General features: G+C 40.9%; 5 protein-coding genes across 8 annotated transcripts; 3 read left to right on the forward strand and 2 right to left on the reverse strand.

Moving 5' to 3' along the window:
- The first annotated feature begins 1,889 nt into the window (after window positions 1-1,889).
- On the forward strand, window positions 1,890-86,260 carry camk1da (calcium/calmodulin-dependent protein kinase 1Da). Its single transcript, XM_087830372.1, has 11 exons — window positions 1,890-2,222; window positions 43,021-43,152; window positions 50,153-50,227; window positions 64,740-64,878; window positions 65,257-65,383; window positions 68,219-68,294; window positions 75,011-75,123; window positions 75,684-75,762; window positions 75,900-75,987; window positions 76,514-76,775; window positions 78,655-86,260. Exons 1-11 carry the CDS (start codon window positions 2,122-2,124, stop codon window positions 78,777-78,779), a joined length of 1,317 nt encoding a protein of 438 aa, XP_087686498.1. The 5' UTR covers window positions 1,890-2,121; the 3' UTR covers window positions 78,780-86,260.
- A 13,683-nt stretch (window positions 86,261-99,943) lies between these two features.
- On the reverse strand, window positions 99,944-109,160 carry ccdc3a (coiled-coil domain containing 3a). Its single transcript, XM_006806485.3, has 3 exons — window positions 108,455-109,160; window positions 107,563-107,740; window positions 99,944-100,418 (listed from the first exon to the last, which is right to left on the reverse strand). The coding sequence occupies exons 1-3, from the start codon at window positions 108,991-108,993 to the stop codon at window positions 100,113-100,115; spliced, it is 1,023 nt and encodes a 340-aa protein (XP_006806548.2). The 5' UTR covers window positions 108,994-109,160; the 3' UTR covers window positions 99,944-100,112.
- Window positions 109,161-111,909: 2,749 nt separating this feature from the next.
- Window positions 111,910-118,793, forward strand: optn (optineurin). The gene is made up of 13 exons (XM_006806486.3): window positions 111,910-112,053; window positions 113,962-114,086; window positions 114,204-114,412; window positions 114,509-114,652; window positions 114,777-114,961; window positions 115,159-115,252; window positions 115,386-115,501; window positions 115,662-115,811; window positions 115,979-116,063; window positions 116,200-116,343; window positions 116,485-116,627; window positions 116,904-116,986; window positions 117,877-118,793. The coding sequence occupies exons 2-13, from the start codon at window positions 113,966-113,968 to the stop codon at window positions 117,987-117,989; spliced, it is 1,587 nt and encodes a 528-aa protein (XP_006806549.2). The 5' UTR covers window positions 111,910-112,053; window positions 113,962-113,965; the 3' UTR covers window positions 117,990-118,793.
- Window positions 118,794-119,289: 496 nt separating this feature from the next.
- mcm10 (minichromosome maintenance 10 replication initiation factor) lies at window positions 119,290-129,022 on the forward strand. 4 transcript variants are annotated; one of them, XM_087830490.1, is made up of 19 exons: window positions 120,203-120,222; window positions 120,409-120,472; window positions 121,889-121,940; window positions 122,024-122,296; window positions 122,385-122,600; window positions 122,779-122,919; window positions 123,026-123,233; window positions 123,328-123,493; window positions 123,883-124,050; window positions 124,614-124,730; window positions 124,804-125,006; window positions 125,359-125,453; window positions 125,731-125,844; window positions 125,980-126,450; window positions 126,740-126,864; window positions 127,581-127,694; window positions 127,796-127,941; window positions 128,682-128,724; window positions 128,816-129,022. In XM_087830490.1, exons 3-19 carry the CDS (start codon window positions 121,934-121,936, stop codon window positions 128,897-128,899), a joined length of 2,691 nt encoding a protein of 896 aa, XP_087686616.1. In that variant the 5' UTR covers window positions 120,203-120,222; window positions 120,409-120,472; window positions 121,889-121,933; the 3' UTR covers window positions 128,900-129,022. The 4 variants fall into 4 exon arrangements, with proteins under 4 accessions (XP_087686614.1, XP_087686617.1, XP_087686615.1 ...); XM_087830488.1 differs by lacking the exons at window positions 120,203-120,222; window positions 120,409-120,472 and adding an exon at window positions 119,290-119,490; XM_087830491.1 differs by lacking the exons at window positions 120,203-120,222; window positions 120,409-120,472 and adding an exon at window positions 119,290-119,490 and having other exon boundaries at window positions 122,782-122,919.
- Window positions 129,023-129,540: 518 nt separating this feature from the next.
- ucmaa (upper zone of growth plate and cartilage matrix associated a) lies at window positions 129,541-137,821 on the reverse strand. The gene is made up of 5 exons (XM_087830535.1): window positions 136,688-137,821; window positions 135,863-135,922; window positions 135,679-135,771; window positions 132,867-132,965; window positions 129,541-130,064 (listed from the first exon to the last, which is right to left on the reverse strand). The coding sequence occupies exons 1-5, from the start codon at window positions 136,743-136,745 to the stop codon at window positions 129,976-129,978; spliced, it is 399 nt and encodes a 132-aa protein (XP_087686661.1). The 5' UTR covers window positions 136,746-137,821; the 3' UTR covers window positions 129,541-129,975.
- Window positions 137,822-142,060: the final 4,239 nt, after the last annotated feature.

Here is a 142,060-nt window from a genome sequence, read left to right on the forward strand (position 1 = left end):
GCATTTCTTAGCTGCTAAAGAAATCCTTTCATCCATCCACACATTACATCAAGTCAGATGTCAAGTAGGATGGAAGCCGTACTGAGGGTGGGGGCTGGGAGTGGATCATTTAATACAAGCCATTTCAGAGTGTGAAATCGTTGGAGGGTTTGACATTAGAGGAAATATGTATATCAGCATCTCAGCCAGGCAAACGATTTCTGTACATGCGCACATGTCTGCATTTAAAATGTCAGTGTTCAAGCTGCAGGCAGTAAGTGGGCCCCATTCGTCTTCCTTGACCTTCATCTTCTTTTTTAACCATGGCTCTAACACCCACCTTCCCTCCCTTTGCAGCCGGGTAATCATCTTTCACCGGGGGAGGTCAGATTTGCTGACTCAGAGAAAAAGACTAGGATGAGGGGGGAGAGCGTGGGGGAGAGGAGTTTTCCTCGGATGCTGCTGAGGAAGAGCTGCAGTAGTTTGCAGCCGGAATACTCATGAGCAGCTGAAGCTGCAACACATTGTCCTCCACCCCCCCCCCCCCCCCCCCTCTCTCTCTATCTCCTTATAGTGCAAACATAACCTAGTGTGTGCGCGCGCGTGTATGTGCGCGTGTGTTGTGGGCAGTAACGCGGCCTGAGCTGACCTCAGCCCCTGCAGCTGTCAGAGCCCGGGGATCACCGCTCTTTCCGTCTGCAATCCAGGTGTTATGAGGACCACTGTAACTTAGGTGAGCACGCTGCTGCAGCTGGGCTCCCCGCTGATCCCTGGGCGCCCCGCTAAGCCACATGGACGCCTTTAGGGATCCCACATGGTGATGAATACATGATAGCTGTTGTCATAATGCTGGCGCATTGCGAATTTGCTGCTCAAAAGAAGTAGCAGGATGCAAGGAGCAGCAATCCACCGGCTCTCTTTAATGTCATAACACTCACTGCCAGCGTATGACTTGGACGCAGTTGTTAAATAAACAATGACAATCATAGAAGCAAAGAGGTGGATTTGAACACACTAGATATTTTGTGCAACAGTGGGAACCCCCCCCTCCTCGTCCCCCGACATGTTTTGATTGGGGGGGGGGGGGGGGGGTTCACCAATTAAAGGCGTTTATTAAAGACGTTTATCGAATTGCAGGTGGAAGCAGATTAGCCACCAAGTTAGAGATGCTTGACAAACGCGATGCCGGAAGTTGTGAGGCTCTGTCTTCAAAATAAAACAATTTTTTGGGGAAAAAAAAAATGAGTGACGTGAAATAAATCCCTCCAGATAGCGTATATGTGAAACTGTTGATAAAACATCTATCAAGAGTGAGACGTGATTAACCAGTTTGGTGAAAGTAAAGTATGAGTTTCCATTTTATTTGACTGTAAACCCAGGTTATTTAAATTATTGGTTAATTTCTTATCCAGTGAATGAAAAAACAAAAACAAAACGTCATTGGATAAGAAAATAAAAAATCTGGAAGAGTGTTTTTTTAGACTGATTAATTTATTTACTACTTCCCGCCCCCATTGATGAAAGTCCAGAAAATTAGTCTACTCGATTTATTTTATTGTGTTTTACAGGGTTTTTTTTTTTCATCTTTTTTTTCTTTGTACATACCATAAGCTAATGAAGTAATTCAGACTGATAGCGTCAGCAAATGATTTTCCCCGTTCTTAAATCCTATGCTTTGAGTTTACTGTTAGCCTAGGGATTCTGGGGCTGATTGAAGGCTGTATAATAGCTGTGGCAGTTGCAAGAAAAAATATTATTAATAATATTATTCCAGCTAAATATTGGCTTGTCAAGTAACATGCTCTTATTTTGAAAGACCGTGGCGGAGGCTCTTTTGTCTTTCGTCTACGTTTACGCAGCCACTATCCAGACGGGAGGAGGAGGCAGGAGGGGGAGCGGGTAAAGGGAGAGAGAGTGAGAGAGAGAAAGAGGAGGAGGAAGCGGGGACACGGTAACCTGCAGGAGGACTCACATGGTCCTGCAGCAGCGGATCCCAGACCATCAGGACTCTCAAACCCCTAACACTCTAGCCCACGTCTTCTTCCCCAACACCACCCCTCCTCCTGTAGTCTTATTTTATTTTCGCATCCTTGCTCCCGCAGCCCAGTGTTGGGGTCGGACTTGGCCCGGCAAAGCAGCGCCATGGCTCGGGAGAACGGAGACACCACCGGCAGAGGGGAAACGTGGAAAAAACAAGTCGACGACATTAAGAAGATTTTTGATTTTAAAGAAGTCCTTGGCACGTGAGTACACACGGTTTTTGTCTGAGTTCACCTCGTTGGTCTGAGTGATAGTCCAGTAATAGCCATCCGGGCTTGTGTCTGTCTACAAACGGGGCTGCTGGGAGAGTTTACGGTGACCTTACTGCGCTCGGGGGCAGCGTTCAAATGGACTTGAAATGTGCCTGAGTGCCGCTTTCTACATTCTTCTTCTGTGTCGCTATTACTGTAGTATTCCTGCGGATGCTTGTGGGAGCTCTGTGGTTGCTCAGCGGGGGGTTTTAATCACGTCAGTGGATTTCGTGCTGTGGCATCGCTGTGTAATAAAGCACCGAGTACTATTAATAATGACTTTATAGCAGCTGAATATTCCGCTTACACAAGATGTTCAGCTGTTTCAGTTTGTTAGGGATTACTTTTAGCTAGCGTGATAACTGTTTACACCAAATATTGAGAACTTTTAGCTAGCTTCACAATTCACAAATGTTATCTTTTCAGTCGTTTATATACCCACTTCGGCCTCTCGTCGTTAGTTCTGCCTGTCGACATATATTTTTAATCAGTGACATTACACTCATAAATGATTGTAGTGGTTTTAAATCAGGGCTTTGTGGTATCAGCACATCAAGTGAAGTACTTTCGTAATGTTTTGAAGGAGGCTTGCAGGGCTTTTGAGAGCTTTTTGAGTAGCTGTAATCAGTGTTGTTGCGCTCATCTTTGGCATCACATTGTCAGATTCCCATGGAAATGACTGTACACGTATTTCATTTATTCCATAACAAAACATGCAGAGACTTGAGGATTGTGTTAGAGTTGACAAAATCATTTGTAAAAAGGGTGTTTTTTATGCTATGGGTGGCTTTTTAATGGTATGGCATGGGTGCACTTGTCATTTTAGAGGTAGCGATGCATTTAAATATTGGCCAGTTATTAATATTGGCTGATGTCTGTTGATTTATCTGCTAAATACCTATACAGTCATCAGCCACTTTCTTAAGTACACATCTCTAATAACGAACGGGTAGAACCCCTGCTTCGCCTTCAGAACTACCTTAATTCTTAGTGGCAGAGATTCAACAAGGTGTTGGAAACATTCCTTACAGATTTTTGTCCATATTGACTTGACAGCATCGCGCAGTAGCTCCAGTTTTGTTGGCTTGCGCATTCATGATGTGAATTTCCTTGTTCAACCACATCCCAGTGGTGCTCTGTTGGGTTGAGGTCTGGTGACTGTTCTGATGTCTGATATACCTGTATTAGTGCTGTTCCTGCTGTTCATCATAATTAGCGTTGGTCCAGGTTCAACACTGCGGTCATGTTTTTTTCCTGCGTAGATATCAGTAGACAACCTTTAGCAACATCCAGGAACAGGATCCAGGATCCAGGAACAACACCAATATGGGGATGTAAGATACACCTGATGAGTCATGTTCAAGAAACCAGTTTGAGAGGATTTGTGCTTTATGACATGGAACATTACCCACTAGTAGATTGGTTCAATGTGATCTTAAAGGGGTGGACATGGTCAACGGCAATACTCGGACAGGCTGTGGCATATAAACAATGCTCACTTCCTACTGAGGTTCCCAAGAAAATATCCCCTACACCATTACACCACTGCCAGCAGGCTGAACTGTTGATAGACTCATCAGAGCAGGCCATGTTTTCCATACTCGTGTCAACCAGTCTTGGTGAGCCTGTGTGAACTGTAGCCTGACTTTCCCATTCCTAGTTGTCAGGACAGGTATCTGGCAGGGTCTTTGTGTTGTGCATTGAGAGATGCTTATTTGAGTTACCGTTGTCTTTCTATCAGCTCAAAGCAGCCTGGACATTGTCCTCTAACCTCAGGCATCAACCAGGGATTTCCATCCTGAGAACACCCGCTCACCACATCTTTTTTCTCTTTTTCAATCCATTCTCTGTAAACCTTAGAGTGCGTTGTGTGGGAAAATCCCAGATAATCAGCAGTTTCTGGAATACTCAAGACTAGCCCGTCTGGTTTGGCAGTAAGTGGTGGCTACTCGCCTTACTAAGGCACTTTGTGTTGGTTTTTCCTTGAATTTTGTGCATACAGATGTCTCTGATTTCCCTGCAAAGTAAGTACAGTAGTTATTGCTGTTGAATGGATTTACATTCGTTTAGTGTCTCCTTCTGTATTCTTGTTTGTTTTCCTGCTGGCTTTTCTGTTGTATGGGATGTTTACATAGGGGCTTCTACAGTGACTTAGGATTGCTGCGTTGTTTAAAGGTGACCTTAAGCTGTAGCCATGAAGGGGATTTTCTTGTGGATGACAGCGAGGCTTTAACAGACTGCAGGAATTTCATTCCCCTGGCAGCTGCAGCAACAGCAGTATCACCAATGCACTCGCAAGCTTTTTTCTACTTCAAATTAGACTCCTTCACACTTCCTCTCCTTGCTCCCTCTCCTCCTCATTTAAACAGCAACAGAAACACAGGTCCACGCCTCCCAAATCTCTTGACAGCCAGTCCCTGTGAGCATCTATCTGCCCTCTCTGGTTTCCTGCTGCGAGCAGTGAGCTGCGCCTGTTTGGACGGCAGCCTGGAGGGAGACAAACAGGGCGGACACAGATTGGGATTAACAGCAGACAGATTAGAAGAACTTCCCCTGAATAGGAAGGAAGTTCCGTCACGTTGTGTAATGATGCTAGACCGCTAGCTTGTCTGGTCTGCTTCTGCGCCAGAACAGCCACAAATTTTGAACCCGACATTAAACACAGAAACAGGTACACACAGAAACGCACAAGCTCAGGATGCAGGCTGGTACAGGACTCAGTGATCCGAGTCGGCCATGTTGCAGCCACACATTAACCAGGGCTGCTGCTGACGGGTCTTTGAACCTGATGCATCAGCAGAAAGGGGAATACAAATGTGTCTGTGTGTGTGGGATGAGGGAGTAATTTGTTAGGAGAGAAGGAAGAAGAAGAGGAAGATGAGAGGTGACTGGATGTGAAACAGATCCGTTTTGAGTGATGAAGCTGGGAGATCAGGGAAGAAAGCAGCAGACTGGAACAGCTCACAAAAAAATTCCTGTATTCCAGAGTGTGTTTGCTCATTGAGTTTCCAGGGTAACTTTTTTCTTCGGTACCAGCACGGTGTTCGGGTGTAGCAGCACGTTTATTTATTTATTTTTTGAGGAGGGCAGTTGAAAAAGGACTAGTCAGACTGTTGCTGCAGTGTTGAATGTGCTCTGCGTCAGCGTTTTGGAGCTGCATCTGCACCGACAGGATTTGATGTCACAGACCTGACACCGTCTCCTCATGCTGGATCATCCTTGATTCTTTTTGGGATAGTGTGTTTGTGTGCACTTAAACACCTCTTCTGTTCTGGGTCTTAATACCAATGTGTGACATATATTTTGTGTCCCCTAACACGGGATAAACCTCAGAAGGATTATCTTACGCTGGCAGCTGTGTGTGCGTTCGTGTTTATGTGTGTGTTTGGAGTCATGTACATAAAGCTCTCTTTGGTGTCTTATTACCCTCTCCTGGTGTGCATGCTCTGTGCGTCCCTGTCTCTCTGCTCAATAATTCAGCACTAACAGCAGTGTGTTCTTTGTGTGTACACGTGTGTGAGAGCCTCAGGTAGGCTGCATCTCTCAGCAGGAGGGATGATGATGAAGACGAACGGGACAAACTTTAAGCATCCGGGGTCTGTGGTCATATCCAGAGTTCCAAATATAATCTTCCCCACCCTGCGCCCTGAACCGTTTTTCCATTTCATAAATAAATGAGATAATGACGCAATTGAGAGCGACAAATGCGAACTGAGGAGGAAACGCTAAGGCTTGCAAACCAACAAACAGGAAAACTAGCTGTGATTTTATTGCTATATCGATTTAGTGCTTTGATATCTTTAATATAAATGTTAGTGTGGGGATGGCGTGTGAGCCAGAAGTACCTGAGGTTGGTGATATGCATAAACTGTAGGTTCCAGATCTTTAAGGCTATATGCAGGTTAAAGTGCCTTAAACCAGTCTTCTTTTTTATGGTTTGCAGGGTACTACTCCAATGGTTTCAAAAGTACCTCTAGTTCTATATAAGTCTATGGGAAGACATCATTGGGCCCCCATTCTTCTTCTTTTGCTCCCTTTAGGGGTCACTGGGACTCACCTTATCTCTTACCTCAGAAAAGACTCACCATGCAATTCCGGTTCTCTCCAGCACCTCAATTGGCTCCCTTGGAGGAGGTTCAGACATGTCCTCCCAGAAGGAGGACTAGGACAGACCCAGGATATGTTTAAAGATTCCACCTCTCATCTGGCTTGGAAGCACCTAGGTGTCCCGCTGCCAGAGGCAAAGGAGATGGCTGGGAAGAGAGAGGTCTTCTTTGATTAGACATCTATCCCCACAACCCAGACGTACATGAATAAATGGAGGAGATTAGAAGTGAATGATTTACTAAGTTGAGTTTTCAGTGATGCAGCTCGATCCTTCCATCCTTTTTCTTTCGCTTATCTATATCAGCGTCCTATCCAAGCTGCTACAGGGCATCAGGCAGAGTAGAGCCTGGACAGATCGATGCAGAGAGCCAGACAACCATTCACACTCACATTCACACCTAAGGTCAATTTAGAATCCCTGTTTAACCCAACTCCACTGACTGCATGTCTTTGGACTGTGGGAGGAAGCCGGAGTACCTGAAGAGAACAGGATGTGTTTGCGTGCAAACTTGATGTGAGTCAACAGCGCTTACCAACACATCACTGTGCCTTAGGCACACTCACAAACTAAAACAATAAGACAACCAGTGATTAACTTGGCCAAAAAGCCAATATATTCATCCAATCCTCCAGCATTTGTAAGGCAGTCAAATCTGAATACTGCTGCTCTCAACAACAGCATGCGCTTACCTGTGATGCTGCTCTGCTACATGTGCTGCAGAGTGCAAACAGTGAAGCTGCTCTGACTTAGAGACTGTGACAGCATCATCCATAAGCATTTTTCAGCAATGTGTTCAGTTAAAAAAGAAAAGTTCATATCTGCACATGTTGAACAACAAATACATGAAGATAGTCTAACAATACATTTTGTTGAGGTCTGCAAAAGTGTCACTGAGCACAGTGTATGCCAAACCTTTCATCAGCGCTGTGCTATGTGTGTGTGTACAGAGACTGAAAGTAAAGTGGTGGCCGTGATGGTGATGCATTGTGGGAACTTGACTGTCCCATCTAGGGCACGCTGCCCTTAATTGATGCTCTACTTCCCTGCGGTTGGCACCGTTCTCTACACTGTTTCTGGGACTTCACAGTCCACCCTCCCTTCATCTCTCCAACCTTTGAGATCTCTCTATAGCTCCTCTTTATGTCTGCAGCTCTGCTTTGCTTATCTCGATTGTGTAGCTTTGCTGTGCCAACATACACGATGTCGATTTGAAAGTTTCTTTTCTTCTTGTTATAAATAGCAGCTTAAAAATAGAACAAAAGATGATTGTTTGCTATGTGACAACTTCATTAGTGGACTGCAAGCCCACGCTTTTAACAGTGCGTGTATGCAAACATGCTTTTGTGTGTGTTTGTGTGTATGTGTGTGGGGGGTGTAGGTAGGTAACTTTGCACATATGTACGTGCACGTTGATTTTTTTTTTTTTTTCACAATCAGTTTGAGGCTTGAAAACTCACAGTGTGTCACCAGGCTTATCTGTGCATCTGTTCCGTTTTCTTTATTTCTGCCGTTGAGTCATTTTCTCAGGCTGGTAAACTGTGATTGGTTGTTAGTTGTTTATAATCTTGTAGTGTTTTGTTTAGTGTTTTGTTATATGGGATCCATGTGTTTTCCAGACCAGACCCAGCTGTGCGTCTGTTAGGGTTGCAGAGATGCTCAGACCTCCTTCTCCTTGGACACGATTTGTCCAGGTGTACCGGAGGGACATCGACATAGATAATAGAGCAGGGCGATATGACCAAAAGTATTTATCACGATATACATTAGAAAATTTGCGATAACGATATAACTGACGATATAATTGACACTAGACAAAATACTTTACAACTCCACAACTTTATTAGTGCAAAAAAATCCCCATCAATGTATTTTCACTTCAACAAGCAGCTGTTTTTTATGTGCATTAAAGCTATATAAATATGTAACAGTGCAAATTCCTTGCTGACAGTTTAGCTAAAAGGCATTTCCAGTGGAAATTGGCCGACATATCCTCAGCATAACCATGTATAATATCCACAAAACTTAAAAAGAGGTTATACACACACAATACGATAATATTATGTTGAAGCATAATAAGGCTCCTCCCTACGATAGCCGTAATGCTCCGACAATCCATCAAGCTCTGCGGCTTCGTAGCTTAGCAAAGTCGCACTAAAACATTTGACAGATTTTTGAGCGCCGTGTACATAAAATCGTTTCGAGGTCAGTAAACACAACCAGAATTCATACATAAGGCACACGGGATTATGAAGGGCACTGTCGATTTTCAGAAAAATCAAAGGATTGATTTTAAGTGTGCTGTATTTTCCAAACAACACGGTAATAACGACGGCCCGCTAGCATGCGCTACCAAAAATAGTGCTTTGTTGTGTATCTGATGGACGAAAGCTAAACCAGTTCCACACCACTGAAGTTTCAGCATTTTTACAAACCAATTCAGGTTCATCCGTTTCATTCAACGATCCACTTTCGCCCTTCTCCGTCGCCGCCATGATTTTTCCACCATGTGCGTATGAAAACAAAGGCACTGCACATGCGCGTTTTACCCATATTCTATCGCGATATTTCATTTTCTTATCGTTGCCATTATATTATACCGGTATTACCGTGAACGGTATGATATGTCCCAGCCCTAATAGATAGATAGCAGCTGAAGTCACCTTACGTTTGTATACACCACATAAAAACAATCATATGAAATAAGGCATAAAAGCACACAGTTTATCAATACTTTCACTCTCTTTGCATCTTAGGCATGATTTGGCCAGACCAACTGGGCTGGATATGTGCTGTGCAGATGCTATTAGTTCAAAGGAGGAAGCAAGTGGATGCCTCACATCGCTCGCAATATTATTTGCTTTGCTCAATATAGGGTCCTTATAAATGCTTTCTAAGCTTCGTAATACAGTGTTTTTCTAATTGCATTTGTGTGCGCCTCACAAATGTTGTTTCCAAGCCATCAAATAATACAGTGTCATACCTTTCCAATAAAAGAATATGTAAAGCCTTTTAGAATTCAACTTGTAGGATAAACATTTCCTCCAAAAAAACTTTTATTTTTCAGTCCAAGAGTCCTGTTTTAGTCTATGGTCAAGCGTAACTCCAGGATACTTGAATAAAGGTGGGATGATGGTTTCCTCTTAAAACCAACCAGCCTTTCCTTGGTCTTTACAATCAAGAAAAAACTTGCCCTTTTCCATTATTAAATAAAATGTCCCATCTGGCCCACCTTCCTGCTGTGAGGCGACAGTGCTAACACTGCACTGCTGAGCCACCCCCATGAATAAATCAGATTTGATTTTAAAAAGCTTCCAAAGGAGCTCACTGGAGAACAAAAGGAAATCTGGGCTGAAAGAAAGATTCATTTTTACAATTTATTTATTTTTAATAATTTTTTTTTTTAATAGTTCTGCCGGACCCCAGCAATTAACCTGGCGTTAACATGGTGGTGTCACTGTGAGGATTCCCAGCCTAAAACGCTGGATTTAAAGTCCCGTTAACATTTTTGTTTTTGTTGATTTGTTCACAGCACTTGAGAATCCTGTCATTACTGACCTAAATGTTGCCGGTGCTTGTTCTGGTTTGTTATGGATGAGTTGAGCATTTCCACAGGAATTAGCACTGAATAGCTGAAATCAGTTTGACATCTCAGCGCTGCTAAATTTGAGCTACAGCCTTGTAGCTTTTCCGCTCGCCAGCTGTCGAGACTCCTCATCACTAAATGCATTTGAGGCAAAACTGTTGGCGTGTCCATGTGTGTGTATGCATGTTTGCATGGGTGTGGAGGGGGGACACCTATCTGTCTGCACAGATTGACACGTGTTTCAGACCTCTGAGTATTAATGATCATAAACTTTAGTCCATTATCGGATCAGCGCTCTATTTCAAGCCTCACAGCAACCGCATCCAGCTTATAATGGCCCCGAGCTTGAAAGCCTGTTGTCCCTGTGCTGTTGTGACACTGCTCTGGTGAACAGCTGTGTGCACACTGGTGTCTTGCTGCTCATGTCTAAATACAGCCACCTATTCAAATAGATGAACAGTGCGGGGAAGTTCATGTAGGAACATCAGAGGAATGGCTGAAAGTCTTCAGCTTTTTTTTTTTTTAAAAAAGAAGAAATTCAGCCAATTTCTGTGCTGTAATACATGTTTTTGCTTTAGCAGCTGAAGGTTTGACATTAAAAACTATTCTTTATTGTAACCTTTCATTTCTTCACTCTGTTACTCTCTCATTTACGGCACGCACTACCATTTGTCGCACATTAAAAAATAAAATGTCAGATAAATTTGAGGCTTGGCATTACGTAGCAGAAACTTTTTTATATATATTTTACTGTGACTCCATTTTTTGGCACTTATGGAAAACAAAATCATGTTTCCCCATTACTTGTTAATTAATTAATTAATTAAATGTTAATTAATATTATATTAATTAAATGGCAGCCCTCAAAGATGCTGCACTGAATACATTTTCTTCAACAAGAAAAAAACGAAACCCTTCCCTCTGCATGATATCCAACATGAGATGTACGGAGATGACAGTCGGACAAAATTAACGCAGGTGGCGTCGAGAACTGGACGGTAATCTTTCGCTTTGTTTTTCCTGACTGGGGGATTTGGTTTCAGACCTGTTGCGCAATCCTAAAGAGTTCTGACAACAACATCTGCTGTTTGAGAGGGAAATCAGGGATACAGCCTGCTGGGGCACAAATGCTTGTTGTGATGAGATTAGCAGTTGGGGATGACCCCCAGCACCCTTGTTGTCATGATCAAGAAGGACAAGGAGTGCTGGGGGTCGGTAGACTTGCAGCGGCATGAGCAGTGTTACTGTTTTTCGTTGGCCTCTCGGAACGTCATTAAACATCACTCGAGTATGTTCGGCCACGTTTACAAATATGTGCGTGGAAAAGTTCTTAACCTGCATCCAACCCCAACCAACCCCCCCCCCCCTTACATGTGGGGTGCCTCAAGGATCTATCCGTGGTTCACTACTTCTTTCCCTTTACATGCTCCTATTAGGATATATTTTCAGAAAATATGGAATGTCATGTCACTGTTATGCCGATAATTCTCAAATCTACTTTTACACTTAAAAAGAATTCTATGGATTCCCTAAAAGTTTTGCTTGACTGCCTCGATGACATTAAATCATGGTTTGCATTACATTTTTTGAATGTTCAAAAAACTGAGATTGTACTGTTTGGACCTTCTGACCCTCGTTTTTCTTTTAGGGGTGACTTGGCCTTCTGGAAAATTGCAGTTTTTCATTTGAGAAACAAATAAATTCAATTATAAAAGCCAGCTTCTTCCAGCTCAGGGCCCTTGCAAGAATTAAAAACATTTTGTCATCTGCTGACTTCAACAAAGTGATTCATGCATTCATTTCATCCAGGCTTGACTACTGTAATAGTCTTTAGACCAGGCTCTGCTCTCTCGTCTTCAGCTAGTTCAGCATGCTGCAGCCTGACTCTTGACAGGCACTCGTAAACACGACCATATTTCTCCAGTCTTGGCTCGTTTACACTGGCTTCCAGTATGTTATAGAATTGATTTTAAGATTTTATTGCTTGTTTTTAAGTCTCTAAATGGATTAGCTCTGTCAGACCACTCTGAAATTTAAATAAAAATACTCCAATTAGAACTCCCAGGTCAGCTGATGAGTTGCTTCTAATTGTTCGTAGAAGCAGACTGAAACACAGAGGAGACCGAGCCTTTGCGATTGCTGTGCCCAAACTTTGGAACCTCTTTAAATTAGGATCTCTCCAACACTCGACATCTTTAAAACCCGTCTGAAAACACATCTTTACTAACTGGCTTTTAATTGTGACTCCGTTTTTGTTTTGTTCCTTGTGTGCATTTGCTCCACTTTTTACCTTTTTACTATGTACAGCACTTTCTTCAACTTGTGTTGTTTTTAAATGTGCTTATAAATAAATTGATTGACTGATATTTTAGTGAATCAGACTTTTCTCTGTATAAGGAAACACACTTACCTGGAGGTGGAGCAGAGAGCAAAGCTTGCATTGCTAAGGCGGAGAAAGTGCGACTAGAGAAACTTAAATAATTGTGTCTGAGACCTGAGGAGGAAGCCAGAGAAGTGGCAGCTTTCCGAAGTGTTCCCATCTGAGCGACAACTGTTTCAAATAAGTAAATGAATAAAAAGTTGCATTCGGGCTGAAATAATGGGGGTGCTAAACAGTGATGGGAACGCCGTTACTTTTTTCAGTAACGAGTAATCTAACTATTTACTATTCCTATCACTACAACGCTGTTACAGTTACTAACAAGAAAATGTGGTCCGTTACTATTTTTCAACAAACAGACGGTTAAGGCTGTGTTCAGTTTAAATGGCCTGTATTTGTAAAGCGCTTTACTAGTCCCTAAGGACCCCAAAGCGCTTTACATATCCAGTCATCCACCCATTCACACACTGGTGATGGCAGCTACATTGTAGCCACAGCCACCCTGCGGCGCACTGACAGAGGCTGCCGGACACTGGCGTCACCGGGCCCTCTGACCACCACCAGTAGGCGGTAGGTGAAGTGTCTTGCCCAAGGACACAACGACCGAGACTGTCCAAGCCGGAGCTCGAACCGGCAACCTTCCGATTACAAGGCGAACTCCCAACTCTTGAGCCACGATCGCCCACGTTTACCGCATCTTGTATCAGTTGCACGGAAGTAGCTGACTACGTAAGTAATCTGGACGCTACAGATTTAAGCAGCTGCGCGCGCTCCCGCAGACGGTAATCACGATCACTGTCTAGCACAACACCTGGAGCCAAGGGGGCAAAACAATCGCATGAGTGCTGCTGTTTGACTGAGGAAGAATAAAGTAGTCGTGGTAAGCCAATCACATGACCACTTAAAGACAAAGCAACAAGGTGATATATACCAGTTTTTAAATTGTGTTGATAGGCCACGTAAAACCAGAGTCGTGATAAACAATATATACGCGGCGTTTTTTCCTCAATAGTTTCGTCACGTTTACTGTCTAAGGACAGCGCTAGCAAGCACTCTGTGCTTATGAGCAAACACCCCCCCCCCCCCCAAAAAAAAACAGGGGAAGTTTTAGGAGTGACGGCGAGAGAGAGAGAGAGCAGAAAAAGAGAGAGAGCGAGTTTTGAGATGTGAGAGATTTGTGACGTTTAGCGTGTTTGCAGTGTGTAGTTAATGTGTTGTGTTGTGTGTCAGAACAATGAGGCGACTGCTGTCTCCAGGTAGAAACAGGAGTGATACACCTGCTGCTGTCAGACCTGCAGGTATCAGGCTGTGATGTTCTCCTTTATAGTGGACAGAAATTATTTTTTGGGGGGAGTGGCACAAATAATTTGTGTGGCATCTTACTGAATGCAGAACAGCTGATGGTTATGTAAATAGTTTGAAATGGTTATTTAAAAAATCAAGATAAAAGGTAAATGGATGCAAATAACTTTGTTGTTTGCAAAACTTGTGCACAGGATTTTAAAATTGACCATTTATATTTGCATTTAAAGTTATGAAATATGATCATTAAACATGTTTGTGGTTGTTACAGTAAAAAATATAACTTTCTACTCTGATTTTATATTTTTTGTCTGATTTTAGATCAATTGTGTTAATACAGTATGTCAAAATGAAAACATAACTGTAAATTCAGACACGTGAGGCTGTGCTGAAAAGAATGATACCAAACAAGGCAAAGTAAATAGTTTTTAAAGGTAAAATGTGGAGAAAATCAAAAGTAGTTACAAATTGCCAATTATACCCTGGACCCCAGAGGGTTAAATGTTTTTTTAAAGTAACGCAATAGTTACTTTTCAAGTAATTAATTACTTTTAGAATATTGTAACTCACTTACTTTTTTGAAGAAGCAACTAGTAACTATAATTAATTACTTTTTCAAAGTAACTTGCCCAACACTGGTGCTAAATATTGTTAAATAATAACTACCAGACCAAGATTATTACAGTTGGTAAAAACTAAAAATAGATGTGAAAAAAATTGTAACTAAAATAAATATCAAACCTAAATTTTTTTTAAAAAAACCCCAAAACTAAATGAAATGATTTTGTAAACGTGGAAAACTAACTAAAATAAAGGAAAAAATACATAAGAGATATCCGTAGTTATAGTTTATGTTAGTTTGGTAAGTTCTTGTTACAGCTTGCTTGATGAGGCATTGATGGATGTGTTTATTATGACTCGGGATGTCTGCAAGACTGTGAGTCACTGCTTTCAACAAGTTCTGTGTTTTTATTGTAACACCTGTACTAATTTCCTAAATCTTGCCTCTGACACATTTGACACAATTTTAAATCCAGACTCCAGATTTTCCAGCCCAGTTGGGATAATGCCACAAAAGATAAAATAATGTAAGGAATACAGGAATATGTTTAAATTAAATGGCCAACAACTTTACACTGGATGGATAGTCATTAATTTATTTCATATAAAGTATTTGTATTCATTCAGAACCTCAAGATTAAGCAGTAACACCTTAATATCAAAGAGGAAAAATACGCAAATATCTAATATTATATGTGTAAGACATGCTGTATATGTAACATTTAGGTACATGTTAGACTGAGGTCCAGTAATTAGTCCTCTTGGGTACATTCATGTTTGTACCTGTAGGGGCCGCTGTTTCTGAGAATGTTGCTCTGGTGGTCAAATGAGAAAGATGTGTTGAATCTTAGCAGTGGCAACGAGGCTTTTAGCAAAATAATGGACTAAACATGTAGTGAACAAGAATATTTTCAGTAGCTAGTTAAAGAAAAACAATGTCCTTGCAGAATAGTTTCATGCTGGAGGAAATTAGACCTTCTGACCTCAGCATGTCTTTAAAACCCTTGCAGCCTGCTAGCTAAGAAGCCTACACCATGTATGAGTCAAACTGAACTAGTCTCAAAGACCTGACAGTGAAACGAAATGCCATCATTCAGATTTGAAATGCTTCTGTGATTCACTCTGTCACTGAAACACAGCAGATGCAGTTTCCTGGATAAGTCAAAATGAAGTGCCTGTCAGTAAATGTCATGGTTACTCTCAGAGGAATGCTTTGATTGCTTTGTGCTGTTTTCTCTGTTGTAGTTTCACTCCAGGCTTCCATACCTGGCCTGTGTTTCCTGTTAGTGCCACTCAGAGGTAGCTGCCGCTTCTATAGAGCTGCCAAGCGCTCCCAGTTGGCAAACCATACTATTAATTAGCTTAAGAGTCACACTGTTCCGTAGTACACGCCGGGGCTTCAGTTCAATGCTTAATTCATTTTCATCTTCTCCCATAATTCCTTGCATTGCCGCAGAAGCACGTGATGGCCGAATGTAGTGAACGCCATAGCTTTCTGTCCAGTTCCCATCACACAAAGCTGCGTGGTGCATTTTTGAGTTGGATATCCACTAAGTAGATCACAGAGGGCCACTGAAGACTTTTATTCTTATGAAAGTGTTCCAAGCCATCCATTTTCTTAACCCCTTTTCCAGGTTAGGATTGAACCTATCCCAGATGACACTTCAGTAGTAAACGCTGATGTCTGTCATACCCACTGCTCTGACCAGGGTGGCAGCCTCTACCTGAACAGAAATCAAGTCAGAAAGCAACTTAGCATATTTCCCCTGAAGGCTTTATTGCTTCCATTAGAGCCAGGAAAAAAAATAAATGAAATGCTAGAGCGGAGGAGGAGGGGAAGGAAGAAGAGATAAGAAATGAGGAAATGAGGAATTGTAATGAAAAGCAATGAGGGAGGGGAATCGAAGCAAGTAGAAGCCTAAGGGGGTGGCCTCAGGGGCTCTGAGCGTTGTCCTCTTTCACTGCCAAAGAATAAGTAAGCTGGAGGTGATTTTTTTTCCCTGTCACCCTTTCACTCCTTCCACCATCTGCCAGTACTAGGAACAGAGCTTTTGATTTGAAAGTACAGCACTTGTCTTCCTGTTTTATTTTGTACAGCGATTCAGATCGGCCTTCCAGTCCAGCTCAGTGGCTCATTATGAACACAGAGTAGAAGCTAATGGAATCTTCACATTCACGATTGCCATCACAGTCTTAATTAATTAATGGTAAACTGCAGCAGCGTTAAAGGTTCGTCCCAGAAGCACCTGACAGGATGCAGTGCTTCGACTGAATAATAAAATGATCAATCAGGCTGTGTGCGCCAGTGCCTTTGTCCTCTACACAAACATAAAGATCTGTGCTTCCCTTATCTCTGGTCTGCTGCTGTGATAGCACTGAGCCGGAGAATAGATTGCCCTGCTAGGATTGATTTTTTTTAGGGCAGGAGGAGGGAAACTCCAAAAGAGGTCTGTTCCATTCAGTTCAGTGATGCACTCATGCGTAGTAATGTGTTCGGTTTTTTCCCGACCCTGGAAATCACCAGAGGATACCTTTGAATCATATTAGCAGGCGGCTATTGAAATCTTGTCTCTGGAATCAAGATTGGGCTTAATGGCAGCCATCAGTCCTAAAGAGTAGATGAAAGTACTCATCAGCTCCACATGTCATCACAGGAGTGTAATACAAGCTTAACAGGGAAGTTGTGCACAAGATACTACTGCTTTTGCTGCTTGTTGCTTCTATAAGGACATACACGCACATCCAGGCCAACAAAAGATTAGTTGTTATGCTGAAAAAGCCAACAATAAAAGAAGAGAACCAACAGGTCCAACAGGCAAGGCTTCAGGTTTGGTATCAGGGCTCTAGAGTGCGACCAATTTGGTCGCAAATGCGACTAAATTTTTCAGTGGTGTGACTAAAAAAAAAATTTGGTCGCAACTGTTCGGGTACCAAAAAAAAAAAAAATCTCTGCAACTCTCCGTGTGGTCAACAACAGACACACATTATGCCCCTATCGTGGACTAAACCAATCAGAGATAGTCAGGGGCGGGACCTCTCTGATTGGCCGTGGTCCAGTTGAAAGTGCAGGTGGAAGAGAGAGGTGAGTAGCTTGAATAAAGCGATATCAATTCATTAACGGATTCCACACAAAGACGTAAACACAGAGCGGACCCGATGCATCAGAATCAGCTTTGTCTTTCTCGGCTTTCTCACCCGACGGCCCGAACATGGACACGCTGTCGGAGCTTAGCGATTCTGATGCGTCGGGTCCGCTCTGTGTTTACGTCTTCTTTGCGCTGATTCTGAGCTGCAGGTTTTGTCTCCCTCCAACCAAAATTTGCAGAGCCAGCAGCAAAAGAAGCAGCAAACTAGCTTCACATTTGATCAATGTCGTCATGAATTCCCTCTGACTTTTGCTGTTTTGCGTCCACCACGATAAAAATCACACTTCATGCACAGCTCTCTCTCTCTCTGTACTTCAGGAACAGTTTCCCGTCTCAAATCTCTGTTTTCTGCATTATTCATTCGCTTATTACCCACCAGTCTACCGTTGTTTACAGCGCTGTCTTGTTCTTTTTTCACTTAAATGACCTCGGACAAGAAAGCCTAATTTCTGCTGTTCAATACTGAAGAAATTTAAACTTCTTAAAATTATGCAAAATTGCAGAATATTGCAGAATATTTTTAAGGTTATCTGCTATAAAAAGCCAGACCAGGAAAATCTCCTTCATGTTTTTCTGTGTTTTATTCTCAGTTACTTTCACACAAAGGCATCTGCTGTGATGTTCACAGTTCTGATGAAGTCTCACATGTATCAGTACTGATAAATGATCAGAATTATAATATTTCTGACTGTCTGAGGCTAAATTGAATCAAATCAGGACTTTGAGAACCAGAATCGAATGGATTATAGAAATTAGTGATTATACCCAGCCCTAGTGAGCAGCCTAGGCCCGACAGAAGTGGATGTAGCTGTGGGTAATGAGAAAAGATGAAAAGAACTATTGATAACTTTTTTGTTAAGTTAAGGTCTGATCTGTCTGAAATTCATAGCCAGTGCTCTGACACGGTGCCATCAATCTTTGAACGCTGAAAAAGCAGCAGTGTATCCAGGAAACACATTATATGCTGCAATAAATGCACTGCCCAAGTGTCCCCTCTCCCCACTGCCTTTCAGCAACAGACAGCAGCAAACAGGTCGTCAGAGGAGCCGAGATGATGATTAAGTTTAACATTTTCTACAATATTGACAAAGCAATTTAAGTACAAGTTTGTTAGTTAATAATTTAGAAATGAATATTGTCTGTATGGACTTCCCCCCCAAAGAAAGTGCACAAAACTGCGGTGTTAAGCGATGCGGTTGAAAAATTTGAGTGCGCCTAACTTTTGTGCCGGTACGCCTAAATTTTTAAAGTTTGGCGTACCGGTGCGGCCATGTCAAAAAGTTAGTCTAGAGCCCTGGGTATTGTTCCACTGTAATTGTGCGTAATATACCGGGATATTTATATCTTAGAGCTATTTTTGTTATATTTTGTAATATAACGTGTAATTTAATTAGTTAGTTACTGTTCTTACTATCTTCAAACAACTTCAGAATTTTGATTTTGATGATTCTGATTTACTATTTGTTGCACCCTTGCACAACCTTTTCTTGCACTGAGATTTTGGCAATTTAAATTCTGACCAAGAAGCACAGTAGCACGCACAGCATTTTGTTTTGAAAGCATATTTCCACAAATGCAGGTGATACCATTAAGCCTTTTCACCAGCTGAAGCATTGCCAGTGCCTTGGAGCACTCACGAGTCCCAGACACTGTCACCCCTACGTACACTACTACAGAAATTGAAACGACACAGTGATATCACGAATGCAACACCCTACTGTTTTGTAAAAGGCACAATGCCAGTAAGCACAGTTGAAAATGTCTGATTTAAGCGGCTGATTAAAGTAACTGACCCTCGTTACCGACTCCCTCGACATAAACATTTCCCTCAGTTACCCCCAGCTACCCAACAGCTGTGGCTTACTTCACTATCACATCGCATTTGAGGTCAATTTGCACATATGATCCATATAGAAGTCGACCCATATCCATATTTTGTATACATTTGAAGGTTTCTCTAATTTTTTTTTTTAGATTAGATAAAATAAAACTTTATTAATCCCCCTGGTGGGTTTCCACAGCTGAATAAACATCAAACAGAAAACTGATTAAACAGAAGTGTGAGACGGTCAAGAATTTACACCAGTGTCCTGTTATATTTTACATAGCAAGGAGCAGACAGCCGAGTTTATTAAACTCCACCGAGATAGCGGTGACGCTAATCAGAAGGCTAGACCCTCCAATTTCCCCAGCCGTTTACTTCCGGCCTACCCGACCTTCTGAGGACCCGGCCCACGTAGATCGCGAAGGCCGGGTCCTCAGGAGGATGCAGCCCATGAATTTGGACACGACCATGGATTCACTTAACTGGACCTCTTAAGTCTGTGAAGGTTCTCAGTCATCCAGGTCATCGTAGTCAAAGGAGCTTGCAAAGAAAAGCGTCTGGACTTCTTTAAGTTACTTGAAGACGTTTCACCTCTCATCCGAGAAGCTTCTTCAGTTCTAAGGTCAAATGGTGGAGAGTCCCAGATATAAACCTAGTGGGAGTATCCCCCCACAGAGGGACAAAAGGACCCCCTGATGATCCTCTAATCGCCTGAGCCAAGGTGTGAAACTGGACCCAGACCTCAGGAATTCGCATGATAAGGTGGGGCCAGGTTTCCCAATGAACTCACCCGAAACTCTGGCTGATTGGGACCCACACCCAGTTTCACACTGGGTGTGGGTCCCAATGAGAGGTGAAACGTCTTCAAGCAACTTAAAGAAGTCCAGACGCTTTTCTTTGCAAGCTCCTTTGACCTGGACCTCTTAACTTTGTTTATGGTGTTCGAGTATTTTAATGCTGTTAGCTGACAAACAGCATAGCTTGTTGTGTAGTTAATTGCAGTAGCAGTCTGTGTGTTTTTGTGAGTGAAACCCTAGTGCTAGCTAGCACTAATAAGCTTGTGTTTGTGTTTCTGCTGATGGAGCTCGGTAGTGGTACTGAAAACTTTGCACCCTTTTTTTTTTTGTTTTAATACAGTCATTAAATATTAAAAAACCACAATATCTTAATTTTTGCAGTTCTAAAATTAGGGCTTCAGTCCAAGTCCACAAACTGTCCATCTTTTATATACAGTTAAGTACTTTTTATTGCTTATTTCTTCCGCAGCTTTCTTTGGTTTACATGTTTAACTTATATAAAGGTAATCTCTACCTGTGAACATAATACACTTGAAACTTTGTGCAGTTTATCCTGGAATGCTCGTATTAGCTGCTCGGAAGCATTTCATAGTAGTTAAAATACATTTATATGGGACTAATTGTAATCAATGGACATTCTGAATTTTGTAGATAGTTTGTTTTTTCTTAACAACTTACTTGCTTCTCAACTCTTATTTCACCATAATAACCTTTCAGAACTTTATATATAGCAATTAGATGGCTCAGATTCGTTATAACATAACAAGATGTACCCAAATAATATTTGGCAGGCATGCAGTAGTGTTGCTGTGGTAACACTTAGCCGTTGCCCATCAGATTGTAAAAGATCGCTGCCATTAATGGAAGCAGCACCGCAGGAGCTTTGCTGCTGGCCAGAACACACTCTATCTTCTGGACAGGTAAATTAGGGCAGACCATAGGTGCACACACACACGCACGCACACACACACACAACACAAGAAAATAACACACAAAAGCACAAACACAGAAGGGGCAGACTCACTCTGATATACATGACTCAGGTCTTGAAAACACACCGTGCCAACAAAATGTCAACATATCACACACACACCAAATTTTAATCCTGTGGAATTTCTGTGGAAAACATAAAACATACCAAAACGAATACGCATACCCACACACACACATATTTAAATATTATTAAATGACTCACATACACATTGTGTTTTGGTAAGCGTTACACTTTACAGTGACACACACATACAGTACACACACACACACACAGTCATCTTCACCTTGGAGGCTTTTTCTGTATTATAGCAGACCTATTTTCACTGAGTCCCACTACTGCACGTAGATAAATGTGTGTGTGTGCATATGTGTGTGTATCTGTGGCTGTTTATCTTGCTCGACTTGGACCAGTTGCATTCATGTCGTCCTTGAGCAGAACACAATGTTGAATCTTGAAGTCTTAAAATGTCTCAAACTTCGAGAGAGAGAGATGTTGTGCAACAGCTGAAGCAAGCACAAGCCTTTATAGGTTTGAGTCCTTTATCTGAAAGCCACTTTGGGCCTGGGCTTACATGTACATTAAATGCAGTCAGCCCTCTTAAACCGACGCGTGCTTCATCATTTAATTAGCAGAAACTTTCTGAAATTAAAAACCCACTGGGATACAAACAGTATCGCAAGTGATGCCCACAGCAGTTCAAAATAATCAAAGAAAATGTTTGGATATTACCCCAATCAGTCTGGGAAAATGTTATTTGTCTCTCACATTAGGCTACGTTCACACTGCAGGCGAAAGAACATCAAATACGATTTCTTTTTATACCCATATCCGATCATGGTATGACAGTGTGAACGGCACAAATCCGATATTTTCAAATCCGATCTGGGTCACTTTCGTATGTGGTGCTGAATCCGATACATATCCGATGTTTCAGAAAGCGACTGCTGTTTGAACGGTCAAGTCGCATTAAATCCGTCTTTTACGTCACCGACACAAGACAGACGCCAATTATCAGCTCCGGAGAAGACATCGTGAACGCTTCCTGGCCATCCGGTGAAACTGCTGGGAAGACAACGTTGGAGAAACATGAACATTTTATTTGTACTGTATAATCTGCAGATTCTGACAGAAATCTGCAGCTATCCTTTGAAGCAGCGCTCCTCTAAAACAGCAATAAGGATCATTATTAGGTTATCTACATTATTATGTAAATAACAAAATAACTTAAAGCAAAATTGGGAAACGTAAAGTCTTTATATTAAGGGCCATCAGTCAAACAATACTGTTTGCTCTGGGTCTAAACAGAGCGCGTTGTGTGTGACATCTTCTTTTGCGCACGCGGCCGCTTTGAGCGTTCACACTAGAGCGTGTTTGCTGTCGCATTTTATTTGTAGTGTGAACGAGCAGACAAAAAAAATCGGATTTGATCAAAAAATCGGAATTGAGCATTAAGACCTGCAGTGTGAACGTAGCCTTAGAGTGCTGTGAATGCAGATCTGTATTCTCAGCATCTCGATGTAAACTAGACCAGAGGGGAGTGTTCAGATGCTTAAATATGTATAAATGAATCAGTGTGTTAACATGCAGTTGAAGCTCCAGTAAGTCCGAATTTGAAAAGTGATCGCCCTTCTCCCACAGCTCTTCCCTGACTCTTCCCACCGGACGAACAACCAATGCAGAAATGTCAAAAGCTTCTCAAAGTGGCTACTTGACTTCCAGTTAAAATCCCTAACTTGACGAATGTTCACAGTTATGGAACTCATCCGCTGGGATACTGGGCTGTGGGATGTGGCCACTTTAATTGACAGGTGCGCCAAAACAGGAAGCAAGGACTGTAAAAAAAATGTTGTTATATTTAAAAACAACACACACACCTTAACTTACTCCAATTCTTTATAACATCAACCATCTTTCTGTAACTCCTACTGTCAATGAATAAAAATTCTCAGTGTAAAGCTGAAGATATAAAAAGAGATGGTGCTAAAAATATTCGACATAAGTTTTAATTTATTAAAACAGCATCATTTGTGTTCAGCTGATAATATTATGGTTTGTTATATTTTTAAGTCACTGTATTGCCTGCTAGCTAGTAATCTGATTTACTGATTAGCTCACAAAACACGCATTTAACTTACTGGGAAAATTGTAATACACTTCTGCTGGTTGTGGAACTGGGCCTACAAATTGAGAATATTGGGTATATACACACAAATATACATACATGCATTATGATCATTATAATTGAAGAACTAAGGATCGTGCTCAGCAAACCTGCTGTCCTATAAAAACAAATGTTTTCTTTCTTCTATGTACAGTCTATCTTGCATATGCATTAAAAAAGATTCTTTACTCAGCATTTGAATTCGGAGTAAAGCAACTACCACATCTTCTTAAGTAGATTTGCACTTTATACTACTTAACACAGCACCACTTAGTCTCGTTGGCTCAGTGTATCATAATCCTGGGGCAGGAATTGTACATGAAAATACACTTAAAGGCGCCATTTTTGTTAACAAATAGGTTAAAGCACTAGGTTAAAATCTGGTTTCTGCACTGACCTTGTTTAATCATTATGGAAACTCTTTTTTTCCATTGTGAATTGGCAATGAAAGTAACGCAAGCTACGTCCCTGCTGTAAAACATCCATTTCTCGGTCATGTCCTCTACACTAAGCATGCTTCTAATCGGCTTTCACATAGACATAATGCCATTCCCCTCTTCCCCCCATGTTTCCTGTCTGTTTGTCAGCGACATCCTCCAATTAAGGCTAAATGAGAGGATTAATACCACTCAGCCTGCCGTTGTTAGCTTCATTTATTACAGAGACTGGAAAGGTACCAAAGGTAACCGATTCAACCTGGCAGCACCTTAAAACCAAACAGATGTCTCCTGCTTCACTCATCGAGCCTGCATCATTCTGGGCTGACATCATTTTTAGGTTGCATCATCCGGGAAGACTTCAGGCCTAATAAAGAGCCGGCATTTCATGCATTTCACTGATGTGACAGTTCATTCCACTGACTGCAACCCGGAGGCCGCCCTGAGCAACCTTCTGCTACCGATTACACTCTTCTTGTTGTGCTCGTGTGTGTGGGTAACTTGGGCGTTTGTGAAGTTAGCAGTGATTTACAATCTGTCGAACAGAGCCAGAATAAAGTTCACGCAGTAACTGTTATGCTGGAACGCAATCATGTTGACACCTGTTCTGCAGCGTGTGACTGTGTCTGGGTGTGACGGCAGTATAGTTTGCGTGCTTGTAAAATAATACGGCAGAGCTGCTCAAGAAGTGAATACATAGTTTATCCAGATTGAAAAGAACAAGTATGAGCATGTGTGTGTTAGTAATGGCAACTGTGCTGCCTATTAGGGGTGGGGGAAAAAATCGATACTGTGTAGTATGGTGATATTTTGTTTGCTAATAATGTATCGATACAGGGACAGCAGAAATCGATATTTTGTTACAAAAAAGGTTTTTGTGCTCTGACTTCAGAGCATGTTGATCCTTTTTCTGAGCAAGAATCCTGACATTCCTTCACTGTCCAAATGTGTTTAACTTGTTTTTGGCAGCAATAAACATGACAGTTTACTTATTTTAATTTAAGACATGTTTTATTTTAATTAAGTTTAAAACTTTTTTATTTAATGTAAAATTATATTTTGTCTTAATTTACTTTCAAATTCTTCAGTTGCTGAAGGGGCTGCATAGTTTTCATAAACTGCATAGTTCAGAATAGCTATAATTGTACCAGATGGTTGATTCAGTTAAGTTGGACTAGACCAGGGGTCGGCAACCTGCGGCTCCAGAGCCGCATGCGGCTCTTTAGTCCTTATACTGCGGCTCCGCGTGGTTTGGGAAAATAAATTAGTATTTAGCTAAAGTGTATTTTATTTGTGTTTAGTTCTTTTTTTTAACTTGTAGTTCTAAATTGGAAGATTATTGTGATATTGAAATATAAAAATAAAATTATATTCTATTATTTTTTCATCGCTCAAAATAAGAGTCACACTCGCGGAAGCCGGTGTACCCGCCGAAACGCCGTGCATTTATCGAGACTTTCAACCCCAGGTAGGCCAATTATGGATCTTCGGATCCACATTATGTCAGCAGCTATTCTCCACCGTGAACTATGTTAAAGACAAACACCGCTCACGCCTGACAGATGAAAGCTTACAGTCCTGCGTAAACTGACTTTGTACAGCCCCGATTAGCAGACGCTGTGCGCAGAGGTTCGGGACCATAAGTCTTATTGTAAACATATCACGGCAGACCGACGATGTTTGCATGAACACGCTTTTCAGCATCTCTTTATTGACCACTTTTCACACACGGTTGCTGTACGCATACAGCCGGCTATAGCTTTTCACCTCACAGCCCGACATACACCACCAACAACACAACAGCACAGATAGCGCAGACGTAAAGGCAGCGAGGCATGATTGCGGGTGTGGCTCAGGTGCGTCCGCCTCCCCTGCAGCGGCGCTGCAGACCACGCCCCGCCGCACGCATTAACCTGGTAAAATACATATTTAGGCAGAATTTTGCAAATATTTTTAATTTTTCAGCAGCATAGTGCTTTTTTACCAATTATTTTTTAAAAGTCAGGTCAAGGCTCCAACAGCCCAAAGGGTGGTGGCTGACAACAGTTTTTGTTTGCTACATGGATCATTTTAGTTCAGGTTGGTGTCTTTCCTTTTGTTATATTTCTTTAAGAGTTCAAAATGTGTTGATTACATAAATAAAATGTAATTTTCTCTGTAGCACTTCATGGATTTCATAAGCAACACAGCTTAGTTGTTCACACAAAGCATAAAGGTAAAAAACAATATATACAATGTTATCTTCATTTTAGATGTCAAAAAGTATTTGCGGCTCCCAGTGTTTTCTTTTGCGTGGAAACCGAGTCCAAATGGCTCTTTGGGTGTAAAAGGTTGCAGACCCCTGGACTAGACTGTAATACAAACCGTTCAGTTTGTCAACAATAAAACTGAAATGAGAGAAAGACTGAGTGTGAGACTTTGATATTAGAGAAAATGAATATTGATAAAGTTTACCTTTATGTACAGAATCTGAATATCGCAAAATATTTTAAAAAATTGCAATAATATCTTATCGTGCGTTAAGTATTGTGATAATAGCGTATCGTGGGATGTATGGTGATTCCCACCTCTACTGCCTATTATTGCTGACATAAAAGGAGCACCTTTAAATATTTACGGTAGGCTTGTTGATATTGATGCCATCATTAAACATCACACAAACGTACGTATCCATTGGTGACAAAGACTGACTTGTTAATGACTGTGTTACATGTCTATAAAACTAGACAGCCAATGAGAAGGCATTATTTCCTTTTTGTAATAACATTTTCATTCATAGTCTCCTTTACTATAAATGCACTTTTTAAGCTTTTTATTCAGGTAAAGCTCACTTTTACACTTCAAAATGCCACAATGTTGTCTGCAGAGGTTCCATTGTTTCATGATACAATGTACACAACGTATAATATGTGCACATATTAGAGACCTGTCCATTTGTTTAGAACTGTTGCGTTAATTAAGAAATCGTTTAGAGCAGCGGTCCCCAACCTTTTTTGCGCCACGGACCGGTTTATGCCCGACAATATTTTCACGGACCGGCCTTTAAGGTGTCGCGGATAAATACAACAAAATAAAACTAGTACCGGTACCGAAAAAAAGAAGATTTATTCATAACACACGTGAAAAGACCAAGGAAAACCAGGTTAACGATAGAAACGATAACAAAATAACGCTGAAAACTGATAAAAACCCTGAAAACCAGACATTTCACACCTGAGCCTCAACTCTCGCGGCCCGGTACCAAACGACTCACAGACCGAGGCCCGGGGGTTGGGGAACGCTGGTTTAGAGCGTAGTTAGATTAGATAACATAAGTCTAGGCGGTGACAGAGAGACTCCTGGGAGAACTAATCCTCCTCTATTAAACTCAAACAAGGTACATTCAGTGAATTGTCAGGCCGTGATGTACACCTGTCTGAACATGGTATCACTAGCCACCCACACACTTAGTAAATCATGTAATCACAATGAACTGTGACTGGAAGAGTGACTTCAGCTTAGGATAAATGAGATATAATAATAGTGTAGCACCTAAACAGTGACGTTTCCTCACAGTGTGTAATAGATCAACTCTAACCCTAAGCATCGTCTGTATATAAAAGATTTAACCATGTTGATAACCCCTGTGGTTTGCCCGTTCTTGGTGTTTTGCTGGAGCCAGAAGTGAACGTGTTTTTTTAGGGTGGAGTTATCAGCTAGCACTTGGTTAGCAAGTAACGTATACGTGGGGCTAAGGGAGCAATTTGAGAAGATTTAGTGTTGTATTCACTGATTGTGGTGCTATCCTCCCACTATTACGAAGAAGCACACACAAAACAGCAGATCTGAGAAAGGGAGGCGGTACAGAGGAGAGGAAGACAGAGACTCTGGGGGATACATTTTCATTTCCAACATGAAGACATAGTACATGTACTGAATATATACCAGCTGGAGCGCTCCTCATCATGACCTCATTTACCCTACTTTAATTAGTGGACATAAGCAGACATCGGCTGCACAGTTAAAATGGTTTAATATCATAATATGTTCTTGTTCTTGGTTCATTTTGAATTGCTGCAAGGAAAACTGCTTTTATATGGTTAAAAATGGATAATGAAACTGGTAGGCTAGACACATTACCAAGCTTATGGTTGTGTGATAAAACAATAAAATACATATCTGGACCAGGGAGTCCATAAATTGCTTCTCAGTCTTATTATTCATCATATACCTCGGTGAGGTAATGCCTGGCAGCAGCTGTTTTCTGTAGCCACCTGTCACTCAAATCAGCCGCACCCTTAATCTCACATAACTTAAGTCCTTAATACAGTTAAATCAGTGATGAGTCATATTGAAATTTTTGGGGTTGTCACGAAAGGGACAACTGAAAATGTCCTTTTCTCTGATGCAGTGAGCATCAAAACTGTTTATTCTACCAGGTTTTAAACATGATGTTCTAAAGAGGGACACCGACACAGCAATATAAAATCAATTGTCTTTTGCTGATAAAAAACAAAAACAGTAAAATGTAGGTCTTATCTTTGTTCTCATATCCCAGTCTATGGACTGGGTTAAAGTTGGGACATTTTTACAAAATGTAAGGTTGTATTAGTATGCACTCAGATACAAATGTTGGTGTGAATTACTTATGCTCCAATATGACCATTAAGGTGTGAATATATATATGTGAACACAGTATGCTTTGTAGTTTTGTATTTATAGTGTGCTGTGCTTTATGTAATTAAACGTTGTCAATCTTGTTTGTGCATTGTGGACAATAATACAACACGCTGTATTGTACTGGATTGATGTCAAACTGTCCCTTTTACATAAATCAATGAATAAAAAAATGCCCATTTTTTATCTTTAGCCCTTTCTGGCGTTGCAATTTTTTCAATATCCTCTCTCTCTGTCTCTCGCTCTCTCGGTCCCTCCATATGTCTCGCGCTCAGCATGCACCGACTGCGAGGCTCTGCTGTTCTGCTAGCAGTGTTTGTGTTGCCGTCACTGCAGTCAGCCTTGCACCTTTTTTTTTTTCCCACATGGACGCTTTTGTGGGCATTTTATTTTTGATTTGCATGTTTTTATCAAAGACTATCAAGTAATTCTGAAATGTTATCTTTAGGAATCATCACATTATAGGCAACAATAAAAACCAAAGCCACGGTCTTACATGTTTACAATATACCAGTAATTGCCGATAGTCCTTGGATCCAACCGTTAACACCACGACACACCCGACACACAACTACGCCCAGCATTATAGGGTTGATATGAAAACATAACAGAAGCTGAACGGAGGACTGTCCCTCTCATCTACTTGTAAACTTGTTCCTTGTAGCGAACATAAACAGGGTATTCCACTTCCACATGTCTTATTGGATTATCTAAAGTCCGCACACTTCCTCGCGCACGAGTCTCAAAGCTGTTTCCATGGTGATTAATGTAAACATAATGGGAGTGTCCTGACATCCCAGTAGTGGTCCAGGCTGTTTCCATGGTAAATCCATGCCTCAGTAGCTGAGTTAGAGAGCGCTTGTTCATTACTGTTTGTCTGTGTCTCTTTCCTGTGCAGTCCTTCCACATTTCCACTAAATTACACACATCTTATACTACTGTGTTGGTCTCTTATCTTCTACAAATTTAATTAATTTAATTAAGTTTTGTATCATGGATGTCATAATCAAACACTGACAGAATCAGCTTGTTAATAATATTCATGGATGTTATTCTGTTCATATTGGGGGTGGGGGGGTCATTAAGCAATAGAAGTTACAATAAAGTACATGTAGAATAGATTAACCGATGAACCGCTGTGAGCACTGACAGCATGTTGCATGGTGATGACTGTGATACTCATCTTCTTTGATCACTGTGCAGGCGTGTAAAGTCTTGCATGTCAGAGGGGGTGACATGGATCTGATTAAAATCTTGGCCCCGTACTGTGTCAGATTATACTCTTTCACATTCTAGATCCGTTTTGTTCAAAGTGTAAATGAAAAGAAAGAGACATGAAAGCAGAGACATATCAGCAGCTCATCTAAGCAGAAACCAGGGGTAAAAAAGCTGTTTCATGTACATGTTTCTGAATGCAATGAGGGAAAGTGATATTATTTTTGCTGTAGTTTGGTGGAAATCTTCATTGTTTTGCAGCAGATAGTTTCATTTCATATCACGTATTCCTTTGTCCAAATCAGCAAACATCAATTTAATTTGTTGGCTCAGCGCTTGTGTTTGTGCCATGCTAGCAGTTTGATACAACTGTATAGACAAAGAGCATCCCAGGGACATATATTTAAACTAAATACAGTTGCTACAGTTCTTTATGCTTTAGGGTCGAGTGATTTTGAGTACATGGCCAACACTCAAGTCTTCAGCTTCATCGAGCTCAGCAGCGTGCACATTTCCTGAGGGCAAGATGATTCAGATAAGTGCTTTTTATGCCTGGTAACCTTACCAGCCGCACATTTTGTAGTTAAAGTACCGCTAGCTTTCAAAACTAAAATGTACCACACCAAGTAGACCTCTTCCAAATGGACCTGGGAGAGTTTTGTGTTGTGCTAAATATTATTGAATTCAGGTGAGTAACGCTGGACTGGGTAGACTGATTCATTTGGTATTATGGCATTTAACAGCAGTTTCTCAGTTAAACTCCCAGCAGTCCAATGAGAGCCACAGGCGGACCGACAATTAGCCAATTAGAAAATGTGTGGATCTACTAATGTTGTGAGTTAATGTTGAGCATTGTTACACTGCGCTCTGCAACAGGGTAGTTTAAACGACTTGTTTGTTTGTTTTTGGCACACTCACGACATGGCTACTACACAGCAAATGGAGAAACACAATGAATATTTTGTATTTCACTTTGCTCCATTCTTAAGACCCAGAGATTCATACAAATAATATAGGAAAGCCGAATTACAACTCAGCAGGAACAGGAATCTCCATTTTGCTGCTCTGGAGATATCAATGATGTCATAAACCAGCTGAACCAGTGAGAAAAACGGGCTAGAGCAAAACTGGCCAGAGAGTGGCAAGACTCCAGACTCCACCCCACAGGGTTAGAGAAGATCTGCTCAACCCATCCTGGCTCAGAGGCTCAGAAAAACACAAAGCAGTGGTGTGCTATGACAACTGATCTGTTTTCATTAGCTGCTTGCTACAGATGCTGAGCTGAAGTAATCTCACAGGGTTCATGTGTTCCTGTGAATGTTGTCCTAATGTTTGTCCTACAGAGTGTTGGATGCATGATCCATCTGTTGGAGGTGGAGTAGAGTGAATTATTCACACCCAAATTGACAGTGGGTTGGATTTACCCTGTCGGGGCAACTTCTTGTATCTAAGGATGGATTTTGGTCTTAATTGCGCAGAAGACTGTACAGGCATTTTCTTTCAGTGCGCTCTCTGTGTCTTGTCTTCATCTTCTTCTGTCAGAGCCACAGTGAGAATACAGACTATAATTGGCACTTAATTGCTGCCGTGGCAACAGTGCTATTTAAGCCTACGTGCTCTGCAACAAAGCCATATAGCGCACACACACAAAACACAGGGAGGAAGACACATGGAAGGAGGTTCCTCAGCTCTCTTTCACTCCGAGTGTTTATGTCTTTAACATATGGTGACTAGTTAGGCTAGAGAAGTTTTGCTGAAAAAGCGTGTGCGTCTGCATGTGTCTGTTGTATTCACCTGACTTGTTTTTCTGCTCCATTTCATTTAGACAACAGTCATAATAAAATCCTCATCTATCACGCCTTACCTCCCGTTGCCATAGTGACTCAGATCAGCAGCCTTCTGCCTGTGGGTCAGAACCCCACACGAGGTCTTCTGATAAATTTGGTGGGATATTGCATGATGAAATGTTTGCACACTGTAATGCTGAAGTTACAGTTCTTTGTCTCGTTTGAATTTAAAACATAAAATAACTGATCAGCTAAGTTATATTGTGTAACTGTTCATGTCCAGTTTTTTTCCCTTTTGTATTGTTTATTGTATTTTTTATGCTCTCCTCCTAATGGCACAACCATATTAAAAATTAAAATATTGTTTCTGTTAGGCCAGAGGAGCAAAGCAGAAAAAATGTGTCCACGTCTTTTGGGAAATTTCTGGTTGAAACTGCTTCAGGCTTCGTGAGGTCTTTTTATTCCATTATTCATGCTGAGCCCTGATAGTCTGAGACAGAAGCTACACCATCACCAGTAAATGACAAATTGAACAGAGGACAACAGCAATATTAAAAAACTAAATAAATGAATAATCATCTGTGATGTAATTCCTTTGTCAATATTGTTGTAAAAAGAGTGACTTTAAATGTTCACATAAACTATCAATAGAAAAAAGTTAAATCTTGAATTCATTTCTGTTAAATTTCAAAACATATTGGGACATAAATTGTAAATGTACTGATTCTTATATAGCACTTTTCTACTCTCCCAGAGTACTCAAAGCGCTGTATACAACATGCCACATTCACCCAATCACACCCATTCTCACAAGCACTGACTCTGAGTGCTTTTCTAACTACATTCAAACACATTCACACTCTGATGGATGCATCGGAGAGCAACTTGGGGTTAGTATCTTGCCCAAGGATACTTGGCATGCAGACTGGAGGAGCCAGGGATCAAACCACCAACCTTCCGATCAGTAGGTGACCTGCTCTACCTCCTGAGCTACAACATATACGTATACAACCTAAAAACAGTTCAATCTGTTCTTAAAGCTATGGATAATATTCTAATGACAGTTTCCACCTAAGATGCTTCCAATTAATTAAATAGACAGTTACATTAGTTTAACATGACAAACTCATGATCAGAAGGAGACATAACTTACTGGAGGGTTATGTCTGGAAGGGCATCTGATGTTGAGAACCCTGTGAAGAAGAAAAGAAAGATAAAAGCAGCTGAAAGATGTTCTGAAATTGTCAAGTAAAGAACTACATTCCACAGTTTAATTCAGTTCTGTTTGATTTTCATAGCACCAAATCACAACAACAGTCAACTCGAGGTGTAAAGTGTAAGTTAAAGACTACAATAATACAGAGAAAAGCCCAGCAATCAGGTGGTCCCCTATGAGCAAGCACTTGGCGACAGTGGGAAGGAAAAACTCCCTTTTAAGAGGAAGAAACCTCCGGCAGAACCAAACTCAGGTTGGGACATCCATCTGGCACCAGCAGTCGAGGATGAGGCCGATACAAAGGAAGTGTCTCACTTTACGCTGACAGACACTTTACTCTTAAACTTTTCAAGCTACTGTAGCAGATATAGCAGCTGTTTAAAAACCAAGTAGTTGGGGCCTTTGTTGTTACATGTTGTTAGGGTGTTGTTAGGCACATCATCGAATTCATCTCTGAGGTGATTTCTCCAGATTCCAGATAAAGACTTTGCTCAGTGTGGAGCCCCCGGCTGCATTCACAGCCAGCATGTTTTTGTCTGAGCTCTGCAGATGCTATCTGAACTAGCTGTGAATGCAACTAAAAGCAACGCCAAGATTCTAAGAAGCAACAGAAAATAACAGAATGAGATTATTTTTGATGCTACAAGCATTGCCAAAATGAACATCCGCCAAATATCTGCTAACCCTGCTGAACGTCTCTACTACTTTCCAGAATAGTTTGACTGTGTCAGAGTTTGACACATAACAAAACCTTACACAGCAGATATATTTGCCGTTAAATAAATTTTATGCTGAAGACTTGCATTTGCATTAAGGCTTCATCGTTTTTTGCTCCTAGGGCTGAAGGGCCGATAAGTTTAGCCTATGGTGAGTCATTACACTACTCCACCTAGAATATTGGTCAGAATTTGCTACACAAAATGAACACGTAATGGGTCTTCACTCAAGTTGTGCTCAAGCTCAAAGTCAAGTAATACCTTATTGCTAATCAATGCAGTTCTGAAACAAAAGGCATTATATTCATTTGGATAGGCAAAGTATCCATGCCTGCTAGATTTATTGACCTGCCAGTCCCTTTGAGTGGTGAGCCAAAATACAGTGATATACAAACTTTCCCTTCCTTTGGATTGAAGTACTTCTGCCTAAATTAATGAAATACGACAAAACAAAGCCAACTGTCACTGTGTCAAACCCAAAGTGAGATCACATCCTGTTATTGCCCCTTCCCCATCCTCTTTCTCCTGGTTCATTGAACCTGCATAAACAGTGACAAAATCGTGAGGTGGAATCCCAGTGAGCCAGCAGTGAATTTTACTTCAGGTGAAATATTTACCTTGAACAGCGAAATGGCTTCTTTCCCAAACTCCACCAGTCCAGACGTCCTATGTGCCAACCACTTTTCATCGACCAGTTTCTCCTATTGTCTAATCTTTTTTATCCACTCTGGGTTTCCGTTGCTTCTTTTTCTCATTTGCATGTCATGAGCTTCCTCTATGTGGTAATCTTTTTTTTTCTTTTTTTTTGAATGGCCACCAAGACAATGAGACACAATTCAAGCAGATTACTTTGTATTCAAACCACATGCAAATAATGGTGCATGCGTTTGTGCTCTGCCGGTGATGACGTTAGTTTCGTGCCGTATAATTGTCCTTGTCCATGCTCTGTCATTATCAGGCCTTCTGTTATGTGTGTGTGTGTATTAGCCAATTCAGAGGCAACCACTTCTGCTTTGATTAAACTGCTAATTATTGATCGGGCAAGCACCGACCTCCAGAGCTGACATTATCCTGCTCTGTGTGTGTCTGTGTGTGTGTGTGTGAGAGAGACACACACACACACACAGAGACAGAGTAAGAGAGTATGAATGAGAGCTTACAGCTTCTTTCCCAGCTGCTTTTTGTTGTAACACTTCCTCTCGTTCAGCTCCACTTGTAATTTCTTGGATAAATGTTTATTGAGCGTGTAGTTTTCATTTTGACAAACAGGACTGCTCATGTTCAGGAGCATTTCGACTTCAGATAGAAGAAGAATAAAATCTGTAAAACTGAGATTGTATTCCAGAGATACAGCATTGATATAATAATGTAAAGAGGGAAGAGAAGCTTTGGAGCAATGAGGACTTCAGTGCAGGCAGAGGAGATATTGTCATGAGAAGAAGGTTGTGTTTTCCCCTAATCTCCGAGGGATGTGTTGACAGTTTTCACAAATGAATTCATTGTCACGAATTATCATTAGTGACATCTTAGATTGACAGAGTTGTTGCAAGTCTGCTGTACCTAACCTTGTTGAGAATCGTGCCAAATAAACCACAAAAAAAGCTGAGCTGTGTTGATCCCATCATTAGCTGTATTTATTTTATCAAATGCGAAGTTTATAACCACAATTCCAAGAAGTTAAAATGGTTTGTGAAATGTAAATAAAAAAGCATCCCAACTTTTTTGGATTTGGTGTTGTAGTTTTTTTTGGCTGGGGGGACAAAAACCCATTGGGTTTTTGAAGCTTTGACTTTTTGATACTTGACCAGACTAGTAAGGATGAGATCTGACTTAAAGCCCACAAACGTCTTGAAACTTGAGACCATAAACTCATCAGTGTGGGGGCAGCTGGGGGCCATTTTATGTATTTTTGGAGCCACAAAAGTCACCCCTACTGGTGATTAGAAAGAATGCAGGTCCAAGGATTGGATTTGCTTTTCAAACTCGGTAGCTACACCCATTTTTATACCCTCTGAGTAAAGAGCAGACAGTTAGTTAGAGCATGGGAAATGTTAAATGACTGAAGTTAGCAAAAACAACCGCCAGTCCCTCTGTGACCTGTAGTGACTCTACAGGGTAACTGAAAAGAATTTGGTTAACTTAGCCTTTTGCTTTGATCATGTCATCCATTTGTTTCACTGTCCCCTCCCTATCTGTGTAAATGTCATATGTTTTCAGTGGAGCTGGGTAGGGATGGGTATTGATAAGATTTTCACGATTCCGATTCCATTTTTCGATTCTGTTTAACGATTCGATTCTTTATCGATTCTCTTATCGATTATTTTTTTTTAAAGGAGAACACTAACGTCAATTAGCTTAGATCTTTGTTTTATATCTTCTCTTTGAACAGGATAGAAATTTAGGAGTAACATGGCCTTACAAACCCAACAGTGAGATCTTAACAGATCCAACCTACGGCTCTTCAATGGGGTGTCACAGGGTCCCCAGGAAAAAAAATTGTGAATATAAAATAAATATTCTTCTGTAGCAATTACACAAGAATATCCAATAATGTCCCTGCCTACAATTAAACACATTCACTTACCGAAAATCGGGGGCATCTGCTGTGGCAAATGGGTGCAAGCCTTTTACCACAAACTTAGTCACTGCTCGGTGACATTCGTCTATCCTGGCCTGAAAGGAGACGCTACCGGTAGACTGTAGCAAGAACTGCCAGCCAGACTCTGTCTGTCTGTCTCATCATGGTCACCTAAATGCACAGTAATGGCAGGTTTTGTAATAAGGCAGATCGCGCTAACATAATATGCACTGTTAGTTGATTATTTACCTGCCGTATTAACGGGAGAGGACGTGCAAACGTTACCGCTGCTGCTGGGTTGAGATTCACGAGTCCGGAGCGGAATTAAAAACACGACATTCATTTAAGGTTATCGCGTGTTTTGTGAGCAAATGCTTTTGCATATTCGTAGTGTTTCCTCCCTTAAATGAAATATCTACTTTGCAAGTATTGCAAGTTGCCCTGTTGTCATCCGTTCTCGTAAAGTATAACCAAACTTTTTAGCGTTTGAGCCGCCATGTTTCCTGCCAGGTAAATGACGCTCCGCAACGTGGTGACGTCATTCGGGGCGACTGGAATCGATAAGGGAATCGTTTGCAAAAATGGCAAACAATTCCAAGGAATTGAAACAGTGGGAACCGGTTCACAACAAGAACCGGTTTTCGATACCCATCCCTAGAGCTGGGTCAGCTCACCTTCCCAGACTGACAAAGCATTACACCCATAAACACACCGGATGATCTGATATCGTCGTGTTGGTGTTGTTCCCAGATCATCATGAAAATGTTGTTCCAGGTTCAACATTGCAAGTGACCAATCACATTATTGTGACGTTATTCTTTTGCGCACCAACCCATTCGTGCATTTATGAAATTCCAATGTTGCAAGGACAATATCAATTCTGCTTAGCGTTTATTAAAGGGTTAGGGTTAGGGTCAGGGTCCGTTGATCGGCGGACAAAGGTGGTTTCTCGCAGCTTAAGTACAGTTTTTTGTTTTGCGCCGGTTTTTCCCGAAGTCGCAAAAGTATGACATCACAACATTCTGATTGGTCACTTGCAATGTTGATCCTGGAACAACCTTTAGTATGATGATCTGGGAACAACACCAACACGAGGATATCAGATCGTGCTAAACACACCAGTACAGCAAACCTTTGCAGTGGACGTGGAAGGATTTCCTCAACAAAACATTGGAAACACAATCTAGGACATCCAATTGGTTCACAAGCTATAATGAGCCAACCATTCTTCTGAACATGCTGAACATTATACCTGCAAAGCAGCTACAATGATGAGCATCACCATTGTCAGCACATTCTCTGTTTCACTCAAACCCCAACCTGGTGTTGCTGGTTCATTGGAATCTGATCAGGTTTCCCTTGTAATAATAGTTTTCTTTCTCTGTGCATTATTGTTTTCATAATAGCTGAGAGAACAGCCTTAAAGAGACTGAAACCCAGACCTAATGTTTGCCAGCGCTGTTTCAGACATTTGAAACCATCGAAATTTTCCAACCCCGCTGCGGGACCTGGAAATAGTGTCCCCAACACCAAAAAGAAAGACACCAGTGGAAATGTGAGATCTGTTTATAGCAGTTTTACTTTTAGCAAAACATGGATGAATGTGACGACTGAACAACTTTAGATCAGTGTATTTTCAGCCTGACATTGACAAACACTGATGGCTCCTGTCAGTTTAAATGAGACACTCTTTCACCTTGTCAGCTTGTCCTAGCAGCCCCCCCCCCACCCACACACACACGCACATCTATCATACACTCTGTGTGTGTGGGTTAAGGTGCACATGTGTGCGCGTGAGACAGACTGTTTCCCTGTTGGATATGTGATCTAGTGGAGAAACATACCCATGCACACACCATTGCTGCCAATACATTTCCCGCTCAGTGCACTGAAGGAAGCAGGGGAGCTCGACTGACACAATTACACAAGTTCCTGAAGGAGGAAATGCAATCATTGTTGCCGCAGGTAACAGCAAACTGGGGACTACCTGCTAGTCAAGCCCTGGGATAAACAGATGTACAAACACAGCCCATCGTGTGAGCTCAGCTGCCAGATGTTAGACAGGTTCCCCTTCCTCCAGTCAACGAACCCCACAGGTCCCTTAGTGTGTGTTTGAATGAATTTAGGGTTGACGAAATGTGAAGTGGACCATGCTGATTTCCTGCTGTTGTTGGTAGTGGTGTGTGTGGAACTGCATGGAGCTACAGTGATGAGGACCATTCTGCCTCCAGTCACATTTTCAGCTCGCTCTTCTGACCTTTCTCCTGCAGTTCAGCTTAATTTTGATTTTGCAAAATAATCATCAAGAACAAATACAGCATGCACATGTGTTTCTGCCTGTAAAAACAAAATGTGATCATTCAACTGTTCACGTTAGTGTAGTAGGTTATCGGTTGCCATGAAAGTATTGATGGGTTATCAGTTTGGTTGATCTAGAAAGTGAGAGGAATAAAGATTTGGCTTTTCTGGCTTAGCTAGAAAAGAGAACAAATTTGCCACGGAGTGATAATAAAATGACTGTATATGAAAGAAGGCCACAGTGTTACCCATTGTTCATGAACTACCATTTTAAAACCTTAAATTTAGGAGTCTTGTTTCTTCAAGCAAGACATGACCAGATTTGGATCACAGAGTAGAAGTTGTTAGCTAGCTAAACAACCATGCTGGATGATTTACTATTATATAAAACGGGATCCTTACTCTTGCCACTGTAGCAACTGCATCAAATGGTTTGCATTCTCAAGAAATATGGCTGGGTTGTGATAAGGTTTATTTTTTATAATAATTTTATTTCATGATCATTTCAGTGTTTAATGTAATAAATACATAAATAAAGTTATAGAACTGTAGACTACAAAACTAAAACAATGAGAAAAGAGCAGTTTTGGGTGGTAGATCTCTGTTTCCATGACATATAAGTGTCCCCTTAATGACACAATCCTCTGATTCATTGTTACTATAAAAATGTTGAATACACAAGCTTTAATGGTTGGTAGCATTAGAAAGATTATCAGTGTGAGAGAAAATTAAAGGCAACAATTATCATAGAATGGGAGCACCTGGCTTGTTTAGCTGTTCTTTAATTCACGATTGTACAATGAAAATCATTTTACAACCTATAGTTTTGATGCGGCGAATGCGCTCTTGTTTATCTGTGATGATGTTTTTGATATTAGCCATTATTGTGGGATAATAACAAAGGAATGTTAAGTGCAGGTTAAGGCTCTTTCTCAAACAAGCCTGGCAGTGTGTGAGAGTGGCCTTAACAGTGTATATATACGTGTCTCTTTGTGGTTTTATGCTGCACTGGATGTTCATTCATGTATAGCTCTCATTAAGGGTTGTGGATGAAAGGCTCTAAGCACTTCTGACTGAATGAAGCAACAATACAAACATCACGGCCTGCTTGTTTTTGTCTGGCTTTGACGTCACCGAAACCCACAATCGCCATTATCAGTGCAAGCAGGTCTCTCTTTTGTTCACATAGTCAACTGAGAATCGGTAGCCAGACAGATTTTTTATCACTGGGGCAACCAGAGGCATGATCAGTTGTTGCAGTAAAATATGTTCGAAGCATGAGATGACAGACAGAAAGGATGAGATAAGGGAGAGAGAGGAGGAGGAAGTACAAGTGAGAAGAAACATGATTCCCACTGAGAGGCACGAGAAAAAACACCAAGCCCCAGCGACTGCAGAAAGATGGTGACAAACCGTTTTTCTCTGCACTCAAGTTTGTGGCTGATGGACAGCTTGTTGAGTGCGCTTCGGGGAGCCCAAGGGATTTCTGTATGTTGCCACAAACATATTGATGCAGAAGGAAGCCCGTTCACAACATCCTCTTGCACTCTCAGTGATGCTTAAAACCCAGAAATACTCAGCAAAATACATATGGATTAAAAACGGGGATGCTGTAATAACGGTTTAATGTCGTTAATGTATGAAAACAAACCCAAGGTGGAAGTAATTTTTTAGCCATTGTAAAGATGAAGAAAAAATGCTTTTATCGTGAAAAGCCTCTTGAAAGGGCTGAGTTTTGATCCATGTAAACTTAAAAGCCCTTTAACATCAGCAAATTTGTGTAAATATTTTGTTCATTAATGCAGCCGTTTACATATTTCGTTTAGAATCCACATATATGTGTATATGTTGTCAATATAAACAATGGAAAGGTCAGAGGTCAAATGTGACATGATATTTTAAGTCTTTATATGGTACTTTCTATACATTGACAATACACACAGGAAGAATCAGAGTTTCTAAGACATGAGTTTTCAATTTTTGACTTATAAATCATTACGTACCTCGAGGACCTTGGTGGTTATTAGGGCTGGGTATCGTCACTGATTTCTAGAATCGATTCAATTCTGATTCACAAGGTCCCGAATTGATTCGATCCACGATTCGATTCGATTTGAATCGAGGAAATTTTGCCTCAGATAGTTAGAAATACTATAATTCTGATCACTTATCAGTACATATCTATAAAAAGAACCCTGACACTTGTGAGACTTTATCAAAGGTGTAAGCATCACAGCAGATTCCTTTGTGTCAGTCTAACTGAGGATAAAATACAGAAAAACATGAAGGCGGTTTTCCTGGTCTGGGTTTCTATAGCAGATGACCTTAAAATATTGTGCCGTCAAAAACGAAGTGAAGCAGAGCAAAGTTACAGAGAATTGATTAGAGACACAGCTAAGCATTTTGCAATTTTGCATAATTAAAAACACAACAAAAAATAAATATAATCAAAGATTCAGTGGCACCTGTTTAACTCACCTGATTCGATTCACTTGTTTAATAGCAGGAGGGGGGCGGGTGGAGGTTTGCCTTCTGTCATGTCAGTGGGGGGATTTCTCTGTGAATTTTACATTCCCGTGGCAGCTTGCTAGGTGCTTGCTGTCATGGTCCTGGGTGTTTCCCAGTGTTTTGTGTTTGAGTTCCTTTTCCTGATTATTGGTTATTCGTGGTTTTCTTCTCTTGATGTTATTTGTTGCTCTGGTTTCTAGTTTAAGTCACCGTCTTCCTTGTGTTCCATGTGTCATATTCTTTCTGTCTGTCTCTGAGTATCAAGTCCACGTCTTTGTGAATTGTCTCTTGTTTCCTGTTTTATTTTGATAGTCCCGGTCCTACATGCTGTGACTCTAGTTTTGCTTCCCTTTGTCTCGTTAGGTATAATTAAGCCCAGCTGTGTCTCCCTCCTGTTTCTCATTCCCTGATTGCGCCTGTGTGTATATAAGCCCTGTGTTTTCTCCTGCTTGTTACTGGTCCGTCTGTGGTTTCTCCATACATCTCGCTGTCCCCTAATGTTTCAGCAGTGTCTGCATCGTGGGTCCTTTATTGAATTCCACACGTCTGCCACCGCAGCCGTGACACTTGCTCAGATTTGGAGTTTAACTTTTCGCTGTAGAAAGAAGTTTAAGTGTACAGTGGACGCCAATGTTTTTGTCACTTTTTAAGGAATCAAACTCAAAGTAATGTCAGCACTTCCAAGCTTTTATCGCTGCATGGCCGTACTCTGTCCCACACTCCATATTAGCCATTGTTGATCAACACACATCTGTTGCTGCCACGGACGTCGCACACTCGTACGTCATTGTCATGAGACACTCTCACAAACAAAATCACGGTTTAGTAATACAGCGCGCTTACGGATAAGTAACAGTAATCTAATTACTTTTTTTGCAGTAGTAATCTCTTACTTTGCTCATTACTTGAAAAAAGATTCAGATTACAGTAAAGCATTACTTGTAACGCGTTACTGCCCATCTCTGATCATATTTACAAACAGAACGAGATCAGTCAGATTGCAACTCCCTAGGTAGGGCAAATGATATGTGATATATTACTCGATAGGGTTTCTTGTAAAAAACAAACAAACTGTAAAACTGTGATTGCTCTCCTGTCCAAGTTTGAGAAAAATACACATTGCGATCTACTCTTTCATTACTTTGTCATGAGTGCTCCTTCCTCAGTGTCAGGGCTAATTAGTAGTTAGGAATAAGTAATGAAGTCATGTTGTAAACTGCAGCAAAATAACTCAATAACAGCTTCTTTTGATACTTTGTCAAGGGCGCGAAAGGCTACACAGGGTCCTTTTTTTCATCAAGGAGGGGCTTTGAGGGGCCTTGCGGGGTTTCCGAGGCTTCATCTTACTTGGCACACGATTTGTTTGGGCAGCATGAAAGCATTAGATGGAACGTCGCAAACAAGCCAATGTTATATAAATTTAGGGCCTTGGATGCAAAGTTTTGCTAAGGCTCGATTTCGGAAGGGTAAAAGAAGTTGTGACTAGGGATCTTGCGCATGCTGATGTGGAATTTAAAGTTCAGATAAATAGCACGGATCATAAAGTGCCTTAAGAGAGCTTATCCTCTTAAATTCAATACAGTTGCGCTTTTAGAAGATTTCATAAAGTTCGGATTTGTGTCAGCTGCAGGTAGTCAGAATGTTGGACAGTAAGAGGAGGTTAGAGATGAGATAAAGACATGCATCCTTATCTCTTCTCTCCCCTTGTTTACTCTAATGCGCCGGTGAAGCTGAGGGCAGATTGACTCAGGAGTCAACACCCGGTTCAGGCAGATTAACTCGCAATAAGCTCATCTTCATTCATCACCCTGCTCGTCTTCGTGACTCACGCACACATGCACAAATGCGCACTTACACACACACACACACACACACACTCGTTCAAGGACTGGAAGATGGATCTGGATTGAATCCTCCAATTGGCTAATTCCAGTTTCATGACTATTACTGAGGATCGTCTGTGTGTATGAAATGAGACACAAAACTTTGAAATTATTTTTCAGTCGCTCTGAGCTAATAAAAAAATAAAATGCCAGTGCTCTCACGTTACACTTGGCAGATCCAATCTCATTGTAATTTTCTGCCTGTTAATTTCAGACTTTACCTGCTGCACATGGAATCTTAAAGGAAAACTAGCTAAATTCACTCATTTTTAAATCTTCTTTGCTTTTTTGTAAAGTACTGTTTTTATTGGATGGACACACAGTTTGCTCATTATTATCTAAAATAAAGCAGACAGAAGATTCCAAAATTGATTTCAAGTGGAAGTGCCAACTGGAGTATATTTTTGATAAACATTAAAACTTTGTCCTCAAATACGTAATCTATGTTTTTTCATGCTTGTCTTTGTAAGAGATACACAAGAAATATTCAGATACATTTTGTCTGACACTGAAATAATTGACCTTTTTTTTCAGTCTTTTATATATATTTAAATGTACAAGTCTGCTCGTGACTCACGTGAGTTTGCATGTGTTCACAGAGGGGCGTTTTCAGAGGTGGTCTTGGCCCAGGAGAAGCTGACCAGCCGTATGTTTGCAGTGAAATGCATCCCTAAGAAGGCTCTGAAGGGGAAGGAGAGCAGCATCGAGAATGAGATTGCCGTGCTGAGGAAGTGAGTGCTGTGACACGAGAACACAAACATAAGTCTACTAATTCCTGGTTACCGGGGCAACTGTGCATCTCTGATGCATCATACCCCATCAAGCCCCCCCCTCTCCCCCCCCAGGTCACGATCCACAGCCTGCCTACCCTAATAAAAACAATATTCAGGACTGAAAATTCTGTCAGTGTAGCAGCTGCAAAACATTAACGTCAAGAGTTAGGCTAAGAACACTGTTTGTTATACGGCGTTTCTTGTTGGTGTTTAAAGTACATGTTAGATTCAACTTGACTCTGTTACACAAAGAGCCGAACAAACACTTTTGTGCTTAAGTAACAGAATTTAGAATTTTGCTTAAAGGTCTGAATGAACAGCAAAGTCATTTAAGTAGCAAGTCTCTGCAATCAGCAGGAACATTGCCTCTGCCCAGATACTTGAGCAGTTATTTTGAAGTCATCAAATCGGTTTAAAATCACTTGAAATCTTTGTTGACTTTGCCCCAAAATAAGGTTTCAGTATTTTTATATATTTTCCCCCCATGCCAGTTATACAAATACACACAAAATGACGTGATAATGACGCTTTCAATCACTGATACAATATTATCACAATACTTCACTCACAAAATGATATTATTGTGAATTTTGCATTATACTTAGTATTGCGGTAACATATATTAAATAAAGTTATTTCTAAAAGACGCCATAAATGTTGACATAAGGCAAAGTCAGTCTGCAATTGAGTGGGGTCAAGTTGCCAATTGCATCCAGTCTGTTTCTGATATTACAGCAATTAATTAAAATAAATTGTTTAAAAACTTATGTGTATGTGTCTGCATGGACAGAAATTTTCATTTTACTATTACCTTGCGCTCAGCAGCCTTCCTGTTCTATCATCATCATCATTTATTTATATAGCACTTTAAAAACACACCTGTTAGACCAAAGTGCTGTAAAATACAAATATAAATATAATAATAGATAGCAGAAACCAGATATAGCAATAAAAGTAATAAAAATGTCAGTTACCCACAGAGTTAAAAGCCAGGGAATAAAAATAGGCTTTTAATAAGGACTTAAAAACTGGCACTGATGAAGCCTGTCTAATATGGAGAGGAAGGTTATTCCAAAGCATCGGCGCTGCAGCAGAGAACGCTCGGTCTCCTCTAAGTTTCAGTCGTGACTTTGGGACTGAAAGCAACAACTGCTCAGCTGACTGAAGGGAATGAATGGGGACTTGGGGCTTCAACAAGTCAGACAAATGAACAGGTGCCAGACCATTTAGAGATTTAAAAACCAATCAAAGGACTTTAAAACGGATCCAGCATTTTGCACTAGTTGCAAGCGTGCCTTGCCCAACCCCTATTAAAAGAGAATTGCAATAATCTAAACGTGAAGTAATAAAGGCATAAATAACACTTTCCAAGTCACTCTTGGAAAGAAAGGGCTTAACCTTCGTTAAACGTCTGAGGTGATAGAATGCTCATTTTACCACCCCGTTTACGTGGTCATCAAAGGTAAGTGCAGAATCAATTTTTACTCCGAGATTTGTGATCGAACTCTTTAGTTGGGAAGTTAAAAGCTGCAAGATCAACATCTGGAGCGAGAAAAAAACGATTTGGGCCAAATAAGATCGCTTCTGTCTTCCGATCATTAAAATTTAAAAAGTTTTTTGCCATCCATGCTTTAACATCACTAAGGCAGTCAAGCAGAGGTTGACTTGGGAGACTATCAGAATGACTAAAAGGTAAATAAAGCTGGCAGTCATCTGCATATAGATGGAATGACACTTTATGTTTTCGGAAAATCGCGCCAAGAGGCAAAAGGTACAGTGAAAACAATAATGGCCCAAGATGTCTGTGAAGGTTCTCAGTCATCCCCTATGTAGCCGGTGTATCAGAGAAACTCAGGAGAGTTTAAAGGACAAAGGACACTCTTTCGAGGATGCCAACGTTCACATTTTGGACAGAGAGGACAGATGGAAAGAGGAGTGAAAGAAGCCATCTATGTCCACTGTGGGCGACCATCTTTGAACAGAGGCGGTGGTTTACGACACCAACTGTCTGCCATCTATAATCCAGTTTTGAGATCCCTTCCCAGACGCCTTAACGCCCACTGACATCCCGGGCCATCTGACCTCAGGAAATCACATGATAGGGTGGGGCCAGGTTTCACAATGAGCTCATCCGAAACCCTGGCTGATTGTGACCAACACCCGCTTTCACACCTTGGCTCATGTGATTAGGTAGAGGATCATCAGGGGGTCCTTTGTCCCTCTTTGGGGGGACACTCCCACTGGGTTTAAATCTGGGATCTCTCAGTGACTCTCCACCATTTGACCCTTAGTACTGAAGAAGCTGCTCGGATGAGAGGTGAAACGTCTTCAAGCAACTCAAAGAAGTCCAGACGCTTTTCTTTCCAAGCTCCTTAGACCAATAATGGCCCAAGAATAGATCCCTGTGGCACACCCCAAAGCAGAGGGGCCACAGAGGCCGACCCCAACTTAACACAAAAGGTCCTATTTGAAAGATAGGACTTTAACCACAAAAGTGCCGAACCAGAAATTCCCACACGGTGCTGTAAGCGGGAGATCAGCAAATCGTGATCCACTGTGTCGAATGCAGCAGTCATGTCCAACAGGACCAGCACTGCATATTTACCATGGTCTGTCGCTATCAGAATGTCATTCATAACTTTTACGAGGGCTTTCTCCGTACCGTGAAATGGCTTATAGCCAGACTGAAAGATTTCCGACAATTGAGAGTCATTCAAATAGTCCATCAACTGAGTATAAACAATCCTTTCCAGAATCTTACTAAGAAAGGGAAGCTTAGAGATGGGTCTAAAATTTGATATGACTGAACTGTCTAAGCCTGGTTTCTTAAGTAAAGGATGTATGACTGCATGCTTAAACTCCTTACGTACTTGACCAGACAAAAGACTAGTATTAATAATAGTTCTATAGGAATATACCCAGAATACAACCAGTTGGCAGCTGTGGCCCTTCGAGCTCTGTTCATTGAAGACTTATTCAGACTCATTGCAGCTTGTTAGAGTATAGAAGTGCTTTATAAAAACCAGTCCATTTACTGTTGGAGTATAAAAGTGCTATAAAACAACCAGACCATTTATTATTAGAGTAAAAAGCACTATATAAAAACCAATCCATTTACCATTTATGGGAATTAGTTATACATGCACTGACCTCAGTGTTTAAAACTTACTGAGCATTCACTACAACAGTATATGTCAGAAAATGAGGAAAAGCACAAAAAGAAATTTGTGCTTCCCATTGCAAACTGTCAAAATAATCATTTCAAATGACATGGTTCTTTCAGCTGCTCACTTATTTCCCTAAGGGGTTGCTACAGAAGATGGATCCACATGCTGATTTAATACAGATTTTATAACGGATCCCCTTCCTAAAGCAACCCTCCTCGTCTGGGCTTGACACCAACACTAAGAGCATGCTGGTTTGTGACCGCCTTCGGCTGGCTTTGTTTCACCGCCTGGTCTGTTTCACCCTACAGACAAACAAGTGATCTCATAGTTACACAGAAAAATCAAAGTGCTGCAGCAATTATTATGCCATTAAATGCAATAACTTTGGTAATTTGGTTTCACTGTTAACATTAGAGAAAATGCAAATTGGATCCACGAGGCAGAGAGCAGACATCCATTTAGACAAATGAGTGTAATTTCAGTGCATGTTAGAGAGCATCAGTGAGCAGATTCTGTCTCAAGCAGCAGGGCAGAGACAACAATTTGGCTTTGGAGGGAAATCTGCTGGATCAGGTTATGGCAAGTTTCAGAGATTTTGGTGGCAGCAGACGGTGGAAAGAACTGTAAATCTGACCCCAAGCGCTAACAAAAGCATCATTTTGTTTTGTCAAATACTTATCTTCAGTAGCACAACTTTTCTTGCAAGCACCTCAGCGCATGAGCTTAGGCAAAATATGTCATTCACAGCAGCTTCTTTGAGTCCCACCTCTGAGTTTTTTTCCAGAGAAAACCACATGCACCATTTTACCTGCCATCAGACAGCTCAGACTTCTTAGCGTAGATCAACCGGTAAATGAACAGCCTTGCATATGCATCACAGACGACACACCAATCCATCTGTCATATTCGTGTCTCACATTTCAGTCTCCCCTAATTCATGAAAAAGACACTGAGATACCTAAAGTCTTCCACTTGTGACAGCAGCTTATTGCTGCCATAGAGTTGGCACTCCACCCTTCTCCAGCTGAGAATTATGGTCTCGGACTTTAAGGTGCCAATTCTCATTCTCTCTGCTTCACACACTTTGGCGAGCAGCCACAGAGCTGTATGTCTGATGAAGCGAACAGAATCACATCATCTACAAACAGCAAAGATGAGATCCTGAGACCACACTTGGCTATATCTAGAAATTCTGCCCATTGAAAGTTGTGAACATGAACAGAATCAATAACAAGCCCCAGCAGAGTCCACCACCCACAGGGGAGGGGATCCAACTTAAAGCCTTCAATATGAACCAAGCTCTCACTGGACCACATAGCCCATAGCAATGAGCCACGTACCCCATACTCCTGCTCAACAAGATCCCATGAGGGATGTAGTCAAATGCCTTCTCCAAGCCCGTGCTGATCTGGACAAAAAGCACAGATGCAATTATCTACTTAATTTTGTTTTAATCTCGTTTTTAAAAATATATTGATATATTTTAAAATATGTACAGATCTCACATCTCAAGGTGTCTTTTAACATCTGAATGAGCAATCTGGTCACCTGTCTCACTATCTTACTAACTCTGTTTTATAATCTGCTGTAAGATTCCTATATTTGCCTCTGATGCACGTCATGCTTTTTGCAGAAGAGAGATCAATTTCTTAGTGTCTATGTGCTAGGGATAGGGCACAATGCTTTGAAACTCACACTGCAGCAAACACAAACACACAAGCATGCAAACCTTGCTGTTCGTGACATTGCCAGAGAAAAATTAATTAATTAACGATCAAATGTTGAGTCTTTTGCACGTGTGGCAAACGTGGCTCTCACATCACCGTTGCGGGGATGTCGGCATGAAGGCGTGAGGAAGTGTTAATGTCGAAGAGGCCTGTGTCTGAATGACACAATCCTGTTATTTACCCAGTCTATGTGCAGCAGCAACAGGAGATACATGCAGGAGAAATCCGTGAATGAGAACAACTAACTGCCACACCAGGCATTTAATGCAAAAAGAGGGTTTTTCTGAATGCACTCCGGATCTGCTCTGCCATTACACTCAGGCTTTTCCTGTCAGCCGTTCATTATCCTTGACAGGGCACACACACACGCTCACACACACACACGCTCATGCACACATTACCCCTTTTCAACCAGTACTTGTATGAGCATGAGTCACGTCTCAGCTCTGTGATTCATACCTGCTGCCGCTGCGATCATACGGTCTTTAATAGGTGTTAGATGTTTACCTGCACACCTGCTGTGTGTGCCTCCGTGTGTATATGCCTGAGTTAGGCCAAGGGGGATTACCTCTGTTTACTGTGCAAAAGATGATTAACCTGCAACCACGCACACAAAATTAGTCGTGTTTCCACTAGGCACGGCATATTAGGATAACAAACAGACAGCTACACACTGACAAACACACAAACACACACGGAAGAAGGGAAACACCCCATCATGTTGCTGTAACCATGGAGAAATCAGCAGAGAAGCAAAAAAAATGAGCAGAAATTGTGATGAGAAAGTGTGAAGAGGTTTTGGTTGAAATAGATTGTTGGTTCGATTTTTGTGAAAAGTTTGTGCTGGCATCAGAGTAAAATAACTTTTTCTTGATTTTTGCAATGACAAAAGAATCTAAATTCAAGGTACAATTGCTATTTATTTTTCTGGAGTCGTGTACACCACAGTCTTCACTGGTTGCTGCGAGTATGGATGAGGCAGAGAAAACATGGTAGCTGCCTTGCTGGGATTAGTTAGGGTTGTGACAAACATGCACACTGTATAAAGTTAGATATAAATTGTTTAACGCCCTATAATTCAGTGTGATTCTTGTTGGTTTAATACCTTTTCAGTAAATCTCTTCAGTAAGGTCCAACCAAACCCCCTTTGCCTTCAGCTGTATTTTTTTCTGTACCTTAGTTAGTTAGTTAGTTAGTGGCAAATCGCAACTCAAGGCACCTCAAGGCACTTTATTTTGTAAGGTAAAGACCTTAAAGTCATACAAACAAAACCCCAACAATTTGACAACCTCCTGTGAGAAGGCACTTGGCAACAGTGGGAAGGAAAAACTCCCTTTTAACAGGAAAAAAACCTCAGACAGAACCAGGCTAAAGGAAGAGCAGCCATCTGCTGTAGCCGGTTGTGGATGAGGGGAGGAAAGAAGAAGAAATTAAGTAATTCCAGTTTTTAATACTTACAGCCAACTACATTTCAGAAGAAGACAAGAAAACACTTCGTGTTAAATGACTACAGGCCTTTGTTGGGATTGTAATATATAGAATTATGGCAGTACAAAAGGTAAAAGTGGGTCTAACCCTGTACTAGTAAGATGTAACTAATGGTTACCAGCATGTGTATGTTCATATTCAACATATATACACAATATATATTATCTATTATAGTATTTTGCAAGGATGTCAAAATCATCTTAATATATGAAAAATAAGTTTCAACAACTATTTAACATGACTAAAAGCTGAATTTTCTATAATCAGTACTGAGAAATCAGGAACTTTACTGTCATTTAATTGCCTTTCTATGACTTTATTACTTTGCGATAGTATAGATGGCATGTGGGAGGCTCATTAAAACTCATTGTTTAATTCAATCAGTAGCTTCAGAGCAGCTAAGAAATGGATCGTGAGGTGACACTTTTTTGTTGGTTGAGACATCAAGTGTTAACAATGTACAACTCAGAATATTAAGGTGCACAAAAGACAGTTGGAGCATTAATCTGGATTGTGACTGTGGGAGAAACTTTAAAAAAACAAATCTTTACTGATTGCTTTGTCTTTGTTTTGCAGGATCAAGCATGAGAACATTGTGGCACTGGAAGACATCTACGAGAGCCCCGACCACCTCTACTTGATTATGCAGCTGTGAGTCAATGTTCTTTTTCTTCTTCTGTTGTCGTCATTGTGTTTAGGACATTGTGTTCGACAATGTGACTGATGGGAACAGAGACCCCCAAATCACCCACATCTCCCTGGAAGACCATTTCATTTAGTGACTGCAAGCTCTGCTCTGTCACATAATGGGACTCGTCAGCCTGTAAAAGCTGTTGTGTAATATATTTGTGGGTGTGTTTGTGGGGGCGGGGCTGGGGTTTGTTATTTAATATTGTATTAGTAGGGTAGAAATTAAATAAAGAAGACATATTATTTCTTTAAGACAAAGCTGGTGCTACAAAAGTAATATCAAATTATAGAGGACATAAGCCATCCTATTGTGAAATTTTAGCCTACAAATGAGTACATTTTAAATATTAGTTATAGTTTATATGTTAAATCTTTCTCGAGTGGGTCAGATTTTATTCTGGCAGATATTTTTCTTATAGCGAGGGACAAGAATACAAATTCTTTGTTGTTCTGTTTTTGATTGTTATTAATAATAATTTAATGTTTCAGATGTCGGAGTGCGTATTTCTTATTTGCTTCTGACTTAAATTGTTGCTAATTTACAGAGTGTTTTCAAATTCTCACACTTTACCTCTCGTTCTTCTGTCCACCCACCCATCACATAGACGCACAAAAAACACACAAAGCCCACCAGTCCTCCCACATGCACGCACACACAGACACACGTACTCAAAGCCCACCACACCGCTATGAGGCTTCTATTACATCATCTGATGTACATCTCTGCTTTGATGGTCAGCGCTAGAGGAAAAGGTTCACCCACAGGTGTCCCACTAACCTCCTCTTCAAGGTTAGAGCTGCTTACATAAGGAGTTGGTTTGGAAGTTTGGCATTCGGGCTGGAAACAAATCAGTCAAGTTCAGGTGGAAGTCAGAGCCGTGGTTTACACAACAGTGGCTGTTTATTGCCGATGCCAGTGGATTATCTGCTCTACCGCATGTGTTTGGGTGGTTGTGTTTCTGTGCCAACTCGCGGCAATACAGGAAACGATTTTGAGGTCTTTAACTTATGAATGAGCTCATAAGTTAAAGCTAATATTTAACCTACCTATGACAGCTAGCAGATAATCCACTCACTTATTTGGTGGCAAGCCATTGTGTTTATGACATTTTGCACCCTGTTGGAATTCTTGGATAAAAAAGGCTCTCAAGGTGTTGATCCAGCCCGTTCTCACTCCCGAGGTGTAATATACTGACGATTTCAAGATAGGGGGTATTTTCTATTTCTAGATAGTAGATAGGGGGCAGGGTTTAATAAGAATATTTTCTTCTTCCTGCTCCTTTTCACACATGGTTGTAGTGTTTTTGATAGAAAGTGTGGTTTGTTTGATTTTTTTTGTACCAAGTGTGAAATAAATAAATAAATGAAATGAAATAAATGAAAATAAAAATGAAATTTCTCAAGTCCCGAGGCGTTTCTGAGGAACGCAAAAGGTGACCTTCCACGCTCTCATGCTACGCGCTGGGTGATGGATGACATCCAGTAGAATGACGCTCCCACGGTAATACACATTCCAGCCATGTATTCCAGCCCTAACCATAACCTTATCCCCAGCTTTAACCAGCACTTTAATGATGTTAGATAGTGTTTTTCAAAGCGATTTAAGTAAAACAAACTTACATGTGTAGATTCATTCCAAATGGTTCTCATGTTTCCTAATTTTTTTGATCTCGTAATATAGGGACGTGTTGGATGCCCGGAAACGTAATATCCCGACAATTTGTCACCTAGTGTAAAATGTTATGCTGTGGGAGTGAGACCGTGCAAATGTACCTCTATCAGCTTTCTCATAGTCAAAAAAAATTATTAGACGATCAATTAAACTAAGATTTGAGCATGAATGAGGTTATTTTGGCTGGACAATAAGCCTGGTTTTAAAAGAAAGAAATGTTAATATGTAGATTAAAGAAGAATTTGGATTAAATTCTGTCAAAGCCTCGTAGTATACTACAGATCCTATTACTGTGGACAACTGATAAATTGTCAGCAGTTTTACCAACTCTTTAATATGGGGCTAAGTGAACTTGGTGAGGTTACTGTGACATAGTTAAGTCAGACCTGATCTAGTAATGGAAGTTTGAACTGACATCAACGATATTTAATGGTATTTATGTTCAGCAGCAGGCAGAGTTGTACATACAACCTTGGCATTTTCCATCCAGGTCAAAACCATTTGTATGAGAATAATCCTGCACAGCAGCTATAGACGCTCATTATTAACCATCACATCCACATACTGCATATAACTCAATGTGTCATAGCAACTTGGGATGCAATTATTAATGCTAAGGGAGTAGTATGATATTTATTTATTACCCTGTACTGCTCTTGTTACCCTTAAACAGACTAATTTTAATACAGGTTCATTTTAAGAGCTGTCCCTTTTTAAAATAGCCTCGACTTACTAAGCTGCTTACAAATGGAATAAGCTCCAAAAAGTATGAAACTACCAGCCTTTTTTTAAAGTAAAACAGTTTTAGGTTTGCAGATCCTTCAGTCATTTATCTGTCAAGTTTGTCCCAAACATTTTCTCCTTGAAAAAAGATCTCAATTTTAATGGCTTTTTACAATCTTATTTTAAAAAAATGTTTTAAGAAATGCAACATTACATGTCTAAAAACAGATGTTAGAGACGTTGAAATGCAATATTGATATTACCATTACTAGCAAAAAGCTGCCCTACAGGTGGTTTTTGCTTTTTCTAGTTCTTCATTCTGTATTTATTCACAAGGGGAACAAAATTCCTTTGTGGATACAAATTTTGGTGACTGCTAAGTATAGGCAACGTACATTATGACATGTGAAACAAATGCAAACGGACCACATAGCATCAAATTTGATGAATACAAAAATCTAAAGAACTGGAATAATACATGATTTTTTAAAAACATATAAATGTGTGTGTCGATGTTCATGTAAAGTTTAGCTCAGATTGGCCCACCCAAAAAGAAGTTATGTACACGTACACACACACACACACACATAGATTGTTAAATAGTTCCATGCAATCATTATAGTTAGATTAATATTACCAGTAGTAGTAATAATAAGCTACAGCTAAAGCATTAAATCGCCATAAAGTCAGCACTCACTTAGTAATATTAGATTATGAAGTGTTTCAAATTAGCTAAATTAAGCTAAAAATGTAGAAGCAGAAACTTTACTTGTAGTGTACTAAGCAAAGATTCCTGTCAACATTGCTGTAAAATTTGTAAATTTGTTATCTACATTTGCTTAGTTACTTTTCCAAGGTTGTACCTAATCTCTAGGTCCGAGGTAGCTAAGATGCCAATGTGTTGATGGCAAGATAAATGGATGACTTTCCAGACATAACAAACACAGATTAACTACGTCTGGGCAGCGCTTTTTTCCTCCTCACTCCATTCTGATGACAAATTAAGAAACACAGTTTCCTTAAGCTTTTACGTCACTTAAAATCCGTCTGTTGGCCAGATTCCAGTCAAAGGTCTTAACTGTGGTTAAGCTGTTAACCTACAATCTTAACATTTTGATTAAATCTCCTGTTGTCATGGATAAACCAGTTAACAGAGCTGACTGCTGTTTGGTAAAGAAGCACGTTATTATCGCTGAGTGCTCTCACTTGGTCTAGCAGTGACTGTGGTTAAAGTTAAGGTTAAGAATCAAAGGCAAGATTTTTTTTCTACTTTGACTAACATAGGTTTCAAAATTCAGTAGTTCATTAACCAAAAGACGTTGGCTGTACCTGCTGTTTTATTTCTTTGAGAAAAAGAACAGTAACAAGAAAGACCGGTCTCTGATGTCTCCCTCTAACCCTCCATCCCTTTTCCTCTCCTCTTTCACACCATCTGCTTTTTTTTTTTATTTCATTGCTTTCCTTCTCTTTATATCTTCCTCCTGCTCACTATTTTTCCAGGTACAATCTGCTTGAACACAGGTCAGCTTCAAACATGGTTAAATGCTTAACCCTCTTTGAATATATAACAAATTGGACATATGGGTAACTTACATATTAATTTGCAAACAATATGTACATGTTTTATAGGAAGCCAAACAGACAGACTGAAACGGGTTGAAGGACTATTATCTCTTGTGTTTAGGAGATATTAATCTACCCTACAGTATAAGAGGCTCAAAATAAATAAATAAAATTGTTTCCTCACAAGGAAGTAATATTGAGTAATATTTTTGGTGTTGAAAAGAGATGGCATGAAGAAACTAACGAAGAAGCTGTCTTTGTTTTGTAATGAGCTTCCCAACCCCCCGACCGTGGTTCAGGGGGTTGGGAAGCGTATCTGTAACCGGAAGGTCACAGGTCGATCCCCGGGCTCTCTGTCCTGGTCGTTGTATCCTTGGTCAAGACACTTCACCCACCGCCTACTGGTGTTGACCAGAGGGGCCGATGGCGCGATATGGCAGCCTCGCCTCTGTCAGTCTGCCCCAGGGCAGCTGTAGCTACAACCGTAGCTGCCTCCACCAGTGTGTGAATGAATAGTGGCATTGTAAAGCGCTTTGGGTGCCTTGAAAAGCGCTATATAAATCCAATCCATTATTATTATACTATTGCAAGGGGTAGCACAGTGGCATGGCGGTTCTCAGAGCTAAAATTGCCCAAAATTGCCCATAGTTTGGATAGAAACAAAATGTGCCCAAAGTGATTATTTGTACATGTGCTGAACTAATTATTTCAGTGTGTCAGTTGTAGTTATGATGCCCAGATGTATTATGAATTTGTCATAATATAAAAGGCAATGTGAAAGGATCAAAAGCTAGAGTAGCTCAGAATCCTTTTTGATCTAGCATCAGCATTGCATGCTGTCCTTCTCCAAGCAAAACACAGAACTGCAGCTTCATCTCTGCATCTATTTTAACCCTGTGCAGCTGTGTCCAACTGTTCTTGTAAATGGTGACTGAAAAGCTGCGTTTTCCCAGAGCACCAACTCAACAGTGCTTCTGCAAAGTGAAGCTTGGCAATAGCTGCATTTCTACTGATCATTACAGTACTAATTAACCTCATTTGTATTCAGTGGTGTGCTGGTTTTCTTATTCAGTAATCAGAAACCACATTTACAAACAAGGATTTTTGCAGATTTCTCATGTAATTGCAGTATGGCAGATCAATGCAGTCTGACAGAATTTCCTTCATTCCTGTTCATCATAGCTTGTCTTACGTAACCTTGACCGCAGGGAGGCAATCAACCCATGCTGCTATGAAAATCGATGCAACCGAGTGCAATGTGGGCTTTATATTGATGCTGTTTGTGCTGTGAATTGCATATCAGTAAAAAATAAATAAATAAAAGAACTGGCTTTCAATGAATCCAAACAAAGTAGCACCTGGGATTCTTAATACTGTTTTCTATATTCCTTTGGAATAATAATAATAATAATGGATTGCATTTATATAGCGCTTTTCGAGACCCCTCAAAGCACTTTACAATTCCACTATTCATTCACTCTCACATTCACACACTGGTGAAGGCAGCTACAGTTGTAGCCACAGCTGCCCTGGGGCAGACTGACAGAGGCGAGGCTGCCATATCGCGCCATTGGCCCCTCTGGCCAACACCAGTAGGTGGTAGGTGAAGTGTCTTGCCCAAGGACACAACAACCGAGATTGTCCGAGCCGGGGCTCGAACCGGCAACCTTCCGATTACAAGAGGAACACTCTTGAGCCACGATCGCCCCAGGAATAGCATCATCTTTTTCAATTTCTTCTATTGAGCTTGTGGGAAGCTTGTAATCAGCAGGACTCGACAGAAGCAGACAACTTTTTTTGTCAGTATTCATCATTTTAAGCCTTTGTTTGTTGTGGATTGTCCACTGACAGTTGGGTTGTTGGCTGTATTTCACTTCTTCAGTTCATTTGTACAGTTTGGATGTGTTCAGATGAGACTGAAGCAACATTAGAACATGGCTCTTGGTCTTGTTACAAGATAATACACTGAGGACTGATTGGGGGGTGACAAACAGGAGAAATGAGGTAAAGACGAACGTAACGTCTCGTAGACCGAGAGCAATTAGGGAATCTGGAGTACTGACAGGAAGCAAAACTAACACAGCAAACAACAGAAAACTAACCTCTAATGTAAAACAGAAACAGTAACCAAAAGTAACACTGACCTGAGTTTTTAAAAAACCTAACAAGAAGTCAGGGAACAACGAGGGAGCAATATTTATCACTAGAATAAAGAAAATGCAGGGACCTTAGAAACCTTGCAAAGGGAATTAAAATATGTGTCTCAGCCTCAAACTACCCAAAACTAAGAATCAAAACACCACAAACCTGAAAAACAGAAAAGCCTCAAATAGAGGACTATTTAAAAAACCCCAAAATAGTACAAAGGCTGTGATACCTGTGAGTCGAAAGCTGAGGCTTCAGACAACACTAAATCCTCAGGCTTTTTTCTACTCTAAGTAAGATGTCACTGACAGAGGATATCTTTAATATAGTCATCTCAGGTTCACAGCGACTGAGGGGCAGCTACTGAGAAGAAAGTTGGATTAAAGGGAGGGGAAAGGGAACTAAAATAACTGGTTTCAGACAGAGGATTAACTCAGGGGGGCTGCACCAAGTCCCGGTGTGAGATAAGTAAGGATTAGTTGACCTGTGAGTCATGCAAAGCTGCTCGATTAAAGAATAAAAATCTGGAGTTGGAAAAGAGCAGAATAGCTTTCCGTTCAGTCGGGGCTCTTCCAAAAGTCTTGAAACATTGCAATTAGTCCTGAGTTGACCACCGTATTGATTTTTTGTGGTCTTTTCTTACGGTTGTATTGTTGCGCAGAAAATGTGTTTCCAAAGTTAAATTACAAGTCAGCTATAATTAGTATTTTAAAAAGTTGATGTTAAAGATCCAACTTGATCCATTTATAGAAGCATTTGCCTGATTAGAGCTCTTCTATGTTCTACAGTATGATACTCTTCTCTCTCTACTTACACTTCTTATACGCTAGCTTCACCTAAAGACCTAATCAGATTAGTTATTTGGGTCTTTAAAGGATTTAATTCAGTTGTATTTACACAGCAACAAATCACAACAGTCACTTAAAGGTGCTTTACATTGTAAGGTAAAGATCCGAGAGGGAGGGGCTGTCATCTGCCACGATATATATATATATATTCACATGTGTGTGTGTGTGTTTGTGTGTGTGTGTGTTCTCTGAACAAGAAACAGAAACATTTTCTCCTAAAGTCTGAATAAATGCCACAATAAGACCTTATTTTTGTGCTGTTGCTTAATAGCTGTCTCGCTGTGTTAATCAGGTTGTGTTTATACAGATATAATCTAATTAGGGTAATTGTTGTGTTTGCATGATATTTTAGACAAATAATCTCAGTTAAGTGTTCACGTGAAAAAACAAGCTTGAGATCAAAGACAGCAGAGTGGGGGTGTAAATGCAGGAGTGGGGTTTCCTCCCTACATTTCAGCTAATGAGGCAGCGGTCAGATCTCTGTCTCTCTGCTGTGATGAGCAGAAAATGAGGCTTGCCGTCGTCAGCGACGCACAGCCATCGTCCGGTGAGAGTAATAGCACTGCCTGCTTGTAAACACATCAGCTGACAGAGGAGAGATGAATGAGGCACAGTGACGTGACAAGCGGGCTGACTGTTGCAACATTTACTTGTGTAAATGTTCTTGCATCGTAAGCAAGGATGCCATGATTCCACCCTACAGCCCTGCACTACATTGCAGTGCGCCAGCCCAGTGCGGCAGAGGTGTGGCTAATGCACACCAATATGAGGCTGGATTAGAAAAAATACATTATAGGTGACCTTGTTAAAGGTGGCTATAGTCATAGCCAGTCATAGTCACTCCTTTCATCCCTTTTAAACACAGGGATCTCTCCATCATTACACCATGACAGCTTAGGTATCCTGTGGCGTTTTCCTCAGAAGAAACCTAATATCACCGAACAGGACGTGGCAGGCTGCCAAGAGAAGGCAATGAAGCTTCTTCCACGGAATTCAATTTTCTGCACGTATTAAGGATCGTACAGTGTGTTAAATGAATTTATTTATCAAGACAGTCTTATATATTGACAGTCTTCATTTGCCCTAAAACCAGCTTTTCAGATGAAACTCGCTGCTTGTTTGTTTAAAATATAGGAAATCTATAATTTATTGTCCAGGCTATGCAAGTACATGTTAACAAAGTTAGAGCACAATTGTGACACATTGCAGACAAGGTGAGGTGAAAGCTATTTAACCTGTTTGATGCACGTGTCTAAGCATGGCAGGCAAAGATATCAGTGGGGTTACACATCATTACTTGGAACTCCGAGCATCAGTCAGAACTTTAAGAATAAAATGAGAGCAAAAAACCGGATGCATTGATTTGCAGATGGACCCGTGCATCAGCGTCCAGCATGCCTGTTCAATAATTCATTGAAACAAAACGAAGTGTGGGTTCTTTTGTTCTTTTTGTAGTCACAGCAGTGTTGCAGTGTGTAATTGTGGCTTGACATCATCAAACATCACACAGATGGATGCAGATAGATTAGATGGATGTGAAGACACAAAATTAAGATAAAAAGTATTTCATTTTAGATTATTTGCTGTTAAGGATTACAGAGCTCCTAGGAACCACTCGTTCAATCTTATTATGTCTCATAATATTTTGTTTGTAATAACAGGGAAATTTGATTAGAGGGGGTTATATAATATCAAGTAGCTATATAATTGTGTGTTTTCCCCAAATAAAGGTAAAGTACTTTTCAGCTGCTCCCTTATTTCCCAAGGGGTCATCACAGCAGATGGATCTGCATAATTTACTCCGGATGCCCTTCCTGATACAATCTTCCCATTCATCCATGCTTGGGACTGGCACTAGGAGTACACCAGCTTGTGGACCCCTCATGCTGGGTGTTTTGTCTCATCCCGGTCTTCACTAGCAAATAAAATGGCCAGAATATCATCATTAGATATAAACTTAGTGAGCAGATTTAGGTAACTGTGTGCATGTTTAAAAGGTGTTTTGGGTTGAGTAAGATATGACACATAGGTCTATTAGAGATGAGAGAGAATGCTAATACTCATATATGGGTGGTGAGTACATAGCATAAGGTCATCTAAATTTTTAAGATTGTCTTACCTTCTACAGAGATAAATAGGAGCTCAGCTGGGTTACCAAGGTGGGGCGATACAGGTGAAGAGCGGGCAGGCAGGCTTTGAGCTGGTGAGTTCCTTCCTTTACAAGATTCACCGGCTCAATGCAATGGAGTGATGCTGGTGTCATCCACAGGCAAGAGTGACTTGAGCAGACAGATTTTCAAGGCAGATTCCAGGCACGAATAACTTTGAGACAAGGAATTAACCGTGGGAGTTTGTCACCGTAGCAGCGATGACTTTCTGGCGAAGAACAGTGCACTTTTTTGACCAGATATATTCTTCGTTTGGGATGTAGTTTGGGAGGTAGAGCAGGTCATCTACTAATCAGAAGGTTGGTGGTTTGGAGGTTTCCCTGGCTGCTCCAGTCTATATTCAAAGCACCTTGGGCAAGATACTGAATGTGAATGTAGATGTCAGATAGAAAGCTCTTAGGCATAGACAAATATAACGTAAGAACCAGTCTATTTACCATTGCTTCATACCTGAAACTGACCAGTTTGGTCAGAACTCCTGCACGCTGGGCTGATGTGGGAATGCCAGGTCCAACCAGCAACTTCACCTGAGAGTGAAGAGTTAACCACCTGAGAGAAAGTTAACCAAACCCAGCCCAACCTACCAAATTATGACAATTCCACATACATGCTTTGTACTCTTGATTAGAGAAGACTGTCACCATACCATTGGCACCAGGATCATAGTGGACCACTGCAATGGCATCATCACATCCTCTGCTGCCCTCCTCCTCTTACTAGAGTTCTTATAAAGGCTCCAGCCAGAGATATCAGGTGCTGTCATGGTACAATTAATTTCTTTGGTCACAATGACACAAAAACTTTGTACCAAAACACTGTTCAAAAACATTTCCAAGCAGGTTAGGCCCCTGCAGTTTCTTTTCAGTTTAACAACACTGAGACTTCCATATGGAGGAATCCAGACTGCTGACATGTAGGTGAATGAGGACCCAAATGCATACTCACAGGCAGTCAGGATTAACATTAAGCTCATCTCTAATTTATTAAAGCTCAAATAAAACAGGAAGTTAAAAAAGCAAGCCAACAGCTAACAGAGACAGAGACAGAGGCTGTATCCCAATTCAGGGTCTGCAGCCTTAAAGGCCGCATTTTAAGGCCGATTACGTCACAGCGACGCGACGAAGGCTGTCCCAATTCGAAGGCTGCTCGAAATGCGGCCTTCAAATGCGTCCTTCATTTCCCTGAATTTTAAGGACGTGGCGGTGTAGACTTCGTGGCCCAACATATCCCAGAATGCATAGCGCGGTGGTGGGTGTGGATAATTTATAATAAAAAAAAACGGTGGATGAGGGGCGCCCGAAGAGTAACTTTGTAAACTAAGTACTGAATATTATGTCACTTATTTATGTGCAAATGTTTAATAACGAAGAACATTAAAACATTACTGTTGGCCACATGTCGGCAAAGTTATGTGACATTAGTGACGTTTGTACTAACTTGGTTTTAAAGCCTTTACTTTAAAATATACGCCGTTCAATAGCTGAGCTTAATCAGAGAATGATCAAAGCTCATGTAGAAACAAACGAACAAATGAACAAAAGATTTTCTCCTTCATTTCTGTCAAACAAAGCTGTATGAAACGTTTCCAGCTGTTAGTATCATGGTTGCTAGGCAACCTAGGCAGCACAACGGAGGCTAGACCGTCCCATTTCACAAGCCTCACACTTCCGGCCTTAGCGGTCTTTAAGTACGCGGCCCTTGAGGATGTTGAGGCTGCGTACTTTAAGGCTGCAGACCCTGAATTGGGATACAGCCTGAGACTGAGGCACAAAACATGGGGAACATATTTCTCTCCTGTCCTGGGAGAGTACTCAGCAAATGCCATGCTGATTCACATTATGGAGTAGTACTCTATGATTCTGCTTTTAACTGCTGATCACATTTCTTTACTGTGGAATTAAAGTCATTTAAAATCATTTGTAGCTATCATCAAAGACATAAATCTTTGCAGCTGCAGAATTCTTGCCTGAAATGAAAAAACAGGGTGTTTGACAAGTCTTCCCCTGCTGACAGTGACGGATGTCGGGGGCTGTGCCCTGGGTGGGGACACCTGCTTTAGTGGAGCCATGGTCACATGAGGCTGGGAGTATGATGCTTGAAGCTGATAATCAAACAGCAGCTGGTGGTGCAGATTATGTCTTTTGTTGTTGTTGTTGATTTTTTAGATGAAATACTGTAGGCTAAACCCATATCCAGCACAGCGTGGAGCATTGTTGACATCGGGATCTTTGATCTCCCGAATTTTGCAATTATATATATCAAATGAGAAATGATGAATGCGGGTAATTTGGCAGACATTATTCTGGTGTTTGTGTTTTGATTTTGGTCTGTTTGTGCTCTCCTTTCACTGCATTTCTGCATTTCCTTTTCACTGTGTGTGCTTATACGCATGTGTGTATTGTGTATGTGCGTATATGGTCCTGCCCTTGTATCTGTACGTGTGTGACTGTGCGTGTGTGTTCTTGTGTGGGAGCTCCTGTCTGATTGCCATGGTCTTCTTACGCAAACACTTATGCAACAATGCAGCCTGGTGGCTGATCTCCGTTGTATCGTGTGTGTGTGTGTGTGTGTGTGTGTGTGTGTGTGTATTCAGCCCTTTTTTGTCATGCCCAGGCATTGCGCTCTCTAAAACTGAACAAGTCGCTGTCCTCTTTGAGGAGAGAAAAATTGGTTTAGTGGTTCTTTTAGATTTTTTTACGTCGTCAGTGTGAACTGTATGCTCGAATCTGATCTCTGTGTGTGTGGACATGTTTGCCCTTGTTCTGTCATATGTACACATTCCTGGCCATGGGTGTGTTTCTATATATGAAGGGTATATTTATTTTTGTCATTTTTATTCATGTTATGGAACGGCTGTGTGCAGACAGGAATAGGACCCAAGGTGCAGACAATCGGAGGCAAAACTTGAACTCAAAACAGCTTTAATTCTAAACTCAAATATAACATAACTGGAAATATCAAAATAAACTTACACTGGAAGACTGACAGAACACACAGCTAGATAAACGGTAGATCGCGACACAGACACAGAGAAACACAGGGCTTAAATACACAGAGGGAGCAATCAGGGAATGGGTAACAGGAGGGAAACACAGCTGGGGCAAATCAGGCCTAACGAGACAAGTGGAAGCAAAACCAGATACATTAACATCAGACAAGGACCTTCAAAATAAAACAGGAAACATGACACAGACTGAACTAAAGACACAGACTAACACGCGCGCACTGCAACAGAGGGAACAGAGGTCGTGTCCAAATTCATGGGCTGCATCCCCCTGAGGCCGCATTTGTAGACCGATTACGTCACAGCGACGCGCCGAAGGCTGTCCAAATTCGTAGACTGCTCGAAATGCGGCCTTCAAATGCGTCCTTCATTTCCCTGAATTTTAAGGACGTGGCGGTGTAGACTTCTTGGCCCACCATATCCCAGAATTCATAGCGCGGCCCAGCCAAGCTCCAGTTTCCGGCAATGGCGGCCGCTACTAAGTTTTAAAATTACTCTTATTAATCTTTCTGGGCCACAAAATAAACTTTAAACATATTTTCAGGCGAGAATGTGGGTTAGCTCGTTGATAATTAAAAATGAACACAAAAACGGAGAACGATTTCGGGGTCCATTTTCGATTTTCGTGCCGTGGCGCTGACAACCGGAAATACTCTGAATTAAGGGCGGGAGTAGATCGAGAAGGCTAGACCGTCCAATTCCATAGCCGTTTACTTCCGGCCTACCCGACCTCCTGAGGACCCGGCCCACGTAGACCGCGAAGGCCGTGTCCTCAGGAGGATGCAGCCCATGAATTTGGACACGACCAGAGACGTGGGACCAGGACAGACACAGACACTGACTGGACACGGGGATACAGCAGACAGGGGAGACAGCAATGAAATGAGAAATGAGAAATGATAAATAATATAATAAACTCAAAAACCCTGTGTCAACGACCCAGGCATCCTAACAGTTTGTGTGTAAATCAAAGCATACTGTATAAGGCGTTCTACTTCTATCATGTTTTTGTGCTCATTCTTTAACACTGTGACAATCGGTCCAAACCCCAACTTGTATCTTAGCTGCTCTGTTACTACGGCTCTGCTTGTTACTGTACAGGCACAAAAGCTAAATATGAATTAACACGAGGAGGTTGTTCATCATAAATTCCTGTAGACTAGTTGTAGACAGTTATATATTTGTGTAACTTTTCTTGCTCGTGTAACAATAGTAATGTTACATGAGCCTGAACTATTAATGTATTCTATCACTGCTAATGTTGCTGGGGCAATTAAGATGGTCCTCTCCAGCAGGGGGAGCTATGTGTCTGTTAACTAAGTGGAGGGCTGTTCTCACCTGCATAAACCGCATGTTGTGTATCCCTGGACAAGTTGTTTCATGTGCTCTCGAGTCATAAAAGTTAACACTAACTGTTGAAAGAATTTGCCCGGAGCGGAGAAATTTGCCTTTTACTTCCTAAATGTTTTTCTTGGGTCACAAATGAGGTTTTTTCTCCGACTGCTGACAGTGTGAGCTGCATTGCAAATATTTCAGAACCTTTTGATCACTTTGATGGGAGACGTTTTTTTTCCCCTCACTGAATACTTACACACTGTCTTCTGTCCTTCTCTTATAATCTTTTCTCAAAATTGAGCTGCCCTATATTCATGGAATCTGATGTGCCGCTCACATTTTGGGACGAGAAAAACAAATGAAGTGGAATTATCCTTTCTGTAAGATTGAGGCTCATCTTTAATCATCTACTACTGCAGTAATATCGCACGTCACAAACGCACAAATTCACACACATTAGTCCTTTTTGTCTCCTCTTGCTCTTACGTCTTTCCCCCCACTGCTCCACTGTGACATTTTAATTTAAGCTTTTTCTTTGGCTTCCGCTGCAGTGAAAGGAAAAGAAAGTAGGATAAAGATTAAAGAATATTCTTGAAATATTATAAAACTCTGAGAGTTGCAGTGCAATCGTGGAGAAGTTAGAAAATATTTAAGTCAGTGGTGAATGTTTATGAAGGAAGAAATGAAAGGATTCGCTGTATTTAAAGGACGGTTTGCCAACTTTTAGCACATCTTCAAAAGAAATGTGTATATATTACAATTATGAAGCTGCAGGGAAAATCAGTGTGTGTGTGTGTGTGTGTGTGTGTGTGTGTGTGTGTGTGTGTGTGTGTGTGAGCTGGCACATGGCTCACCATTTCCACAAACTCTTGGCTGGGAAGCTGTACTGCTCATAAATTACCAAAAATATCAACCCAGCAAATCCCCCCCAGCCTGCTACCAGATACTGCTGTGTGTGTGTTTGTGTGTGTAAGGTCTTCTTCTTCCCACATGCACCCTTTGTCCTGTCCTGCAGGGTGTCTGGCGGCGAGCTGTTCGACCGAATCGTGGAAAAGGGATTCTACACGGAGAAAGACGCAAGCACGCTGATCCGGCAAGTCCTGGACGCCGTTAACTACCTGCACAGGATGGGAATTGTGCACCGAGACCTGAAGGTAACACACTCAAACACACACACACACATTCCCTGCTTCTTCACTGAAGTCTTACCCCACATACACACAAACACTCACTCTCCCATTCCACACTTTAAATCCACACAAGTGCTTCATTCTCACTTGACAGCCTGTGATTTACTGCTGCAATAAGGGCAGCAGCTCGACACATGCAGTGCATTGTGGGTGAGTGTAGTGTGTGTCAGCTGTTTGAAGCAATGGATTGGTCAGAGTCACCTCCATTAACCAGGACTGTGTAAAATGAGCAATAAGGTTGTCTGTCTATTAACTGCCTGAGACATTAAACAAAGTGACAGTGTTTGTAATCCAAAATTTCTTTCTTTCTTCCTTCCTTCCTTCCTTCTTTCCTTCCTTCAGCCAGAGAACCTGTTGTATTTTAATCCTCAAGACGAGTCCAAGATTATGATCAGTGACTTTGGTCTTTCAAAGATGGAGGGCAGCGGTGACGTCATGTCAACTGCCTGTGGCACGCCAGGATATGTGGGTAAGCCGGTCGCACCGTCACCGCCTGTCCTCAACGTTCCTATTTCTTTCCTCTTAAAATCACAGTTTATCCCCTCTGTTAGTGCTGTAACTGTTTTTGGTCGTTAGAAGACATACAAGAAAATAACCAGTGTTAGCTAACATTAGCCAGAACCAAACAAAGGGACTTTTATTTGTTTTTGGAGATAAAAAAAATCTATTGTGGTTTCATCTGACAACTGTGAGCTAACACTAGCTTACCTGTTTACACAGATAAATTGCAACTTGTCTAAAGTCGCAAAATGCCGTAACGAGAGATGAAGGTCCAGTTCATCCAGACCTTCAAATCACTTCTGGCATTACACACTAACGACTGCACACAAAAAAAGAGAGTTTTTCACGAAAAAAACCCCAAACTATTCACACCCCATGATTCAGTGGCTTGTGGAAGCATCTTTAGCAGCAATAACTTGAAGTAATTGTCTTTTGTATGACTTTTATCTGTCTCTCACATAATTGTGGAGGGATTTAGGTCCTATTTTCTTTATAAAGTTGCTTCATTTCAGTGAAGTTTATAGGCATTCATTTATGCTTGGCTCTATTAAGGTCCCATCACAGCATTTCAGTCAGGTTGAGGTCTGGACTTTTAGCCACTGCTACACCTTGATTCTGTTCTTTTTCAGCCATTCTGTTGCTTCTGTGCTTGGGATCATCATGACTTCATTTTTCTTGGACAGATGGCCTCACATTTGACTCATGAATCCTTTGATAAACACAGTAGTTTATGGTCGACACAATAGCTGCAAGGCGTCAAGGTCCTGTGGCTGCCAAACAAGCCCAAATCATTACTCATCCACCACCCTGCTTGAGAGTTGTTATGACGCGTTCGTGCCATATTTGGTTTTCTCTCAACCTGGCAACGTGTCATGTTCAAAGATCCTCACTTTGGTGTGGACATTGTTCCACAGTCTGGTTTGTTCAAATGGAGCCTTACATACCGAACATGTGCTGCCATTTTTCGAGAGAAGAGGCTGTTTCCTGACAAGTCATTCTTGTTCATTCGTTTTCTAAATGCCCTGTTAGGCCTGTAGAGTCTAAGCTGTAGCTCTTTGGGTTCGTTCGACCCTCTCCGAGCATTACAAAGTTTGACCTAGTTCGACTAGTTTGATTTAGCGGTTTCTGTGATGATTCCTGTGAGCCAACAAACACGTGTTAAATTAAATGAGCACATGTTGTTCCCATCTGACGCCGTTTACACTTCCTGCATCATCTCTTTTCTTCCCATGTCATCTGGAGCGACGCGTGTTTGTGCTCTTCACACACCCCAGTCATGCTTATCACTGAGACAGACAGTCGTGCTCTGTATCATATTATATCTCATTTTTGTGTGAATCTCTGTGTGCAGTGTGCTTAATCTGCTTGTGTGTGAGCATTTCTTTGATTGCATGCTACAGGAGACAGACGTTCGGCGACACACATTTGCATGTTGCAAAAGTCGTATAAGTCGCACAAACAGATCATTTCCCACTATTCACACAGAAAGGTGCATAAATGTTGAATCGTTTTTGTTGCAGGGCAGCTTTACTAAATCCAGATGTGTGTCAGGTTCTCAGTCGTCCGTGTCATGGTGGACTAAAGTGCTTGAGTCGAAGCCACTCGCAGAACTGGAGTGGCCTTTTACATGAGTTGGGAAATATCTTCAAGAACCTGAAAGAACTCCAGCTGTCTTTGGCTCAAGCGCTTCAAAGCACCCAGCTGTTCTTCAGGTTTTTTTTGGGTACTATCTTTAAAGAGTCAGTTCACATTCTCACCCAGTCAGCAAAAAATTTGCATAATTTTACTTTGAATGGTCAGAACTTTGCATCAATTCCTCTCATCCGTGAGAGGAACTCCTGCAGTTTTTCCACTCAAGGTGCTTTGTGTGAAAATACAATCAAAGAAGGTGACAATTTACAACTGCGTCTGAATGAAAGACTCAGTTCTTGCTGTTATTTTTTCATTTTCTCATTATGATAACTTTCAACTGTCAAATTTGCTTCTTCCAGCAAAAATAAAAGTCACGCTTGGAAATAGGACATAGCCAAAGACCCACTACGGGGTTAATTAAGTGATTTACTATTAAGAAATTACACATTATGATTGTACCCTGATACCGACTCTGGACTTAGTGAGCTGCAGACACGGTGATCTCAGTGGGTAAAAATGCTCCAGTTCTGCATCCAGAAAACCCAGAACAGACACACACAATGAGTCAGATTAGACTAAAATGTAAGCACTCAGATTCAACACAAGTGTGCAAAGTTTATATTTTGACTCAGATATGACTGGTGTTCCTTCTGTGTGTATGTGTGTGAGCATGCCAAATCTATTTCGAGAGCCTTGTGTGTATATGTGAGGTGATATTACGGCGACCTCACTGTCATCAGTAATTTGCTCTGTCCAAGGTCTTCGGTAATGAGCTGCAGAGAAAGGTTGGGCCTGGAAAGCATCCCTTACCGACACCAGCAGCAGAGAAAATGGGTCTGAAGCTAACTAGAAGAGCTAGTTGGAGCTAGTTGCACCATGTATTTCTGCACCTATGAGAATCTGTACCTCCTGCAGAATATTTCCCACCGTGCAGCGAACTGGCATGTGATTTTAATTTCAACAGACATGAGGTGTCTGCATATTTTCTCTGTACTCAGTCTCATTAAACAGCCCCTTTTTCATATAAAAATCACACCACAGTTGTTACTGGACCTCAAGCTGTAAAGTAAAAACACACTGTGGTTAGGTTTACCACCAAACTGAGGTCGTTTCAAAGCCGGTTTTCTCTCTAACCCCACTGTGTCTGCTTGTTTCTCTCTCTCTCTATCAGCTCCAGAGGTTCTCGCCCAGAAGCCGTATAGTAAAGCGGTCGACTGCTGGTCCATTGGAGTGATCGCCTACATCTTGTAAGTACCAATTAAACTTCTTTATATTCCACTGTACAGGAAGCAGTTTCCATCAATCACCATGACTGACATCACCAGAAAGCACATAAGCTCCATTAGCACCAGGTCATGGTCACGGTGGGAAATCTGAATTCTTGATGCCTTATTTATCGTTAAGGTTGTGATAACCAGAGATGGGCCGCGTTACTGTAATCCGATTACTTTTTCAAGTAACGAGTAAAGTAAGGGATTACTATTGCAAAAACGGTAATTAGATTACCGTTACTTTCCCGTAGGAACGCTGCGTTACTGCGTTACTAAAACCGTGATTTTTTTGCGAGAGTGTCTCATGACAGTGACGTAAGCGAGTGCGACGTTCGTGACAACAGCTGTGTGCAGATCAACGATGGATAATATATCGAGTGCAGAGAGAGTATGAGCGTGCAGCGTTTAAAGCGTGGAAGTACTGACCTTACTTTGAGTTTGATTCCATAAAAAGTGACAAAAACATTAGTGTCCGGTGTGCGTGGGAAGAAAACTTCTTTTTACAGCGAAAAAAACCCCTAAACTTCCAAGCAAGCACCGAGTAGCTACGATGTAATGAGAAACTCACAGAGAAACTCGCGGATTCTTCCACTGAATCTGCACACCTGCACCAGGGTAAACCTCCGCCTGCCTCACTCCTGCTTTACAGGTGAAAATAGAGCAAAAGGACCGCTAGTCTATGACTTTATTTATTTTCTGCTGTGTTTTACTTGCATCTATTTGAAAGAGTGAGTGTAAACACACACACAAAAAAATATATATTTTATGTGCTGGAATGTGCAGAAAATAGGTTTAAATGTTAAACAAATTTCTTCCAGTCAGAGAATGTTGCATATAATTAATTTTTTGCTTGATGCATAAAGTTAAAAGATTAAAACTAATAAAACAAGTTTTAAAAAGAGACTTTTCCATTTGATTACATTTGTATGATGGATTATGCAGAAAAAGTAGAATTGGGCTGAAAGATCTATCGCTTTATCACCTATTCAGGTTGTAAATCGTGTTTTTAAAAAGTAACTAAGTAACTAAGTAATTAATTACTTTTGAAAATAAGTAATCAGTAAAGTAACGGGATTACTTTTTGGGGGAAGTAATCAGTAATTAGTTACTGATTACTTTTTCAAGTAACTTGACCAACACTGATAACCGTGTTCATTGCCAGAAATGCGGCCAAGTCAATCAGCTAAATACATTCACAGGTTTGCGTTGCATTGAGTCACATGACTGCTAACCATTAGCTTGTCCATCCGTTGTATACACGTAACGCTGTAGGGTGAATTCATTTTTTTTTATGAAAAAAAACTTGCAGATGAAACTATGAACCAGTTAGGAAATTGTTAACTAAAGTCATAAAACCAGTAAGAAGTAGGGTCGTTTTCTCATAGATTTCTATACAATGAGACCAGAGAAGTTGTCGCCCCTAGAGGCCATGCAGTCTTTAAAATAACTGAAATAACACGTGTCTAGACACAGGTATGAAGCAGTTTTAGGTTATTGTAATAGTGTTTAATTAGTGTGTTATTTACACCTTTGGTTTTCCTCCTGTGACATATTTTTATCAAATCTTCCATCAAACCTATCAAATCTCTGTGTAGCTATTAAAGTCATTTTACAAGTTCCCTTGGATGTAATCTTTGTAATTAAATAGAATGAAGGTCTTTATAACAGCACAACAAAACAGCCATTTTCATACTAGTAGTTTTCTAATCATCAGCTGGGCTATGGAGACCTGGCTCGGCCATGTATGAATCACGAAATTGAAAACACCTTAACTGGAAAATCTGTTTATAAACATGCATTCCATTCACATCACATTCAGGCTCATTAAACGGATCTCCATCTAGCCTTTGTCGCCCTTCTCATTCACGTAGTCATGAGTAACTGCTCTGCAGTGAATACAAAAGCCAGGCACACGCAGTGACTCACTGTACCTTAGCCCCTGCACACACACAAAACCACTGTGTCAGTTGTAATGTTTTCCGACTACAAACACACAACCCTGGCTAGTTTGTGAATGTTTGTCATGTACTATCAGCTGCTCCCACACACTGGAGATCTGCTGCATGGCCTTGTAAGGACTTGAGGCTTTGGACGAGATTTCCTTTTCATTTTCTTGTTTTTCACCAGTGTTGGTGAACAATGGAAACCATGTTTGTGTGCTCAGACTGCAATCTTGTTGTTGAGAACGCCACTGTTGGAGTTATTTTAAGGTGTATGTTGCCTCTGCATCTTCATTTATGTTTAACACCTGAGGAGCGATCAGAGAGCTCACAGTGGTTGAGAGGAAAGCAGGCGCAAACAAACTCACGTGACTCTCTCACGCTGACTTTCTCCCGTTTTACGCTGTACGTTGTGGTGGGTATGACAGCACAGTAGAAATGACTGTGCGTGTGTATGTCCGTGTGTTGCTGTGTGCGTGCAGGGTAAAAGAAAGAGCAACTCCCTGCTGGCAATTAGCACAATTAGCGTTGGGATTCAGACCTTGTTAGGTTTTAACTGCTGCTCAGGTGGAAAGATCACATCAGGTAATCAACCATGATAATCAGCCAGGATCCCGAGTGCAAGTGTATTTGTGTGTGTGTGTGTGTGTGTGTGTTCGATGGAGTGGAGGGTCAGCCGAGTAACATGACAAGTGAGTCTTTAAGCAAATGAGAAAGCAAAAAAACAAAGCAGAAAGCCCTTTTCCCCTCACGGCAGGCAGAGTCCTCCTTCCTCTCTGCCCGGTGCGTTTCCCTTTTATTCTTTCTTTCCGGTGTGTATTGATGGAGAACGGCATTTTAATGAGTTTTTATGAAAATCTCCTGGTGCATCCAGAACCTCGGTAATGAGGTGTTTTGGGCTGAGCGGCAGCTCTGCTGTTGCTCCGCTTTGTGTCGTTATGGAAAATCAAACTTGGACTTAAGTTCATTTGTGCTCATCAGCACCAAGAACCAGTAATCTCATGTTAATGCGATTAAGGCGATACAGCCAACTACCACTGCTACTACGCAGTCACAGTAACACACTGCTCTGAGTTCAAGTTCAGATGTGACAACAATACTGCGACACCACCTACTATTAATTCAAGTTTGCAAGTTTAGCAGAGTAACTGGAGTACTTATATCTTGACTGCAAATTGTTCTTTGTTACCAGCAGTGTTGGGAAGGTTACTTTTAAAATGTATTCCATTACAGAATACAGATTACATGCCCCAAAATGTATTCTGTAACGTATTCCGTTACGTTACTCAATGAGAGTAACGTATTCTGAATACTTTGGATTACTTAATATATTATCATGCTGTTTACAACTACATGAATGTACTATTGCTGTGATTTATTACTGTTACTGAAGGTCCGAACCGCAGTAAAGGGACCTCTGGCTAATACGTTGGGTTCTGTGTCGGGCTCATAGCCGAAAAATAGCTTTACTTTGTTGTCTGGGTCAACTTTGCTAGCAGAGACAGAGAGAGGCGTTGAAAGGCTGCTCCAACGGAACTTATTGTTTTTGGAGGAAAACACGAACACGGTGTACAGTCGAGTCTTAATAGCTTACTTACAACTGGGCTCGTCAGGCTCTCTTCTTGGCTGCAGTGGTTATTATTATATTTACATGCTTCCAGCTCCCGTTTCTGCTCGATGACAGCTCGTACTTTTCCTTTTTCTCCCTCCCTCGCTCACAGACACATAACGTGTATGGCAGTCCATTCTCCCTGCAGCACGGACTACACTGCCTATGATGCTACATTCTTTAGAGCTATACCTGTAGCATTCTGCCTGTTAGCTTAGCACAACAACAACAACAGGCGCTCTCTCACCCAGGAAACACAGAGAGAGAGCGTCACCCTGTAACCATGGCAACCTTAACGCTGCCACCTGGAACAACAGAACGTAGCTGTCAAACAAAACCCAAACAGTCCTGACCCGCCACAATATGAAACAGGGAAGTACCGCCGTGTAATCCATTTATTTCAACAAAGTAACTGTATTCTAAATACCACCTTTTTAAACGGTAACTGTAACGGAATACAGTTACTCATATTTTGTATTTTAAATACGTAACGGCGGTACATGTATTCCGTTACTCCCCAACACTGGTTACCAGTGTTAAAGCGACCACTGCAAGCCACAACCTGCCTTCACAGATGCATTCTGAAGTGCGGACATTCCTCCTTTTAGATAGTACCTCGGATTTCCTACAGCCAGACTCATAGTCACGATAGTAATCTTTTACTAAGTTTTCAATAGGATGTATATTTGCTATCTTCACCACATATTTGATCCAAACAAACCAGGGATGCATCACCATGACAAACAGAAAAACAGAGCTTTAAAAGAATTGAAGCGATTTAGCCTACACTATGATCTTTTTCTAAACCTAACCCAGCACTTCACAAAGTTGTTTTTAGCACCAAAGCCTAAACAGGAATTTCGTTTCGATCTGATAATGTATTTCAAAAAGTGTGGTACACAACTGAGGCAAGCTAGCTTGTCATTTATAAAGCAGCCTTCGGGAATAGTTCTCCAGGCTTCCTGAAGGACATTCAAAGCTCTTCTTTGGATGTTTTCTGCCTTTTGTTCTGTTCTCTGTTGAGACGATCCCTCACTGCTTCAGTAATGTTGAGATCTGGGCTCTTGTAGGCCACTGTGTGTTTTTCTCTTCAGGTCTGCATTGGCAGTGGGTTTGGGATCATTGGCATACTAAACAATGAAGCCACTGCCAATCAGACTCTGACTTTTCTGTGTTCATAATTTCATCAGTTGTCACAACAACACTGGCTGAAATCCTCCCCGGAACCACGACAGAACCGTGTTTGCAGATGTCAGTAGACACTCACTGTTGTACATATTGATGATGATTTGAACTTAAAATTTCAAACTCCTATTCATCAGTCCATAAGATCTGTTACCACAGATTTTTAGTCTAGTCTTGTGTAATTTGGTATACCAAAGCCTGGCTATCAAAGGCTTTTTATAGCACCCTTCCACTGAGATTATTTCTGAAGAATCTTCAGTGAACAGCAGATGATCACCTGCTGTGGCTAGGTTTTTTTAAGCCTGCCACATCTTCTTTTGTCCCCCTCTTTTTCAGTTCCCTTGGATTTTTTTCATGCTGCGATATACCAGGTTTTCAGCTAAATAGCTGTTTGAGAATCACCTTGTTAGTGCAACAATACAGGTTTATACCTGCCGTTGTCTTTGGTATTCTTCATAGATTCATCTGGGAACAAGTGATGTGTTTGTGCAGCAGGCTGCTAGTAACAAAGTGCATAAAGATACAATTTAAAATGGGCTCTTTGCCAGTTTGTTGTCTGCGTAGAAACAACACTGGTTCATCCCTTGGGTTATGTGCTTTATTATGCTTCAGTGATTCAGAGGTCAGCATTAAGTGACTTAACAAAAAAAAAGAATCCTCTGAAAATCATTGGATACAACAACTGAACTGAAAATGGGTGAAAAAACAGCCAGTGTAGAAAGGAAAGTTTTGATTTTTTTAAATTACAAGAACGTCTGGTTTCTTGGAAGCAAAATACAGAAAAATGAAGGGTGGGTGGATTTTAAGTCAAATTGTGGTCTCTGCCATGAGTAGCAAAATCCTTACAATCTCTAAATAAGGAGTTTTTTACCTTTTAAAAATTAAATATATTCATTTCATATTCAGGGATCGTGAAAAGAGAAAAAGAAAACCTGTCAAATTCATTGTCTAGAAACACAAATCTGCCTGTGGCACTACACTGTTGCCTACATGTGAGGCATTTAGGGGACATATGTAAATTGTAGCTACAAAGATTAATCTGGGTTACAGTATTCCCTTACAGACACAGATCTAGTCTGTCTCTTACATACACATGTGTTTGCATTTAACACTAAGGCTACGTTCACACTGCAGGTCTTAATGATCAAATCTGATTTTTTTGTGTGCTCGTTCACACTACAAATAAAATGCGACAGCAAATGCGCTCTAGTGTGAACGCTCAAAGCGGCCGCATGCGCAAAAGAAGACGTCACACACAACGCGCTCTGTTTAGACCCAGAGCAAACTATATTGTTTGACTGATGACCTTTAATATAAAGACTTTACGTTTCCCAATTTTGCTTTAAGTTATTTTGTTATTTACATAATAATGTAAATAACCTATTAATGATCCTTATTGCTGTTTTAGAGGAGCGGTGCTTCAAAGGATAGTTGCAGATTTCTGTCAGAATCTGCAGATTATACAGTACAAATAAAATCTTCACGTTTCTCCAACGTTGTCTTCCCAGCAGTTTCACCGGATGGCCAGGAAGCGTTCACGATGTCTTCTCGGGCGCTTCTCTGGCGCTGATAATTGGCGTCTGTCTTGTGTCAGTGACGTAAAAGACAGATTTAATGCGACTTGACCGTTCAAACAGCAGTCGCTTTCTGAAACATCGGATATGTATCGGATTCAGGACCACATACGAAAGTGACCCAGATCGGATTTGAAAATATCGGATTTGTGCCGTTCACACTGTCATAGCATGATCGGATATGGGTCGCATAGGGTCAAAAAAATCGTATTTGATGCGCTTTCGCCTGCAGTGTGAACGTAGCCTAAGTGTCCTAAGCAAGGCAGTCATATCAAAAGGGTGACAATGAGTAAAGGGACTGTGTAGTAATCAGTGAAATCATTTATTAATGAAAATAAGTGACTGTTAAAGATTAGACCAAAAGAATAAATATCTCGTCTGCAGGTTGTGTGGATATCCTCCATTCTACGACGAAAACGACTCCAAGCTGTTCGAGCAGATCCTGAAAGCTGACTATGAGTTTGATGCACCATACTGGGATGACATATCAGACTCAGGTGAGGCCTCCTCTTCCTCCTCCTTCCTCCACCATCTGTCCTTCCGCCTCCTCGGTCCATCATGTGGCACATATGGCCCACACACCACCTTTCCAGCATAGTCGCTGATTTAATCTGTTAATGTGAGAGTAAGTGTGTGCGATGTGTGGTTTCATCCATTACCAGCACAGTTACGCGCATAGACTGGAAGTAAAACCAGCGTTCTATTGGCTGGAAGTCTATTTCAGTCACCAGTCTATTGTGTTAGTGAGGATAAAATCGCATTTATGGACTGTCAAGAAAAGCTTTGTGTTTTCAGAAGTGTCAAATAGAAATCACTCCTGCACATTGCTAGTAATATAGAATTAACAGAGGTCAACTTGGCTGATACAGTAAAAACCAGATGGTACACACAGCCCAAGTTCTCAGTAGAAACCAAACAGTGCATTACTCAGTGCAACATCTGACATCTGAAAACATCTTTCCCTGATCAGAATGTCAAAGATTTTCAGTGTCGCAAAATGTTTTGTGAGCGAGTTTTAACGTAGTAAAAAACAATGTTTGGTTTGTTTTTCTCCCAGCCAAGGATTTCATCAGCAGACTGATGGAAAAAGACCCAGCCAAGCGTTTCACTTGTGAACAGGCGCTCAGACACCCCTGGTGAGAAACACACAAGCACACACAAACACACACACACAACAGCACCACAAAAATCCATCAAATCAATATTGATATTGATGTACATTCAGAAGTATTGACTAAGAAATTGTGTTTTTGTGTCGTTATATATATCTCAGGATCGCTGGGGATACGGCTCTCTGCAAGAACATCCATGAGTCAGTCAGCCGGCAGATCAGAAAGAACTTTGCCAAGAGCAAATGGAGGGTAAATTTTGTTTACTGCAGTTTATTCTCTGTGGTTTTGGCTCTACTGCAATAGACTACATTACCCTATTACAGCTCCTCAGCCAACTGTTTTTAGAAGGTGAATCACTCAGCAATAAAAACCTGGCTTGTCTCGTGGGTAAGATCTACCTCTCAACAGCTATTTACCCCTAAAGAAGTCAGAAGAAATAAGAACAAACTTCAGATTTCAAACAATTCCCATGTTCCACAAATGAAAATGATTTACTAGGTCATTTTAACACAATATATTTTACCATAACATTACCTGGTTATTGAATTCTGCTGTCATAATAAAGTATGGCTCAAGAGTTTATGGTCTCAGTCATTAGTTTGAACTGTTTAAATACGGCTAGATGTTAATTTTTTAAACAATAGTTCCCATTAGTGTACAGAAGGATGATAAAGCAGGGTATACTTTAGTGCAGACCTAAGTTGTGATGGCTCAGCGTGCATTGTCCCAAGGTTTCGTGATCAGATTTTTCCTTTTGTTTCTATGCTCTTCACAGCAAGCGTTCAATGCCACTGCCGTGGTTCGGCACATGAGGCGGCTGCAGCTTGGCAGCAGCATGGGGAGCAGCATCGATGCGTCCAACCCACCGACTAGGCCGAGTCAGACGCAGAAGTCAGCCCAAAGCCAGAGCCAGGCGGGCCAGAACCAGCCGGCTCAAAGCCAAAATACCGGCCAGACGGCGCAGAGCCAGAGCACCAGCGCTGTCGCCAGCAAGATCTCTTCCATCGATAACAACATAGCAGCTCCCCACAAGGAATGTGAGTATGATTCAGTGGTGTCAGTGGCATCAGAAAGTTAAGAGAACATATGTGAGCTATTCATAGGAGTATGTAACAGTGAATGAGCAATAGTGTGGGAGCGCAGCCTTGCAGTGCCTTGGATTTGGGACATTGTGAATTCCAGAAAAAGTGCATTTACCTGATTATACTGAATAGGTGTTCCACTTCTTTGGTTTAACAAACTCCTGGGTTGCTTTGGCTGTATGTTTGGGGTCACTGACCTTCTGTATTATGAAACACTGCCCAATCAATTTGAGCATGAGTATGTCACTGAACACCTCAGAATTCATTCGTCTACTTCTGTCCTGTGTCACATCATCAATAAACACTATTGTCTCAGTGTCACTGGCAGCCATGCACGCCCAAACCATCACAATGGTTCTGCTTTGTAGATGATGTGGTATGCTTTGGATCATGAGCTGTTCCACGCCTTGTTCATACTTTTTTCTTGTCCAGATATATATGGACCTAACTGTATTTCTATAAAATACTGCTTTTCATTATAAAAGTCAAATGTGCTGTTTGAAAATATAAACAGCAAGATTTCTGGGGTAGCCCTGACAATGGAGAGGAAATGATGTTAATGTAAGTACGGTACAGATTTATGTCTGTGAAGGTTCTCAGTCATCCAGGTCATCGTAGTCAAAGGAGCTTGCAAAGAAAAGTGTCTGGACTTCTTTAAGTTACTTGAAGACGTTTCACCTTCATCCAAGAAGCTTCTTCAGTTCTAAGGTCAAATGGTGGAGAGTCCCAGATATAAACCTAGTGGGAGTGTCCCCCCACAGAGGGACAAAAGGACCCACCTCCACAGGACAAGACTCAGCAGTCCATCTGCATCTTAAGGATAAAGGACACTCTTTCAAGGATGCCAATGTTCACATTTTGGACCGAGAGGACAGATGGTTTGAAAGAGGAGTGAAAGAAGCATCTATGTCCACTGTGAGCGACCATCTTTGAACAGAGGCGGTGGTTTACGACACCAACTCTCTGCCATCTATAATCCAGTTTTGAGATCCCTCCCCAGACGCCTTAACGCCCACTCACATCCTGGGCCATCTGACCTCAGGAATTCGCATGATAAGGTGGGGCCAGGCTTCACAATGAGCTCACCTGAAACCCTGGCTGATTGGGACCCACACCCAGTTCCACACCTTGGCTCAGGCGATTAGAGGATCATCAGGGGGTCCTTTTGTCCCTCTGTGGGGGGACACTCCCACGGGGTTTAAATCTGGGACTCTCCACCATTTGACCTTAGAACTGAAGAAGCTTCTCGGATGAGAGGTGAAACGTCTTCAAGTAACTTAAAGAATTCCAGACGCTTTTCTTTGCAAGCTCCTTTGGGTACAGATTTACACTTAATACCTCATCTTAAAGATGGAGCAGTGCGGATTATTGGTGTAGCTCTAGTTACATCTTTGAGATAGACACACTCCTGCTTTCACAATGACAGAAAAAAGAGAGACACGTACAAGGTAAGAACCTCATAAATGGATTGGATTTTAGTGCAAGAGAAATGAACAGTGGTAAACCTTGTTCAGCGAAGATTGAGTTAGTAGACGGCAGGGCTTGTAATACAATTCTGAACAATAAAATTTACACTAAATTACATGAGCTAAGGGCCAGAACAGCGTTACATTTATTACCTACGTTATTTTGTATTTTTCCTCAACATATTTAGCTGTACAGTGCAAAAGGTGTTTCATGTCTTCACTTCTTTATCAAAGTGAAACTAATTTTATCTTAGTGATCCAGTCACTAGTGAGAAATGCACGCCTGTGGTTTTCTACTTCTTTTGGAAATCAAGGAGGGATTTCAGTGTCACCAGCAGCTGATGCAGCTTCTCATTCCCTTCTTTCAGGTGTCACTGCACCAGTCACACCCTGCAGCCTGGCATCTGCAGCCTCTTCTCCTGCCACGGGGACGGAGCTGAACCGGCCACACCCATCTGCGGTCCCCGCCCCGGTTCTCACGGAAACCAAGTGACGCCAGGTCCCGCGGGGAACAAGCTGGGAGGCCACGGCGCTGTGAAGCAGGGAGAGCGGGAAAGAAAAAGAGATCGAGGACGACCTGTGAGGAAGATGATCGCCCTCTTCTTTGTCCCTCCCTCTCTTCGCTTTACTGCCTCTGCGATAGGCCCCCCAGCCAGTACCCCGCCCTGCTCGTGGGAGAGCAGAGGACTTTACCGCCACCCCACCGATTCAAGCCACCATTGTCATACTGCACACCCACCAGGATGTCAGCGTAAAACTCGTCCTGCCACAGCCACAGCACACCCACGGTCTCACACTGGGGATGTTCACACAGTTGGCTTTGATCATTACCTGATAAAAGGGTGTCCACTGCTCCACGTGTGAGCTGCAGTTGGTGGTTCACGGTGGAGCTGCTGGTGTCATACAAGTTCAACCTTCCCATTCAATCTGATCTTTCCCGCATCAATTTATTTAGTTTTTTTTTCCGACTTAGGTTTGACTGTTGGCAAACGGATTGTTTTACTTTTATTAACTGCTGTTAAATTTAAAGACGCTATGTGTAACAAACATATCATTGTCAAATTGATATTGCTACCTTGGCATAATTAGTGTAACCAAATGAGACAATACCCAAGATGAACCACATGTAGTTCCTCTTTATTAATAGCTGTTGTTGTGTTAGGATCTAAATTAGAACCCAATCCCCATCATCGCCAGATGCAAATCTCACTTCCTGTTAATCAAACACATCTCCCTGCCAATCTGACCTGGTAATTGTGGAACACAGAAAACAGACGGTCATTGTTTTTTTTAAACACAAATGATGCAGATGTAGCAAATTCATGTTGACAGTGGTTTATCCGTGTAAAAATGCCACACATAGCACCTTTAAGACATTTGTGTGTCCTTATGGGCTTGGTTGTCTGTTTGTTTGTTCGTGCTTTAAGAAGTGCTTTAAAAGTACCATATGACTGTTGAGATGTGGAAACATGAGTAAGCGCTTTATCTATTTTGCACAGAAAGGATCAGACATAGATTAGCTGCCATTCACATGTGTTTATCAGAGAGAGTAGAGATTGTAAACCTTTATTGATTGGATGTCAGAGCATTATACAACTTGTTTATTGTCTGAAAGATTCTGATTTGTTTATTATTTTCTTACTTTATTAAACTTTTATAATAATTGCCCTTTAAGGGACACACATAATTGTTATTATGAAACATGGAATAAGTTTAGGATAGAATTAGAACACATAGAGATAAGTATTTACTGGAAAACACGTCCAGGTAAAAAAGTCAGAAACTAAAGATGGATTGTCATTAGACTTCCCAAGGAGCTACAGGCAGCGCAGCATAGTTACTAAAGGCCTGGTGGGTCCTCAGAGACACAATCCAGGATGGAGAAGCTGTAGCCTGCCGTCGTTCTTTATGTCTCTACCGAAGCCATGATCTCACCTTCTTTATTTGTCAAGCTGCACCCAGTCCAGAAGTGCTCAGGGAAAACTGCAGCTGCACTGTGCGCTGGTGAACACCAGTTTCCTGATTTAGTCTTTTTATTTTTGGGGTTTGTCACAGTCCGGCTGCTCCAACCAGCATTGCAGTCAATGATCCAGGCTTCAGGACGTTAGCTGTGTCCTTACTGTAGTGTTGTGTTGGTGCATGACTTCAGCATTGATAATTTAGACCTGGACTACTATTGACCATATACAAACGTGGGCTCACTGCAGGCAACAGCAGGGCATCGATGCTTACTTTTGAAGCTTTTTTTCAAAAAACGTCACGAAATGTAATTAAAGACTGAAAGCAGCGATTCACCAACCATTTAAACTTTTTGACGCTGGCTGATACCTGCAGCACTTTTCAAAGAAGTTGGGACAGGGGCATATTTCCTGATCACCACTTATTTCAATTGTTTTGAAAAACCTGGAGGCCGATTGCTGTAGTTTTAAAAGAAAAAATGTTTATCCCACTATTCTTTGATATTGGATTTCAGCTGCTCTGCAATGTTTCTGATAGCTTTCAGAAGCATTTCTGAACACATGCAGTGATTTCCATTAAAGAAAAGCAGCAGCAGTAAGTTGCAACTAACCTGTCCTATGGTGGCTTAATTCCAGTTGATGATCTCTATGGACGGTTTATGCTTGTCAGTGTAGCCCTAAAACATGTGCAAGTGTCCCCAGGTTAGGCTTTACCACCTTTTAAGAGGTTACAGGGCTGTACTGATGTCACTGGTGATGCGTGCAACACCCAAGTCCAGGTTTTTTAGGCATTAATCTACTTTTCCAGTCGTTATTTCTGCCCCAACTCTTTCAAACTTTTTGCTGTTTTCAAATATATAATGAGAATAATGTGTTTTATCTAAACATAATAACATTTCTCACTATCGTTACTTCATGTTTTCTTTATGCTATTTTCAATTCAGTGCGGAGGCTAGGACATGGTAAATCAATGCATTCTCTTCGTTATTTACATTCTACATGTTGTCCCAACTTTTTTGGAAACAGGGCTCTAAATAAATGCACAGATCCACGACTCAGTCAGTATTTTTGACTACTAACCCGACTTTTGTTTTCTTCACTTAATGGAACTCTTGAACATGGCTAATGGCCTTTCCTGTCCCAGAAAGCAGAGCTGTACAATGTAGGGTGCTCACTCACACATATCAGATTGTCATGTCTTTATTCGATGCAATTTTACCGATCCCTTTATTGAATTGTAGCCAAAGACTATTGCTTGGTAATGAAGACAATTTGGTTCATTCTGCAGTGCTTGACAAATTAGAACAAAACTAGCCAGATTTGAAGTTGTTCAAGATGGAAACTAAGGGCTTAATTATAGCTGCAAAATAACCTAAAGAGAACGTTTTGTGACCTTTTATCTTTTCAAAATCTGTTGCCATTTACATTATTGTTATTGCCTGAATTGTCTTGCTAAAAAACTGCAAAGTGTTCATAGTGCTTCTCTCGATATGTGGCAGTATGAGGTGGGTGTGAGGCCACAAAATGACAGTAAATCTACACTCACCGAAGTTTTCTGGAATTCATTTTTGGTTCACTGCACAGTTCTGTGTGTTAGACTCCATCTACCATCTAGATTATCATCTCTTTTGCCCTCACTGAAAGAATAAGGAGTAAGGTTTCTAAAGTATTTCTGCATTTTTCCTATCGTCAGCTAATGACAAAGTCACACTAGGGTAAAAGTGGCTGAAGATTGCAGCATGTCCAAAATTACTGTGGCGATGTAGAACGATATTATAATCTTGCTTCCTTTGAAATGGTTGCTTCGAACACTGGGACCAGTCTGCAACCACTCGCAGTCAGCTGCCCCCTTCAAAGCAACTTTGGTGTGTTAGGAAGGCAATAAAATGGCAATAAGACCAAGTCAGTCTGCTATCAGTTTGTGATGGAATGGAAACAAGTTGGTAATTACATGCTGTCTGTTTGTGATAACACTCATTAACTTTGATAAATTGGTTAAAATTGCTAATTTGTTGCCATCTTCATACACAGAAATTCATCAGAACTTTGAAACAGACTCAGAAATGACTCTATAAGTAATGACTTAGTTGCTGCATGATGGCAATTTATTCCAATTTATTGGCAACCTTGCATTTATAATGGAATATAACCAGACTACAACCAGTTGGCGACCAGTTGAGACGAGTCCTCTTGCAGATGAGTTGCACTCACTAGCACACACTGACTGAGATTGATTGCAGTGTGTTGGCAATTTGTCTGTTTTTAAAGTGTGTTAATTTACACACCAATTATTTCTAAATTCTGCCATTCAGAGTCTGTGTTTGGAGACAGGTTGCCTTCTTCACTAAAAGCAGAAAACTTGAAAATGCAAGTTCCAGGTCATCATCCTATTTTTTTCTAGCATAGACTAAGCCATAATCCCACAAAAAGTCCAAAACCAGCATTGTGTTTAATGGATCTTACCTAGTTTACAAAGTTCTTGCCCCATCTGAAGCTCTGACCCCAGAGTCCTTCCTTCTGTTGGTTCTTCAAAAATAAGATGTGGGTCCAAGTATGTGAGTGTGATGAAGCAAAATTTCCAGCCTAATCCAGCAGTGTGTCTAAGGTGATGTGTTTCTAATAGGTTTCCGCCAAAACATTATGCACAAAAAATGCCTGTTTTTGTAGGTGCGGTCGTTATTGGCTTTGCTTGAAGGTTGTTCAGGGGAAGAAAAATGTCATTTATAATCTTTTGAAGGATGACAACATAGAAATCCATCAGCTATAATACACAATGTAAAGTCGCAGAAAGACCATAAACTACTGGTTAGGTATTTTAGGTTAAGTTCAGTTAGTCACATTATGGGATGTGGGCCCACCCCATATTGGAGAAATAAAAAGTCAGTATATCTTTAGCTTTTCATTCTGTCTGTGGCAGTGGGATATTTGACATTTTAAATACCCTTTTAATGGATAGAAGACTGCAAAAACCACTAATCATGCTGCAGTTGTTGTTTATAAAACTACAGTCTCCGCAGAATGTACTGTTTTTCAAGCACTATAGGATAAATTGTAAAACTTGCATAATATATGGTGACACTACTGATGCAGAGCAGATACTTCTCGGTGTCATGAAGACTATTCATTGGCTGAAAACACTTCTGTTACTTTATGCAGAATGCTGTAGCAACCAAGCAAGTCTGAAGTTCGATGAGTATGAATATTTAAGGCAGCGTGGGTCAGGGCAGTCAAAAAAGAAACAAACTTCTAATGTTTGAACTGCTGCACACATGCCTGCGCACAGATAGTTGAGATTTCTGAAGGTTTGCATTTATTCCGACACATTTTCCTGAGAGGAAACTAATCCGACTCTGGCGTCAATGTATACCGAAGGGAACTTTCTACCGTGTAAGGGCTTTATTCCAATGACCACCTTAATCTTATTCTTCACTGTTATCGCGTCTATTTACCCATTGATTGCTATGCATTTTTTAAAAACATTTGAAGTGTGTTGTCAATGTTTTTTATTTCTGGAAAGCATGATCAGGAAACAAAGGAAAACATCAGCAGCTCTATTTAAATCTATTCAAGACCATTTCACTCATTTACCTATTATTATTAAATTTGAATGAGCTACATTAGGGATTTATAAGGTTGTTCAAAGAGGTTAATGAATTAGGAATACCGTTCATTAAATGTGAAGTCGTACACTTTAGCTTGGACGTGCGGGCTTCTGAATGTGCTGTGAGGCAGGCAGAGGGTTCAGGTTCATGCTCCTCTGTGGTTTTATGTCTGCTGTTTTTGTTTGCTACAGAGAGAGAGAACATAAACGTAATCCAAATGAGTCTTTCCATGTTAAAGATGCTACTGTAAATAGATTGTGAATACTGATGATCATTTTCAAGGTAATATTTACGAATGTTTTGCTGTACAGGCATGTCTGAGTGAGTGAATGAATGAGTGAGTTTGCAAGGGAAGTTGATTGTATCCTCTATGGAATGTTTTAATGTAAAAAAAAAAAATGTAACAAAAAAAAAAGCAGCTTCAAGTCTCCTTTACTTCCCGACTTAGCTTTCAGAAACTGTCTGGCAGCACGCGACTGCTATCAGCAGAGCTGCACAGCGCAGTTTAATGCCATCAGTGTTCCACCATCACTTCAGTGTCAGTCCAACTAAAAAGGTGAAATCATCGTTTACTGAACTCAGGCTTACGTTTTTGTTTTTTTGCCATTCTAAAGGGAGAAATCCAAAGCTGTGACCGACTCAGAAACACACTGTTACGGACGTTCGCTCTCTCCACTTTAAACTCACCATCCTTTGACTTTTCTTTCTTTCTTTTTTTATGGAAAAAAAAACTGCACCTTCATGAAAAAACACAAGCATGTTGAAAAAAAGTGCTTCAAGATTTCAACTTTACCATGAGTGTTTGCATAATCTTATATGCCCTTGTATGATGTTCGTATCTCTGTATTATGTGAAGACGTACACAGGTTGAGATGACCGGGTCCACAAGAGCCAAGCAGAGTATTTGTTCTAACTGGCAAAATTTACCCCTGGAATTACTTACTATTATTATCACTATTATTATTTGCTGGATTAACTATGTTTATTACTATGAAAGTTGCTTTAATTCTGCTAATTAGAATGACTGTGTTGTCATGTGACTGGAAGAAAATGCATTTATATTGCCCTTTTTTCAGGTTTTTATTATGCAAATTGAAAATACACTAAATAGTGGTTGTGTCACTGAATTTATACTTAAAGCTGGTTTTAGTTGTATGGAAGTGAAATGTATTCAGAAGATGAGCAAGATGACTTAAAATCTCAAAAAGAGCCTTTCATTGCTTGAAAACTAGATTTTATGGAAGCAGTAGTTGGTCATAAGCTGAGTTTCATCTAGTTTTTTTGTTTAGGTTTAAAATTTGCAGTGCGTTGTGGGGCAAGTAGTTTCTAATAGATGTCGTCAAAAGCATGCCAGCTGACCTTTTTTAACAAGCGGAAGTGTTTGGTGTGTAAGAAGTTTCTGAAAAATCAATGACGAAAATTAATAGTAAATTTAGGAATTAGGGATTACTATTAAGCTCTGTTCAAGAAAAGTGCAAGTGGATGCATTTGCACTTATGTGCAATTGTGTTTGGGTATAGAGTTCTCATCTAAGGCATCTAAAAACTGAATCAAAAGTGCAAATATAAAGAACTTTTAGTTTCATGATTTTAAAATGTACTATGTTAGCTTACCATATGTGCGTTAGCTTTTTATTTAGTTTGGCTAAGTTGATAACGTATATTGTGTAGCTAAATTCTCTGATACTTTCCTTACTTATTTGTATGTCATAAATGCAAAGGCTAGAGAGTTTAAAATATATATATAGCTACTGACTGTGTGTTGTATGTAGACTAATTAGCGGGGGTGGTTTTACCTAGCTAAAGTCTATACAATTGTTCAGTAGTAGTAGCATTTTGTTGAAACTTGCAAGGAACTACAAGCATGTATTTGAATTGTTACCAACTATTTCAGTGTCCTCTTAGACTGAAAAAGTTGTTAGACTTTGTTAGCATTAGTAAATGCATTAGCTAGCTTTGGTTTAGCTGATGCTAAAAACACTTCACCACCTCTAACCTGAACAGCTAACTGACCTGAGAGAATCTCTCTCGCCAAGATTTCTTTGTAGGACTAAAACTCTACACATGCTGCTCTTTGGCCCCTGGTGTCTCCCTGTAGGTGTCCTTGTCCAGAGCCTGCTAATTTAGCTGGCTGTATTTACTCTCTGCATGTGACCACAACAAACTCTCATCCTGTGCACTGTCGTTACGTCGACGATGCTCTCACCTATCGGAGCGGCCACTGCCTGCCGCACTTAAATGTGGTGTGATAATGATGATTTCGATGATGATGATTTTCTGTTGATGGGGCTTGTATATCAGATGCCTTTGACAATCATGTGCACATATCAGAGTTACCATAACAACACAGGCCAGAGCGACTGATTGTGTTTTGTTTGTCTTTTCTCCTGGAATAAATCCTGAATGATCGTAAAATGACTCTCTACTCTCATTTACTCTTTTTCTCTGTCTGTTTGTGTGCATACTCGACAAAATAAGACTGACTTATTAGCACTACACAATGTCAGAATAACAACTACATTCCTGCAAATGTAAACACTTTCGACTGTGTGTTATCTCTCAATATTTAAACACTCACATACTCAAGAATCCATGAATCTGGAACTAGAGCAAACACTCTTTAATACAGTCTGACTGCATTTAATGTATATGCTGCACAGCAGATGGCTTACACACAGAGGACAGATCTTGCAAACACTAAAGGCACACCTTGCCTTTCAACAGATGTAACTGTCCAGCATAAAAGTGAACACTCTACTTGAACACGTTCTCCTTTGGTTTACACTCCAGTTATCACTACTTATTGGATGTCCTCATGTGTCATTGCAACTAAGGGTTCAATAAAAGTGCAGAAAAAACTTTGGAAATACAACATATCACTCTGTATTTTTGTAGTAGTGATAGTTTTCACTACTACAGGCAGCACGGTGGCATGGTGATTAGCAGTGTTGGGGAGTAACGGAATACATGTACCGCCGTTACGTATTTAAAATACAAAATATGAGTAACTGTATTCCGTTACAGTTACCGTTTAAAAAGGTGGTATTTAGAATACAGTTACTTTGTTGAAATAAATGGATTACACGGTGGTACTTCCCTGTTTCATATTGTGGCGGGTCAGGACTGTTTGGGTTTTGTTTGACAGCTACGTTCTGTTGTTCCAGGCGGCAGCGTTACGGTTGCCATGGTTACAGGGTGACGCTCTCTCTCTGCGTGTTTCCTGGGTGAGAGAGGCCTTTTTGTTGTTGTTGTGCTAAGCTAATAAGCAGAATGCTACCGGTATAGCTCTAAAGAATGTAGCATCATAGGCAGTGTAGTCCGTGCTGCAGGGAGAATGGACTGCCATACACGTTATGTGTCTGTGAGCGAGGGAGGGAGAAAAAGGAAAAGTACGAGCTGTCATCGAGCAAAAACGGGAGCTGGAAGCATGTAAATATAATAATAACCACTGCAGCCAAGAAGAGTGCCTGACGAGCCCAGTTGTAAGTAAGCTATTAAGACTCGACTGTACACCGTGTTCGTGTTTTCCTCCAAAAACAATAAGTTCTGTTGGAGCAGCCTTTCAACGCCTCTCTCTGTCTCTGCTAGCAAAGTTGACCCAGACAACAAGGTAAAGCTAGTTTTCAGCTACGAGCCGACACAGAACCCACCGTATTAGCCAGAGGTCCCTTTACTACGGTTTGGCGCCGCGGACCTTCAGTAACAGTAATAAATCACAGCAATAGTACATTCATGTAGTTGTAAACAGCATGATAATATATTAAGTAATCCAAAGTATTCAGAATACGTTACTCTCATTGAGTAACGTAACGGAATACGTTACAGAATACATTTTGGGGCATGTAATCTGTAATCTGTAATGGAATACATTTTAAAAGTAACCTTCCCAACACTGGTGATTAGCACTGTGGCTGCACAGCAAGAAGGTCCTGAGTTCAATTCCACCATCATACCAGGGTCTTTCTGTGTGGAGTTTGCATGTTCTCCCTGTGTTTGCGTGGGTTCCTCCAGGTACTCCGGCTTCCTCCCACCGTCCAAAGACATGCAGTTTGTGGGGATAGGTTAATTGATTAATCCAAATTGCCCACAGGTGTGAATGTGAGCGCAAATGGTTGTCTGTCTCTGTGTGTTAGCCCTGTGACAGACTGGCGATCTGTCCAGGGTGTACCCCGCCTCTCGCCCTATGACAGCTGAGATAGGCTCCAGCGCGACCCTGAAAAGGATAAGCGGAAGTTTTCAGTGACAGAAGTTTATAAACCTTTCAGCAGCCCAGCATCACAACAAATTCATTGTTAAAATGTGCTGATCAGGTTTTGGTTAAAATAAGTATTTTGTCTTGTTATGAACTGCTGTACAGATATGTATCATCACCAGTCTATGAATCCTGCTCATTTGTGGGAGCCTCTGACTTTTCCTTTAGTCCAGTCATGTCATTTGATATGCTGTGTGTCAACTACGTGACTCTGGTGTTCAGGTGTAATTTCACTTTTTGTATTATTTAGCTGCTAAGTCTTGGTAAAGTTAACGTCATGCTTACAATGCATATCTTTTGCCTCTAGTATCATATTAAACGAACATTTTAAACATATAACATTAGTGGCAATTCTAATGCTGTTATTGTAAGGTGGAGAGTATCTACGTCCCCATTGTCCTTTATCCCTCATTAACCATCAGAGAGCAACTTGGGGTTAGTGTTTTGCCCAAGGATATTTGGGAGCGGCCAGGGATTGAACGACCAATCTGCCAATTAGTAGATGACCTGCTCCACATCCTGAGTACTGCCACCCCATCCACCCAAAAACCCTACAATAATATAGGGAAAGCACCAAGAATCAGATGACACCCCCCTGCAATTGAGCAACTTTTGCAACAGTGAGAAGAAAAAAGTCAATTTTAACAGGAAGAAAATGCCAACAGAACCAGGCTCAGGGAGGAGCGGCCGTCTGCTGTGACCTGTTGAGGGTGAGGGAGAGGAAATGCTGAGTGGTGTATATATATATGTAGTGAGTGAAAATAAGTAAGAAAAAGAAGAGAGGCAGAGAGTTCCACAGAAGAGAGCCTCCAGTTCTACTTTTAAATACCGGTTGGGGAGAGAGAAGGAAGACTGGATGAAAGACATGCTGTGGAAGAGAGCCAGAGATAATAATAACAATAATAATAATAATAATAACAAGTATGATTCAATGCAGAGAGGTCTATTAACAGCATGCTGTAATCTCTAATAAAATATTATGGTTAACAGTATCAACTGCTACATTGAGGAGAAGCAGGACAAGCACATAGATGAGCCCACTGTCAGAGTCCTTCTGCTGAAATGAACTCAGAAGGATCAATAGAGAAAAGGGAGTCTAAAAAAAAAGAATAGTACTAAAGGTAGCTGTAGAAAATGTTACATCTGTGAGGGTATTATTAATAATTATTTGTCTAATGGTAAAAAAAAATTATTTGTAAATAAATTCATGAAGTCATTACTAGTAGTTGTTTCTATCTAATGGGACAATGATCCCATTGCACTTCATTGCAAAGTATCAATTGTTTTCAAGGTCCTATATTCCTAAGGTTCTGCCCCATTGTCCTGTGTTTCCAGGTTCCCATCCCTATTGTTTCTCTGTTTTTGAGGTTCTATGTACCCAATGTCCTATTCCAAAAATGTATGTTCCCAGGATCACATCCCAAGGTCCCATGGTTCTGTGTTTATAAGTTTCTATCTTCCCATTATCCGTTGTTTTAAAATAACTTTCTCAGTGTCCCTGCTATCCTATATTCAGTGTTGGGAAGGTTACTTTTAAAATGTATTCCATTACAGATTACAGATTACATGCCCCAAAATGTATTCTGTAACGTATTCCGTTATGTTACTCAATGAGAGTAACGTATTCTGAATACTTTGGATTACTTAATATATTATCATGCTGTTTACAACTACATGAATGTACTATTGCTGTGATTTATTACTGTTACTGAAGGTCCGCGGCTCCGAACCGTAGTAAAGGGACCTCTGGCTAATACGGTGGGTTCTGTGTCGGCTCGTAGCCGAAAAATAGCTTTACTTTGTTGTCTGGGTCAACTTTGCTAGCAGAGACAGAGAGAGGCGTTGAAAGGCTGCTCCAACAGAACTTATTGTTTTTGGAGGAAAACACGAACACGGTGTACAGTCGAGTCTTAATAGCTTACTTACAACTGGGCTCGTCAGGCTCTCTTCTTGGCTGCAGTGGTTATTATTATATTTACATGCTTCCAGCTCCCGTTTCTGCTCGATGACAGCTCGTACTTTTCCTTTTTCTCCCTCCCTCGCTCACAGACACATAACGTGTATGGCAGTCCATTCTCCCTGCAGCACGGACTACACTGCCCATGATGCTACATTCTTTAGAGCTATACCGGTAGCATTCTGCTTATTAGCTTAGCACAACAACAACAAAAAGGCCTCTCTCACCCAGGAAACACTCAGAGAGAGAGCGTCACCCTGTAACCATGGCAACCGTAACGCTGCCACCTGGAACAACAGAACGTAGCTGTCAAACAAAACCCAAACAGTCCTGACCCGCCACAATGTGAAACAGGGAAGTACCGCCGTGTAATCCATTTATTTCAACAAAGTAACTGTATTCTAAATACCACCTTTTTAAACGGTAACTGTAACGGAATACAGTTACTCATATTTTGTATTTTAAATACGTAACGGCGGTACATGTATTCCGTTACTCCCCAACACTGCCTATATTACCAGGATTCTATCCCAATGCTTTATGTTTTGAGAGCCATGTCCCATGGTCCCTTGGTCCTATGTTTCCAGGGTCCAATTCCAACGCAATGTTGCAAAGGTCCCATGATATTCCCATCACCCTAACCCCACAACCACGAACCCTGGAAACACAGATTAAGCTACCGTTGACTTTCTTCCATGTTTAAATTTTACTCCATACTGGTTCCAAAAACAGCTTAAAAGAGATCACCAATGAAAGCTGCAGGATACTCTCAGCCTTTGTACCCATTCAGGTTTACAGTTAATCAGCTAACATGAAAAAAGAAATCTCTCTTTGAAAGTTTATTTTTTCTTTTTTTTCTTATCAACTGAAGTAAGTGGTTAAGACGACGTTGACTTTACCACACTGAGCGGCATCAGCCTGAAAGGTCTATATGTGCTCATCAAAGATGAGCTGTATTAATATTAGTTCTTTATTAGCAGAGTTTGGCCTGTTGGAGCTTCCTGTGGTTCAGGTCGTCACACTTCCTTTACTTTCCCCTCCATCTCAGTTGGAGACATTCCTCCCAACTGTCTTTGTATCATGGCTGAATACAGAGGAGCGAATGTGCTAACTTATCCAAAATCAGTTTTCCGTCTGACACACAGTCCAAAGCACTGAGACGAAAATTGTGAAAATCAAAGTATTTTACATCACTTTGCAGGACTTTACAACAGCATATGCACATATTCATGCATGGAGACATACAAATGGGAAAGCTGCCAACTGAATTTGTGCTTAATCAAAACTGCTCTTCATTTTTACACACGCACGCTGAAGACATTTCTCACTGAAGACATTTCTCGCTGAAGACATTTCTCGCTGAAATTGGCTGCCAAGCTAACTTGAAAAACACTTAGGGCTCTGTAAGTGTGTTTGTGCTCTGAGTCACTGATCTCTGTGCTTCTTAAACTGATTTCTCCTCATCTATAATTCAGCACTTCTCTCCCCCCCTCCTCGCCACTTCTCTGTAAGGCATCCTCTTCTTCATCACATTTCTCACTGCAGGGTTTTCTCCTCTCCTCTTGGCTCGCTGCTTGTTTTGTTCTTTGCTGAGCGGCAAATCGTGCACATTCTATAAAGCTAATGACAGGCAGATCATCTGAAACGAAGAGATAGCACTGTCGCAGGAAATGGAGGCGGGATTGTGGCGTGTTGTGTGCAAAGATCATCTGTGTCATTTAGGTTGACAGCTCTGGATGCAAACAGCAGGGGGGAAGTCATATATTTTCCTTTTACTGCCCCTAACAACCAGACAAAGTTGAAAATCATATTGCACCACCATAGTTACACCAGAGATGATTCTAAAAGGTCTTTTACGATAATAGAAAAAGGTTTTGGGTTTCAGTAAAGATATTTTCTAGCATTCTCTCCACATTTTTATGTTGAGGAACATTATTCTCAAATTGTTCCACAAATTGTAGTTGCAAGTTTTTGCAGATTGGTGAATCTCAGCCCATCTTCATTTCTCAGAAACTCTGCCTCCCTAAGATGTTCTTTTATATCCAATCATGTTACTGACCTGTTGCCATTTAACCTAAATTCTGTTCCTTCAGCTTTTCTTTGTAGCGTCACTCATTTTCCCAGCCTTTTGTTGGCCCGTCCCAATTTTTTGAGACATGTTGCTGCCATCAAATTCAAAATGACCTCATTTTTAAAAATCTTTGTCAGTTTAAACCAGTCAGTTTTCTAGGTTCTATCATTAATGAAATGTGTGTTATTAGATTTGATAAAGATTGCACCCTGTTTTTTATCTACATTTTACACAGCAACCCAACTTTTGTGGAATTGTGGTTGTACACGGAGAGGGACATTTTAATTTCTTGCATGATGAGGTAGATAAGTTCCTAACTCCCACCTCAACAGCCTACTCATGATTTGACACATTGCAAAAGAAACATTGATTCCCTCTTTGAAAAAGACTGCAGATGAAAAAAGCTATGCCATTAAAAGAAGCCTTCAAAAAATAGTTTTCCCCTTTAGCAATTCAATTCATATAGCACCAAATCACAACAACAATCACCTCAAGGCACTTTATATTGTAAGGTAGACCATACAATAATACATACAGAGAAAAACCCAACAATCAAATGATCACCTATGAGCAAGCACTTTGGCGACAGTGACAAGGAAAAACTCCCTTTTAACAGGAAGAAATCAGGCTCAGGAAGGGGCAGCAGTCTGCTGTGACCTGTTGAGGGTGAGGGAGAGGAAATGCTGAGTGGTGTATATATATAGTGAGTGAAAATAAGTAAGAAAAAGAAGAGAGGCAGAGAGTTCCACAGAAGAGAGCCTCCAGTTCTACTTTTAAATACCGGTTGGGGAGAGAGAAGGAAGACTGGATGAAAGACATGCTGTGGAAGAGAGCCAGAGATGATGATGATGATGATAATGATGATGATGATGATGATGATGATGATGATGATGATGATGATAATAATAATAATAATAATAATAATAATAATAATAATAATAATAATAATAACAACAACAAACACGGTGGTTAGCACTGTTGCCGCACAGCAAGAAGGTCCTGAGTTCAATTCCACCATCATACCAGGGTCTTTCTGTGTGGAGTTTGCATGTTCTCCCTGTGTTTGCGTGGGTTCCCTCCGGGTACTCCGGCTTCCTCCCACCATCCAAAGACATGCAGTTTGTGGGGATAGGTTAATTGGATAATCTAAATTGCCACTAGGTGTGAATGTGCGAGTGAATGTGAGTGCGAATGGTTGTCTGTCTCTATGTGTTGGCCGCGCGACAGACTGGCGACCTGTCCAGGGTGTACCCTGCCTCTCACCCTATGACAGCTGGGATAGGCTCCAGCGAAAAGGATAAGCGGAAGCGAATGGATGGATGGATGACAAGTATGATTCAATGCAGAGAGGTCTATTAACATATATGATTTGAATCATATCTGTTATTAATCTCTGTCTCTCTTCCACAGCATGTCTTTTATCCTGTCTTCCTTCTCTCACCCCAACCGGTCGCAGCAGATGGCCCCGCCCCTCCCTGAGCCTGGTTCTGCCGGAGGTTTCTTCCTGTTAAAAGGGAGTTTTTCCTTCCCACTGTCGCCAAAGTGCTTGCTCATAGGGGGTCATATAATTGTTGGGTTTTTCTCTGTATCTATGAAGCGCCTTGAGGCGACTTTTGTTGTGATTTGGCGCTATATAAATAAAATTGAATTGAATTGAATTGAATTGAATATAGTGAGTGAGAAAGGTGACTGAAGAAGAAAAACTCAATGGGAATCCCCCAGCAGCCTACTGTTAGGGTGCCTGGGTCGTTGACCCAGAGTTTAGAGCACAGGTGTCGAACTCCAGGCCTCAAGGGCCGGTTTCCTGCAGGTTTTAGATGTGTCCTTGATCCAACACAGCTGATTTAAATGGCTAAATGACCTCCTCAACATGTCTTGGCTGTATCCCAATTCAGGGTCTGCAGCCTTAAAGGCCGCATTTTAAGGCCGATTACGTCACCGCGACACGACGAAGGCTGTCCCAATTCGAAGGCTGCTCGAAATGCGTCCCTCAAATGCGTCCTTCATTTTCCTGAATTTTAAGGACGTGGCGGTGTAGACTTCTGCTGTGTCCCAATTCAGGGTCTGCACGCTTGAAGTACGCATTTTAAGTGCAATTACGTCACCACCACGCGACGACGGCTGTCCCAATTCGAAGTGTACTTCAAATGCATACTCCAAATGCGCCGTCGATTTCCCCAAATATCAAGCGTGGTCCGGTGCACGCTTCGTGGTCCCATATATCCCACAATTCATAGCGCGGTGGTGGGTGTGGATAATTTTGCCGCAAAATATGGCAGAAGGGAGCGGCCGAAGAGTGAACTGTCAAAAGTAAGTACTGAATATGACGTCACTTATTTATGTGCGAATGTTTAATAACGAAGAACATTAAAACATTGCTGTTGGCCACATGTGGCAAAGTTGTGTGACATTAGTGATGTTTGTACTTTCAGCCTCTACATACATATATGTATATATATATATATATATATATATATATATATATATATATATATATATATATATATATATATATATATATATATATATATATATATATATATATATAGAAATAAAGCCCAACAATCATGTTTTACAGTCCTGTGGTCTCAGCCTCAGATACTCAACTAATCAAAGTGATGTCATGACAAAAATGAATGACCAACAAAACATTTTTTTCTCCTTCATTTATGTCACACAATCTCGCGTTTAACATTAAAACATTGCTGTTGGCCACATGTCGGCAAAGTTATGTGACATTAGTGACGTTTGTACTAACTTGGTTTTACAGCCTTTACTTTAAAATATACGCCGTTCAATAGCTGACCTTAATCTTACAGAGAATGATCAAAGCTCATGTAGAAACAAACAAACAAATGAACAAAAGATTTTCTCCTTCATTTCTGTCAAACAAAGCTGTATGAAACGTTTCTAGCTGTTAGTATCATGGTTGCTAGGCAACCTGGGCAGCGCAACGGAGGCTAGACCGTCCCATTTCACAAGCCTCGCACTTCCGGCCTTAGCGGTCTTTAAGTACGCGGCCCTTGAGGATCGTTGAGGCTGCGTACTTTAAGGCTGCAGACCCTGAATTGGGATACAGGCCCTGTTCTCAGAGGCCTAGTAATGAACTAATCATTTGATTCAGGTGTGTTGACCCACGGTGAGATCAAAAACCTGCAGGACACCGGCCCTTGAGGCCTGGAGTTTCATACCCCTGGTTTAGAGTTTTCATTATTATTGTACTTTGGTTTTTGCCTTTATTTATCATTTCTAGTCTTTTGGTTTCTTTGTCAGAGTTGTGCCTTCTGGTTTCTGTTCTGTTCCATAGTTGCTGTATCCATGTGACAAGTCTGTGTCTCGTGTGTTATGTTTCCTGTTTTACTTTGAAAGTCCGTGTCTCATGTTAATGCGTCTGGTTTTGCTTCCTTTGTCTCGTCAGCCCTGATTTGTCCCAGCTGTGTTTCCCTCCTGTCTCTCATTCCCTGATTGCTCCCTCTGGCCCTTTCTCAATTTTCAAGTATGCGAGTCAGTACAGACTCACTGATTTGTACAATTGGAACACCAGCGTACTTGATGATGTCACAGGTCCGGAGTTTTTACTGCCGTTCCCTCTTAATTTAACTGTGAGTAATATGTTATGAAGCTTAACTTTAATCACAGCCAAACCGGTTTACTCAGGAACAAATAAAACACTGAAATAAACCAAACATTAACATTTAGAAGTGATCTAAGTGACTTATATATCATGTTTAACCTCAGTAGTGAAATTTCTATTAATAAAAATAGTGTACATGTACATACGTGTACATACCTTAATAAAAACAAGCAGGTGAGATGTTAAAACGCTTTTATTTTTATTTTAGTGGACACTCAATATAATAGACAGCTGCTGGGGTTTGTTTAACCTGAGTAGCGAAAAGACCGCGGGGGGTTGAAAACGATGTGCCGGGAGTCCGCTGTTCTCGCCGGCTGTAATAATCCTCGACCTTGCTGTCTGCTATGGAGCTGGCGGGTCACAGACGTCTCCGAAAACGTCGGAGCGCGTTTGGAAATATATGATGTCTTGATAAATCGAGCAGATATTTGAAGTTTACACAGCTACATTCTCACTTGAAAATAACTTAAAAGTTTATTTTGTGACCCAGAAAGAGTAATATTTAAAAGTTTTTAGTCCCGCTCGTCCGCCATTGCCGCGTTTGAGTTTTGGACGAAATGCATTCTGGGATATTTAGCTGTACCAAGTCCACACAAGTCACCACCGATGCATGCTCGATAAAACGGGCGGAGCGAGAACACATCCGGGACTTTTTCGCGTTCTCGGCTTGATGTGTACTTCGAATTGGAACAGTACTTGGTCTCCGACTGATGACGTATCACGAGAATGCAAGTACGCACAAGTACACATATTGAGAAAGGCCCTCTGTGTATTTAAGCCCCGTGTTTCTTTGTGTCCATGTTGCAATCTCCCTTATCCACCGTCATATATGCTGTGTGTTCTGTCTGCCTGTGTAAGATATTTGGATTCTTGGTTTTCTTTGTCTCCGGAGTCTGCACTTTGGGTCCTTTTCCTGCCTGCACACAGCCATTTCATAACACCTACGCCTATTGCAGCATAACTAAGGGAGGATTCACCTACAAACCAGCAAACGTTTAGCAATTTTTTTTTTAACATATCAGAGAAAGCACAGGTCACGTATGTCGACTGTGACATTTAAAGGGAACAACGTCACTTTAATTCCACTCATCACAAGCCAAAATGTGTGCTGTAAAACAATTTAAACATTTTTTAAAAATGTAATTATTTTTTTTAATCCTGTAAAATGATTAATTTTATGTGAGTTTTGGTAGCTAAAACCTGACTACTCAGTTACAACATGTTTAAGAATAAGCAAACATCAATGTCACAATATTTCAAAGAGATTTGGATCTGGCCTTTAACATCGTTATTCTGTAACCTTCTGTCCTTCCTTTTGAGACATTTCTTCTTTGTTGTGCTTGTTCAAAAGTCCAGTCAGATGGACTTTCTCATCATTTTAAAGCACAATTTGATAAAATGTAGATTTCCTAGTTGCACTTTTGACTGCTAGAACATTTCTACCACCATTCCTTTGAGTTGGCACGAGGTTTTAATAAAATGCTCTGCTGCAACCACATCAAGTGCTATTCTGTCAATAGAGTTGTTACCATTGCTACTATGGCTAGCTTATCTTTTCTGGATGCTTTAGGGTTGATGTAATTGTCCTGTTACTTGAGTCTCCTGTGAAGTTACTCGTGACTTCAGGTTTATAATTAGGTGTGTGTGTTTTCAAAGTTAGTCTTATGCTCCTGTGTAGTTGTATCTCACTTCCATTGCTCCTGCTCATCCCAAACAGCTGATGGCCTCTCTTTCTAGAGCCTGGTTCTGCTGGAGTATTTGTCCTGTTAAAAGGGAGTTTTTCCTTCCCACTATCGCCGAGTGCTTGCACATTGTTTTTTATCTGATTTGGGGGTCTTCTCTCCCTTATTGTCGGGTCTTTACCTCACAATATACCGTTGTGGTTTGGTGCTATATGATTTGAACTGAAACAATACACACAGCAGACTATGACATAGGGTTAAGGTTGACTGCATTTTGTGTTTACTTGTGTTGTCTTTGGCTAATATTTAAATGTGTTTGATGATATAAAACATTTAAGTGTGACAAACATACAAAATAATTGGAAATGAGGAAGGGGGCAACACTTTCACACACCACTGTATGTATTTGGATTTCCTCTTGATACATGCTTTCTTCCTGGAGGGATAAAATATAAGAGCAAAATGTTTACTATGGCTCAAATATTTTAACATTTTTCACAAACAACAGCTTTCCCATGAAATCAAACCACGGTCACTTTAAATGGCCACTTCATCTACCTAAGAGTCTCTCGGCAGGATGTACAAAAAAGAAGCGTTTTCCTTTCCTAAGCTTGTTTTTTTTTTTTTTTCAGGATCTCATCAATCGTTACTCTGCAGGTGATAAACTCCTGCCTTATTCTTCACCTGATCATCACAAAGCTTTTCATCAAGACAGACACAGTGAATCAGTTTTTGGTTTTTGGTCTGCATCCCATTCCAGCTTGCCCCTCAATATGTCCTGCTTTAGTGATTTGTTTTCCTTCCACTTAGTGAGGTCTCGTGATGCGATGGCCTCCCTCCAGAGGAATATTTCAGCAAGATCCTGCTGCTCAGAACACTGCTGCCCACACAAACACATTCCAGTCACTTGATGGACCAGACACGCACACACACATACAGTGTCTCCTCTACCCTTAACCTCTCTTTACACTCTCTGTGTGTCGCTGCAGAGCTTAACTGGAACACCGTTTGTGTGTGCTTGCTCATGCTGGGATTTGTTGTTTGTACTCTAGTGACCTAGATTTTTTTTCTCTCCTTCAAACTTCCACTCTGAAGTTCATCAAACTAAAATTTTATATACAGAAAAAAGCATTTATACAAAAATATTCACAAGCTAGCTGTGTATACAGACTTTAACTTGCATTAAAAATAAATGAGCCTTCTCAGAAATCCAAGAATTGTTTCATCATCGCATTACTGATATTGGACGAGCTGTACCTTATTGCGTCACTCAGCCGTGATCATATATTTTTATAAAAACTGATACACTGACAACTGAAGCTGTCGGTTAGTTCATTGTTCCGGGCGTCATCAGCATCACTGGCAGCTGCGTGTAGAAGCAACAAGGAGCTGTTTTCAAGCCGCAGCTTTGAAAATGTGCTGTATGAATACCTATGCAGGTGAAAACAGCATGCACACAAAGTTTTGGGACTGTAAGTTGTTTTTTAATGTCAGCTTTCTCTCTGTAGTCTATTTGTAGTCCTTGTAGCATTGATCAATGAATTTGAGCATGCTTTGAATGCATGCAGGTCACTGTGAAGAACAAATCTATTTGCCAAAGTGCTTCTCGAAACCATCAGCTGTCATCTTATGAGGACTGACCTCAAACCCAATTGGTATCCAAATATGTAGTTCTTTACTTTTTGCTTTGTTTTTAAAATTGCTCTCACAATTTCAAAAGTTTACCTGACTTCAAAATGATCCTAATGTTTTCATTATGATCAGAAAATATGTAAGTAACTGTTACCACGTTTAGAGAATATATTATTGCCCTCCATGAATCAGCTGAAGCCTATCTCAGCTACCATAGTGCGAGAGCCTGGACAGGATGTCAGTGTAATGCAGGGCTTTCATTAATTGAGTGATTGATCAAATGGTAAAGAACTTGTATTTGACTATTAATTTACATGCATCCTTGTATATGTACTATTCAGTATTTGGCATTTGCAAATGCAGATCTTATAACAGAGAAACCGTGAGGCCAAAATCCTTGTTATAGACTTTATTGTAAAGCTGACACCTCCTATAGCTTGTGAAACTTTGCCTTTCTGGCATTCTGGCATGAAACTTAAAAGCAACTGAACTCTATCCCTAAATAGTTCACTGGTGACCCAGTGCAGGTTTTTTCCACTGAGGTAAAAGTGGTGCCTTGTGAAAATCATAACTGTTTTAATTAACAGCTGAAAGGCAAAGAGAACTAATTGTCCTTCACATCCCAATAAGCTCCCACTGTGGCTGTTACTATTGCTCACAGCTGCTCTTAGTGTCAGAGCAGAGCCAGACAACATCTTGAGATGAGCACAGCTCTGCCACTGAATCCACTCATGAAGGCAGCAGAGCTGAACAACCAAAGAAGGAATCAGTGGGAAAAGAAAAATGTTTGATTCTCATTCAGAAAACTGTTTATTTTTATCAGATAAGTGGGAATCACGCTTATCCACAGTTTATTAGAGGAGTTCAAGGTAGAAAGAAAAGGGATAGCAGTTTATTTACAAGACAACTGTAAAGAGTATTGCTTTTAAAGTGTTTTTACTCATAAGTGACACTTCTCCGTCCCTTGCAGAGAGACCGCCCAGCAGTCTCTCCAGATCTACAACCACTCTGCAGTCCAGGTGAGTGGCACTTACACGATTTAAAGTTGCATCCTGTGACGTATCGCTGCACTTGTGTAACCCCCGAGTGGAGGCTCCTTCTGTGTTATAGTGTTGAGGTGATGTCCCGCCATTCTCTCTGAGGCTTTTAGCCTCTGTTGCAGCTCCTGTGCCTGCTGCTCAGCCTTGCGTGCAGCTTTGCGGGCGTTCCTCAAGGAACGCTTCACCTTGCGAACTCGCTCCTTCAGCTGCCGGTTCCTCCTTTCCGCTGCAGCCAACCGCTCCTGCAACTTCCGGCCTCGTTCCTCCTCCTCAAACAGTGCAGCCTGCACCGAGGAGCACAGCAGCTGGGGGTAAGAGAAGATGGTGATGTTAGTTAGCATACGTGAAGGCTTGTTGTCTTAAGTGTCTGACAATCTGTTGTAGACTTCCAGCTGCTATCTCGTCGGCTAGATGTGTAGAGTGGGAGCTCTACATGTCATGTGTGTGTGTTTTCTCTCCTGTGTGGGTTGTTTATCCTGTAACAAGCCTAACATGCTAAGCAGGAAGTCTTATTTACTTTTCTATAGGCTTCTACTCCCATTTCAAAAACACATGTGTGTTTGGGTACCTGTGTAATATAAATGTACTATTGACCTCTCATCCCTATGTAAGGGTCACGTTTTGATGTTTCTGGGACCCTAATGTTGCACGTTCTTGATGGCAGAGAGCTGACCTGAACCGACAGGGTTCACAAAGGTGACAGCTGTTGACGCCCCAGTGGGAATGTATGGTTTGGTTTCCTCTGTTTATGGGCGCACTTTATCACAAGTAACATATACAAACTCAAAAATATTGTGAACTAAAGGTATGTACTGTACATTCACTATTTGTCTCACTCTGCATACATACTCAGATGACCACAGTCGAGGTTAAGGCCAAGCCCCTGTTCTTTTAGCTTGCTGTTTTGTACTGTGGTACCAAGGATCGCAAAAATGGACACTCGTATGGTTTTGGCATATAATGCAGTTTGTTTTAGTGCCATTTGTTTTGGAAAACAATTGCTGAAAAATTGTCTTAAACTATGTTAAAGAAATACTGAGAAGACTGTTGTGTCTGTTAGCTAAAACTGGAGGGACTTTAGCTTAGTGCTTAGCTTAGACTAAAAACTACAAACTGAAGAAGCCTCTTAGTGTAAGCCTCCTCAGAAATGGTATTAGTGGGAGGGTGGTCATGTTTACCAAGGTGTAGCATTCCCTCTTCTTTTAACAATGGTCCATAAAAGTCTGGGAACAGAGAAGACCAGTTGTTGGACCTTTGGGTCTGTTTGTATTTACATTTTATATGGCATACTACCTTTCTTGGAATTAGTGTTGCAATACAATACACCCAAATAAAACAAAAGAAACCCTTTACATTAAACTTCCTTTTAAAGTTTAAATAGTTCATACTGAGACTGATGAAGATAATCTCACGAGGACAATGTTACCCAGCCATATGGTGATACTGCACTGTATGCACAGACTACAAGATAACATGATCTAGTACAAGCAAGCAATAAAATTCATTTACCTTTTTATCAGCGTAAAGGTAGAAACCCATGTGAATAAAACCAAATCTCTCTGCATGGATACAATCCACTAGGGTGAGAAAATATTTCATGCATTTGTTCCTATTCACTAAGACTGAAGTCAAATTCATATCCTTTTTTTTTTTTTAACAGTTTGAAGCCTTGCCTTTTCAGTTCTCTTAGGAAATTTCACAGTGGGATGCATCAAGCACACACACGGACACACAAACGCACACCAACTGTCAAAACATCCGGGTCACACCTGCCTGCTGTTTAGCATCATCTGTATAAACAGTATTTAGAGGACATGTGACGACAACTGAATGCACAAAGGTCCACAGTGAAGAAAGACAGAACACAGAAAAAAGGTTCTTCAGTATCCAAAAGTCAGTAAAGGGAGGCAAGAAACTATGGGGATGTCGTCTTAGTTTGTTCAAAACTCTATTTATTTTACAATTAACATTTACAGCAACTGTGGTCTAAAATGACTACAATGACTGATCGCCCTATGTTGCAGTTTCCTTCAGGTCGGGTCACATGTGACCCTTCAGGTCCTTGAAACCTTTCAGTCTGTCCTGATTCAGTCTGACACTGTGGCTCATCAGTGCAGGTACCACATCTTAACAGTGATGTCATAATGAAACATTGCCTAACTGGAAATAACATGAAGTCAGAGATTTCTTAACATGGTGGATATATTTTGGTAGTTCGGTTTATAATTATCTTATGTGTAGTTATTAGAAAGCATCCATGCAAGCTTTTGTAAACTTCAATGAACGGATCAGAAGATTTTTAAATCTGTGTGAGAGCTAACTTGACTGAAGGACACACTGGTGTTTGTCATTAGATTCTGATCGATCCCGTCTCGGTGTTAGAGATCTTTTGTCATGAGTAATTAGTGCTCCCGGGCTGCAAAACACTAATGGACTTACCCTGCTTCTGTCTGATGCTGGAGGTATGCAATAAACTCTGAAGAAAGACTTCTGCAAATAGCTGAAAGCAACAAAGTAGTTCTTACTCTGATCACAGTCATTACTGAAAAGTCTGACCTGTCAGTGACTCTGTCTTCATCGCAATAATGATTTTTTTTTTTTGTTTGTTTTGTTTTTTGTGAAGTTGCGTTTGCTGAACATTCTGTCTGTAACATATTTGCAACAGTGAAGCAGGTGAAGGTGTTTGGTAACTCTGGATAAAGAATTTGAAAAAAATGTGGTGCTCAGACTTTGTCCTGTGTTTAACATGTATAGCTGTAGGTTTTGGGGGTTTATAACTCATAACTGCTGCAAATGTAGGAAGGTCAGAGAAATTAAATCAGCCATGCAAACCTCATGACAGCAAGTTTAATGTCACTGCAACACTTTGCACTGTGACACCCCAGGCCATCCAGTCCAGTTCTATCAATGCTAAACTTGCTTTTAGAACATTTTGCTCTGGAGCAAACTTGAGGAATTTATGTAAATTGATTTTTTTTACTCATTTGTTTGAGTAAAAGAAAAAGACACAATGTCAAATATGGAAGAAAAAGAAGCAAAAGTGGAAAAGAAAACACAAAAACCCCCAAAGGCTGTAATCATGTTTGAAAGAATTTAGAGGTGTTTTTGTTTGCGCCCAGCTTGACCTGACTCCTCATTCATTTCTGCAGACTTTTTGATTTCTCTCCCTAACTTTATGTAGAATCTCAGCAGGAGTCCACACAATTACACAGACAACACATATGGCCAGACACCTTTACACACAGTTAGTGGCTTTAGAGCTCCACTGCTGGCGTTAAAGAGCCAAGCCAGGGTTTCTCCTCTCCTTGTGCAGATTTTATATTGTCTGTGCGTGCGTGGGAAGGGAAGGCTAGAAAATGGAAAGAAAAAGTGACGAAGAGACAAAAGGAACAAAGAAGAGACGGAGAGCAGAAAAGAAATAAAGGTGGTGAAGAGGTGCTCCATAGGGTGGCATTTTTCCTCTGCTTCTGCACTTTTCTCCTTTATTTCTGTAAAACACAGTCTGATAATGTATTTTTTATGAGCTTTAGTGTCTAACTCTTGAGTGAAACAGGCACTCCCTTTTACCCCTCTGTAAGCACATACATAAAATGTTAATGAGAGTCAGGAAACTTGTTAAAGGGGTTTGCATGAGGGTTCAAAATTCTGCCTTCCCTTACCGTGGGTACAATCGACCAGTTCTGTATGCATACACAATAAAAATGTGCTGTATATGGAAGTGATTAGGAAGTGTTCGAGTCATCTGCCTGCCTTCTTGTGACCTGTCAAAGAATCAAAGAACTCATATGATATGTATGTATTATATCTGTATTAGACCCACAGGAGTGTCTGACCTGGCTTGTGGTAAAAGCGCCTCTGAGCACTACTGATAAGATGAGCCTTTGAACAAAAGCTAATTGAAGGTTTTGGCAGGAAAAGTGCAGTGAAGGAAGTCTCCTGTCTATCCTTCTGGCGGGGCATCTGGTTCCCACAAAGCTGAAATCAGAAGCAAACCTCCTCCCAGCTCTGATTTTAGGGATTTTTTTTTTTGTCTTTAAATGCAGCTGAAGGATGAAAGCACAGAGAGTGATGCAAGAAGGGAAGCTAACTTTAGATAATAAAAGTATTAATAGGCTTGGTTCTTGGCTGTTAGATTAAAGAAGGATAAAAAGAGAAAGAAGAGAGATTTCTTTCCCCATTTTTTACGTCTCCATATACATTCCCGAACAAAACACCTGTTTTGTCCTGCCTTGCCTAAAGGTTATTGTAGAGGAGCACGTGAATCCTCTACAATAACAGCACCTTTAACCCCTTTTTGCCTGAACTATGACCCCTTAATTCAGAGGCTAGATCCTGTAGTTGAAACCAGAACAGAAACAGAAACAGAAGGCACTACAAAACCACACTTTGCAGCCCTTTAACAGTTAAATTCTTGCTCTTAAATAATGCTGTGGCTAAATTAGCTGTGAGATTATTTAAAGCTGAAGAGGTAAATCAGCTGTGAATGCTGCAGGCAGTAGAGAAAAAGTCAGCCAGGAACGAGGCACAACATCCTTCAGAGTGTTAAGATGATGATAACGAGTGCAATAAATGGATACAAGTGTATGAAAGGGAGCCACGTAATGCTCCACGGTCCACCGGATGTATTAAATGATTCTAATAGAGACACTGTCTGTAAATCGCACTGACTTTAAAGGGGATCTATTGTGCTTATTTTCATCTCCATTATTTCCGAATCATGCAAGGAAAACAAAACCCACACCCAAAGGCACTGAGACAGAAAATAAATCAGTTATGATATGAAGGAAGACTTGAAGCGAATCAGCACATCAAGTGTATATCAGTGTCACCAAAGAGTGAAGTGTCACCATAAATTGTGTTTTAATTGATCATCTTTATCCCTTCATGAAGCATCCTGAAGGATGTTTTTTCTTCCTGGGTGTGATGTTGCCTTCATCCACAGGGCACCAGGTTTGCTGTGCTCGTCATCATCATTAAAACACCAAAGTGAGGGCCTCTTCTTTGGTGTGTCACAAAAACTATTCAGCAACCACTCAGCTGTACCTTTTCAAAATAAAAGCAAAGACGTGTCGTAAATTTGTCTCCAGCTGCCGTGTCCTGTCTTGTTTGAGGTGCGAGCTTGGATCAGTCAGAGCAGATGTGATAATGAATGTCTGAATCCCAGCAGCAAAGCTCCCATCACAAGCTTCAGCCTATCTCTGGTCCGAGGTCAGCGTGATATGTTGCTTCATGCTGATACAGATCAAAGCTGCAGACTGACACGCTTTCAAGCTGGTGGTGTCAAAGTCGTGGATCTCTGCTATTTGATCTTTGACCCCGGGGTGCACGGACAGTATCCGATATGCCTGAGGTGCAACTTGGAAGGACCTCGACTCATCAGTTTGCTTTGATCTACAACAGGTTGGGACGTGATTACGTCGGGCCAATCACATATTAAAACTTTATTAACAGTACAATTGATTCTTTTGTGTTGGCGCATGTGGGCATTTTTGTTATCCTTCTGAGAATCAATCCATTATGTGTGGGTATTTGTGTGTTCAGCTCTGCACAGTGCCAGAGGGTAGTTTGTCTGATCTTTTTTTCCCACATTCCTGTCAACGGACTCACAACTCGGCTCATTATTAGATGTCCACACACAAACCAAGACCTCCCTCTGCTCGTACACATAGTTCAGCTACAGCGGTTGATTCATTGCCAGTTTCTGACTCAAACATTACCGAAACTACAACACCCTAATATTGTTAGTTGCTCCACTTCCAGTTCCAGTTCCCTGCACGCTGTTGTTTGTCTGGACCCTTAATCTGTTATCACCATGGTAACAACATGGTTTTGAGTTTATTTACATTTTCTGCAAACCCCCACAAAAAGTTGGCCTTTTTGAAACAGGGGACTGACTAGCCTCATTCTTCTAAGAAGCTCTTTTTTTAATAGCTCCTTTCATTTTAAGGTCAACTGCTCTTTAAGCAAACTTGCTTCTGATTGGCTGCCCCTTGTAAATAGAAGAATTGTGTGAGTGGTGCTCCTGTGTTTGCGTCCAATCAAAGTTGACTACATGTACTCTCAATGACATCATGCATAGCCAAGTCTAGAAAAAAAAACTGTTGGGAATGGAGCCCTTAGAGCCATCTGAGGCCTGTGATTTTGGGAATTAGCTACTATTTATACAGTGACATAATTTTCAAACCTTTAGCTATGTTCAAAACAAGCATTCAAAATATCAAACAAAAACACATGACATAAAAGTTGCGAAATTTGACTTACATGTCAGTGAGTTAAATAAGTATTTGATTCTTAGATAACCATGACTTACTACTTGGTGGAGAAGCCCTTGCTGGCAAGCACAGCAGTAAGATGTTTCCTGTAGTTGGTCAGGTCAGGTTTGCACACATCTCAGGAGGAATCTTGGACCACTCCTCTTTACAGAAACTCTCAAACCCTTTAGATTTCTTGGCAGATTTTCTAGAGGCCTGAGGTCTGGAGACTGGCTAGGCTACTTCATGACCTTAGTGTGCGAAGATGCACATTAAGGTCTTGAAGTGGCCTAGCCAGCTTAGCCACTCCTTTGTAGCTTTGTCAGTATGTTTCGGGTCATTGTAATGCCTGAAGACCCATCCATGACCCATTTTCAGTGTTCTGTCTGAGCGAAGGAGATTTCTCATCCAAGATTTTAAGATCCTGTCCATTTTCCCTTAATATATGTTAAGCCATCATGTACCGTTAGCAGAAAAACAGCACCAATGCATGATTTCCGCTTCCATGCATGACTGTGGGGATGGTGTTTTTTGGGTGATATTCAGCATTTTTTCTACAAACATGGCAGGCCAAGCAAGACAGCTTGAGTTTGGTTTCAATGACATCTTCTCACAGCTCTTTGCTCTTGCTCACAGTGGTGGAGAGGTTGGAATGGAAGAAAGTGATTCTTTGGACAGGTGTACTTTATACAAATAACAAGCTGAGATCTATGTCATTAATTGGTTGTTTGAAATCCCACCCATGGGAGTCAGATGTCTAGCTGGGTTGCTGGGGATCAAATACTTATTTCACTGTGACTCATATTCATTGGTAATGTGTGTGTTTGGGGGTTTTTTGTTTTTTTTTTAATGTTTTAAATTCTATGTTTTGTTTTGTTTTTTTGTTGTTGTTGTTGGTGGGGTTTTTTTTTTTGGGGGGGGGGGGGGGGGGGGGTTGGGATATATAAAAGGCAATAAAAATACAAATTTAATAAAACACATTTGCTCCCTGATGATCCCATGGACTATTTGTTATCTCCGTGACAACAAGATAGTTTTGTGTTTGTTTGCAGTGTCAGCAAAACCCCACCAACATTTCTAAGAAGATAATGAAGCTTTTTATTATAGATTGCAATGGTCAGTTTAATCATAGACATTTGGTTTCTCTTCTTCATGTACAACACTTTAACAGGCTAACTATGACTAAGTGATGCCTTACCCTGCTGTCCTCCTGCGTGTCCCACTCGGGGCTGAAAGTCTGAAATGGTTGGCTCCCCTGAGTGCAGTTGGAGAACTGAAACAGACTGGAAAACGTGCGTCTGTTCTCAATCGTGTCAGCAAAGATGGCATCTTGGAAGTTGACCCCATGAGGTCGGATGCTGTAGTTCTCATCCATCCTACAGAGGAGATGAAGGCAACAACTGTAAGCAGCACATTTGAATCTGCATTTAAAAAGAATGCACTCTGCTCCTTTCCAGTATATTTTTGTTCTTGGATTGTACCGGAGAAGCTTTGCATGATTCACAAATTAAAATAATGAGTACTTATGTTAGAAATTTATTAGAAATAGCATTCTGAACCGTGACTATTTGGTTCTGAGGAATTATTTGCAAATCTACTGATCTTGTTATTTTAAACTTTGGCCATTTTCAATATGAACATCCACCAATGTATTGTATACTATAAGAAAATAACTAGTAGGTCTGCTTTAACAGCCAGAATAGAGAACAGAAATACATCATGAGGTCATAATCTGTTTGGCTGATAAACTGATCATTTGCTAATAACTCCAATTTATAGCTGACAGGTGTACAGTAATAAAAAGTCTTGGTGAAGGCCAAAGCCAAAAGTGGCAGTCCTGCAAAGTGGTATTTACTCATTTGTTTTACCACTTTGATTATTTACATACAAACAGTGTTAATTTAAAGGTGCTCTTTCATTTATGTGGCAACAATAATAGATTTGATAAATTCAGGTAAAGCTGAAATAGTATTTAATTATGGGTTATTTTTTGGTTTGGTTTGGTTTCATTTTTTTGCAAAAAAAAAAAAAAAAAAAAAGAACCACATTAATTTTCTGAAATAAAAAGTGACCGTTTTTTTCTACCTCACCTGAGGAAAAAGAAATAGGAGTAGTTCTCCATCACGGTGTGGGACTGACAGGACAGGTAACCAAGCCCGGTCAGGTTGAGCCTGGATCCAGAGGGTACCTCCAGCATGCTGCCCCAGGCTTGGTCACACAGCAGCTCCACCTCTGCAGAGTACAGCAGCCCTTCCTCTGCGCCCTCGTACCCGTATCCGAACCCAAAGGGCAAAGAGTTGTACAGACTGCCCACTCCAACGCCCACCGGCTCCCGGTGGATTGCCAGGACCCGGGCATACAAGATGATCTCCGCAAGTTCCGCCCGGCAGCCCTCGCTCAGCGGCCGCCATTCCGAGGGGAGCTGGCAGCCACGCGTAAAGGTGTCCAGATGCGCAAAAACGCAGAGCGTTGCGAGGAGGATAGTCGTGGGAAACATCCCGAAAAGCCTACAAAATCTTATCTGGCACCTCCTAAAGTCTGCGTCGATGAGTCTTTCTTTTTTCCAGGAGACCCAGCCAAGTGGCCGAAAGTAAACAAATCTGGTTGATTTTGCAAAAGTTATGCACATGTGTTTACCTCAACCACTTGATGATGCTAAATCACAATGAAAATAATTTTTCAGACAGAGTTTTTGAACATTAACACAAACTCAAGCTAACTTCAATCGTCTGAAGACTTTTGGAAAGAATAAAATCGGATTAATATGAATGTGCAAAGACTAACCGCTCCAACCTGCAGCTCTGTCCGTTCTCCTGCTTGGAGGAGGCGAGGTTTAAACAGAGCGATGGTGATGCCTTCAAGGACTCGTGCGCTGCTTTGATATTTAGAGTTTCAATGAGGGGTGGTCGATGCGTTGAAGTGGTATTTTGCCTGATGAAAAGGTGATGAACCTGAGGTTTTGAACCTGTTGACCTCAGACATAATATTATAACCCACATGATGTATACAACTCTTTCGATCAAAAAGATTATTAATTCAAATATACTCCAGGTTCTTCACAAAACGCGTCGCTTTATGAAACGAATACTTCCTTGAGAAATCGACTTCTTCTGTTCGGCACGTGAAGGCGTTAAATGTGATTATAAAGGGACAATCACTGTGGTGGGAGATGGTATCACAGGAGCCAGGGTTTGGGTGGAGGAAGTTTCATGGGAGATAAATCAAAGCATCTGAGAGGAATTTGAATGGGTCCAAAGGGGGGTGCTGCTGAAGTTTCCACTGGGTTCCAGGGTGCCTCGAATTTGTTTTACAACACATTGGGGATACAGTGGGTCTTTTAGGTTAGTCAAGCGCAATTCTGGGAACTTAGTGTGTCGTGTTGTGTGAGTCCCAACATTCTTTCTGATAGACCTTTAGTACAAATCTTTGATTTTGGCTACCTATTGTGGGTCAGTGGGGTCCAGTGGCTCCTGGACAAGGATCACTGGGAGTTTTGAAGCACTTAAGGGAAATCCCGTGGGAGACAATATTTCTGTGGTGAAAATCCTCCAGGGGTTCTCTCTCTCTCTCGCTCTCTTTTTTCTTTTTTTTACCTGAGATAAGGGACTCTAAAGATGCACCAGGACTCTATAATGTGATTACATTTCACAATACCTAAAATATTTTATTAAGAATAGCCCACATAAGATCATAGTAAAGATTAATAATCACTTTCAGTTCCTCAACTATAACCACTTTAACAGTCTTCCATACAGTTCTAGGCTCAACCTCCAGTAAGTACCGTGACCATCTCTGATTGCTTTAAACCAGCGGTAGGCAACTCCAGGCCTCAAGTGCAGGTTTTAGACGTCACCCTGTGTCAACACACCTGAATCAAATCATTAGTTCATTCCCAGGCCTCTGGAGAACTTCAAGACATGTTGAGGAGGTAATTTAGCCATTTGAATCAGCTGTGTTGGATCAAGGACACATCTAAAACCTGCAGGACACCGGCACTCGAGGCCTGGAGTTTCCTACCCCTGCTTTAAACTAACCTGAACATGAACATCAGTAGATTGCTCTTGAATAAGACTGCCATCTAGTGGAAAGTAAGTATAACTGTATATATAAACGTACGTAACAAGAGCAGAAATGGTGTTTCTCGGACATTCCATTGTATTTTACTACAGTAGCCTCTGAGTGTTCTATGCGACAGTATTGACAGATATCCGTTACACTGTCGTCGCCATTTATCATTCAAAGCTGACATCAGAGGGAATCTCCAGTCCTTCCTTTCCTGTTTGCAAGTGTAAGGTGACTCCTGAGGGGGAATTCCCGCTAACAGCTGATGGTCTAGCCCCGCCCCCACACATGTCAGCCTCTTGCCGATGTGTAAAAAATGCGGATGGACCCGTGCCGCGGCGGCGCTGCTTACGCGCAGGCGCTCTTTGTTCTCAGATCAGCCCTCTGCCCCGTGACGTCACTACAAGGAAACGAAAACCGTCCGTAAACTCCGCACAAGTGAACTCGGTGTCGAGTTGTCGAAAATTAGACCGACTTAGATAGGAACTGTGGCTTTCAAAATAAAAGCAAAGCGTTCTTGAAGAATGAATTAAGATTGCCCTAAAAACAAATATCAAAAGCTAAGGACTTCAGAAAGAACAAATAATCACTGTAGTGTTTTAATATGATTAATAGAAGTGAAAATAGTTACACACAATACAGTTTAATGAATATAGTGTACTTAAGCCTTATTTAATTCCAGCGCAAGATAATGGTTTTCCTCTGATGATGAATTTAATTTTATAAAGACATTATTTATTTTTAGGTGGAGGAATTTCAATTTCAGCAGATGTTGCAGTGCTGGTAGCAATTGCGGATTTGTTTGTTTTGTTTGTGTCTTTGATTTTGGCTTGCGGTTTAGGGGATTCATCTACTGCTTATTAAAATAAACTTCAGATGAATCGTTGAATTAAGTCTTTACTGTTTGAAATCCCCATTAGTGGAAAATGTTATTTTTATAATATTTTAAACTGATAACTACACTGTCACTATAATTGCTCTATAGTTGTTATTTGTCACAAATCAAAACAAAGCTTTTGATCAAAAGAGTCACTGATGTGATCTAGGTGCATATGCACACAAATGAAATCAATTTCCAGTCAAAATCTTGGCCTTTCAATTATTTATTTTTGCAAGAACGCAAACCGAGAACTAGGCATATATGCATGCTGGTACCAATTTACTGAGATAATCATAGATTCTAGTTTTGTTTTTTTTTAATCCATAAAAATAACCAATAAATTAGTTAAAATTACCTAAAAACAAAATAAACTAAACAGCAAGCATAGTAATTCAACAAAACGTAATAATAATAATAATAATAATAATAATAATAATAATAATAATAATAATAATAATAATGGGCTCTTACGCGATTATCACTGATAACGCAAAACGCAGAAAGCTAATTTATTCGATATAAATCAACAAACACAAAAATGCATTGTTTATCAGTACTGCGCCAGCTAATGAGTTTACTTTGAAAGGAACAACCGGAAGCAAAGGTCGTTTTTTCTGTATCGTCACTCAACGCCCCTGCTAACTAGAAGAGCAATATCACTCGACATACACAGCCACCTTTGCGATACTGCCTATGTATTGTCAGCGCGAACAGGCAGGCTGTGTTTAGTTCTCGAGTTGCCAGCAGGTGAGTTAAAACCTTTAAACTCGGTTGACGTTTGGTGTGACGCAGTTTGGTTGAGGTTAAAGCTCGTCCGTGTTCGTTTTAAGTTACTGGTAACTTTTTATTGTTTACCAAAAGTCGCACTTAGGATAGGCCTATTCCAAGAAAGTGAAAGTAAAACAATACTGAAAGAAAGCCAAAACAAATAGAACTATTTTTGGCCGAACTTAGTGTCCTCCAAGCCAGTATTACACGATTATTTTGAACTAGCATGTGAGATTTCCGACTCGTACTTGTAAATTGGCGATCAACGGTGATATCCGCAGTTAAGAGCTTCTAAATGTGATATTACATCTTATTTAGACCATCATGTAGTATACCATAGCGTTAGGGCGAAAGGACAACACAGTGTCTCTGTTATTGAAATCAAATTGCCATATCATGTGACTCTTGATGGGCTAATTCCCCTCGGCATGCTCCTTCTCGGCTCCCGAAGCACTGAGTCACTTAGTGATGTCAGCAGACATTTTTTTAAACATGTCTTAGTGGCAACAGCAAGCCAAATGAGATCAAACACAAACGTATTGCAGTTAAAAATGCTGCATTATTTATTTATTTTTGGTAAACATTAAAATTAGCTGTTAAATTTACAAAAAGAAAAAAAAAGATCAACGTTAGTATTTAAGTCAATTTCTTCTTGTGATTGTGATTATTTGAAACCATAAATCCCGAATGTCTTAATTATTTTTAAATTAACTTATAGTGCGTAATATATAACATGGGATCATTTTGATTTTATATTATCTGATAAATGTTCCACGTGCGGAATGCAGCATTAAAGCCACTATATGTAGAACTGGAAGTGTGAGCTTCAGTGCCCCCTAGTGGGAACAGCAAACAACAACACTTACCATACAGTCATGTTATTTTAATTTTATACATCTAAACATTATATCAGAACATAACAAAGAAAATCATCAGGTCCTCATCAGGTTCTAAAATGATTTAAATACAGCCTCATATGAAAAACAGTGTGTGATGTATTACACTGTGTTTAGAGTTATTAATTTAGCTTTAGTTATTCACCTAAAATTAAACCAAAATACCAAAACAGTTTGTGAAGAATCACTTTGTTGCAGAAGAATTTTGGCCCAGTCATCTTTACAATGTTGCTGCAGTTCTTTGACATTTGCAGGTATTTATTCATACGCATCTCTCTGAAAGAACCTCTGCACCATTTCAACAAGGTTAAGGTCTGAACTTTGAGTATAACTGTATATATTATTATCAGTATAACTGATTCTTTACTTTTGAAGTCGTTCTGTTGTAGATGTGCTTCTGTGCTTGGGATCATTGTCCTGTTTCATGACCACAGTTTTAGCACGCTTTAGCTGTCAGACAGACGGCCTCACATTTGACTCTACAATATTTTGGCATATAGAGAGAACCCAAATCATCACCCATCCACCACCGTGCTTGATAGTTGCTTTTAGGTGTGTGTGCTGATATGCTGGTGTTTCGGTCACACCGAATTTAGTGTTGTACATTATGGCCAGACATATTCACTTTGGTCTTGTCTATCCAAAGACAATATACCAGCTAGTAACTGCTGGATAAGGGAAGTACGTGCGCCCCGGAGTAAACCTTTCTCATGTTCCAAGTGAGCAAAGCGACTACCAGTGAGGGTAAAGAATAATATTTATTGACGTATGACCTGGTAGTTTATGCTACCCAGGCAACCAGAGCCAGGAATGTCAGCAAGCAACCACCCTCCAAAGCAATGTGTATAGTGACTGTGCTTTCTTTTTCACATGACTGTAACTGTTTGGCTTTGTTCTCAACCTTCTCTTGATGACTTATTTGTTGCCAGCGTTTCCGATTGTTTAATATACAAATAATACACAAAACATGACGAAACGTCCTTCCTCTCAGCATCATGGCGTCTGGAGGCCCCATGATGAACGGCGACATCTCTCGCTCTGCCAATCAGCCCGGCACACTGGAGGAAACCCTGCAGCAGATGAACATCCTCATTCAGGAGAACAGAGACCTGAAAGGTGAGAGCAGTGATGACCGAGGATAGAGCAGTTAGGGAGAGGACAAATAGTGAAAAATTGGTGACAGTTGGAATGAATGAGTTTGTAACACGCGCATTTATTTTAATTCTCTCTCAGAGGCTCTCCGTCAGACCAACCTGACGATGAAAGAGCGCTTTGAAGGTTTGTCTGCGTGGCGGGAAAAACAGAAGGAGGAGCGGGACTTCCTGGAGAGCCGGCTTGAGGAGGCCCGTGGCCGCATGGAAGCACTTACCCTCCAAAACCAGGAGCTGAGCGGGAGGCTGGAGGACACCGGGAAGATCGGAGGAGCTGTGGGAGGAATGCAGGTGAAGCTGATAATATTGCGCATATATTGCACTGCAGATTTATGGACACTTTAGTCATTTCTGCATTTATGCTATGTAATGTCATCGTCCAATCAGAATGCAGAGCTGGAGGCCCTGCGTGCTCAGGTTGCTCGGCTGCAGGCAGAGAAGAATGACCTGGTGGCCTTGAACTCTGAGCTACAGCTCAAGGCAGAGCACGATTCTCAGGATGATTCGTTCATTGAGATCATCAAAGTGTCGGTGAGGATGGATGAATAGCACAGATCATCATCAAACACTCCTTTTTTTTTATATTCAGCCTGATTTTGGTGAAATGACAAACAGGAGGAGAAGCTTGGTGTCTTAGTATTGTTTTTCCTCCCAGGATGGAGGTATCGATGGCGTGAACGAGGCATTGGGGGCAGAGCGCAGCAGACGCCAGGATACGAGCATGACAGCGTCACGCATGGACAATGAGGAGGTGACGGTTAGCCAGCTGCTGCAGTCCCTGAGGAATGAGGCGGAGAAAAGTGAGAGGCTGCAAGGCGAGCTGCAGGCCTGCACGGCCAGGTACGAGACGGCAACAAAAGGAAACGTTTCTCAGCTGTGAAAGTGTTTAAAATGTTTTTATTCTGAAAATGAAGCAACAGATTTGTAGCAGTCTGCTTACGTCTTTGCTCTATTAAAAAAAAAACAGTCACAGTTCTGTTTCCAGAATATGTTATGGATAATACGTTTACTATTTAGTTTCACCTATTATCCAACAGAATTCAAAAGCTAGAAAAAAAAAAGTCCAGTGCAGAGGAATTCACCCAGACACCTGAGCCAGAGACCAAAGAGGATTCTGCGAAGAAAGATAAGGTTTGTTTCTTTTTTCATTTTTTTATATATCACAGTAGATCTGTCGCGCTGAAAGCTGCATTATTGGTTAAATCTTTTCCCTTCCTGCGTCGAGTTTGTGACTTTTTGTGTGCGACTGTTGCAAATATTTCAGGCGGCCTCTGAGGTGGAGAATCTGAAGGCTCAGATGATGACACTCTACAAAGAGCTGCAGCAGGCTCAGAGCAAACTGGATGAAGCAGAAGGCATGAAGAAGAACCTGCAGGACAGGTTTGGGCCACACAAACACACTTGCAAATGATTATTTTAAGCTTAAAAACAGAAAAGTGCAGAAAGATAACACCACCTAAGCTAAAAGCTATACCTCGTTTAACTGATGTTCTGTGTTATTTGATTTCTGTCTTATTTTTTCTTTTGGGGGGGGTCGAAGATGTCGGGAGGTGGAGCAGGATGTGGCAACCCTGAAGGCCCAATTGGTGGAGAAACAGGCCGTTCAAACGGAGAATGACCGACTGAAGCTCCAGCTGAACAGCATGCAGGCCCAGAGCCTGATGGAGCAGAGGAAGACTGCAGAAGAGAAGTCAGAGAAAACACAAGCATACATACACATTAACTGATTGTGTGAGAGTGCAGGAACGGCATATTGTGACACTGATTTTTATCGGGTTGTGTTACTGTACTTTGACTACATAGAGCTTTGTAAAGCGATCGGGTCACGTCACACTAAACACAATTTACTAAACACAGGAACAACCTGGCGCAGCTGAAGGACGCCTACACCAAACTGTTTGAGGACTACACTGAGCTCAAAGACGAGAAACAGAGAAAAGAGGTAACTTTATGTTGTGTTGTGTGGATCGTACTGATTTTCACAAACGTGATGCAGTAAAAAAAAAAATATTGATGGTATTTTAAAAAAAAAAAATCAGAGATAACTGGCACCTTTACCATCCTGTTTGGTTCTGCAGTCTCACCTGGCGGAGGAGCTGCAGCAGCGGCTGACAGCAGCTGAAGAAGCTCTCGCTATTAAGCAGAAAAAGATCGATGAGATGAAGCAGGACATGTTCCAAAAGGAGAAGGAGCTGGAGACCATATCTGTTTTCCAGGCTCAGGTCAGTGGTTCTTTACGTGTGAGCACTTGAAATATATAATCTAGCATTAAAACCCAACAATCAGAAGGCCTCAGCACAACAGGATTGCCTCCACTTTTAATGGTAGTCATCATGTTTTTGTTTTTTCTGTACTTTCTGCAGGCAGAGATCTACTCCTCCGACTTCCACGCAGAAAGAGCAGCGAGGGAGAAACTCCACGAAGAAAAGGAGCGTCTGGCTGCTCAGCTGGAGTACGTGAAGAAGCAGAACACCCAGCTGCAAGACGAGATGGACTCAATGGGCAGGTGTGCATTCAGAGAGAGGACTGACCTGGTCACAATTTGAGCTTCTTCAGACTAAATGTGTTAATTTCTATTCTTCTTGTGGAGAAAAACTCCTCGTGATTTAATAAAGGATCGAAATTTAAAAGTAGAGTCTGCAGCTCGACTAACTTACAAATTAACAAAGGTTTTGCTGTATAATTCTGCCAAACCCATTTCTATTTGCATGACATGACCACAGAAACAAACTGAGTATAATGTCCTGATTCGGCTCATCTGAAGCTTTTTCTTTGTGTGCAGGCGCTCACTGAACGAGATGCAGAGGAGACATTTGTCACAAGGTGGAAACCCACATGGAGGTGGACCATCTTTAGTTGGAAGAGGTACAGCATGTTATAATTTAACCTCTCACACAAACCTTATTTCTGGCTTTGTCTTATATAGCTTATACCGAACCCCCCCTGACATTTTGATTATTTGGATGTTATTACTGGCTAGAAATACAATTACTCTAATTTACCATCTATCTCTTTTATACCAAAAAGAGATAGATGGTCTTTTGAAACACATGCCACTATATTTGGATAGAAATATGAGGTGATTAGCTAGCTTGGTTTTTACGGTGATGTTGTGTGATGTTATTTGAATGGTGTTTTTGGCTAGTGAAAAAGCAGTTTAATATCAAATGTAGGCTACTTGGCAAAAATGAAGAAAAAAAACAAAACAAAAGTCAAATTCTTTGGGTGTCTTTCATTACAACTGTTCGCCAGACAAGGGAATCCCAGAGTAGCCAGACCCTAATACATTCCCTGTTTAATCTTCTTATAAGTTATATAATGAGCATTACATAATTAGGTGCAACTAAGACTTGAATCTACCAAACGAGACAATAAAGTCATTAAGAAAATATACAATCAGACCTGTTTTTTTAACCATAGCTGCCCTTTACTGGATGTTACAGGGAATACACCAACTTTTCATTAATTTTTATTTCCATCGTTTTTGCCTCAGCTCTTGTTTCTTTTTTTTGGGTACTTTTACTGCTGACAGGAACTGCACAAGATTTTTCTCTGCACAAGTAATGACTTTGCGATTAAGGAACGTTACCTGACCTTTTGCAAAATGATAGTTAGATGCAGCAAAAATCATTCAGTATAGCCAAAACATTCGACTGAATGACCTTTGTGGTGTAATCAGTCTGTCAGAAAATACAAGTGGAACTGGAACAGCGATCCAGCAGGCTAGAGTTGTGATCAGTGTCTCTCACTTTCAGGTACTGACTGGCAGCATCAGGGGAATATCCCTGAGCACGCGTGTCCCAAGTGTAATGAGATCCTTCCAGACCTGGACTCCCTGCAGATCCACATCATGGACTGCATCAACTAGACGTGCGTCACAGCATATAAGCATTCTCGGCAACAGCAGCTGCATCATCACCTAATCGGAGTCTTCCTCTGCTTTGTCCTGTACCTCTTCACTCCAAGAGATCCCATATGGGATTAATAGAATTTATTCTTGGGTGGGAACACTTTGCTTTTGGAAGAAGCCAAACTGTGATGTTTGGAAGAGCATGTAAAAAGAGTATGTTGACTGTATTTTGTTGTACATTTAAAAGTTGCTCACAAACACTCAGAACATGCATGCATGTCCGTCACATTGTTGGGTTTTGTTTTGTTTTTGTTTTTTTTGTAGCTGTGTTGTCTGAAGCAAGCTGGAAATTTTCAGGGGCAAAACAAGTTCAGAGCAAACAAAACAGAAGCTGCATAGACCTTTTGGTAAGATTTTAGTTAAGCACTGATCACTGGTCATAAATATATTAATAAATCAACCAAAGTTGAGCCTTTAAAAGCTGCATCTGTTTACAAGTATTTGGTTGCTGAAGGCTTTCTATATTTTTGAAGGATTCTTTTTCAAATTAAAATGAAATTGCTTCTATATTTTTCCTCACTAAGGATATTTTAGTTCATAATTTGGTGTTTGGTGGTAAAAGCAGCATTCACCATGTAGGCACTTTATGAAAGATATATATTTTATTTTGACTTTGCATATTGTACCTGATAATCAGAATATAATGTATTTAACCTGATGATCAATTTGTCACTAAAGTGCAGGTAGAATCTGTACTCTGTAGACTGTAAAGACCTTCCTGATTCAAGTTCGGTGAAAGAAAATAAAAGCGTTTGCAAATGTGTTTGCTTTTACTCATGCCTGATGTCACTCTTCATATATTATAAAAATGAAACATTTTAGTTAAATACGATGAAATGAGCTAATGCTGTTATACAAGCACTTCGCATATTACATTACCTTCCTGTTTAAAGATACCCTTTAGGGCTTTTCACATCTTAATCACAGTCGACTGTAAGTATTAAAAATGTTTCAATATTGACATGACTTTCATATGTTTTAAAGTCCCGTAAAATGACATTTTAGGCGACTGGGGTTTCCCTGTATAAATAATACAACAAAATCTACTTCAGTAGTAGCTTATGTTGGGTTTTTTTTGTTTTTTTTTACTTCTAGCTCATGTTAATATCTAATCAAAGAAATTGCTATCCGAGCAACCACCCATTTATCTCTTTTTCTTTTTTTCTTTTTTTAAATCAGGCAAGATTTTGGGCACCTACCAGCACTCCGACAACACAACGGGGTCCTTCGTTTAGCGCCAGTTTGGATTTTCTCCCTCGCCCGGCCTGTTTGTTGTGAATTACAGTGAGGTTTATTGTGTCGTTTTTATTAAATATAACCGCATGACTTGTACATCGTCACGAAAGGCTTTACTTATTGGACAGTAGGCATTATTTTCGAGAGGTTGAATGTGGTCGTAACATCCGGTAAGGTGGTTTTCGGGCTGCTTGAGTGAAGGAAGACGCAAAGTTGCAAAAAGGTAAACTGTTTGTCTCATTATCTTTGACTTGGTCACAAATGAATGGAAGCTGTTTGTTTGTGTATATATACATATGCAGAATTATAGTTTTATATTCACTTGGGAAAGCGGCTGTCCATATCTTCAAACATTTATGCTCTTAGTTGCTTTTTACCGGGTAAAACCACTTAACCACTTAGTCGTTTCATTTTACATTGTAAGCCTTAACTTATCTCCACTTCAGGCTGAACCTAGATTTAAATACTTTGGACATCTTTTCGTTTTCACACAGAATGAGTGTTAAAGCTGTTAGCGTCTTTAAAACAACTGGGTGAGCTACAGACAGGATTTTAATTGTGCTCAGTAGCTCACAGTGTTGCACTGTTCTATACTGTGCAGTAAAGTGTAATACACAATTAATTGATTTAATGTATGTAGAGGGTTAGTTACTGTTAAGTTACTGCTGCTAAAAGTGGTTCTACACGCTATTAAATTGTGCTTTGTGCTTAGTTTTTGCACAGCACTGCATAGAGTCCTGTGAAAACTGTTTTTCATATCACTGTAGTTTCAATTATTACTGGCATCGTGAAGAGATTGCTCCAACCTCTGCTGGAAAATCTGGAATTCTTTTTTTATGCTAATGTGTCCCCAGCAAGGAGGTAACAGGGTGATATCAGTGCAGGAAATTGTGTTGGATGTAAAATTATCTTGCCAAGAGCTGGACAAGCTATGCATCTACACTAGCAGTCAAAGGTTTGGACACACCTTCTCATTTAATGTTTTTTTCTTTATTTTCGTGACTATTTACATTGTAGATTCTTGCTGAAGGCATCAAAACTATGTTTGAACACATGGAATTATGTAGTAAACAAAAATGTGTGAAATAATTGTGACAGACTGACCTGTCCAGGTTGTATACCGCCTCTCGCCCTATGACAGCTGGAATAGGCCCCAGCGCCCCCTGCGATCTTGAAAAGGATAAGCGGAAGCAAATGGATGGATGGTGTGAAATAACTCAAAACATGTTTTATATTTTAGATTCTTCAAAATACCTGCCCTTTGCTTTGACTACTGATTTGCACACTCTTGGCATTCTCTCGATGAGGTTCATTTTTGAAATGGTTTTCGATTTCAGGTGATCACCTGAAATGGAAAACTCTTGAAGGACTTCCCAGAGATGCTTAGCACTTGTTGGCCCTTTTGCCTTCACTTTGTGGTCCATCTCATCCCAAACCACATCGACTGGGTTTAGGTCAGGTGACTGTGGAGGCCAGGCCATCTGGTACAGAACTCCATCACTCTCCTTCTTGGTCAAATAGCCCTTATACAGCCTGGAGGTGTGTTTGGGGTCATTGTGCTGTTGAAAAATAAATGATGGTCCAACTAAACCCAAGCTGGATGGGATGGCATGTCACTGCAGGATGCTGTGGTAGCCATGCTTTTTCAGTGTGCCTTCAGTTTTGAATAAATCCCCAGCAGTGTCACCAGCAAACTGTTCCCACACCATCACACTCCTCCTTCATGCTTCATGGTGGGAACCATGCATGTAGAGACCATTTACCTTTTCTGTGTCACACAAAGACACGGCAGGTGGAACGGAAAGTTCTCAAATTTGAACTCATCAGACCGAAGCACAGATTTCCATCGGTCTAAACAAATCTCTTCTGCTTGTTGCTTTTCCTTAGTTGTGGTTTCTTAGCAGCTATTTGACCATAAAGGCCTGATTTGTGCAGTCTCCTCTGAACAGTTGATGTAGAGATGTGTCTGCTACTGGAACCCTGTGTGGCATTTATCTTGGCTCTATTCTGAGGTGCTGTTAACTTAAAGTTTCTCGGTCTGGTGACTCGGATGAATTTATCCTCAGCAGCAGAGCCAACATTTGGTCTTCCTTTCCTGGCGGGTTCCTCATGTATGCCAGTTTCATTCCAACTGCACGTCTTTGAACTGACACGTTCAAAGTTGTAGCAATTTTCCGGACTGACTGACCTTCAGTTCTTAATGTAATAATGGATTATTTTTCTCTTTACTTATCTGACTGGTTCTAGGTCATTATATGAATTCTAACAGTCAAATAGGGCTGTCAGCTTTGTACCAACCTGACTATTGCACAACACAGCTGATGGTCCCAACCCCATTAATGCACCCTGACAAGGTACAGCTGTGAAGTAAAAACCATTTCAGGTGACTACAGCAGTGAATCTCATTGAGAGAAGGTTAAAGACTTGGAGCACTGTCAACAAAGCAAAGATCTGGTCTGAACAGTTTCACAATTCAGTCAAACATTTAAAGAATGTGTTTTCTTGAATGTTTTTTTCTTTGTGGAAATTACAGCCCACATCTGGGTTTTTCTTGTTTTTGTTTTCTGCGGTTCTTTCTTGAGGTTCTGCCAAAGTAATTCCATATATTTGCCTTTCTGTAGGTGACTGGGTGATTTGACATCAACGACACAGTGTAATTCCTTAAAATGGAGAGTAAGTGTCTGATTTAAAGCTCACGAGAATACTGCTTTATCAGTGGGTTAAGACACAAATGAGTGCATGTGTATTTCACTCAGGTGAGGATGATCTGGATATTCTGACTGCGCTGCTGGCTGAGAGCGAGGGTATTGGTGAAGAACAAGAAAGCCAGGAGCAGGCGGACGATCTGGACGGGCTGTTTGATGAGGAAAATGACGAGGAGTACAAAGAGGGCGTCGAGGAGGAAGAGCGCAATGTGGACGAGATGTTGGAGCTCTTTGGAGATGTGGATGACATCAAACAAGAGGAGAAGGACAAAGAATCAGAGGGTGACCGTGAGAAGCTGAACAAGTCGAAAGAGGATTTACAAGGTTTGTTGATGCACAGTGGAGTTTAGTGGAGCTACATGCTGAGCCTGTGTTGTCAGCTTAATTTTGTTATGCATTTTTTCTTCTTCAGAGGAGTTGAAGCGGATGAAGGAGCAGATGGAGAGGTTGCAGCAGCAGCTGGAGGCCAGCCAGAAAGTCTCAGTCCCGTCAGCCTCTTCAGCCAAGACTTCAGGAAAAAACTCACCAAGTGTCACACCAGTGAGACCCAAACCTGCACCTACCCAGCAACCGACCTCCAAACTGAGCCAGGCCAGACCAGCCACTAACACACAGAAGACACCAGCAGGTAAAGAAAACAGTGATGCCAACTCCCTCTGTACAGATCAAGCACACTGTACTGTGTCTAACCTTCTCTCTGTGCGACTGTAGTAAAGCAGTTTGTCTTGTGTATAGTTTTGTTATAGCTATAACCCACCTCATGTTTCATGAATGCTTTCTTCTTCTTTGTTTTTCCATCCTTCCAGCAGCGTCTTCATCCACTCCAGCAAGAGCAGGAAGCCTCAAGCTCCAGGAGTCCTCTGAGTTTTCTTCTCAGCTCAGCTTTGCTGACTCATTTAAAAGCAAACCGAGAGTGGCTCACCAACCTAAACCCAGCACATCACCGGGTAAAACTCCAGTTTTTCCTTAAACAAAGTGATTGTGTCGTCACACACATTAGAGTGATGCACGTATGTTCTGTGTCTGAGTTTCTCTTGGCTGTGCTCCCCTCAGAAAGCAGAGGACCACTGGTAGAGATAAAGATCGGCAGCTCCTTCAAGCCCATAGAGAGCACCAGCACAGCCCCTGATGCTCTGCGCTCACCTGCAGCGTCCCATAGCAGACCTGCAGCAGCTGCGTCAGCAGTGCAGCCTAAAGCTCCTTCTTATCCATCTCTTCCCAAAGACGTGGCTCTTGAGAAATATTCAGGACTGCGGCTCAGGTCAGAGCACTGAAGTGATGACAGGTTTTCTTGTTTTGTTTTTTCCCATTCCTGTGTTTTTAAGTCTTTGGCTCGGTTCTGTTTGTCTCCTCAGAAAGCCACGTGTTTCTTCTAGCGAGATGGACCGTAAGATGGCTGACCGCCGTCTGATTCGACTGTCACAGTTACCGGAGCGTATGGCTCGGGAGAAGCTGGAAGACAGCGACTGGGTGACGTTTGCTGTGCTGGTCAATAAAGCCACGCCTCAAAGCAACAGCAGTGTAAGTCAGACCTTGTGGACTTTGTTTGTGCAGCATCAGTTACAGTTTCATAGAAAAATATACAAAAGAAGTGAATAAAAATTCCTTGTAAAAGAGTAGTTAAGGATGAGTTTAATCCAGCCTTTAGGGATGACTTTGAACAGAAGTAGGATTGTTCTGCATATACAGGAGGCAAAGAATTTTTGGTGTTTAATATATTTAAGTTGGAGTTAATTAAACCAAACTATTTCAGTATTGCTTGCATATGATGCTAGGATTTGTTTTATTTATTTATTATTTTCCCTGTGGAAGTCAAAAACCTTCGTGGTAGCACTAAGAAGATATTTCTATGCAGATGATGAATACATTTATCCTGTAATATTCCTGATTGAGCACTTTCTTCTCTGCAGGGCAAAACCTTTAGCATCTGGAAACTCAATGACCTCCATAACCTGGAAGTGTTTGTGTCTCTGTTTCTGTTTGGTGAAGTTCACAAAGAGCACTGGAAGACTGAGACGGGCACGGTAGTCGGACTCCTGAACCCAAACTCCATGAAGCAGAAAGAAGGATATGACGGGGTGAGCAGAAAGTCTGAGGAAAAATTCTTTTCTCATTCTCAGTGATTTTGTACTTTAAAATCAGCTCCCAGTAGGAAAGACAGTCTGATATGTTGAATATTGGACACACTTGAGGCCTCCACTTAAATGTTTCTTGAGGGTCTGAGGCTCAAACCTTTTTCTTACCTTTAAATTAACATTTACACCTAATGATAAACAGATCCTCAGTCCGTCTATTAATGGCACTGTGATATAAAGGTTTGACAATGTTACATTTTACTGCAAAATGTAACTCATATGTCTAAACTTTATCTCATTGGATAAAACAGATACGGGCAAAGTCTAACTTTGAGGATACAATTTGCAATTGAAAAAAGGTGACAAAAGGCAATAATGCACAATAGTCTGCACATTGCATTATTAAAGTATCGTGATAGATATGATGGTATCGTATCATGGGCTGTCTGGTGAGTCCCACCTCCAGTAGCTAACACCCATCATGTACGTCTGTAGTGTCTGTAGTTTTTTGTACTGTAAGCTGATTTCCTTCCCAGAATATAAAACCTTGTGTTGAATGTGTGCAGGTGAGCCTGACGGTGGATCACCCACAGAAGGTGCTGCTGATGGGTGAAGCTCAGGACTACGGTATCTGCAAGGGTGTGAAGAGGAACGGAGAGCCATGCTCGCAGATAGTTAACATGGTTAGTCTGTTCTATCGTGTTTTCTGTACCTGAATGATTATCCTGTTGCCTTAAACTTCCATCTCCTCCACAGTATGAGTGCCCATACTGCCAGTATCATGTCAAGGCCCAGTATAAGAAGATGAGCTCAAAAAGGGCCGAGCTGCAGTCGTCGTTTTCCGGAAGAGCGCCCAGTAAAGTCATGGGGAAGGGGAAGGCGGGTGGCCTGAGAGAGCGGATTTGTCAGGACGGTTTCTACTACGGCGGCGTGTCCTCTGCTGCCTGTGCCGCCTCACTGTGAGTGTGTTTTTTCCTAATGCTAAAGTTCAGGTCAGTCAGACTGTAAGAGGAAGCTCTTTCTACTTTCCCTTTACATCTACAATATATCAAATGAAGAACAATGCAGTAAAATCAATAAAAACTTGACTCAGCTGGTTCTGTTAGTATCCTCTGCAGCAGTTAGTCATGCAGGCTGTGGCCGTAACCCTGTCCAACACAGATTCTGGCTTTAACTGGATTTTCAAATCAATAGTGTGTGCTGAAGTCAGTTTGCTCAAGTTAACTGCCACCCTTACAAAACCAGGAACACAGTGTGGGACTGAAAGCATCCAAGCTGCTGCATTTTCAGTAACAAGCCTGTGTGTTGCAGGACTGCGTCCAAACCAAACAAACCCACCCAGAAAACTCTGGACAAGCTGTTTGTGAGAGGCTCGGCTCAGCTCGTCAGTCAAGCCAAGAGGCTCGGTAAGGACTCACACTCACAGATTTGAATCATTCCTCGTGGAAGTTGATGTTTACAAGCCTGATGTCGTAGGTGACAGATATATAGAATTGCATAGGAGTATTTTTTGCTTCAAACCCTTTTTTCCTTACCCTGACTTTCAGATCTAAAAATTCTTTTCTCCTTTGATTTAAATACTGATGTAGTTCTCAATCCTGTCGGTAATTTTAGGAGAGATCGATGAACAAAGGCAGAAGGGAGTTCTCTATTTCAACTGTTTTTGCTTGTGTGTGTTTGTAGCCATGCAGTCTGGTGAAGTTGCAGGTTGCTCAGATGAATTTAAGAGCCTGATGTCAGTGCCAACACCTGGAGCTTTGCAGCTGAAGAAGCATCTCACGCTGGGCAGCCAGTCAGGTACACAACCTGCTAATCTTTAGCACTTTTTGGCAAGCTAGGTTATATTAAAGACGCGTTTCATTACAGTGTTGTGAACACACACACACACACACACACACACCAACAAAAAAAAATCTTATTTGGCATCCTCAGTTTCCAAAGAAACATCAGGAGCTCCTCTTCAGTCCATCTCGGCCTCAGACCTGCTGAAGCAGCAGAAACGGATGCAGCGGGAGCTCCTGGAGAGCCGGCGGAAAAGGGTGGAAGAAGTTCAGAGAAGGTCGCTGCAGAACTCGGGCGGTGCGACAGGCCAAGATTGTTTAATGTCACCAAAAGCTGCTTCTGAAGTCCCCACGGCCTCCCAAAGCCCGGCGGCACCCCACACTCCGACCCTGGGCCGAGGCTTCTCCAAGGGAGATGATATCCTCTTCTTTGATACCAGCCCCCCTCCAGCTCCTTCTCCCAGCACCCTCAACCTATCAGCTGCCAAGCTGGCTGCTCTGAAGAAGCTAAGGGCTAAAGACACGGGGCTGGTGAAGGAAGACCCCAACGCTGTGAAGAGGAAGAGGAGTGACAGCAGTGAGATCAATGCCCGAGTAGAGCGGAATCGCACCTCACCCAGTGGTACGCATTTCAGTTTTTTCCAATGTTCATACATCTAGATAGCTATCCTCTTTTTTTTTTTTTTACTTTCTTGTAAAGTTTTAAATTAAAGATAACAATAAATTGTTATTTTAGCAGTACAGTACCTCACAGGATGCAGGATATTGTTGCCTCTGTACCTTGACTGCATAATGTTATCTTTTTGTTGTTTGTTGTGCTGCCACAGATTCTTGGGAACACAGGTCTTTATCTTTTTATGCTGAAGTAAACTTACCGTTGCCTGTTTTATGGTTCTTTCCTTTGTCTGAAGCCTCAGCTAATGAGGAGGAGGAGCCGGTGCAGAAAAAGAAGCGAGAACAACTCGACTATGTCCAGTCAGAGGAGTTTCAGAAGATCCTGAAAGCAAAATCTCGCCACGGGATTATACTTCAAGCGGTATGACCAGTGACATTTGATGATGCATAGATGCATATAAAAAACCAAATTTAGTGCAAATTTCTAAGTTTGCTGACTTACAAAGAATTGAACTTGCTCTAATTTTTATGGTAGTTTCATTTTAATGGGAAGAATCAGAACCAAAATGCCAGAAAAAAACATGTTAGTTATAGTTATAAGGTCATGGAGTGGCCTCAGCCAGTCTCCAGGCTGCAGTCCTGTAGAAAACCTGTGGAGGGAGCTGAAGCTTTGAGAGTTTCTGTAAAGAGGAGTGGGCTAAAATCCCTCCTGAGATGTGTGCAAACCTGGTGACCAAGTACGACAAATGTCTTACTGGTGTAAGAGTCATGTTTTGCTTGGGGATTAAATTCATATTTCTCTTAATGACTAAGGTATAAATATGTATGTGATATGGTTGGTTGATAGTGTCTCTCTTCATTAAAATTAAACAAATATAATTCGATTCACTTTTGTTTATACAGTCCCAAATCACAGCAACAATCACCTCAAGACACTTTATATTGTAAGGTAGACCCTAGCATGTAAGGTAGGTAAGGTAGGTACCTTACCCTAGTAAGGTAGCATGCGGCCAGTTAAAAATTAGAAGGTTAATTTCTTTGGAAATAAGCAAGCTTACAGATTCAGCATGGTATCCAATAACCTTTTTTCACCCCACTGTATATTTCTTAATGAATAGCTCTCTCTTTCTCTTTCAGGCGGAGTACCAGCTACAAGAGCGCTACTTCAATGTTCTGGTGAAGAAGGAGCAGATGGAGGAGAAGATGAGGAACATCAGAGAGATGAAGTGTCGGGCTGTCACCTGTAAAAAGGTACTGAGCCAGAAGTTGAATTGACCGCTGACCCAGGTGTGCTGTGGTTGTCTATCAGAAGTCACTGAAGTAAACCGTTGTTACTCTTCTGCTGGTTCCAGTGTAGTTACACCTACTTCAAGCCGGCGGATCGTTGTGTAGAGGAGAACCATGATCTGCGGTGGCACGAGGCAATGAAACGCTTCTTTAAATGTCCTTGTGGACAGAGAGCCATTGCTCTGGACAGACTGCCACACAAACACTGCAGGTATGACATAGAGGTGTGAATCACCATACATCCCACGATACGATATTATCACAATTTTTTAAAATATTTTGCGATATTCAGATTCTGTACATAAAGGTAAACTTTATCAATATTCATTTTATCTAATATCAAAGTCTCACACTCAGTCTTTCTCTCATTTCAGTTTTATTGTTGACAAACTGAACGGTTTGTATTACAGTCTAGTCCAACTTAACTGAACGCAACCATCTGGTACAATTATAGCTATTCTGAACTATGCAGTTTATGAAAACTATGCAGCCCCTTCAGCAACTGAAGAATTTGAAAGTAAATTAAAACAAAATATAATTTTACATTAAATAAAAAAGTTTTAAACTTAATTAAAATAAAACATGTCTTAAATTAAAATAAGTAAACTGTCATGTTTATTGCTGCCAAAAAAAAGTTAAACACATTTGGACAGTGAAGGAATGTCAGGATTCTTGCTCAGAAAAAGGATCAACATTGTGGACTGGAACATGCTCTGAAGTCAGAGCATGTTCCAGTCCACAAAAACTTTTTTTGTAACAAAATATCGATTTCTGCTGTCCCTGTATTGATACATTATTAGCAAACAAAATATCACGATACTACACAGTATCGATTTTTTCCCCACCCCTAGTAAGACAGTGGCTTTCCGACAAGGCCTGGCAGAAACACTGAAATGATGTGTACACTGTAGTGGGACTGTCGCCAACTCATTAGTCATTTTGCCTTTTCAGCAACTGCGGTCTGTTTAAATGGGAACGAGATGGGATGTTGAAGGTAAGCTGTTACAGATTACCAATTTAAAAGTTTAAAGCAACATTTGATTGAAACAAAGTAGACTGATCACACACTTGACGTTTCATTGCAGGAGAAAACTGGCCCTAAGCTTGGTGGAGAGCTCCTCCTGCCTCGAGGAGAGGAGCATGCCAAATTCCTCAACAGCATGAAGTGATTTATTATTGAGGGAGCAACCTATAGACTTTTATGTATGTAATTTAAGGTTTTACCAGGCTTTCATTAGTATCGTTTCTGTTTTTAAATTTTGACATTATGTAGCTCTTGAGTGTCTGTGGTGATACCAGATGTGCTGCAAATTGGCTGATTAAAGCTGATTAAAGATTTTATATGTACAGACTGTTTTTCCCTACAGGAGAAGGATTTTGGGGGGATTTATGTGCTCACCTATATTGGCACAGAAACGCCCTCTTAACACACTCCATATGTTGGTGCCAGGCGGAGCCAGGTGGCACTTACTCAATTCTTTGAGCCAATCCACATGGCTTTAAAGGTCTGAGGTGGAATCACAGTATAGAGATAAAATAAGCTTTTCTGGGGTTGAAGCTGTGTGATTACCAAGTGCAGAGTGCCATGCCACATCATTGTGAGGCTTTTATTTTTGCTCGCTATCCCGTCGCTGCTTGCCCCCCCCCTTTCTTTCTCTTCACTGAGCCCTTTGTGTCTAATATTTCCACTCTGGAATGTGGGATCCATTTCAGGCTGATGATTTCTGCAGCTCACCTCATCTTTTATTCCAAACCGCCTTCCTCCCTTCAAGTAAAACTCAAAATACCAGACAGTGGAAGTGTGAGGAAAAGCACATCATTGGAAATTTATCTTTATTTGTCATTGTGACTTGGATATGAAGGACAGTTTGTTGGAAAAATTAAGCTACAACTCTTATCTGGCAAAACCGTTTGTGTATAAAAGGTTGGTTCCTTGCCGCTAATACAGCACGTCAGGCTGAAACGACATTATATAGCTTCAATGTACATATAAAAAAACCCAAAAAAGCATGCAAAATTTCTGCCCAACAATACAAAAGTTGATCTTTACAGTTTAACAATGAAGACATATATTGCACTCTTTAAGTTGTATACAGAAATAAGGCTGAGAAAAAGGTGTAGATTAAAGTGGGACAAATACAGAAACGACTTGCGCTCAGACAGAGTCGGGCTGTCACCTTCAGTACGGGGTAAAGGTTGTGGCAGTGAGAGCTGCTGTTGCCCAGCTCTCTGTGATTGAGGATGCTTAGTGGAACCAGTAGTAGCGAGGATAGAGACCATCGTAATGAAACTCACGCAACTGCTCATTTGTCTCTCTTGACCTCTCATTAACCTCTGTAGATGGAAAAAGAAAGAAAATCATAATTAAGGCAGTGCAATAAGCAAGCATATCACAAACTATATGTAAAATATGTTGAAAGCCACTGTGACAGCACAGTGTTCATAATCACATTGTATTCCTGCTCTACTGTAGTTTACAAAATCAAAAATGATGCTAAGTTTGAAACTAGCGATTGACTCCATAAAACAATAGGGAACATTGTAGCCTGGCATGGGTGTTGTGGAAGGAAAAGACTGATGAAAGGAATACACAACAACTGGAGCAAGAAAATCAGATGCAACAGGTCTGTAGAATTTAGACTGCAAACTGTGGATCTGGATCTCCTCTCTGAGTCCCAACTCTGACAGAAGGTTCTTCCTGTTAAAAGGGAGATTTTCCTTCCCACTGTCACCAAGTGCTTACTCGTACGGGGTTGTTTGATTGTTGGCATTTCTCTATCGTTGTAGGGTCTTTAACTTATAATATAAAGCACCTTGAGGTGATTGTTGCTGTGATTAATGCTATATAAATGAAACCAAATTGGATTGTTGTCAGAGATATGTAACAGTCATTTGTAAAAGACGATGGTGGCAGAGTCATGGTTTGTGGCTGCATTTTACATGGGGGAACACAATCAATCATAACTGGCCTTCCCAGAGCTCATACTTTGACAATAATGAAGCAGTGTGGGATAATCTTGACAGCAAATGGAACAAGAGGCAGCCAACATCCAAAAAACAGAGCTTTGGAAGATCTTTTAAGATGCCTGGAGAACTATTTCCGAAGACTACTATAAGACGTTACAGGAAAGCTGGCAAAGAGAGTTCAGGCTAAACTAAAGAATAAAGGTGGTCACATTAAATATTGATTTTTAAGCCTGTTAGAATTGTTAGACAAACTGTTTTTACCTTCTATAAAGCGCATTTCCTTTTACATGTTCAATAATTTGTTACACCTGTTTCCTATTTTGTGAGGTGGCTCAAGACTTATCAGAGTACTGTACAAACCTTTTCCAACATACAATTTTAATGCTGTACTTTAATCCTCCCTCTTACACCTCATTTTATTTTTGTACTGGCGGGAAGCAGTTCATCAAACAAAACAGATGAGTAGATGCTATCAGGTGGAGGTGACTGTAGTGGGTCATATAAAGAGGAGGTTGTTTCAATCTATCCACTGTCTATTAGCATATACAAAAAGAACTGAAATATTCCATACATAGCCTGAAACGTTACTCTAAAGTATGATGCTTTTTATTATTAGCAGAACCTTAAAGTCTTAGCTAGCTAGGCTAGTGTTAGCAAAGCTGAGTTTTTACAGACCCTATTTACAATGAGGACAAATACTGGTGACTGCTATGCCTTAGCCTCCTAGTAGATGCACCTGTGGTATGAATTTTAAAATTCCTACATTGCTTTTGTTCCCAGTTACCACATTCCCAAGATTTTCAGGAAACCTGACCTCTTAAACTTAGCTGAGATTTTAGTATGCTAGGTGCACCTATGGTATCAATTTGAAGCTCCGATGATGGCTTGCTCTCAAGTTATTGCATTAACAAATTTGGGAGTAGACACCACCCACCCACAACGACTACACCAATACGCTATCAGCTTAATATGGGTGAGGGGTAAAAAACATTTATGCTAAGTTGCATTCCTGAGTTAGGCAATTGATTCTTCTTAACTATAATCTCAACTACTTTCAGAAGCTAACAATGAATCTATCAAAAAGTGAAATTTTATGAAACCCTTGCTGCGAAAAGTAAATCACACTAACTTGATAATAATAATATAATTAACTATAGCTCATCTTTTGCACAGTATAGAGAATTTGTTGGCCCCATAGCAAAGCAATGTATGTGCTCACTTCAGAGTAGTTCCGGTATTATTCAAAGTTTGGTATCACAATATTTCTTCCATTCTTTATGGTTCACCAACTTGATTTTAAATGCAGCATAAAGTGACAAAAATGGGCCGAGACATGAAAATACGAATTCTGTGTTGGCATTCGGTTGAGACCTTGTTTATCTTTAGAACTTGTTGACCCAAACCACGCAAACACCGTCTCTTACAAATAAAACCCAGTCCCATCTTTATGGTTAGCAGTTCTTAGTTTAGAAACTGTGAATGCAGCTATATCACAAGTGACAGACGACCACAGGGAAGATTGTCAGCTTGGGATCAACCACAAATAGACACTTTGATTTGGTGTGGAGTCTCAGGCACTGTGCTGTGGTTCAACGGCTCGTGGGTGCCAGAAGATCCAAACTTAATCTTTGTCCCTCAGTGTGGTCTCGACTGAGGCCTCTCATGGTGACTGACATTCAAGTAATTGTCAGTTTCCTGTAAGAGTGAGCTCAAGTTGGCTGTTGCAATATCGCCTATCTTTTCTGTTATAGTGCTTCATTAGGGGTCTCAAAGCAGATTGATGTTTCCATTACTATTTCTGTTAAATCAGTGACAATAATTCATGATTATTTGTTCTTGCATTTTTTTTTACTTGAGGTGTTTTGATGATTTCACCTTCAGCACACAGAAACAATGACTTTAAGTAAGCATTTGGTATTTAATTGAAAATTCCTTTCCTGTTTTCATTAGCGCTATAAACAGGATAATAGGAAAATGTTTTCCCCTGCTGTGTATTTCCTAATTTGATGTGCTGTTGTGCAATCTCAGCAAAATGTAGACTTGAGGGAACATATCTAATAGTAGGAGTCATAGAATCGCCAGATGCTGTAACTTAATTTTTGTTTCATGGTGTTAAATCGGAGAGCACAGGAACCTGCTTTAAAGAAACCAGGTGAATTCAGGTCTTACCGTCTCGGTCCTCCTCAACATAGTTCTCATATTCGTTCCTTTGTTCCTCATTGTACTCCCTCCTGCGCTCATCGGCTGCCCTTTTCACCCTCTGCTCAGCTGTTGGTGATGGGAAGAGTTATTTGCTCACAAAATAGTCAAAATAGAAGGTTGTATTTTTTCACATGTTCAAAACTGTTTTAGTAGTTTTTACTTCCATGGTCTGATTCTACTGTAACCTTTCTTTTTTATTCATTTTTGATTAATCATTTTATTCCATTATTTACCTTCTAATTGGGATAAACATCTAAAATATTGTGTGAACATTATCCCAGGTACAGGTACGGGGTAGGCTCTTTATGGATTCGATAAGACTTGTAATCCATACATAGTGCCTGTAGGTCAACCGTAGCTGCAGTGTGGGAAATAATTATATTTGATGCCTTGCTGAATTTGTATTTGAAGTTTTCTCACTTAAGAAGAAATGAAGAGACTTTTTTAGTAGTTCCATTTTAATGGAGAGACACCGATAGGCTGCTGCTTGCCCATTTGCCAAATAGACCACAATCAGTCAATTAATTACACCTGTCCACACAATCAATTCCTTCTCCACCAACATGTGCAAGACCAAAAAGCTGTTAAGGGACATGGACCTGCAAAAGGCTGCAATGGGCTACAAGACCATCAGCAAAAAGCTTGATGAAAAGGTGACAACTGTTTGTGTGATTATTTGGAGATGGACGAAATATAAATGGCCATCAGTCACTCTTGGTCTGGAGCTCCATGCAAAATCCTTTGTGGATCAGCGTAAAACTATATGGGGGAGCTTCCAAAAGATCTGAAGGCAGTTGGGACCAGTCACAAAAAACACCATTGGTAACACACTACACCATCCATCCATCCATTCGCTTATCCTTTTTCAGGGTCGCAGGGGGCGCTGGAGCCTATCCCAGCTGTCATAGGGCGAGAGGCGGGGTACACCCTGGACAGGTCGCCAGTCTGTCGCAGGGCCAACACACAGGGACAGACAACCATTCGCACTCTCATTCACTCGCACATTCACACCTAGTGGCAATTTGGATTATCCAATTAACCTATCCCCACAAGCTGCATGTCTTTGGACGGTGGGAGGAAGCCGGAACCCGGAGAGAACCCACGCAAACACGGGGAGAACATGCAAACTCCACACAGAAAGACCCCGGCCTGATGGTGGAATTGAACTCAGGACCTTCTTGCTGTGCGGCAACAGTGCTAACCACCGTGCCACCGTGCTGCCCTGCCACACTACACCATAATGGACTGAAATCTTGCAGTGCGCCCAGCTCAAGAAGGTACAGATAAAGGCCTTTCTTAAGTTTGCCAGTGAACATCGAAATGTTTCAGAGAAAGTTTTGGGAAAAGTGCTGTGGTCAGATGAAACCAAAATCGAGCTCTTTGGCATTAGCTCCACCTGCCATATCTGTGAGAGGGAAAATGCTGAGTATGACCTAAAGTCAAGCACGGAGGTGGATTATTATGTTTTGGGGGTTTTCTGCTAAGACTACATGACACTGCATTGAGGTGCCAATGGATGGGGCCATGTACAGTAAAATCTTGGATAAGAGTCTTCTTCCCTCAGCCAGAAAAATGAAGATGGGTCATGGCTGGATATTCCAGCATGAAAAACATACCGCTAAGACAACAAAGTCTAATGTCCTCTTGTATTCGCTAACAGATTTAAAAATGGAAAAACAAAAATGGGGAAAGGGAAAAGAATAGTAGAATGCTACAGACAGCTGCTCTGGTCATAGTAGGTTAAGCAGTCATCCAACATCTGTTGGAAATATTATACATAAAACAATAAATTTTTGCCTTTTAAGTAATTTTGAGCACAGAGACTTCTTCCTTTCGATAAAATCTTTCCTCTGTAATTGGTTGTTGTGCATCCACCTTTACTTTTCTCTCCAAAGAAAAGTCCTTTACACACACACATAGCTGAATAGGGTTCAAATTGACTAACCTGGCAAGTAACAATATAAACCTTTTTCCCAAGAAAAGGTTGTTTGTCTGTTACTGCTACGATGGGTGGGGAAAAGTGTCATGAAAAACAGCCTGTCTCTGGAGGTCTGCCCAGGGACATGCATACTTCTCTGATAGTTTTTTCCAGTATAAAACATAAATCAACAAAGAAAAACTTCTGGGTTGGACTGATGGTTTCAGAGCTTTTGTGCAAGTGAATGTGTGTGTGTTTCTGTTGAGTTAGTTTTAAGGTGTGTGAATGATGTTTATTGTACTAATTCTCAGAATGAAAGAATGGGCTTACTGTACCAAGAAACTTAGAGAATGAGCCTGCTCCAGAGTACCCTGTGACTCCTTCTGCAGCCTCCAGTTTGTGTGTGTGTGTGTGTCTCTGTGAGAGACCCAGATTTGAAAGATGCTTCTGCATGGAACACCTGCCTGAGTTTGTACCACTCTCTTTAAGTGTCCCAGCTTGCAGCCAAAACAAACTGTTTCATCTCCCATCCCAACCACAAACGAATAAGCCAACAGTCACACAAAGAATATCTATGGAAGGCCGAACACGCCATAATTGAGTGTGGCCACATCAGCGACTCAAGCAGGGCCGAGGAGAACTAAACCACATGTAGCACTGAATATAAATCAACACACTCCCCACACCCAGACCACACCAGCCAAACAGCGCAAAGGCAGTCAATTCTTCAGCTTTTCAGAAATAGCCATTCTTCCTCCAAAATGACTACAAAACAACATGCAGACAGCCCTAAACAATTTCCTCTTGGTGGCTAGCCTTTGTTTTAAAGTGGATGTGTAAAATATATGGTGTGCAGCATACCTAGGAACTCGTAGTATCGCACTGAGCGCCGATTGCGGCGTTTGAAAAAGTTGGAGGCGTCTGACTCAGGCATAAAAACCTGCTGTGCAGCACCTAAAGGTCAGAGGTCATAAGTTCACAGCTGCATGAGCAGAAATGTAAAGAATAATTTACTGGAAGTAGCTTGAAGGATAAAAAGTCATACCTTTAGCATCTGATGCTTTTGAGTCATCCCGTACTGCTGCACCTTCCACCAGGCTGAAAACTAAAGGTGAGGGAAAAAATATTTTATCTCATATGTGTATATATATATATATATATATATATATATATATATATTCACCTCATGTGGAAGAGCTTTTCATTCTCTAAGTCTTTAACTGCAAATCTTTAAATACAGCTTCAAATACAGCCCCTCCACTGTGAGTACTCCTTGAACAAAAGCTTACTGGTGGTTAGCCGGGGGCACAAAAATAACGAAGGACCTGACATATAAAAAATATAAGTGTTTCCATGAGGCAGTTTTGTGCAGCACTGAGTGTAAAAAAACAAACTATGTAGATTTTGAATCAAAATTTGTGCTGTAGCTACTCTGTGCTGTAGTTTAGTGTAGCTTGCTTCCGATTAGATCAGTTTCTTATTATAAGCATCTAAGCCACACCACATTTTTCAGTGATTGGTCTCATAAAACTCATGCCTCACTGTGTCCTCAGCCATCACAAAGGGGCCAAACGGAAGAAAACTTCTTTTTTTTTTACCTTGGGTGCCAAACCTAAGCATTTAACCAAACATACTTGCCTGTCCCAACTGAGAAAATATTAAAAAATAAAAAATAAATAGAAATAAAAATACATTAAAAATATATATTTTTAATATTTTAAAATTGTTCCCCAGTCAACCCAACACAATGCATCAGTGCTTTGTACCCTCAAAGCTACTCTTGTTTTTTCTACCCTGAAGATGTTGAATCCAAACGTTACTCTTCCACTCCCCCCACTCTTTTCCCCACCTACCAAGACAAGGTACTCACAGGTAATGACAAAGAGGGTGGTGAGAACAGACAGGACAAAGACTCGAGCCCAGGACATCTTGAAGGTAAAAGGCAGAAGCTCCACTGGACTTCACAGCACACCTAACAGAGTTCAAGTGAGTGAGGATAGAAGGATGAAGCAGGGAATGGTGGAAGATGAGAGAGAGGTGTGGAGGGAGGAAGAGAGTGGGAGGAGAAAGGAGGAGGTGAAGCTTTACAGAGGGAGGGAAGATGCTGGAATTTCAGTTCCCCAGGGGAAAGCAAGGAGGGAAAGAGGAGAGATGAACTAAAAAGAAGAGGACAGCTAAATAGAAATCAAGATTAAAAAAATACTTTTAATACAAAATGAAAATTAAAATCATAATCCTTTTTTGATGTGACCATCCTTTGCATTTAAAACTGAACTAAACTCCTCATACCATTTTCACAGGTTTTTTAACGTAGTTGGCAGGCAGTGTTGTTGTCATTTTTGCACATTAAAGTACAGATCTGCTGCAGGAGGCAACTTTCCCCTCACTGAAGACAGTTATTTAAGACACGTCAGCCTGCTGGAACCAATCACAAGCCTTCCCGATGGACAACAGTGTAAGTTTCTGAAGTGCCTGAAAGTTTTTTGCACATAATGCATATTCAGTCCTTGCATTTTGTGGGTAAATCCTTTTTTTTCTCTGAATTTAATTATGAAACCTACTTCTGTTTTGCCCACTTTGTGTTGTTTGCAGCACATACTAATTTCCGATCTCACAAAGGAGCTAGTAACTGCTAACTTTGTGGCTAACTTTGGGCTTTTAATTTCTGCAGCTAACTGCCTGCTGTGGTTAGAAACAAGGTTGATGGCAGCAGGAAGGCTAAACCGCCCCACAGCTGCAGAAATCAAAAAGATGCTAAACTGTTGCATACATCAGTAGAACCTCTGGTGTTGGTGATCAATGTGTGTAGATTTGGCAAACAACTACTTTCACATTAGGAAAAAAACTATCATCTGACTCAGTGTAAATACCACTGATTAAAGTGTGTGAAGGGAATCCTCATCACTTCACAGTTTTCAAAGAGGGAGTTGGGATGGAACATAACCCGAGGAAAAACCAGAGAAAACCAGCTACTTTTGTGACTGCTGGAAGATGTTAAATAATAAAACTGGGAGCCAGAAGCACAAACTGTGCTTTGTTCCATAGGAATATCCCTTACCTTAAACAGCTTCATGCTTTGAGCCACAACTGAGCCCAATCAAGGCCTTATTTTAGATTCATTGGAGCCCTAACATTCGTGAACGTGGGAATCAAAACTCTTCCTGCAAATCAGTTGCCCTTTGTTTCTCTAGGTGGATGAGTTCATACAGCCTCTGCTTTTCCTACAGATAACTGTGTTTGTGGTTTAAGGAGCTTGTAGCAAAAGGTAAATACTGAAATTTTCTATAAATCATATGAAATAAAGCATGATAGACTTTTTTTAAATGGCACTTTTATAACTATTGTCTTAACCCTCTGTGCATTTTTCTCTATGTACTGCAGAGGAATGGTTTATTTCAGGAGCTTCATTCAGGTTTCAGAATGCATCACAGTACAGAAACAGCCTTAGTGAAGGTTACAAATGATCTTCTTATAGCCTTTGATAGTCGAGTCATCTCTGTGCTTGTCCTGCTAGGGCCAATACTGCTGACCATAATATTTTATTACAGTGATTAGAGCATGCTGTAGGTATGTGCTGCAGTGGTTTGAATCATATATATCTAATAGACTCCAATTTGTTCATGGAAATGGACACACTAAGGTTAATTATGGAGTTCCACAGGGTTCAGTGCTAGAACCAATTGTGTTTACATTATACATGCTTCCCTTAGACAGTATCATCAGAAGGGATAGCATACATTTTCACTGCTATGCAGATGACACCCAACTTTATCTTTCCATGAAGCCAAATAACACACACCAATTAGTTAAACTGCAGAAATGTCTTAAAGACATAAAGACCTGGAAAATTAGGTTCTCTAGTAACACTGTGAGGAATCTTTGAGTTGTTTTTGACCAGAAGGTCTTAAATAATCATGCCCCATCTTATCTTACAGACCTCATAGTACCGTATCACCCAAATAGAGCACTTTGCTCTCATACTGCTGGCTTACTTGTAGTAAGCCGGGCTACTGAAGCTACTGAAAAGTAGAATGGGAGGCAGAATCTTTCAGTCCCCTCTTCTGTGGAACCAGCTCTTAGTTTAGATTCAGGAGACAGACAGCCTCTTTACTTTAAAAATTAGGCTTAAAACTGTGGTATAAACTTATCGTTAGAGCTGGATCAGATGACCCCTCTTAGTTATGCTGCAAAAGGCTTAACCACTGTTTCCCTCCCCACTCTCACCAAGTAATAACCAAGGGGGTTATCTGATTGCTAAGGTTTTCTCTATATTATTGTAGGTCCTTTACGTTACAATATAAAGCTGATTGAAGTGACTGCTGTTGTGATTTGGCGCTATATAAACAGAAACAGAAACTCTGCCTCTATAAAATGTTCCTTTTATACCCATCATGACTATCCCATTTTACATATTTAATTTGTTTTTTGTGTACTGCTGTGAATAAAATATGGGTTTATGAGATCCACAAGTCATTGCATTCTGTTTTTACACCGCATCCCAACTTTTTTTGGAATTGTGGTTATGTAAAACATGGCCGAAGTCAAAAGCTCAGGGTTCACCCTGCTTAATGCTCCTTTTTCCTATTTTTTTGGCTCTGTATGATAACAAAAACAAATATCTCTAATTTGCTTGCCTCAGATACATGAATCTGGCGGCAAAACATGTGAGTGTACTGCAACAGGGTCAAAGAATGAACATGTGGAGATAGAAATGAGAATAATAGTTCCTCTTTAAATTTTGAGTTGCAATTTAAATTGGTCTCTGCAGATTTTACCCTGGAGTGTTTGTGATCTGAAATTTCCTCTGAAGGAAACTCAACAGTCCTACTCAGAAAACATTAAACAGAAAATGAGCCAGAAGTCAGAACCTGTTTGCAAGAAACACATAGTTACAGATGCATACGCAGCATGTGTGTGCATGTGTAAATATAGGTTATATATATGCATATACCAGTGATGGGATTTCCGGCTCTTTTTAGAGAGCCGGCTCTTTTGGCTCAGCTCACTAAAAAGAGCCGGCTCTTCAGGTTGTTTTGTTGCTTTAATTAATTTATTATTAACAACAATAAAAAAAATTATGCACAAAAGGAATTACTAATGTAAAAAAACTCGTGGTTTTATTTATATATGTTTATATATAAATGTATATGGTGGCCCCAAGAGACAAAGCACGTAAAAACTCCAAAACACATTTCTAGCGTTAACTGTAATCTGTGTATTGTTTGTGTATTTATACACAAGCACTCATATATATTCAAATAATTTAAAAAAATGTTCATTTACGTGTTACTACCACACACCAAATCCGGTCGTTGGTACTTCCTGGCTTGTGTAGCCACTAGGTAACAAAAGCTCAACACTGTGCCTAGCATCCTGGAGCACTTCTGTTGTCTTTTGTACGTGTTTTGGAATTTTTAAGTGTTTTGGAGTTTTTATGTGTTTTGGAGTTTGTACGTGCTTTGTCTCTAGGGGCCACCGTAAATATACTTTTATTTATTCACTCCACATAAAATGTAATAAATAAATCATATAATACAAAAAACAACTATTTAAATTTTCAGCTTTTTCCTTTTAAACAAATTTAAAGTGAAACAACACAAAACACTGCAAACCACAACACAATTAAATATAAATTAGAATATGAAAACAAAAAGAAGATGCACATTCTCTGTCATATGGACCCGCATGAATAAGCTTTCTGAATCCTTTATCATCCACAACTGAAAATAGTTGTGGATGATAACTACACCTTTCTAATGTGATGTTGTTGTCCCTGGCTCTCTTCCTCTCTCTGTGCTACTGCCAGTGTAACTACCGCCCCTCCCCCCTCATCCCAGCGGAAAGCCCAAGGCTCGCGTGCGGAGTAAAGCGGGAAAAAAGTGCGAGAGAGAGAGAGAGGGTGAGAGAGAGAGAGAAAGGAAAAAAATCCGGCTCGTGTCATTCACGTCAAAGATCCGTCTCTAAGAGCCATTTGGTTCGTGACTGACACATCACTAGCATTTTTGTGAGTAAGAGCGGATGCAATGATTGCAAAGTGCTTATGCTGGTATGGTTTAAGTGTCCTCTTTTGCATTTTCCTCCGCATGACAACATGTACTTATGTAACATATATATTTTTCTAGGCTTGCTTTTAGTGACCATGACGGTCTCAAAGTTCAGCTCCTACGTGTGACCGACTTTCATTCTTTTGAACAAAAGCTTTGCACTCTTAGCAGTGCTGCTTTTAAAAACAACTAATTAATTTTTCCAGTCATATGACTGCCACTATCATCAAGTGCAGCCACTTTGACTTTATTTCAATGTTAAACAGAGAAGTTCATCAGTGTTTTACAACTCTGTTTCCTCCCATTTTCAAAGTTAAAACTTTCAGATCTGGCCTCACAAAACCTTTTTCTTTCTTCCAGTGGAGGGCAAGCAGTTACTAATTATCTTGCACTGCTTTTCATCCAACTATATCAGGTTCAAATGCTGATGCTCACATTTGTGGTGTGCTGCCTAACACCACAACAGATAGGCCTCAACAACAAAGTGACATAGTTCTTGAGCAGCTTGTTTACCAGACCTGTTTGGCTATACGTAACTCTTCATGTTAGATCTTCAAAGCAAATCACACTCTCCTAGGTACAACCAGAAGGTTGCAGGTAAGAATCTGGTGACCGTGATATATTTTTCCTTGATGCCTTGCGTTTTGGAGCCATTCTGTTTTCAGGTATCAGTGTCATTGCTTGACCTCCACATTTCACACAGGATCTCCAGAAGCTAGTACGACTTGGAGCCTCTCTTTATGTGGAGACTTTACTAAAGCCATGTCACTGTCTTTCACTGCTTATGAATATTGTGTAATTAGAAGGTCATACAGATTCAGGCAAATTAGTCTGAATTAGCCTCACCGCTGGACAAAACAGCAACTGCGATAACAGGAACATAAAAAGAAGCACTTATCTAATTCAGGGTGGGTTGGAGCCTATCACAGTTATCATAGGGCAAAGGGTGGGATACGCCCTAGACAGGTCGCCAGTATAAGTGCACAGACACAATAACACCCACAGAAATTTAAAATCACCAATTAACCTAACAAGCATTTATCTGGACTGTGAGAGGAAGCCAGAGTACCAGGAGACAACCCACACAGGAACAGGGAGAACTTGCAAGCTCCACACACACAGGCCTCAGTCAGCCTGATCTGCAGTCAAATCCAGGACCTTCTTGCTGTGAGGGGACTCTACCAGCCACTGCACCACTG

The sequence above is a fragment of the Neolamprologus brichardi genome, chromosome 17, assembly GCF_056152115.1.
Source record: "Neolamprologus brichardi isolate AB-2024 chromosome 17, ASM5615211v1, whole genome shotgun sequence".
NCBI classification, from domain to species: domain Eukaryota; kingdom Metazoa; phylum Chordata; class Actinopteri; order Cichliformes; family Cichlidae; genus Neolamprologus; species Neolamprologus brichardi.

Coding starts and splice junctions, on each gene's coding strand:
- mcm10 (XM_087830488.1), top strand. Junction 123,494..123,882: donor CGCCTCAAAGCAACAGCAGT/GTAAGTCAGACC, acceptor TCTTCTCTGCAG/GGCAAAACCTTTAGCATCTG. Junction 124,051..124,613: donor AGAAAGAAGGATATGACGGG/GTGAGCAGAAAG, acceptor GAATGTGTGCAG/GTGAGCCTGACGGTGGATCA.
- ccdc3a (XM_006806485.3), bottom strand. CDS start 108,993: ATGTGCATAACTTTTGCAAAATCAACCAGATTTGTTTACTTTCGGCCA. Junction 107,741..108,454: donor TCCTATTTCTTTTTCCTCAG/GTGAGGTAGAAA, acceptor TCTCCTCTGTAG/GATGGATGAGAACTACAGCA. Junction 100,419..107,562: donor ACACGCAGGAGGACAGCAGG/GTAAGGCATCAC, acceptor TCTTACCCCCAG/CTGCTGTGCTCCTCGGTGCA.
- optn (XM_006806486.3), top strand. CDS start 113,966: ATGGCGTCTGGAGGCCCCATGATGAACGGCGACATCTCTCGCTCTGCC. Junction 115,502..115,661: donor AAGAAGAACCTGCAGGACAG/GTTTGGGCCACA, acceptor GGGGGGTCGAAG/ATGTCGGGAGGTGGAGCAGG. Junction 116,344..116,484: donor TATCTGTTTTCCAGGCTCAG/GTCAGTGGTTCT, acceptor TACTTTCTGCAG/GCAGAGATCTACTCCTCCGA.
- ucmaa (XM_087830535.1), bottom strand. CDS start 136,745: ATGTCCTGGGCTCGAGTCTTTGTCCTGTCTGTTCTCACCACCCTCTTT. Junction 135,772..135,862: donor AAAAGCATCAGATGCTAAAG/GTATGACTTTTT, acceptor TCTGACCTTTAG/GTGCTGCACAGCAGGTTTTT. Junction 132,966..135,678: donor GCGATACTACGAGTTCCTAG/GTATGCTGCACA, acceptor CATCACCAACAG/CTGAGCAGAGGGTGAAAAGG.
- camk1da (XM_087830372.1), top strand. CDS start 2,122: ATGGCTCGGGAGAACGGAGACACCACCGGCAGAGGGGAAACGTGGAAA. Junction 2,223..43,020: donor TTTAAAGAAGTCCTTGGCAC/GTGAGTACACAC, acceptor ATGTGTTCACAG/AGGGGCGTTTTCAGAGGTGG. Junction 65,384..68,218: donor TGGCACGCCAGGATATGTGG/GTAAGCCGGTCG, acceptor TCTCTCTATCAG/CTCCAGAGGTTCTCGCCCAG.